The sequence below is a fragment of the Takifugu flavidus genome, chromosome 18 (assembly GCF_003711565.1).
Source record: "Takifugu flavidus isolate HTHZ2018 chromosome 18, ASM371156v2, whole genome shotgun sequence".
Taxonomy (NCBI): domain Eukaryota; kingdom Metazoa; phylum Chordata; class Actinopteri; order Tetraodontiformes; family Tetraodontidae; genus Takifugu; species Takifugu flavidus.
Window position 1 is genome coordinate 8,387,268 of NC_079537.1, and position 142,263 is coordinate 8,529,530.

General features: G+C 46.6%; 4 protein-coding genes, 2 long non-coding RNA genes and 1 pseudogene across 8 annotated transcripts in view; 3 read left to right on the forward strand and 4 right to left on the reverse strand.

Moving 5' to 3' along the window:
- Nucleotides 1-35,884: 35,884 nt before the first annotated feature.
- On the reverse strand, nucleotides 35,885-48,485 carry LOC130514843 (uncharacterized). The gene is made up of 3 exons (XR_008947074.1): nucleotides 48,350-48,485; nucleotides 45,130-45,244; nucleotides 35,885-36,104 (listed from the first exon to the last, which is right to left on the reverse strand). It is a non-coding gene; the product is annotated as an uncharacterized LOC130514843 (long non-coding RNA).
- A 9,661-nt stretch (nucleotides 48,486-58,146) lies between these two features.
- rnf213a (ring finger protein 213a) lies at nucleotides 58,147-82,475 on the reverse strand. The gene is made up of 67 exons (XM_057014201.1): nucleotides 82,233-82,475; nucleotides 81,383-81,498; nucleotides 80,589-80,725; nucleotides 79,741-80,331; nucleotides 79,515-79,648; nucleotides 79,258-79,425; nucleotides 78,897-79,099; nucleotides 78,515-78,810; nucleotides 78,185-78,435; nucleotides 77,858-78,070; nucleotides 77,288-77,480; nucleotides 77,152-77,207; nucleotides 76,766-76,940; nucleotides 76,535-76,678; nucleotides 76,360-76,464; nucleotides 76,159-76,281; nucleotides 75,902-76,076; nucleotides 75,655-75,828; nucleotides 75,428-75,586; nucleotides 74,726-75,351; nucleotides 74,412-74,571; nucleotides 73,935-74,152; nucleotides 73,702-73,839; nucleotides 73,442-73,606; nucleotides 72,123-73,311; nucleotides 71,856-72,034; nucleotides 71,578-71,733; nucleotides 67,893-71,492; nucleotides 67,681-67,805; nucleotides 67,333-67,449; nucleotides 67,131-67,255; nucleotides 66,939-67,061; nucleotides 66,801-66,859; nucleotides 66,575-66,716; nucleotides 66,362-66,494; nucleotides 66,093-66,284; nucleotides 65,871-65,998; nucleotides 65,641-65,798; nucleotides 65,345-65,551; nucleotides 65,058-65,245; nucleotides 64,860-64,980; nucleotides 64,660-64,760; nucleotides 64,404-64,586; nucleotides 64,156-64,322; nucleotides 63,976-64,078; nucleotides 63,786-63,900; nucleotides 63,510-63,711; nucleotides 63,212-63,405; nucleotides 62,978-63,100; nucleotides 62,709-62,819; nucleotides 62,394-62,636; nucleotides 62,245-62,320; nucleotides 62,138-62,172; nucleotides 61,835-61,935; nucleotides 61,601-61,757; nucleotides 61,358-61,532; nucleotides 61,017-61,111; nucleotides 60,694-60,945; nucleotides 60,430-60,559; nucleotides 60,226-60,309; nucleotides 59,968-60,148; nucleotides 59,675-59,876; nucleotides 59,502-59,579; nucleotides 59,227-59,424; nucleotides 59,055-59,144; nucleotides 58,793-58,971; nucleotides 58,147-58,680 (listed from the first exon to the last, which is right to left on the reverse strand). Exons 2-67 carry the CDS (start codon nucleotides 81,477-81,479, stop codon nucleotides 58,530-58,532), a joined length of 15,369 nt encoding a protein of 5,122 aa, XP_056870181.1. The 5' UTR covers nucleotides 81,480-81,498; nucleotides 82,233-82,475; the 3' UTR covers nucleotides 58,147-58,529.
- Nucleotides 82,476-95,832: 13,357 nt separating this feature from the next.
- On the reverse strand, nucleotides 95,833-96,963 carry LOC130514745 (uncharacterized). The gene is made up of 3 exons (XR_008947053.1): nucleotides 96,940-96,963; nucleotides 96,754-96,870; nucleotides 95,833-96,657 (listed from the first exon to the last, which is right to left on the reverse strand). It is a non-coding gene; the product is annotated as an uncharacterized LOC130514745 (long non-coding RNA).
- A 1,991-nt stretch (nucleotides 96,964-98,954) lies between these two features.
- syngr2a (synaptogyrin 2a) lies at nucleotides 98,955-101,843 on the reverse strand. The gene is made up of 4 exons (XM_057014516.1): nucleotides 101,629-101,843; nucleotides 100,546-100,783; nucleotides 100,312-100,448; nucleotides 98,955-99,872 (listed from the first exon to the last, which is right to left on the reverse strand). Exons 1-4 carry the CDS (start codon nucleotides 101,725-101,727, stop codon nucleotides 99,669-99,671), a joined length of 678 nt encoding a protein of 225 aa, XP_056870496.1. The 5' UTR covers nucleotides 101,728-101,843; the 3' UTR covers nucleotides 98,955-99,668.
- Nucleotides 101,844-101,996: 153 nt separating this feature from the next.
- LOC130514743 (transmembrane channel-like protein 6) lies at nucleotides 101,997-107,901 on the forward strand (annotated as a pseudogene).
- Nucleotides 107,902-110,295: 2,394 nt separating this feature from the next.
- On the forward strand, nucleotides 110,296-111,768 carry cenpx (centromere protein X). 2 transcript variants are annotated; one of them, XM_057015390.1, is made up of 6 exons: nucleotides 110,296-110,407; nucleotides 110,763-110,814; nucleotides 110,885-110,938; nucleotides 111,007-111,095; nucleotides 111,187-111,244; nucleotides 111,613-111,768. In XM_057015390.1, the coding sequence occupies exons 1-6, from the start codon at nucleotides 110,369-110,371 to the stop codon at nucleotides 111,711-111,713; spliced, it is 393 nt and encodes a 130-aa protein (XP_056871370.1). In that variant the 5' UTR covers nucleotides 110,296-110,368; the 3' UTR covers nucleotides 111,714-111,768. The 2 variants fall into 2 exon arrangements, with proteins under 2 accessions (XP_056871370.1, XP_056871371.1); XM_057015391.1 differs by lacking the exon at nucleotides 111,187-111,244.
- A 26,580-nt stretch (nucleotides 111,769-138,348) lies between these two features.
- Nucleotides 138,349-142,263, forward strand: part of notum1a (notum, palmitoleoyl-protein carboxylesterase a) — a 5,183-nt gene continuing 1,268 nt past the window's right edge. Inside the window, exons 1-10 of one of the 2 annotated variants that reach the window (XM_057015363.1) lie at nucleotides 138,350-138,952; nucleotides 140,532-140,584; nucleotides 140,705-140,800; nucleotides 141,096-141,156; nucleotides 141,238-141,296; nucleotides 141,378-141,480; nucleotides 141,556-141,747; nucleotides 141,843-141,940; nucleotides 142,018-142,165; nucleotides 142,237-142,263. The exon at nucleotides 142,237-142,263 is cut by the window's right edge and continues 21 nt beyond it. In XM_057015363.1, the coding sequence (XP_056871343.1) occupies nucleotides 138,624-138,952; nucleotides 140,532-140,584; nucleotides 140,705-140,800; nucleotides 141,096-141,156; nucleotides 141,238-141,296; nucleotides 141,378-141,480; nucleotides 141,556-141,747; nucleotides 141,843-141,940; nucleotides 142,018-142,165; nucleotides 142,237-142,263 (1,166 nt within the window). In that variant the 5' untranslated portion in view covers nucleotides 138,350-138,623. Of the gene's footprint in view, nucleotides 138,953-140,531; nucleotides 140,585-140,704; nucleotides 140,801-141,095; nucleotides 141,157-141,237; nucleotides 141,481-141,555; nucleotides 141,748-141,842; nucleotides 141,941-142,017; nucleotides 142,166-142,236 lie in introns of both variants that reach the window. The other variant, XM_057015362.1, reaches the window with a different exon arrangement.

Consider the following 142,263-nt stretch of genomic DNA (forward strand, 5'->3'; position numbering starts at 1 on the left):
AAGGCATCATGGGAAATATGAGCTTTTTCTATGGTTTGGGCTTGTGCCTCAGATGTTGCTGGCACTCACCTCGTTGTTGGGGACTATTGTAAACTCTAAGAATCAGAAACAGATTAGGAGGTGTTTCAATTTTGGAGTTTAGGAGGTGTTTTTCTTCACGCATAAGACAAGGAGAACTCCAGAGCCGTGAGATTGCCTGATTATTTAGCGCAGAGTACAATTCATGCATTAAGAACCCTCCCGTAGGTCTGCTGTGTTTAAGAGGAACAGTATATTAAACGAGTCCAGCAGGAAGAGCTGACCTACAGCAGAGAAAATGTTCAGCGTCCACGTCGCAGCAGCTCAGCACAATCAAATGTATCAGGCCTTCCTCTCAGCATCTGTGCTAGCGTGCACGGCTCACTGCAAAGCAAGCAGAGGGATGCGACAAGTCGGGGTTTGCTCCTGGCCAGCTGTGCTGAGATGGATTGCTCTGCCGCTTTGACCTGACATCTGGGGCCGTCTGCTTCTTGCCAGGAGGCCTTTGCAGACATGGAGGGGAAGGGAACTGCCCGGGCAGCCTGTCTCGTCTCAGTGTCCTGCTGCTCGGGCCGGGCTTTTCCGGCCAGGGCCCTTAATTGTGTCTCAGGGTGAAGTGGTGTTGGGGGGCTGATGTGTGATGTGAATAAGACCACACGTGCAATAACTTGCGGCAGCACCTATGCACGTTCACGCAACTACTGTAAATCCACAGCCTGAATCAAAGACCGCCACATCCGTAGTCATACCTCCGATATTCGTGCCAGACAGAAGAGGAAGTCCCTGACACACCTACCGAACCCTGACCCGGCACCAGAGGCCACTGCACAGAAAGGCCCAACCTGCTTGCCTTGTCACGGGAGCATCCTGCGTCAGTGTCACCGAGGCTTTCTCACACCTAGACGAAAGGTTTCGAGACCGGCTGGCCGCAGTCTGGACGGCTTCCTCTTTGGTGGACAGGGGGAGACGGGGATGATTCCAACTGGTTATTCCAGTCCAGTTCTTACATTCAATAATGACTGAATACCCAGACTGCTCTCTGCTCCAGGCTTTCATGGCATTTGGCCCAAAATTAACAATTTTAAATAGTCTCCATTTGTCAGATTCTCTAATTGGGGACGTCCGACCACCTAGGTGAATTTATCTTATGCGTGCGCATGCAGCTGAGTGACCGCGATGTTTATTCAGCAGTAATTGGTGGACAGGTGGGACGAAGGCCTGCTGTTTTGCTTAACCGCCTCTGTGGTAATTCAGGACCTCGGCTACCTAGACCTTGCTTAACCCCCTGACTTTAGCCCCAATCAACACATGGATATTAGGCGGCACGTAACCTCTGCCTTTGTGTATCCCAGAACAGGTTTGCGGTAAAAACCTGTCAAAATATCCCACTCTGGTCTCTGTGTGGCGACAGCAACAAGCCCTCTACAGTAATTTCCAGAAATCTGTCCAAATTGCTTAAGTCTTAAATTATCTGTAATTGGCGCCTGCGTTGGGTTACTGGGGGCAGCCCCCCAATCAGGTGGTGCAAATGGAGAAAGGGCTCTAGTCATTTCCAGCTGGTTGTTGCTGGCTGAGCGGGCCCTTACTAACATGGCCACTGTTGCCAGAGGTTACCATTCATCTGCTGTGAGGTTGATACAGCGTTGGTTTGTAAATCAGGAGTCTGTTTTACGTTTAAGGACCTGGATGTTCTCGAAGAGCCTCCACAGCTCGCTGTTCTTATTGTCTTTTTTGGTACCTGACTCACCTGTAACCCGAACTCTATAAATAGCAATGATAACAGGCTTCTCTGCATGGGGTCACTCTACATTAGGGTCAGGGGGAGACAGACTCCCTCTTTGTGCTTCGCCAATGAAGTTTAGGAGCTGGGCTAATCAGGGAGGGGGGGCGAAAGCGTACACCGGTTCAAATCAGCTCCAGCCAGAGCTGCTGAATTTATCTCAAACTTATTATGCTGAATGTCCAAATTGAAACCAGCACAGGGGCTCACACCGCGGAGGTGTCGAGTGTGAGAAGTGACTGTATGATTTACGGGGGCGGGGGAGCCGTAATGCGAGGGCCGGCCCGGGAAGCGAAGCGCAGCGTTTTGATCAGACAGGAAGCGCGCACATCTGGAGATTGATTGCTGTGTTAATCTGGAAGTGACAGAAAACCTACAGGACAGTGAACTCATCACAGGGTCATTTGAAAAGAGGAAGCTAAAAATGCTAATGAATCCAGACAGGACCAGAGTGGAGGAGCCTTTCTGGGGCAGCTCAGCTGTTGACAGCTGGAGCAATGTTAGCATTTTTGAGGAAAATTTTGAGAGAGTGCACTCGTCAGTGTGTGTGTGTGTGTGTATGCGTGTGTGTGCATGTGCGTGCATGCGTGAGGGCATGAGTGTGTGCGTGCCTGCTCATCCCTCCCCTCTTCCTGGGCTTTGTTAGGCCAGGTGTGCCTATTCTGAGCACAGCGCCCAGGGAACCGTGAGAACGCACTGGCCGGCCCTTCTCTCCCTCCTCTATCTGATTTATTTAAACCTCTGTGGCGTTTTAGCAAACAAAAGCGCCGCTCAATATTGATCCGGATCGCTGCCGTTTCCCTGCTCTTTGTTTCACCGGGCCCAGGGTGGCTGCTTTAAATCAGGCCTCCTTGACATTTGCTTAATGTCTAATTAGCCCTGGGTGGGCATGTGCTTTGATTATAGGAAGTGCCTGGAGGTGAGGCTGCAGAGGCAACTGGTTTTTGACAAAACGGCCCAGACTGATCAATCACATCCTGACACATTGTTTTGTGCTTGATTGGAGTGCGCTCGGTTTTGGGATATGTCCTCTCGGCCGCATCGCTCTGAGTCGGGGTGATGCTGTTCCCCATGTGCCACTTTTCCTGAGCCACGATGCATATCTGTAGCTCTGCTTACTCTGGCTCCAGGGTGTCCTCAGATCAACGCATCCATCTGGAGGGCACTGGGATGACACAGGCGGCTCATTGTTAGCATTGCAAAGCCCCCAAATGTCTTTACTGATAACAGCTTTGAAAATGTTCAGATGGGGGAACATTAGAATACAAATAGGAGCTTCCTCACTGCCTCTCTTCCAGCCTCTGAGACTTTCTCCTCTTTCCTTAAAGCTGGCCAGATGGCCGGAAAGTTGCCTTTATATAAAGCTGCTAATTCCGGCTCTTTTCCCAGCGCCCCCACCCAACCCTCCTCCTCCTCTACCTCTCCATCTTCTCTCTGAAGATCACAACAGTGGTGTGCCCAGTGGGTAACAGCCTCAGCTTAGAGGGAACATGTGAAACTGACACGGTGATGACACATTGCAGCGGAAGGGATTTAGCCAGACCGAAGCCAAAGGTCGGTTCAGAGCCCCTTGTTGCACCTCATGCACAAAATGTTGCTGCAAATTTAGGATAGCAGTATAATTAGTTGAAAATGGAATCCTTTTTCCCTATGATGACATTTCTGTAACTTTACTTCAGTCCTTCATCATTCAAAATGCAATTTGATTGATTTCTTTTTCTTTTGGCTTTGGGCCACTTAGGGTCGTGGTTTGGGTATGTGTTACACACGACAACTGCACCTGACTCTCATTGTCTATTCAAAGTATCATCCCACCTGCAGCCCACACTTCACCAGGTACCTTTCATCCAGCCGTCATTAATGAGACCCCACACTGACAGAGTAATGTCCCCCTATTACAGCTGTCATTAAAATGGGGTCGTGGGTCAACCACCAGGCCAGCGGGACATCAGACCGTCATTAGAGATAATTGCCGGCTTGTGATCATCCTTCTTCCTCTAAAAATGTGAAATTAATTATTTAATGCTCTTTTTTTTACCCTCTTGTTTTCTTCCGCTGTTCTTTTAGGCACCCAAATTAACAACGAAACCTCTGACATCACCGCTCTGTGATATGAGACCCCTCTCCACCCTCCTCCCTGTAATCTGCATCCATCCCGCTTCTTCATCTGTCGTGTTTTCAATGCACCCCACCTTAGCGGGGTCCGTCTTTTAAGCGAGCCTCTTTGCTGTAAAGGGAGAAGCTCGTTTCACTGTGTGGCCACCTGAGAAGGAAACTGAATATAAATCCCTCACAATGCGCGGGGTGCTGGGGGAATAGGACGAAACGGCCATTTAGCAGGTGCACCTTCGTGGCCTCCACGCGGTTCCCACACATATCACCGAGACCGCCGGCCTGCCCTGGAGAGTACCCCTGAATCACCATCCAAGATCAAGTAGCGATCAATTAATGGAGGAACAAGGCATCCGGAGGAGGGGGGTACATCCAGCGTCCCACCCTCCCCTGCTTTGACTCATATAAGTGGCCATTTGCAACTCTATATCTGTGGTTGCACCCTGTCAATGCATGCAAGACTGGGAGGACAGCGATGCTATCGGGGTGACGGTGAGAACCGGCGTTTTGAATGAGTTTTTATTTTTTTGCAAGGGTCACTGCGATGAAGTCACAGGGGGGTGGGGCATCTGTTGTTCACCTGAGATTAGGGGGGCAGAGAAACTGAACTCCCTCCCAAATCATCAAATAATGAAGCCTTGCAACACTTTCAAAGTACCCCTGTAGCAGAGATGTGTTTGGTGGACCTGCAGGGGAAACGATGAATATTTTGCTCTTACATAAGATATGGAGTTCAGTTCGGGCTGTATTTGACATTCCTTCACTATCAGCCCAGAAAAAAAAACATGTTTGCCAACATTGATCAGTGCGTGTGAGGCGGCTAATAGCATTCTTGTGTGTCAGCAAACAGAGCTAATCCTGGACCCTGATAACATCCCCAAAGCAAATCATAGCTGGAAACAACTGTCAGCTGAGTTAGACTAGTCCTGAGACGTGCCAAGTGGCTGACAAAGTGTGCTGGTTTTAAATGTATTCCTGCGACTAACCTTGTCATGTTAAAGAATGCAGCATGGGTCCCTACCTGTTGGTTTGGTGGTCTGCTCCTGGACAGCGCTGGCTCGCCTGGGTCCATATTGTGGGATTTTCTTTATAAGATGAGGAATGTGGTAAAAGAGTATTCATAGCTTTTCCATCTCTGGCAGCTCCCCAGTGGCCATACAGCCACCCCTGACAGCCCCAGCAGTGTATAAAGGTGCAAGTTATAAACAGCCTTATATAACTTCACACCCTCCAATATGATCGGAACAATTTTTTTGTTACCTCCGTGAAACCGGTGAGCCTCATTAATGTTGTGATTAACGGCTGTTTCAGGGAAATAAAATCCTTCCCAGTTGAAATAAAACAATAATAAGCAGAACATCAGAATAAATTCTATATGGCTTTAACATACTGCCACTATCAAGGCAGTGCTAATGCTAATTATACTGCACATCACCTATTTCCCAGATATTGTGTGGTCCATTCACACATTTTACCCTTTCACCTGATGGACTAAAAAGATCCACTCAACATGGAGAGTTTTCCCTTCCTTATGCCACCGGTGGACCACGGCATGATGGACAACTAACCTGCAATTACTGCGACCAGACAAGCGAACCGGCCTGTAATCACTGCTATCATCCAAATAGGGAAGACCCCCACCCCTACAGACTTTACCCCCGAGGACCAAAGGCAAAAGGCATCTAGCGTCTTGCATCGGTAAACAGGGGGGCTGTCTTTGGAGCTCATGCTTGACCTGCTGCTCTTATGGCAGTACCTGTGATACTGAGCCCAAACAGAACCTTTTCACCTCAGCTCATATCCGACATGACTCTGGTACCAGAATCACCATCCAACAGTTGGCGGTCAGATCTGAGATAGTTCTCGCACCCCAACTAGTCAACCAGGCCTAGATCTGTGCATTCACTTGCCTCATATATTGAGCTTTGTTTATCTTTGAGGAGCAAACCTGATTTCCAGGTTAATTTAAATTTATAAGTTGGGCACATGCAATACATACAGTATGTATGGGCTTTTTTGGGGGGTGAGTTTATGGCAACAAAAACAGAATCTGTGGTCTCAACAGCCCAGGTTTGATGCAAGTGCCTGTGGAACCTTTTATGCAACCTGGCGTCCAGGAGATTTATAATAATATTTTGCTTTCCAACCCTTTTGAGCCTTTTAGCCCCGGCTAAAGGGAAAGTTTTAGCGCCAAAAAAAAAAGAGTGAGCGAGAGAAAAAATTCACAGCGAAGAACTAAAAACCCAGAGGGTCAAATGTCCTGAGTGGGCCGTTTGCCAGGTCTGTTCCATGAGCGGGATGCTCGCACACAGACTGGCTTCAGCCTCTCGATCCGGCAGAGACGTATGAAAACAGAAAAATATCCCGCCGTGGGGGCTAGCGCCATGAAAATATAAGAGGCCGCTTTAGTGCAGCGACACTGTAGATCTCCCAAGAAGATTAGCCACGGTGCTACAGGCCCTCGTGTAAATCTCCTTCTAATTGGCAGGGGGATTTGATTTGACTGATGCACTGTGAGGGGCCGCCCATCATTATTGGTGCCCAGTTAATGCATAAACAGAGGTCTCAGCAGGTCTCCGCTAAGTGGTACCAATGATCAGATAGAGGCCTTCATGCTGCAGAGGCTGCAGAGGTTACATTTTCTTAGCGGTTCTGTATGATTTTACTGACTGCTGCAAGCCTGTTACATGAGCTTAATTTAGTTTATTTCTTTATAAAGTGCCCACTCTTTCTCAGCTAGCTTGGTGAAACCACAGTAACACTTGGATCTTAATTTCACAATAAAGTGCTAACCCACATGACCTTTTGATGCTTGATATTAATTCTTGGATATATTTATATTTTTGATTCCCCGACCTACATATGCAGTTTTCAATGACATTTTGGGAATTAAGCATTGGTCTTTTGCATGGAAAGCGATGAAAATTGCTGTTTTGGAGTATCCTTTGTTTCTGTGATTGTAAATTATGAAAACAGGACAGGGGAAAACATCCTGAGACACTTCCTTCCAGCTTTAATCTGGAGGAATGTTATCAGCAGACGTGGGAGTCTTTTCGGTTCCTGCCCGTCCACCTGCAGCTGGCAAACCGAAACCTTGGCTCTTTTCTGTCGAGGCTGGGAAACAAGTCTCAAAATTGGTGACTAATTCAATCAAAAGAAGGCCAGAGGGGAACATGACGCTGCGGGATCGAGGCACCCATGCTGAGTTGGCCTGCAGGCATCAGCGGAGGGTCACGGGGGAAGACCCAGGCCAGGGCCCCAGAGACGGCTGCGGAGCCAACCACCCACCCCTAAACTCTGCGGGGAGGTGGAACACAGGAGCAATAATCCAGGATCCATTAAAGTGTGACTGATGCCATTCTTTTCAGGTCTTATGACAGCGGATCGCCTGTTGCTCCCAGGGAGCGACCCCTAAACGCGTGGGACAGCGGTCCAGATCCAGAGACTAGACTTACAGCAGAATCTATTCTCCTGCCAAAATCATTTAATCTTTTTTTCCCTAGTGGAAGATCTCAGCCAAATCCAGTGACACATTTGATATGACAGAGTAGCAACCTGGAGGAGGATAGGCTGAATCCCATTTGATGTAAATGTATGTTGTATGTTTACAAAGCACGGTTAAAATGAACACTCTGTAGGTGACAGTGGGTGGTATGTCCTACATCGCCAGCCAACAGCCAGGCCCCAGATTTGGAATAAGATCTGACAGGCCTCAGTAAGACTCACTGACCACTAAACTGTGTCTTGAAAATCCAGAATACAAGCAAATCCCAGATTGTATCCTTCTTAAGCACGCGTACACTTTAACTCCTTGAAGTAGTACCGTATACTAAACAGACTAACATCATGTCCTAACATGACTGGGTATTTTCTCCAGGCAGGATTTGTTTAAGCAGCCATGTGGTTGGAGGGGTTTCACTCCCCAAATCCCGTCTGAGCCAAGCCATCCTGAAGTGCCCGTGATGATCATTTCAAGCCTGCCACTCTGTCTCCAGACGCTCGACTGAAGCGTCTCTTTAATGGTTAATGTCCCCACCTGTGGAGCCCCTCCAGCATGAGCCGATTGCTGAGGTTGGGGTCTGATTGGCCGGCCGGTGGGAAGCTCCTCCGGGCTATGACTGCAGCACATGCTTCTGATCTCTTTAGCCAGAGGTGCGGCACCCTGCCGGTGCAAGGCTAACCAGTTTGTGACCAGCAAAGAATATGCGTCACATGAAAGGGGGTCATGCCTTTTTATAGAATAGGGAAACCAGGTACGACACCGACTACACATGACAGTCTGAAGAGATGTTGTCAGCTTCGGGAGGAGGAACTCTTGCAGTCAGATCACATCATTAGGCGTTGACCCTGCTGACCCCAGACTCTTGAAGACTGAGCTGTTACCAAGGCAACTGATGCAATGATGGGAACCTTACGGGGACCAAGCCAGAAGTGCTGAAGGCACTGGTGAAGATAATGCTAATGAGCAGTCATGCAGTGAAACAAAATGGCTTAATTGTGCTGGATTCATCTCGAGCCGGGGCACAAAGGCCAGGGGGAGGATACGCTGGCAAACATAGATTATTGTAATCCTCCAGTAATTACTCAGCCACATCTTCTCATGGGAGCAGCGGGGCAAAGGAGAGTTTGTTAAGACAAAGGGCTACAACCCCAAACAATCTGCACCAAATACAGTCAGTGTCACTCACTTGATGTGTAGGTCTGTACATCATGTGACGCACATGTGAAGGAAGCACTCACGCCTTGAGGAGAAAGTTAGCGCTGTTTCTAATGCATTTCCGTCACACAACGGCCTCCCTTTTAGGCTTTTTCAAGGCCTTGAAAATGTGGCGCTCCCATTTGAAGCCAGAGAAGGCGCCCTCGGGGCAGGCCTTTTGACAGGAAGCTCATGATTTTAAATGTACTGCTCATGCATAATGAATGAGCCTGCACAGGATGTGAGGGCAGCGCATCCAGGGAGCACCTGGGCCAGACAAAGATGCCCTTTCTGCAATGGGATTTGTGCCCTGGTACCCGCTGTCACCAGCGCCCGGCTCACACCCAGCTGCGAGGCATTCAAGCTCGCCACACACATTCAGCTCGTCAAAGTTGACTCCAAAAAGTGACACTGTCCGCCAGGGCATAAAGGGCCCTTTATGGTGTTATTAACGATGGGCTGAAAGCGAATGTTTTGAGAACAACATTGCCTCTGTGGCTGCGCGTTGCTTTGTGTCCGCGTCTGCACCGCTGCCGCGGAACAGTCAGGAGGAGCGATTGTCACAGTGTTGCGCCCGCACGAGTACGAAATGCGTCGTCTGAACCACAGCTGCAACACCGCAATGGACAAGGAATTGTTTGTGACAGCTCCGGGAGGACCCGGACCTTCAAGCGAGGAGTTTACATCAAAATAAATCTCGCAGCCGAGCCCGGCGCCTGACACACTCTTGTCTGGTCCCCTTCTATAGTCAATGCAGAAAGGGCTGAAAGGAATAATTAGCCCCGTCTGGGCTCTCGTTTAGCCACAGAGCGAACAAATGATAAATGATTAATATATGCAAGGCACAAAAACAAAAACGCTTTCGGGGCCAGAAACACACAACAGCAATTTACTTGTGATCCCATGTGTGCGTGCACTTGTCTGTGTGTGTCGAGCTTGGCATAGAATGACCAAGTAGCATTGTGTCAGTGTGTGCAGCCTCAGGCATGGCAAGATTTATGCCGGCGGGGGTGTGTTGGAATCCAGGCTCTCTCCTCCAGCCCAGCTGCGTGGAGGACAAAACCAGGCCCAGCTGCAGATATTAGCATGGGCTCTCTCTCTCTCTCTCTCTCTCTCTCTCTCTCTCTCTCTCTCTCTCTCCCCCCCTCCCTATGAGTGCATGTGCCCCCTGTCCCACAAGCTCTGTCACATGCCCAGAGTGCTTTTGTGCCCCCGCTCCATTGTTATGGTAATGACTCGGTTCACAAGACTGGAGGGGAAGGAAAGATGTTAAAAGTTGATTGCGGGCAAAACTAAAAAAGAGAAAAAACAAACGGAAACAAAGAGAGGACAAGATATAAAAGAATCCCTAATGAATTATTGACTTCCACTTAGAAAGTCAAGCCAGTGTTGCCAAACAAAGGCGACAAATGCATACACACACACACACACACACACACACACACACACACACACACACACACACACACACACACACACACACTCTACCTTTACAATTTTTACAACTGACTGGCCCTATTTTAAATGCAATTAGGAACAAATGCTCTAGTTCGCCTCCCCGACTGCATCCTGACGACCAACAGCGAAGATTACATGTGACACTGACCACATGGGATCAGTTACCGGAGGAAAACATGGAGACAATCCAAGAAAATTATAATTTATGACTTTTTTCCCTATTTTAGTCAGAGATTAGTCAGCTGTGACAGAATCCAGTGGATGTTTTTGAAAAACATAATCTGTAATGGGAGAAAAAAGTTTCATATCTGTATGTGTGTGTGTGTGTGTGTGTGTGTGTGTGGGGGGGGGGGGGGGGTCATTTTCAGGCCTGGAAACCCTCACATGGGTCCACCACCCTCTATGCAGTCCAACACATGTTCTGCAGGTAACAAGGGGAACTTTCAGGGTTTAGAACAACCAGTTCATCCCAGTTGAACCACCATTGTCAGGCTTTCATCTGCCAACAGGAGGGTTCGTCCAGAGACCGGGACCTTTTCCGGTGCGCCCGTTCCATGAACGGGGGACTCCCTCTGTGTGGTCCGAGCCTTCTGGCAGGACGGGGAGCGAATGGTTGTCAGGCTCCTGACCTCACCTCCAGCGTGCAGAATGTCACAGGAATGTGATGTACTACACATGCACTCTTGCCCAGACGTGAGTAAAAATTTCCCAGCCTGTCCTTTCTCACCCGCCCTGAGTCACTTTATCTGAGCTGTTCATTTATTTTTCACTGCATCGTTGCTTTTTGTGCGTTTTTATCTGCATCTTCCACAACTGTTTCTCTTCTCTTACGTTGGCCTATTAGTGCTTTTCGTAAATAAACGCGTCGGCCCGACGCGCCACTTAACCTCAGAGTACAGTAGTCAGACATTTGAAGAAGCACAATTAGATTAAGCAATTATGTGTGTCACTCACAGGCTGTTTGTTGACCTTAGGAGGTCGCAGGGATCTGGCGAATTCCACGTTTTAAGAGCATACCTCGGCTAAATTCAATCTGCGTCCTAATTCGTGGCTATTTATCTGCTGGCGTCGGCCGGGGACACTTAAGTCCAGCAGGAGAACGTTTGTCAAAATAAATTTTTCCACGCACGGCTAGCGGAGAGTGACAAGTGTGTATTTAATAAACCCTGATTTGTTTACTGGCCGAGCACTTAAGACTGTTGACTCCCTGAGCAACGGGAGCACGGACAACAGTCAGATGCATGCTGGGATGTGATAGGAACGTTTACGTACCACTCACATTTAAATCCCCAACAAGAGTTTTATTGGACTTCCATTTCCCTAAAGTTCTGACCACCAGAGGCCACCGAATCTTACACACCAGACCTACGGTGAGAGTCCATCCATGGTGGGTCAGCAACGCCCAAAAGCACAACACACACTCTTATTCTCCGTCTGCACGTTTCCTCGCGAGTCGTCAACCCGCTGATATAAATTGTTTTAATCACACACATTTTTATGAGTCAAACGCAGCACTCGAAATGTAATTCCAGCCCTGGCAAGTACGAGGCCCAGTTAAAGACAGACAACATCCAGCAACACGTGGTGGTTTGACCACTGCGCCGCCCTCAGCAGGACAGACAAGCACGAGGAGATTTACGGCCCTAATCAAAGCGCCGTCCGCAGCTGGAAATTGGCCGTGAATGACGTCATCACGCTGATGGGTTCATTCCTAATGTACAGGGACGCATTTGGGGACGCTGCTTTCATGGGATGTGTAAAATTTGGAATTTTCACGTGCAAACAAAAGTATTTAGGTGTGAGAGTTTAATCAAAGATCTAACAATGGAAATAAGCCCGAACAACACTCTAAAACTATTGCTGTTGTTCCTCATATGGTGCCATGAAATAAACTCTGCTTCAAGAACCCAAGCCTCTCCCATCACTTCAGGCATATTTCTGAGGTGCTAATGAATGGAATGTAAATGGATGATGTTTTTACGGGACTGTAGTTGGGCTGAGAAAACCAACCACCAGCCAAGAATTCCTGGCAGGAACTTTAATGGTATTCATTAATAATTAAGAAACAAAATAAAGTCTTACTAATGCAGGAGCTTTTATTATTCTTTATTTTTTTTAGAGCAAATCCAGAGTAAACATGAGAAAAGCAATTAAACGTTGGGAGATTACCTTAGCAAGGCAGCGTAATAATAGCATAGAACACTTATTATGTTAGCACATTATGGTTATATCTGTAGTGCCACAGGGCTCTTTATGAGGACCACTGTTCCTCTCTGACTTTACATGCAGCTACTCTGGGGGGGTGTGATAGACCCCTCCAGGGTGTATTCCCAACACTGGGGGTAGACACCAGTGCCCCCAGTGACCCGATTACAATATTACCTTCACTTCCTTCTTTGACAAATATTGTTTAGGTTCCATCTTTTATTATGTTTTATGGTGTTTCAGTGTTGTAATTAGTCATATGGCTTTAGTCATTTTTGGCCTAAAACCTATCAGAAAGCCTGCGGCCTGTTAACAGATATGAAACTGTGCAGCTTCTTGTTATGTTTACAAATCGCTACGAGTGTAAAACGGGGAGGCCGGAGAGCTCAGAGTGTCTGATTGGGCCCTCAACAATGATTGTGCGCCCGATGGCTTCACAAAGCCCAGATCCTGTTTGTTTAAAGCAGAGCCGCCCAAGCGTGGAGGCAGGACACAGAAATTGCAGACCTCCTGAAAGTCGATCTGCTGGCAGAGCCGCGGTCCCAGTTTACACAGGATAAATAAAAATAATGAACAAAATAACAGTGCACGCCGCATTTATCTTCTGCGGAGGGGAGCTGTTTTGTGTCACTGTGCCTTTATCTGGGCAGGCTCGCCTTATCGGTGCACGTTTTAGCCGAAACATTAAATAAAACCAAACCAGCCCCATTGGTAGTTTTAATAGTTAGGGAAAGTATTCTGAGGGCTACTAGTAGTTCACGTAGTTTAAGGTGATATTTCCCTGGAACGCCGTTATTGGAGCGACCGGACTCTCCGCCCATTAGACGATTTGATGTGACAGGCTGGTCGTGCACGTCTGCACCAGTGGTGTGGTAATCAGCAGTGTCTGTGAAAACCGCCACATGGATTTCCAGCCAACTGCTGAGGACTTCCATCGCTCACATGTGGCGCAGAACACCGCTGCCAGGCCTGTCAGTTCCTGTTCCAGGCCACTGCTGCCTAAATGGATCCTGATTGGCTATTTGGACAGAGAAGTGCAAAAGGTTGACATATGAGGGATTGAAAGGCCGCGGCGCGCCTGTTTCACACTGTCGATGGAAACACGGAGGGAAACGAGCCGATCCACGTTAGCTACGTGTAATCTAATACGCCTGCGCTGACCTTTGACGTGGTGTTTAACATCTAACCATAAATGAGACTATTAATCTTATGGGTTATTATGACGTTTTGATATGATGGATGTCGCAGAAGGCCAGGACATCGGTTCTGTTTTGTCTGTTTTCTACTCTTTGTTTGGCGTCGACGACGGCGGCGTTTCAACACCATGACGTAACCTCAACATTCCCAGATTTGCATACGATCTGCGTAAACATCCCCCCGACGGGAACTGGAGCCGCGCACGAGCGACGCGTCGGACGGGATGCGTGACATCGACGCAGGAAGGCCGTCAGCCCCGCTGAAGCACAAATGCGTGGCCTCGTTTACGCGCCGTGAAAGCGGAGCCACTTTAAAAAGGCCTGACTGAGCTGGTGTCCAGGAAATGTCTGTTTACAGTTGTTGTCAACACAAAAGGCTGTTAAAGGTAGAATTTGTTAGAAGAGGCTGCAGAAGAAAGAGAACAGCTGCCATGATGGCAAATCTGAAGCCACGAGGAGCAAGAAAAACTGTATGTTTATGTGTGTGTGTGTGTGTGTGTGTCCTTGCTTGTGTATATGCATGTATATTATGGACCAGCACATATTTATGCATTATCAGATTAGTATATTAAATATCTTCTGAAGGTGTTTGATAGAATCTTATTTTGAAACTAATCTCATTTTCACTGTATCTCTTTTGATAGCTGCAGTTATATTATTTAAACGTTTTCCTTGTTTATGTGTTTAAGTTTTAAAAACACAATGATCTTTGGGGGGGGTGGTTTGCTGAAAGTGTGTTTCAGTTTAAAAAGTTACATTTTGTCCTGTGACTTCACCCAAGGTGAAGGCAGGGAAACATAACGCTTGTCTGGATGGATACTCGCCCTCCTCTACCACCTGTTTTCATCTAATCTAATCCCGAATGTGTGACGGGTGCAATTTGGACCCAAAAGCAGCACTCTGGAAAGCTGGACCGTTGGTAGTGACCTTTATTAGCACAAAGTCTATGGGTTTCAGGCTCGGGGAGTGGGTCGAGCAGAGCCGGAATGTGGAACCGAGGGGGGGAGGACGTGAATCCTCAGAACCGTGCAGTTCCGTTTACAGCGGGCAGGAGTGACAGAAAGGGGCTTACAGGAGATGAGGCCGACGATGTAGCGGAGCAGACTGGGGACGGGCAGCAGCGAAGTCGGGGCCAGGCGGAGAAGTCAGGACCAGGCGAGCGGGCAGGAACCAGAAACGCTGAGGCAGAAGTCGTAGTCAGGGACGGAAGGCGGGTGGGTTTACCGGGAGACAGGCGGTGCAGGCGGGTCAGGGACAAACAGGTTCGGCAACAGGAGGTCAGGCAGACTGTGAGCTGTTACCATGTAACAGGTCAAGGAATGACAGTGTGTGTGTGTGTGTGTGTGTGTGTGTGTGTGCATGTGTGTGTGTGTGCGTGCGTGTGTGTGTGTGTGTGTGTGTACATTTATAGCGGGCAAAGCGAAAGGGCACCCGGCGTTCACGAGCAACCCTACAACAACACTTTTAATGAAGCGTGCGTGTCTCGGCCTTCGGAGTTTATTTAATTCCCTTAATGGAACTCAGATGCTGACGTGTTTATGCCGGCAGGAGCCGACGATGTCTAATTTGAGAGCTGCAGTAAAGTAAACCACATCGATCCATACTGTCGTCCCGCTGGGCTCATTAAGGCGTCTTCCTGTAATTACACTGAAAAATTGAGTCTGCAATTACGCCTTCAAGTGAGCGGCGGCCGCCGTCCTACCTGCCACTGGGTGACGACAGCAGAAGGCTAATCCTGATTAGCATTATTTAAGAATGTCCTGCAGTGGAAGTGGGAGAAAACTTTAGCGCAGGGCGTCTGTAATCATCGGTGTTATGAAGGTCGTTACGCGATAATAAAGATGTTAAACATTGGCTGAGGGGACCTCTGACTTCCTGTTGGGTCGGGTTACACCGGGGGGGGGCAAAGATTGTTATCATCTGGCGATCCATCAAGGTAAATAAATTCCATTCCGCGGGACCTGAATGGAGGGAACGTCGGAGACAGGCGAGGATAAGTGGTCGGCTGGGTGAATGGAGAAATGAGGGAAAGTGAACAAGTATTGTTCGTTGCGCAATTTATCTTCGGTAGAGACAGTGGCCCTTTGATTACCCCCCCCCACGCCCGTGGCCCCAAGATTCAAGTTCAATGCCAAGGAATCAATAGGCTGCGCCACGGGGCCCCCGGTCAACAGGGGTCAAATGAGTGGGAGTGTGTGCCGGGTGTGAGGGGAGGGTGGGAAGTCGATGTGTTTTAAGGTCAGACGGAGATTTCCCTCTGAAAGAACGCAACCAAGCGGCAGAATGTTTCGCCTGACCTTTGACCCCCACGTTTGGATTTGACAGCGGCCCAATCGGCACTAAAAAATCAGATAAATCGGAAGAGTTGGGTTCAATTCGGACGCGGGAAGACGCAGTTTCTGCTAGATAATCTCACAAGGTTGGACGCTCCCGCGGATGTTCCTTCAGCGTTGTCTGTTTGAGCAGCTGTCTTCTATCAGTTATTCAAATGTTACAGTATTTGTTAGCCACCAGCTTGCACCGCCACAGCTTTACAGAGTAGCTATTGTTGGGACGGTGAAGAAACTTCGCCGCGTGCTGCCTAAAGGTCTCTACATTGTATGTTGGAGAGCACAGGGAGGTTACTTTATCCCAGAGAAAGCCCCACGATGAATCACTGGACCTGGAGGATGTATCGTCTGAGTATTAGCTGAGACAGCAGCTTAACAGTGTCCATGTCTGAGACTGTTGGCTTCACACCAACACTGTGTGTGTGTGTGTGTGTGTGTGTTTAACACTGAGGGCAAACTCATTTGATAATTATTGCGTTCCTTTGATAGACAAGATGCTTTTCACATGCATCAGTGCTTGCAGGACATGCTTAATGCGGGTCTGAATGAGTCGTCTCCTCTGAAGAAGCCACAGATCGTCCCTTACACGCCCACGTTGTCAGCGATTATCACTATCAATGTTAATATTTTCAGACTTCCTGATCAGCAGGTCCTCAGAGAAGACCTTTATTATTTGAACCAGACTCCGCTCTGTTGTGCTGCTGTCTAGAGAGGAAACGTGAAACACACAGAGGATGAAAAGGCTGTAATTACCGTCTCAGGGCTGCGGCGAGGATGCCAATCTGTGCAGAGCCGATTCTCTCAGTCCGGCTGACAAACCTGAGAACTTCTGTGACATCAAGAACTCGCTACGGTGTTTTGGAGATTTTTTTGTTTGGAGTCGTCCTATATTTTGCACTGAAAAGGTGGCTCATAAATCTCCGATCCTCCACTTAACAAGAACCACGTTGTACATTTCCTCATCATTTGAACAAGTGTCCCTCCAGGGCTCCAGTAGAAACATGACATGGGAGCCACCTAGCATCATGGAGGGGGACCCGCCATAAAGTTTACAACCTTTCATACACAAAGATGAGTGAAGACCTTCCATCCTGGATCTTTAAATCCATTTTCTTACTTTTTCCTGAGATAATGTAAATTCTTCTCGCCTAACTAACGGACGAGATGAATGGTTTATTCATCGTGCTGACATGTTAATTATGTTAATAGGAAAACACAACGGGTGTTTGCTCTGAAGGTGGAGAAAGCCATGAGTGATGCTCAGCAGGAACGTCAGTTCAAGGACCTCCTAAATCAACATTTACTCCCTCTGAGTGGCATTAATCACGATAGCAGTAAAAAAAGAGTTTAGAACATTTATAATGCTTCAGAGTTTCCCTTGGCCTGGATATTTACCGTAGACGCATCTTTAAACAGCTCAAAGGCCGAATCTAAACCCAACAGGCGTCAGCCTGTGATAACCGTGACAACCCCCACTGACTCGTCCACTTTAAAAATGAATATCGAGTCTGAAATGAGCCCGTTTCTGCGGGTTTCCCCTCTCAGTATCGCTGATTCCTGAGCATCTGAACAGAGACCTGCATGTTCTCCCGTCCTGTTGCTTTATCTGACTCACCCTCGGCAGGAATGCAGGAGTCATTTCGTCTGAGGCCGCGAGCCGTCTGAAGTTCATGTGAGGGCGCTCTGTTTGTCAGGACTTGTGCATCCGAGTGGTGCTTTTTTTTCTTTTTTGATGGGAAAATAGCTCTGCGATGGGCCTGAAATGAACCGACATGAAAGAGGCGTTTGTAACTCGGAACGATCGGCGTCACACTTTCCCAACGCCGTCGTCAGACGTGAATCCGGCAGGAGGGGCCAGCGGAGGTCGAGCACTGGCTGATGCTGAGTCCTTCTGCCTGAGGTCGCTCGGTTAGCATTCCTCTAGCGAAGGAATGCGCCTCATAAAAAAAACATTACTGATTACTCAACTTTACTGTAGCGGTGCGCTTGTCAAACAGAACTTGTAAACTGGATCCTTTGGTGCCGTGGCGTGCCTTTTTTTTAACAGTATCTGATCAAAATAGAGGGCGTTTGGCATAATTCATGGCTGTTTTGCAAATTGGAGTGGCTGCGTTTCAGGGCCGTTGATAAGACCTTCAAGTCCTGACAGATGAGTCAGATATCGGATCCGAGGGGCCCCTCGGATCAGAGCCGAGGCATCTGAGTCCAGCGTGAAGGATGAATCCATAATCCCAAGATCAAAGGCAAGACGTGTTGTCTGTTCATCCATCACCAGCTCATTCGGTTAAGAGGAGACTGGTCGATATTGGCCCTCAACATTTCCCCCGATTCCAGTAAATTATCTTGTTTTCTGAAGCCGAACATTGAGAAGACTGAAAAATAAACCCCTGATGATGAGACAGTTTCGCCATCGATGTCAGTTCTAACACAGCACGACAACCCAAGAACCTTTTCTTTGATCTCCCGTCTCTGTGCTTTGATGTAGCCGCAGTCCAGACTTCAGATCAAAGCCAGTCGCACTGGGCCAACCGTGCATCCTATCGTAAATGTCTGCCACCCCCTTTCCCAGCTGTTACAGTAGTGGTTTATTCCATTTATTACATTTAAATTTGAGGAATAACAGATGGAAAACACAGGTGCAACACGGGTTTTGCTAAAACAAACTGTTAAAAGCAAATAAGCAGCGTTAAACACAATGATATATTTGCTTAGCCATAACTCAAAAAGGATGTTGGGCTGTCTGGAGGAGATCCCTGGAGACCTGTTCGCCGACCCGTTCACATGATTTGATCTCCTGTGTAAATCTGCTAACGATCAAAGCCAGCAGACCCATCAGATTTATCAGCCTTTAAAAAAATAGGCCTCATTAATCAATGCCTGTGTAAATATGCCAATAAATGATTGCTGCTGAGGATTTAACCATTAACAAAGCTGTCCACGCCGCCCCACCGAGGTGAGGAAAACAAAGACGAGGGGAGCAAAGTACAAGCGGGCGATTTTCATAGACAAACACAGGCGACAAACAAATCCTGCACCTGTTTCTACACCTTCGCAGCGACTGTCCAGGAATTATTTTGAGCCTCGGGAATCTGCTTTAACCCGATCGTATGAGAGGCTGCCGCGGGTCACGGGGTGAAGGTCAACGCCGTTTCTGAACGCCTGCACATCCGTCACGAACATAAACCTGCTGGGAGGAGAACACCTGCGTCACGGGCGCGGCGGTGGATCCAGGAAGTGCCTTATTGTACTTCAATTCTCAGGCTTTTATTAAAATGAAACCAGATCCGCCCTGAAAGTCCCGTCGTAAACCTGTATGTGCAAATGCAAATGATCTTCAATGAGCAAATAATGTACAAACACACACACACAGGAAACACACACATCACATCATCTAAACAGTTCGACAGGATCCGTCAGACAAAGGCTTTAAGAATCCAGAAGCTCTGTGGCTCAGCTCGTGGGACCTGTATTTCAACACCTACACAAAGCTCTATTTTAGCTGAAGCGTGTGTGTTCGCAGCTGTTCTGGCGGCTCCTGTTTACACTCTAACTGCTGCGCTCTTCTGCTCCACATGTGAGTCCAAAACCTTCACGGGGGGTTCCCCCCGTTTGTACGTCAGCCTCTCCGCTCCCTGCCCTGGCCCACCTCCTCTGGCCTGGACCAGCTGGAGGTTTCGACCTGCTAAAAGGAAGCCTTTATTAGCCACTGATGCTTATTTGGGGGGGTCAGGCTCTGACCAAATCTGGCTTTCTTGACTGTAACAGAGGCTGTATAAATAAATAAACCTCCTACAGAAGGTGACCTCAGCACCGCCGCGAGCCTCTTATCTGTCCTCCATCCATGCCTGTAGCTCAGCTATCAGCAGCTCTCACCTGCGGGCAGGCCTCAGAGCGCACCCCCCCCCCCCCCCCCCCCCAACCCTGCTGCCAAACACCTGTGGGCGTAAAGCCGAACGGGCAAGAAAGATAAACTCAGCCGGCATCTGTCACCGAGCGAGCTGCTACTGTACCGCCGTCACAACCGTGAGGCGGGAGGCCAGCAGAGTGCACGTTGTTGCAGCACCGATTTACATGTTGCTTCAGCTATTATCAACACCTTGGAGGACCAGCCAACGGCCCGGAGGATGTCGGAAAGCGTAGGTGTTGCAGCACCTGCCGACTCAGCAATATTTCCGCCATTCCTCCAACGGCAGCATTCAGGCTGCAGAGGCGCCGCAGCCAGGGAGGGAGTCTGTGGGGGGGGGGGCCCACAAAACTCTGGAGGAACACTACTGCGGTTTATTCAAACACTGATCCCGACCGTGATAAAGAAACGACTGAAAATGCGCATGAAAACGATCCATATTCAGCGGAAGAAATGATTAATGAAGCTAAACAAACGCGACAGGGCGCATAAACCTCTTTACCTCAAATATCTCTGGCAGACCGACAACGGCACTTAGTTTCTGTAACATGATGTATTACCCAGTGAAACGGGATCTTCTGATGGGACAAAAACACCAGGCGGGATCTGAATTTATCGATGAAAAGTGGAGATGTCAAAACAGAGACGTAAGCTAACGTGCTGACGTCCCCCTGGCCGCAGAAGCTTCAGTACGGCCAGATTTCCCTTCCCAGGATGGGGAGGGAGCGTCTGCGCCCCTGATTAAATGGCCCCGGAGCAGAAGGTTTCGCCACTAATTGCGACAATAAATATGCTAACCGTGCGCGCTAAATTTATGCGTTTGGAAGGACAGCTAGCTAGAAGACCAACAAAATGGCTGAACCTGTTGCTGGACTGGGGCTCAAAATAAATCAGAGAAATGCTGACTCGGTACCGGTTTGTTCAATAATTCTCTCGCAGTGAGGCTCCCCCATTTTGCCACCTCCGTAAAATTGGAATCTGATTCCCCCCCACCCCACCCCACCCCAGCTTTTCATGTCAGTCCTTGGAAATCCAAGTGGTCATTACTCCCACTTTGGCACGTTTGCGTCACAAGTAATGTGGCTCGAAATAAGTCGCAACTTCATATCCTGAACGTGGGGCTTGGCTTGTGCTGGGGAGGCCGTCACGGGAGCGCTCAGAGTCCTGAATCAGCCTAATAAATTCAGCTTGATGGATAATTTTAGCTGAAACCCAAACCTCGATAAGTTACAAGCATTGTGGGACCTCTAATTCAAGCTGTGTCTGGTAGTCCTTTAAATAACCCCCCCCCCTCCCAAAAAGTGGCATGTTTTCAGGGCGACGCTCAGTCGGGTGCTGGGTTCACGCAAATCAAGTGAGGCTTAGCGTGTCTGAGTTGCGCCCTTTACATTGAGCTACTTTCTTCCTGTTATCGCAGCATCGGGTCCTCCCCGAGTCACCGGAGTTCGCCGTGGCTCCACTGCGCGGCCTTCCCCCGGCACGCTAGCGGTGACGCGATCACGATTAATGCTAATCGCGCTGGATTTACTGTGTGTTTACTTTACGGCGCAGTTGGCAGGGTGGCGCTCGGCCCATCCACGAGATCTGCTGCCGGCAGCGTGAGGAGGTGGGCTCGGGGATTTGGAGGATGTTGGCCTTGATGTGCTCGCCGGGGTCCGTGCAGCAGAACAGGGGCTGCGTTGTCGGTTTCCCAGGGAATTCAAACGCTTCCTGCTTGCCGAAATCTCACTGATGAGGCTGTCTCCTTTGATAAGACGACACGACGGGGTCGCTCGAGCTTCAGCGCGCTTCTCTTCCTCCCTGATTTTTCTGAGCTCAAACAATTGCGTATTGTGATTGCAGATTACGATCTGGAGTGAACTTACGCTGGCACCGGGAGCGCGCTGTAAATCACAATTTGGTGGAATTAGCCCGCTGATCCTCACGGCTTCCTCATAATCAGCGGCGTCTCCAGGCCCGCGGCTGCTCAGCTGCAGTGCAACAGTGCCACCATGTTGAATGTTTGGAAGACGGTGTCGCAACTAACTGTCTGAAACACACAACTTTTACCTTAAAAATCTACATTTATTAAGGATTTTGTCATCGGGCTACGTTCTTCACTTTATTCCAGTGTCCGTTCCCTCTAAAACGCATGAAATAACTCCCAGGGTGCATTGCGTCTGCAGTGTTTACGCGGGTGGATTCCCTTACTTCTCGAGTTAATCGTGGCCCTGCGTGTTATTTTACCGAGGGGAAAAAAAAAACAATTAGTGCGAATGTGCGCTGAGAGGAGGCCTGTGTGTGAAACAACAAAGACGTGCGACTGTTTGGATCTGATAACCTCGCCGAGTGTTTCCTGTAATGCCACTGAAAATAAACAGCAGGGCGGTTGAGGTGAATGGAGTCTTGGTCTGGGCCCCGACCGCGGCCGCGAGCCCGGGAGCTTGTTTTAGGGGCCGGGCCCCTGTCAGCGGCCCGGGCGCCGTGCGAGTTAAACAGGTTAGTGTGTTGGCCCACTGGGACGTGCACAAATGATGTATAGACACACACGCGTGCGCGCACATGCACGGAGTCACTAAATACAAGTAATTTTGATGTTTTAGCGTCACCTAAAGCTTCTTTTAGTTAATGTAGCTGCTGGTTTGTTTCTAGTGAAGTGGAAAAAAAACAGACACAATTTGAGTGTTTTAGTCCAGGGGGGTTAGAAAATGAGGGGAAATAATCTGGAGTGTTTGGAACTCATCTAACTACTCGGGGGTGTGACTCAGGGGCCGTTATTAGAAGCCTTTTCATTCACACCTTGATTTTAAAAAAAGGCGTTTCTGACCATATTCAAGGAATTTTTTTTGTTCATCTTTCTGGTTTCTGTTCATTTGACAGCTTTTTGTTCACATTAAAATATTTTTGGTCAGTTTTGTCTTCCTGTCAAAACAAACATTTTGAAAGTTCCCCTATTCGTAAAGTTCAGAACTGTTTCAATACAATTATCCAACACCATAGCAACTGTCCATGTGCAGCACCTCATTCCTGTGTCCGATCGGCTCCCATGATGCACCTGAGCACTAAAAATAGAGCCAGGCTGGACGCTCACATGGTGTCTTCAAATCCTCTGAAAAATCTTTTTTTTCCTCTCACGTCTTGCCCGCTGGTGTCACTGACTCATCCCGTTCTATTCAAACTCAGACCTCTTGTAAACACTTCTAAAAATAGCCGTTCCAGGCTGGCGCTGCCCCAGCTGGGTCCACGCCCGACAAGTGTCTCACCTGACGAGATCAGTCCCAGCGTCTGTTCAGAGTCAATTATCTAAAGAGACGATAAATGAACGCGGCTGTTTGGTAACCTCGCGTCACGCCCGAGTCTTGTTGGGCACAAAATATAAAACCAGAGTCAAACCAGCTTCCTCCGGGTGAATCTGCGTGAGCAAAGCAGCGGGAATGTGGGAATTTTTGCCGTCCAACAGGTAGAGACAAGATCGTTCTGCCCACATACAGGAACATCAGTTCATTCAGAAAAACCACAGGAAACAAAACCCACTTTATCCTCCAGACACCCTGAAAAACCAGCTAGCGCGGGCCGCGTTGATATGCTAATCTGTTGTTTTTGCATAAATACATGAAATGTTCCGCTCTTTAAAAAGAAAAAAAAATGCCGCAGACATGCTAACGCAGCAGAACAATGAATTAAGGCCACTGCAGACGTGGAGATTGAGGCCAAGAGACAGAATGTCCCAGATCTGTCAGTTCAGAGGGAAATACCACCAGCAGAAGGCATTTCCATAATTATGCATAATATCTTTTAATACTACAATAATATTCAAACCAAACTTTCTTCCTTGGATTTTTATTTTAATATTTGGCATAAAGGTTGAAAATGTCCCTCAATGTGACGGCGAAACGTGTTTTCTTTGATCAGAAAGCTTGAGCTTCCAGTAATGATTAAAGTTAAACGCTGCTCAGCAACAGCAGATGGAGGATAAACGATGTGAGCCGTCCGCTGACGTCCAGTCACGTGACTCCGAGGAAGTTTGGAGCCCTCGTTTGGCTCCCGCTGTTCATCTGGGTTAAATAAAAACCACTTAATCACGCTGAGTTTTTCCTGGACTGGTTTGGACTTCGCCTCCAGGATGGAGGGAAAAAAGTTCCAGCGGGAGAAATATGGCAGAGGGACACAAGCTGGATCCCTTCAATGAACCTTTTCCACCTGGTGGAGGTGCATTAAAACCATAAACGAACCTGTAAAGGACGCTGATACTGATGGTTTTGAGGCTAACTTTGTCCACATTTATCTGTATTTTTATATCAAAGTTTGGGGAATGGGGAGGTACCGTCAGTGCTAGTGCTAGCCGCCGCTGGCACCCACTGACTTTCTTCTGCCTCCTCACGTGTTTTCGGTGGTCCATATTTTTATTGTCCTGACACATTCTACATGACTGTTTACAGGGTGGGCACGGCTGGCTGCCCGAAACGTATTAAAACAACTTAACACACCTGGAAAATTAAACCTGGCTGGAAAACGCTCGTCTTCCAGGGCGACATAAAAACCCGCCACTCCTGCTGGCGGGTAATTGGCTGTTAACACCGCTTTAACGAACCCGAGATCCAGCCTCACACCCATGTGCAAATTAGTGGGCCTGATTGGAAGAGACGTCACCGGGTCGGTGTGGGCAAGGGGGGGGGGGGGGGGCTGTGACGCCTGTTTTTTAACACAGGCACAGCAACTAGCGTCATGATGATTATAATAGGATAATACCTCAGAAAGTTTCATCCAAATCAGTCGAAATCGTGTTTGTTTCTGTGTTTTTATATGGAGTCCTGTGTGAGCGTTTGATACACACGATGTAAGTAATAAAAGGTTTAAAACCATCCAGAAGAGCCAAAGTCCGGCTGCAGGTCCTGCCCAGGTTTGGGAGCGTCCGTGGGTGAGTGGGAGTGTAAATGTCACCCTGGATTGATGAAGTGCGTCTGAGCCGCATGTCAAATAAAGATCCCCCGTCCAGGCGGACAGACTTCATGGTCCGTGTGGTTTGATCTGAAGCGTTAAGTGTCTTTAAATACAAGTCGGTTTTAGAGCCACTTTCGGTTATCAGATTACAGCCTTCGCCTCAGAAAGCGCGAAGCTAGCCGCTTGCTAACTGCAAGATTAGCATAGTTTTGGTTTGACCAGATTAAATCAGTTTGAGTGCTGCTTCAGACAAAGGCACTGGTAAGATCATGGTGCAGCTGACCCACGTGTATCCGAGTCATGTGGCCGGTTGTCAGGCTGCAAGCAGCGGCCTGGCTGATTGTTAATGCCCCACAGTGAGACCTGCTGCCCCGGGCTATTAGTCATCCTGACAAGCACGCCGTGTGTGTCACTCTCTGGTTATGACATACTTGTTTCCACCGACTCCCCACCAACACACACTGGCAGCAGTGACACGAGGCCAACGAACCGAAGCAGGCGCCTATCAATTACTGATGAAAGAGGGCCTTTACCGATGTTTTATGAGGGGGACGCCGCTCTGCAACGGCTCTGGTTGATTGGAAGTTTGCAACGGGATATCTGACAGCACTTGTGATAATAGGAGTCAGTCCTGCAACTGTGTCTGGGCTCTTCTGATAACAACACTCAGTACTGGACACAGAGGTGCTGCAGGTGGTCATCTGCACCGTAAAGGAGAAGATCCCAGCGGATCAACTCTTGGAGAAAACGAGGCTTCATTTGCAGATTATTCCTCGAAGAATAAATCTGGAGGATCCAGCATCGCATTAATGTATCGGCGTGATCAACTTCGCCAGGTTTATTTAGTATAAAAGGCCTCAAGTGCCAGAGGTCTTGACCTTTGTCCCGTTCGGTTCCTGTAGGAAAAACACCTGATGAAAGAGGCGGTGTTGGGTTTGTTTTTTGTTTTTTTTAATCCTTTAAATCCCAACAAATGTCGAACGTCCGTGGTTACGAGACGGAGGCCTTGAGGTTTAGCTGTGATGAGAAATACAGCAAAGGATGCTGGGTAAAGAAGGTGCTCGGCTCGTCGGCAGGTTTTGCTTTTAACTGCAATATTTCACTGAGCAGAATTCCAGTTAATGGGATGAAAGGGCGTCATTGATCATAGTTACTGTCCTGCATGATGTCACCCCATGGTCGTGATTGATCTCCGAGGCCGTCTGCTGAACGAATTCAATGTTTTGGTTGGTAATTAAATGCAGCGAAGGACATCATAATTTACGCAGGATCATCGCGTGAGCAGCTCACTCTCTGGAGGAATCCGGAGCTGAGACGGGTTGTTATGTGAGTTTGAAACATTTGAACAGAGCAGAGGAAGAGGGTCGCCCTGGAATCCTCGCAAAAAAACCAGGCACGACCCAAAAGACAAGAGCCAAGAAGAATATTGACCCAAAGGCAGTGAATCAGCGTTTTTGCTGGGTCTGCCTCGGGACGCTCTTCTCCTACGTAAATCAAAAGCGCGCATCATTAAATACGTGCCGGGATGGTGACGTTTTAATCAGCGATGCCGAAGGAGCCAACCGTACGCAACAATACGGATGAGTCCGTGATGGATCGACCCCTCTGGATGATTTAGCCCCGGAGGGCGTAAGTACCGTCGGCGTTGATGCAGACAGCGAAGCGAAGGCCCGGCGACCGTCAACGCCGTGGCACCGAGGCCTCTCCCACCCACCCGGGGTTGACGGGACGAGTGACGAAGAGGCGGAACGCTGCTCCAGCCTGCGTAACGTGAGCGAAAGGGAAAACGCCGCCTGGATGACAGACATCTCTCCGCCGAGTCCTTCTATCCTGTCCCTCGACAGGACTTAAAGCGATAATTTAAGAACAACTCTCGGAGAGGCCGCTTCCCTCGGCATTCTCGCCCTCTCCAGGAATTGCGTGATGACTTTGGCGGGAAGATCGTTTTGCTGTTTTCTTTTTTTCTTCGGTTACGGGCGCCTTCGCGCTGATCAGCTCCTGGCAGCCACAGGCTCTTCCCTGTGGACGTCCTCCAACTTGGTTTCCTTCCAATGTCCTTCTAAAGCAGCTTCAGACCGGGCCAGGGACCACGCCCCGCTGACCGGGAGGATACACAAAGCATGTTTTGTTAAGTGAGAAGACGGCAACGCTTTAATTTTTTATTTATTTATTTTTGTTTTTTGCAGAACCACTCAGCGATGAGAAGTTACAGCACAGGATTTGTTAAAGTTAATGCTAAACTGAAACTGATAAAAATGCTAATATTCTAGATAAAAGTTCATTAAATGATGCAGCTCTTAAGATAACTCTTAATTCATGTTATTGTTGTTCTTTTATTCTTCTGATTGCTTGAAATATCTGTGCATTATTTCTATAACTAGCATAACACACGGTCGATCTATGGGGAACCGCTCCCCCTAGTGGCCACTCAACCACTCATTCAATATAAAACTGATCTTTAATGACAGAAAATGTTCTAATTTTATCATTAAAAACGAAACACTCACCCTGGTGCATGTATGTTAGTGTTTATGTGTGTTCATATAAATATCAGTAATGAAAACACAACATCTGAGGCCCATTATCTTAATTTCAGTATAATTGTTGTATCAAGGGAACTGTTAATCAATCAATCAATCAGGCCGCCGGTTTCAGGACTAGGCGCCATGGCTGAGAGGAAACCACAGCTGGTCGTATGTAAATGGGAATTAATTAGCGATCTTGCGTTTCAGCGCCTGTATTTGGACTGAAAACATTCTCAGGGGTGCGACGGAGGCCGGGGAGCCTCCACCAGCGCTCCGCGGTCACATCCCATCTCTGCCGGTCAGAATAATTTCAGCTCATTACCTCCGCTGGTATAAATAGAAGCTTTTCCACCCACCGGCCCTTTAACGACTTGTGCTCTTTAAACACCTACAATTAACCCCTTGTGACTGGGGCCTTGTGTCTGCCCCCTGTGCAGGCTGGTACCCTCCAAGCGGGCAGTCCCAGCGGACCACCCCCCCCCGGACCTGGACCCGTTCGGGCCGCTGCAGCACCACCGTCATTAAGCGCTCGTATATCTTGTGTTTTGTTTTCCCTCCAGCAGGATTTATTGGGTGACCGATAGAGTTTACAATGTGTCTCCAGCAGCACGGAACACGTCATGACACTCCGGACACCCCCCCCCCCCCCCCCCCCCCCGTAACGCGCCTGTCAGCCAGGTGACATGTGACTGGAGATGTTCTGAAGCCCTCTGGACGATCCCATCAAACCTTGGGTCTGCATCCATGACTCGAATGCTGGCATGTACTCATGTGAGGCCACTCGGGTCTGCGCACGCATGCAGCTCACAATGGATTCCTCAGAGCTTCGGCATGAAACCGCAGCTTTCCTCACTCTGATCGGCGCCTGTAATCAGTGCGTCAGGCCGCGGCGCTGCAGCAACCTCAGAAAAGTTGTTGTTGGACAGGTACCGGAGCGCCGAAGGAGGAATTCTCACCTCCAGTATCGCTGTAAACAGTTGGAATGACTGGTCTGGGTGCTGGGGTGCATCTAATGTCTAATTTACATCTAATTCATCTTTCTTAAGCGATTTAAGGTTTGTGTCTGAGATTTGGCGCCACCTAGAGGTGACAATAGAGAACGCATATGAAAACATCCGCTGGGGAACAAAATAGATGGACAGAGCTGCGGTTTGTGGTATCAAATCATATATATAAACGTTATTAAACGTCGTACTCAGCAGAGCTTTTGGACGACAGATTTATCGGCGTGACCGTGTCGATCCTCAGCATGACCGTCACAGGAAACGTCACAGAACCCAAGCTAACACCGACGCCACCGCTCCTCGTTTTAATAACATAAGTGAGAGCTAGCATTATTCCAGAGCGAACTGATCGGACAGACGTGGCGGTGACCGAGGGGTTCATCCTGGCTAGCATCACTGACGGGGACACCACGCCACGAAGAACAAACGCCGGCCTGTTTCAGAGGAATCTATCTGCTCTCCGGGCAGCATTCTGATCGATAACAGCCGGGTTCAGCTCGGCTAATCGCTGCCAGGTAAGAAAAACAGAGAGACTCGCACATGCAGAGCTGCCACATTCACACACTCGGACGCGGCGAAGCTACTCTGACGGTTTTGTTCGGACTGATATCAGGAGGGGTTAGAAAAATACAGGCGAAGCCTTTTTGTCTCAGATGTGTTGGATTATATTAGATTCAATAATACGGATGAAAATGTCAATATTTTGCAAGAATAAAAGCCTCCTTTTTTTCACATATCACAATCTGAAATCATGGGAGAGACGATGGGGAGCGAAGATTAGCTTATTGTGACGAACACAGAGGAAACGGGCAGCCCTCGACCTCGCCTGGGGTAAATAAAAGGATACGGTTTCTGCCGCGGTGACGGTTTCGCCTTATATACTGTAAATGTGTCATCGTGACTCTGAGTGATGGTTTACTCCAACTGATGGGAATTAATGGCGATGTGTCACCGTATCCATGGAGCCGTTTATATATTTTGACTAGTGATTACGAGCCGCACAGTCACAACTTTTTTTTTTTTTTTTTAATTGATTCTCCCTCGGCTGTGTTGACTTTGTGGTTTTTCTAAATTGGAGTCTAGCTCCAGCAGGCTCCCATGGCAACCTTTAACCTTATCTTCAATGGCTGAACACAAACAAAACGGCCTTTCACGTTCTCCCTCCTCTAAAATGAATAGACTGTTTATGCGACACTGAGTTAAACAAACAAACAAACAAACAACAAGCAAACAATATTTGAAGTTTGACAAAGTTTAAGGGTTGTGACAAAAATGTTTTTTGATATTATTATGTGAACAATTACATTTAGATCTGACGTTAGGATCCGATCAGAAGGTGCTATCAAAGGAAAATCGTAAATATTTTCTCTGACCTACGTTGTTTGTAATAAACCACCTCAAGTTCCCTAAATTTTGGATCTGGAGTTTGTTCCCGTCTCACAGATGTTTCCATTCTGAAGTGTTTGTATCCTGCCTCAGTAACACAAAGTGTTTATTACAGGTCCTCGTATGATGTAATCTGTTGTTTATAGAATTCATGTGTAATTTTTAATCACCGGGGGTGATTTTTAATTTTGACATTCAGCATCTTCTGGTAATACTCAGGGTACAGAGAGAGAGTTTCGTCATGGCAACTCAACCCTGTTACGGAGATGTTTAAACAAACTAAAAAACACTGAAATGGAATCTGAACCGCTACAAATCATCCAGCTGTTATTTGGCAGAAAACACTCAACGCTTGAGGTTAGAACGACATGTTAAAGTTACAATTAATCAAAAACCCGGCAATTAAAAAGTCAACAGACAACTCTGACTACCGGTGCTAATGCTAGCCATTTTAGCACGAATGCCTCGTTTGATTCATGAATTCAAACTGAGACGAAAAACATCTCAGAAGATGCATTCGTGTGTCCTTTAGCTGGAACATTAGCTGCAGGAAACACAGGTGAACGTGACGCTAACGTTTCACCGTCGTGTTGTAAAGTGTTTGTTTTGAGACATCACTTTAAGTGGGTGATTTCTGTACCTCGTTACTTTTCACTCAGTTGTCACCCGAAAGGGCGTCTTCAGCTCAACACAGACACACGCTGACACATAAATAATCATTATCCACACGTAAACATCCTCAATCAGGACCCACGTGTGCCAACTTGCCGACTTTATTTGGTTTTCATCCCCGGTGGCGGACGATCCCTCAGCACTTAAACGCAGCGTGTGTCGGTATCGGCTAAAAGGGATCTTTGTCTGCTCTTGTCTTCGCGGCTGGTACGGCGCCGTCAGCACGGACAGGCTCGGCTGGCAGAGATGGTACGTCCTGAGCCCGACGCCCAGGTTTGGGTTGATGGACGCGGCGTGTCATCACCCCGGGTGCCCTCAGAGAGCGACCACGGTGGCCTTTACACGGGCGTCTGTCTGCGAATCACCCTCTGGACAAATACACAACCACAGCCGGGTCGGCAATCAGCCCCGGCTCGGGTAATTGCTGAAATTAATCACCGGATTTGATATCGCAGAGACATCCTGGAGGAGAAAAATAACCTTTTCAAACAGGGACAGTTGCTCTTGTGCGGGTGAGCCCAAAGAAACTAAAAATACAAGGCAATTAGTTGCATTCATCACTCCGGCTGTGAGTGGAAATCTTTCCCCTCCTCAAGGCGAGCTGTAAAATAATATAAACATTACTCTTAATAACACACACTCTCCATATTTTCGCGACCTGCAGCTCTTTTCCAAACCTGCATTATGTTGTAACTGCTTTTATTTAACAGTAATAGGCTTTAAGTGTAATAAAGAATCGCCAAGGGTGCTCTTGGCTTCATGGGAAAAGACATAAATCACGATGTGTCGGCAGAGCGACAAATTACTGACGTCACCAGCGCTGAACGCCAGCCGCAGCATCTCGCCTGAAACGTTGTGGTGAAAGTGAACCAAAACGTCTCTGAAGGCAGGTCCAGGTACGTGTGTTCCCACGGTCCGGTTAGCCATGTTGAGCGGCCCCTTTGGGTTTGGGTTCGCAGCGTTTTTATCAGCATCAGCGGCTGCTGAAGGTGCAAAACCAAGAGGTGCAGCGGCACGTTGCATGTTGTTATTTGATGAGACCAGCAGCGCACGCAAGGGATCAAAATCCCACAATTCGAATCGCTGTTCTGGATCAAGCCGGACCAAGCGGAACAATGGTGGCCGATGGAGGGAATATTTGGGAACCATCTCACTGAGAGCCACAACAGCAGGAACTGAACATTAGGTGAGGATTTGTCTTGAAGGACATCGGCGACGTCCAGCTGGTACCAAACCACCCTCGTCAATGTACCGCTGACAGACCGACAGAGTCTCCGAACCTCCAGACCAGCTGGTCCCATCAAGGATACGAGCTTTGAGCTTTTGAAAGATTCAAATTTTACTTTATTATCGAGACACCAGAGCTGGTGAGACACAATGAAAAGCCATTCATCGTGATTGAATCTCGATATCAAAACGTGTGATACTCTTTATGTAACCACAACTCCTCTAATCTCTCGATTTATCTGCGTATTCGTTCATTTTTGACTTAGAGAACATTGTACCTGCAGGATTAAGTGCACGAGTAAGCGACTGTGTTTGAGTACACAGAGTCCCTCAGACATCCTGATATTAATAGTCTGTAAAAACTCGCAAAACCACTGAGCTGAGCTGAGAAATGCTCCTAATTCCTGAACGGGCAAGGAAATATTAAAATTAGCAATCCCACCCTGGAAGAGGGTCACAGATGATGGAGGACCTCTGGAAAGATTTGCACTCAGCGCTCGACCTGCACAAGTGCGACTACTGTACGCGGCCAAAGTTACAGAGAGGCAAATGTAAACCTTTCTCTGCCATGTTGACTTTATAACACACCTCATTTACCACGAAGGGGGAAAAAAAAGAAAGTTTATTGCAACGAGCAAAGACTCGGTGACAACGGGAAGTGGCCGAGGGAGAGGAGCGCTGCAGGTAAGAGGTGGAACCACGGCGAGTCCATAAATTCGTCCATTTAAGATTCATCCAGGAGGTTCGCTGCCGCTCGCGCGGGTCTGACGTGCCGGGACGCGTCCCCGTCCACAGAAATGTTTATTTGGATTCGTGCCATAAATCCAGAGCTTTCAAGGAGGCCGGGGCGGGCCTGGATATGGCGCAGGAGACCCGCTCCAATGATAATTTGTGGTTTGGTGCATGTTCGACGGGCTACAAAGAAGCCTCAGACTGCCACTGGCTGGCTGCGCCTTTGGCCACGTCGACCAGCAATAAGCCTCCGGAGAAAATATTTTCATTATATAAAGTGATTTTCTTGAATTTACTTTCGAGCGGGTTCGGAAACTGCTTCAATTTACGGAGTGTGTATTGAATTAAAGCAGAGGAGGAGTGTTTTTCGCTGGGACTTGGGAGGTAACTGAGCGGATAGGAAATGAAAATTTATACCCAACGGCAAAAATAAATCAATCCGCTTCACAAGAGATGGATAATAAGTGCGTGCCGGCTTTCCTCACACCCTGCACCTCTTAACCTCTGCCCTCGGAACAGTCAACACCCCCCCGGCCAAAGATCCACTTGCAGTGTTTACAGTCCTCCCGCCACGGAGAGAGAGAGGGAGAGGACGCTAATTTAAAGCTACGCTGCTGTCACCTGGTGAACCTCACGGCCCGGGGCCCCGATCAGAACTGCTGCATGTCAGAGGTCGCCGTCTGGCCCCCAGCTTATCAAAGCCGTGTTTATTTAAAGTCTATGTGCAGCAACGGACGACAACAAACAGCAGGACCACAGGCAACGGAGTAGTTCGCAGGGAAATCCCGCTTAGGAATACAGATTAGGCAAGTGCGTTCAGGAGCACGTAGCTGTTAAAACGTCAGCATTGTCACTCTCAATCTGGGTGACGATAGCTCGCTTTGCTCTGGAATACTGTAAGAAGTGAGAACAGTGACATTCTGGGGACCCAGCCTGTTTGTGTTTACAGGAGTTTCTCTCTGTAAAGGCCAGATCTATTCAATGAACCCAAAATAATCGGAAGCTTTAAAAGTAGCCGAGTATGCTAGTGTGAAAGTTGAGTGGACCAACACAACCTGCAGCTAAAATTTGCTGTCTACAATGATGCTAATGCAGACAGCAAACTTTAGCTGCAGGGCTAACGCCGTTAGCATTAACCTTTGCATTGATTCTCCTTTGACAAATGGCACTCTGTGCTGTCACCCTGGTAAAACCGAGGCGTAAACGTTGTACTTTTACATAAATGGTGGTTCTTGACCCCCAGGATGTGACCTGCACCCTCCCCTCATGATGGCATTAGTTATACAGTAGGCGCAATCATAGTTTCCATGACAACTTTCTTTGGGGATGAAAAATTGCTCCTGACCTCTGAACGGATTTGGCCTTATTTCACTCAACCCGCATTGTTTTCTGTCCACACGTCCTGCCGGGACGTCTCCCTTGGTTTATTTACCCTGATCTTGGGATCCATGCTGGCTGTGTGTGGCCTCCATGCTTCTGTAAAGGCACAGCCAGAGGAAACGTAACATTTTACACTGGCAGCCGATGGTGACAGATGCAGCACATGTGGCCGGCGCAGCTCAGACACAATGAGAGAGATGGATTTCAGACTTCAGACAGGAGAGACGGGGGCCATCCGGAGGTCACGGCTGTGAATCTTGTCGTCTCGATCCCTGATCTAAGTGCACGGATTGACCCTCGTTCACGAAACCAGGCAGGTTCACGTAGAACTTCGGCGGTCTCTTTTGCTGGGCCAGTCGCAATTGTTTGGCAAGGAGGAGGGATGCTAACGTGCAACACCCGGCTTATTATGGGGGGCCACGGGGAGGGGGGGGGAATCTGTGGGAGAGGGCGAGGGGGTCCAAGATAAGTTCCCCTTTGTGTACACATGAGGTGTAAAAGGCTGACTGTATGTGGTGGCTAAGGATCGCTGCAGAGGCTCCGCTGGTCCTGTCACATGACCCTGAGCTTTGCCTTTGGTTAACCCTCCACAGCTTCGCACCCACATAAACCCGACGAGAGTTGACAGAACACCACAGTTTTGTTTGCAGTACAAATATGGACTAGATTTTGGGCTTGCGCTGTTTAGTAGGACCTCGGATGTCCTGGGTTTTCAGTCCCTGGCACACCGCTCCCCATGTGTGGCTCCATGTGTTCTGAATTATAACGTCACATGATGCAAAAACAATCTGGCACATGAGGATAAATGAGGTATGAAGCCTTGCCGCGTCGGCTTTCGGATCCCATCATTCACTGGAGGGAAAATGGGCAGAAATCACTGGCTCTCCAGGTTTGGGCATAGCTGCTTAATTAGCCTGCTAATTGCTAACAAGCTTGAGAAATTCAGGCTCTTCATTAACCTGCGCTGCTCTGTTTCCTATTGTGACGCAATTTATTCATTTTATCCCACAGCAGAGGACTCGGGGAGCCCAGTGTGGGTAACGTGCCTCACCTTTGTCTCTGATATTTAGTTTATCGCACCCAGCATGATATCGCCACTCCGAGCAGACCTGCCGCCCTCGCCAGGCTTTTCAGCACCTTGGAGCGCCACAGAAAGGACCTCTTTGTTCAGCACGGCGCTTGTGACGTCCAGTCGAGATCTTGGTTCCATTAGCAACAGCCTGAGATCGTGATGGAGCCTAATACTGACTGCATCTGCACTATTTACTTAAGGAGGAATAGAAAATTGTCCCTCCCATCGCATCCAGACACAGGAGTGCTCTTATACGTAACCCACACTCGCCCCCTGTTTCTCAGTCATTGAGGGGACCACACGTAAAATTTTACATCCACACGAAACAAAAAGGAAAAAGAAATTCATCTTCTGGTTGAGTGATCGATAATGCTGCACAGTCAGCAATAACCAAATTCCCGATTTGGCCACTGCCCATGAAAAACAGTTAAAAATCGAGGCTCTAACTTCCTCCTGCGAGAAAACGGGAGCCTTTGCTCCGGCCTGCACAGCTTTTCCAGCGGCCCGGCCTGATGCTCGATGAAAGCTGAAAAATAACGCGTGCCAGCCCTTCGCTTATTTAACTTGGATGAGGGGACACAGATTCTCTTATCACAGCTTTCCTTTCAGCCGCATTGTCCCGCTGGAGACTCTTACAGGACCTGAATTGAATCCAGGCTCTCGATTCAGCGCTGAGAGAGGGAAAGAGAGTCTGACCTGCTGAGCCAAGTCCACAAGTATATGGAAATAAAACAATATTGAAACGTCCTTTTTCAAATAAACACGTGCGCTGGGCCGACAGCGCCGCTTGCAGCTTCTCACTGCCGCCTGTATTTAAGGAAATCCAATACATGTGGCTTTTTTCATGTTTTCATGGATCATAATGGTCACCATGCAACTTCACATCCACATACGAAGAGACATGAACTCATCTTTCTTCATGCAATATGTAAGAATCCACAAAAATCATCTCATATCTGGAGTTGTAATCATTTCTGTGTGGCGTCGACAGACTTTATTTCCTTTTACTGGAAAGTGTATTAAAATAAATCCAGAAAGTGGGATTAAATGTACATTTACTTACACGTTACTGTGAAACATTTAGCATGATAAGCTAGCAAACTATTTTAGATGTTGCTAACTGCTGGTGATGATGGTGTTCACATATGATCATAAGAAGCGATGAATAAGAATTAAAATGACATAAATACTCTTAAAACACGAACAATTGCTGTTGCAGCTCTTGAGCATTTGTCCTTGCAATTTTCCTAGTCGGCCCTGCCCAAAGTACAAATTTTCCTTAACCCTCATTCCTGCTCCAATTCCTTAAAAAAAAAAAAAGTTGGTCCGATCAGGACTGTGAGAGGCTCCATCTTCATCTTCATCTCGCCGTACGTGTTCCTGATTTATTCATCAGATGAAGCACCTTTCGGCCTCCAGCAGCCTGATGTTTAGACTGTCCTGCCGTCCTGTCGTCCTGTCTCCGTCCCTGAATCTGTGTTCTGTTGCTGCACAAACGGAGGCACAGTTTTGGTGAAACGAGCATGAACGGCCTTATTCAAGCTTCGGCAAGGCTGTCGCCACAGAAAATATTTTGGTTAGTTTTCAAGAGTTAAGGAACCTGTGTGTGTGTGTGTTTATTGCTGGTTTGGTAACCAGCTGCCAGACGTTGAAGTTAAGCTCTGTTTTAGGCATGGTTATAAATCTCGCAGGTACTGTAGCGAGGGGCCACGCACGCATTCATTTCTCGCCACACACGCGCGCCTTTCCGCAGGCCTTCGCCGAAAAAAAAAAAAAACAGGCAGAGTGGTCAGGTTTTCCAGTCCGGCCTAATTAAAGAGGAGGAACATGAAACATGCGTCCTGTGCTTACAAAGGGCTGTGGCGAGCAAATGCATCACCAAGATCAACACAGCAACAGCCAGGTCATTGTTGTCTGAGAACAATACGTGCATTGTTTACTGGAGAGCCGTGTAACGGTGCAGGAGAAGAGAGCGCGAGGGAGAACTGAACAAAAAAGCAGAAAAGTGTGCTTTTTGTGGGACATTTTGGCAGGTTTTAACCATAAAAATCAGGCAGTAAAATGAAAAATATCAACATGCAAACTTATGAAAACAATTCCAGGTGGACATTTGTTAAAAGGCTCCTCCTTCGTCCAGACGCGGTGATTTAAATTGCAGCCCAAAGGTTAATTTGTGAAGGCGCTGCTGTGTGTGGTGTGATTTGCGGTTTTGACCCGCAGCAACAGTCCACCTACACGTATAATACATCCTTTCAGGCGATAATCGCTGCGCGGGGACGACCTGAGGAACCCGTGTATCGAACGCGATCACAGGCAAACAGAGGCGCCCAGTGAGAGCACGAGGTTCCTCTGCCAGCAAGCCCATCCGGACCTGGACTGAACTGGTCTCTCCCGGTGAGTGTCCATTAGGGCTCAACATACATCAACTTGGTTATGACCGAGGCAGGGGGGCTAAAAGAGAGAGAATCAGGGGCATGAGTAACAGAATTACAGCTACTAACCGTTCTTTCTTGGAGATGAAAGCACCTCAAACATGCAGATGTTGAGGCCTCAGCATTAATTTGGACCTTTTAGCGAGCAAAAGGCTCATTGGGATCATTGAAGAGAGCCAGAGAGGCTAAATCTCTGACACCAATGAGAACTCTTTGGAATATTCCACTTGCCCAAATCTTCAGACCCCGCTGTGCCGTGAACACCGTCCCGCACGTGATGAATGAGGCTCCTGGCGGGTCAGTGGCAAGAAGGACAGCTCCAATGTTATCGCACAGCACCTTCAGCGGCTCGGCTCACCTGGGAGGGCCCAGCACACGCGGGCCTTCATCAATCACGTCTGGGTCAGGCGGGAGCCTGAGGACAGGGCCGGTCCTACAAAACTCTGTTCGGACCAGTGGCCCAGCAGTGAGAAATGGTTGAAAAACTGTGTGAGTGTCACTTGGGTAAACAAGCCACTGTCAAACGTGCTGTTGAAGCACCGCTTTCTCTATAATGAGGACCAGAACCAACTAAAACAGCCCTTTGTTATGATAAAATAAAGATTAATAGCAATTATTGAAAGCCTTTTCAGAACCGAAGCGGATATAAACCTTTATAACCGTAAAAACCTATTTCCCAGTGCCAGAACTGGTCTTTGGGGACCTTTCATTGAGTCACATTATCCCTGCTGCTGCTGGACGTTTTCAAAGCTCCAGCTATCAATGCAGAGTTAATGAACCCAGTCCTGGGGCTCCTGTAGTCCGCTGGAGGCACACTTCCAGGGGCCCCATTACCTGAGAGATCCATTTAAGGGTGGGAAACCCATGCAGAAAAGCCTGCTGGTAGCTGGGGTCCACGGTTTATAGGGGTCAGAACAATTGGGAGTGAAGCACACCCAATCTTTCAGGGGTCCACGTGCACAATAACACTGTCAACACACAAGGGAGAGCAGGATCCCCGTGGGGCGGTCATGGGGTAGGACCCGTGCCAGAGCCTCTCACCTTCTGTCGTAAATCCTTACGATCTGAACTCCCGCTGAATGTTTTTGGGAAGGTCAGGTGTTTGGCTTTAGCTCCGGAGGGGCCGGTGTTGTCCTGCACACCCTCGTTTCTGACACTTCTGACCTCTTCCACAGCCCGTGACGGAATCATTCGATACTCACACTCGATACTTTTGGTTAATTGTTTTTTTCCGCCTGCCAACTATTCCCGCCAAATTTCTTCCTTTGGAAAGAGGAGTTCAAAAGAGCCTGGAGCTGATCATCCAGCCACAATCGCAGCTTCTTTTCATTTCCTTCATTTTACAAAGCATCAAAAGGCTAATGTGCCACAGTGTACCAGGGCCATGCTGAAAATGAGCAACTAAACAAATCAATACAAAGTAATCAATGGAGATAAAGTCACAGTATTAAGACAAAAACACTTTCCACATATTTAATGCTGTAAGCCAAAAGCGTCTATTATAGACTCTACTTGTTGCTTTATTTCAACAATTTCTCCTAATATTGCAACTTAATTCATGAAATCTTCTTTTCTTTGTATTGTCCTACTGCTCCATCTGACAAATGAAGTTTGCAAAAATTTTAAAAGGCTGCAAACTTGATCCACTCATCATCTGGAAAGTTCTACCCAACTACTTGGTAGTTTTTACTGGTTCGGGGATGGTGAGTTTCTTCCCGGTAATTTAGGTGGAAACACACTGACAATTTTAATGAACATTAACATTTCTTAGTGAAAAGTGACTGCATCAAATTTTCAGTGTTATATACAATCCTACATGATGTTTGAGGCTGAATTGGTTCTTTCTTTATTTCATTTTGTTTACCGGCGCCATGGGTTCAATCGCCTGGGAAAAAGCTTGGTTTAAAACCTCATTTAAAACTTATTACTTTCTGTAATAGAACCACCCACCGAATGACTAAGGCTGTCCAGAGAGGCCTCCATTACACTGTGGTACATTGTGATACAGCGAGTAAGGTGTGCTGTGGTATCTGGACTCTAGTTTTTCTACTGGGCGAAGCAGTCCTGCCTGCTGGTCCGGCTCTGAGCCTGTGAGAGAACAGGCGGGTGAGCGGCTGTTTGAGTTGGCCCAGATGGGATATGTATATTACACCTACACCTCAGTGGATAGGTGGATGTGGGCACCAGAAGTTGGCATGTCCATACATACTCATTATGACACATGGGCTATACCAAACACACACACGCTCACAGACACACACACGCTCTCTGGTGGATCCATTCCCAGAACAATCTGGACCTGAACCAGCTGCATGTACTGTGTAGACTGTTCACCGTTTGGTTTGGCATTGCCAACAGACTGGAAACATGACATGTGACTTCTGGAAAAAGAGGTTCCCACCAGGCTCACGTCTGCATGCCAACGACAGAACGTGGTACAGTCCACGAACTCCGAACAAGGTCCATCACATGGGAAGTCTACAGTATTATGGTCCATATCCTGGATGTACACACTGCATACCTCGTCAGATAAATCCCAAAATCCCATAGTTTAGATTTGCATGAACCCAGGAATTGCGGGACTCGTTAGTCGAATCAGTAAGGTGGCTAAACTGATAAACAGCCTCCTCTTGCCCTCAGCTGGATTCGGACCAGCAGACTTGCAGGGGCCTTCACTGACACTGACAGCTTTATAGAGGTATGACACTGGCACAAATGCAACAGTAAAATAGCTAAGACAACATTAGGAAAGAATGATTGCACCGGTGCGCAGGGCGTTTATTCCTGTGCGTCCCGCAGATCTCTGGGATCTACACGCGTGTGTTCAGTCTGAAAGCAGCCCGCTCTGTGCGCACGTAATTGCAGGAGGTGGCCCTTTCTGGGGCCTGTTCGCAGCTCTAATAGGGGCAGACTGTCAGTGACAGAAAATTTCATGCTTTCTTCATAAATACAACGCCACCTTGCCTTTCTCAAGTGAGCCAGCGACGGGGGGAAACTGCGACTCGCCGCTTACGCAGACGCACACACACGAAGCCAAACAAGACCGCGAGCTGCATGGCGAACCAGTCAACACAAACAGGGAGGCATGTACATGCAACCACACATGTCGCTTTTTTAAGAAAAAAAAAAAGTGATGTCAGAGTCACCGGCACGTTTAGGCCGACGCCTTCTGGGTGACACTGTTCGGCCGCCAAGGCCGCACTGTTAGCGGGCGCGCGGTGCCACAGAGGACAAAGGCATCCTTCATGTGGTGTTCACTCGGCCCTGGAGACTACTTCTGGTTTTGTGTGTCTGGAAATGAGAATGTGAGGTGGCAGTGAGACTCCAGCGACCAAAAATCAAGCGCAGAACTCATTTACACGCTTGACATTTATGGCACTTTTTTGCTGTCCCGCCTCTCCCCAGAACGCTGCGCGAGTAAACACGTTCAGCGCTCTCGATGCCGTTTAATTGCAGAGGAGGAAAGGTAGAGTGTCGATTCTCCCAACAAGAAAACAGAGCTGTCCCTCAGCGGGAGATGGTTTCAGTTTCAGTAAATTCCATAATGACAAAGGCAAGGCCATCGCCAAGGTAACCCCGAATTTTAACAAGTAACAGTTTCCATTTCTGATACACAAAACCTTTCTCCATCTCTGCAGCACTGCCCAAGAGGAAATATTAGTTCCTTATTAAAACATAATTTGGTCTGGAGGCCGGGCCCGGGGGCCCAGTGAAAACAGATGTTGTCTTGTCATGTTAGCAATAGCTCACTTTAGAACGGTATCTGTTTCAGTCTGTTTTCATAATGAGAGGACGTCTCCCTCTCCGTCCATCATCTCTCACGTCAGTTTGTATGGAAATGGAGCTGCGCTCCACACACACTGTCTCCTGAATTTACCAGGCTGATTTGAGGCCTGTTCTTGAGATGACAATATTAATTAAGGCCTAATTAAAGTTGTGCAAACAAAGGCTCATATTCATATTTTCTCTGCAAAGGTAGCCGCATCGAGCCGGGCTAAGGCGCAGGGGTGGCCCCCGTATGGCAGACAGGGGTCGTGAGCTGTGTGTAATTAAATAACATGACACCTCTCAGCCATAGGAGCCTTTCACGGCCTAAGATGCATTCCTACACAGACCTTTGTGTGTCTTGGAGTGAGTCAGGCCTCGGCCATTGTTAAAGCGTGACCAGGCCACCAGAGCAGGGGAGAAAAATCATATTAATCCAGGTCCGAGGTCGTGTATTGAATAATTTGGTAAACACTTACAAATTTGTCCCGTGGTCCGAAAGTTGGCTACATGACTGAGAGGACTCACAGGAGTGTTCAGGGTTCTCTGGGGAGAAGACTTTATTACTATTAACCTATTGCCGACCTTCAAATTATTCCCAACATAGCAACAATTGACCCGCAAGTTTGTGAGCTTTGATGACATCTAGTAGCGAGACTACAACCTCATTCCTATTTTCTACCCTTTTAGAAGAGTGTTGGAGAAGCTACACCTCCTTTTGGTGGAACAACATGGATTTTTTCCACAAGTCTCAGGCTCAGTGTTGTAGATATATTTGGATTTGATGGTTCAGTTTTGTTTCCTTCAATATTCTGGATATACTGCAAACATGAGAGTTTCATGGAAACATAACCTCTTAACACGTGACGAGAAATATCTAAAATAAGAATTCTCTCTGCAAAGGAACACGTTTGTGTCAATATCCCAGAACAGAACAGTTAAAGATCGCATCTCTGAGGAAGTTTTAAAAGTCAGAACTATATTTATGTGATCGGTTTTTGTGTCTATCTTTGTCTGTATTTGAAGTGGTCCCACAGAGAGAAGATCAAAGCGCTTCTGTTCCTCTTTGCCTTTGATTTGAGTCCAGCTGCGATGTCTCCCTTTCGTTCTCTGGAGGTGATATGGGAGGGAGGCTGGCGGAGGCTGCGGGACAGCGGAGCGGCAGAGACTCCGGTGCTGAAAGGCTGAGCCTGTGCAGGGCTCCAGTCTGGAAACGCCACCACAAGTGTGGCATATAAAGAAAAGCTGCAGGTTCTGGCTGTCCGCCCACGCCGCCGGTACTGGCTGCATGAACAACAGGAACTGTTTAGTGATAAGGAGGCCGATGCCCCCACCACCTTCCTCAATGAGACTGTTATCATATCTGACCTTTTAAGACTGTTCCATTCATTCATTCATTCATTCTCAGAGGTCAAATGTTTTCGGAGCTGTGTCCTGAGTCAAAACATGACATTCAGAAATACAGAACAGGTTATTTTTCATTGGCGTGATAAAACTGTGTGTATATTTTAACCAAGTCTGTTGCTGACAGCTAACGCTGGAATGGACACGCTAGCCCCAGTCCTGAATAAGTAGACCTCTTTTTTCTGCTTGTCCTCGCCGTCGCATCGGGACCAGCGCTTTGCAGTTCCTGTTATGCTTAATTAGCACTGGACTACAAAATCATAACACGAGCGGGGTCGGGTTCCCGTGGCCCAAAATGTGTGCTGCTAAAACAAACCGCTACCGCCACTTGCCGAGACTCGTGGTTAGTGTAACTGGTGACGCGTATGGGGCGGGGCTTGGCAGCGGCGTGGGTCCAGGGGTTTGGAGGGTCCCCTGTGTTTATCCTTTTGTTGGATGGTTGCTGCCGCTCTCACTTCTGTCCTACTTGCTTTGACTGCAGCGTAGTAAATAGTGGCGTAGGCCTGGGGGTGCGCTCGGGGTAATCTCACACAAGCAAGAGTAAAACAAGCATTAGCGCACCGGCAGCTACGGTACCACAGAGACACTCATTATCTTAGGAAGTTTGGCACTGGAGCAAATTTGGATTCGGTATTTTTTTTCCTATTGTTCAATTTAGACACTTTTCAATGTTTTATTTTATAACATCAAATAAATTTTTATTGAAACAGTTGGATGCATTGTCTCCCTCTCACGACAGATAATATATCACTGGGGCATCAGCCACACAAAAAAGGATTTTTTTTCATCTAAAGCTTCTTCACATAAACCTAAACATGTTTTTTTCCAGGGTTTTGGGGACTAGAAGGTATCATCCGGGGATCTACCAGGGTATGGTAATGTGACTGCTCAGTAGTTTCATCCAATAATGTGACGACCCTGAAAAACAGACATCCTGACACCACCAACTTGGCAAATCGTGAGAGCATTAGCAATATTGGCCACAGCAGTAATTAAACAGGCATTTACCGTCAGGATGTCCCGGTGACACTACGAGTGGAAATCAAGGACAATGTGTGCTCGGGTGTCTGCGTGCACACTGGATGAAGCTGGGCCTCCAGGAATTTGATCCAGTGCCCAACTCAGTAAGAAAACCCAAATCAGACGGCAGATAACAAGGCCGGTGGAGTCGGTGGTGAATGTTTGGTTAATGCCGCATGCATTATGCATGCCACATCACTGTAAAACTACACACGTGTCAAAAGACTCCCATCATTCTCACTCTGCAGATCCGCTTCCACAGTACAGGGTCCCCGAAGTGGACCCGGCTCAAGCCTGGAGGGGAAATCAGCCATGACACTAATGAGGCCGGAGAAAAATGCCGCAAGATCCAGTTAGATTCTCGTTATTTGCTTCAAGGTGCTGATTTTTAGATTGATTTCATCTGTCAAAACCTCCATTCATGTCGACTGTGAGGAGCGTGTGGCTGTGGAGGCACGCGGATGCTGTCAGGAGGAGTAGAGCATCTTTTTTACGACATGGACTAAGGTCTTGTGGTCTTCCGCTTGTCTCTGCCCCTTTCATTTTAACTTGCCCCCAGGTCTGATCCACTCTGACGTGTTTTGATGCACCATAGTTGCCACTGCTTTTTCCCTTCATGCTGCTTTCAGGCCTGATCCAGATGAGTCCTGGTGGGGAAACACAGGCCCTCGCCTTTGACCTGTAAATAGCAGGAAGAAGCAGAAGAAGCCAGGATCTGACCCTCAGGGGGGGCAGGGAATGCAGGGCACTGAAGGAACATGTGTGGTTTTGATATCCGCTGTGCTCCTCAACAGGAAGCAGAGGTGAATGACACGGGAATCATCTGCTGATCATCTGGGACCTACTGAACCCTAGAGGTCATCACCTGTACCCTGTAGGAATTCCTTCGGTATTCTTTCAGAGGTTGGGTCGCCCCACCACAAAACATTGATGGATGAGCCGCCGCCCCTTTCGCATATTCAAATTTTTGCGCGCAGGATTTGGACTCGTGTCTCGGTGTGAGGTTGCTTCTATTTCAGGAGCAGGCGGGGAGGCTCAGGGGGCCACTGCAGACAGCATGGCGCTGCAGGCGCTGGGCAGCGTCCACTTGGCTGTGCCACTCTTGGGGTTTCACACCTGAATGAGAGAGCGTCACAATCCCGTACACGAGGAGACCCCCTACAGCGACCTCGGCTGCGGACGGCTGTCAGAGTGCGGTTTTCCTACAGCGAACGGGCTTTAAATTAGTTGCAGCTCTGACATTGATAAATGGCCTCGTCCCTGGAATAAGAATTTCAAACCAAGATAACTTTACTTGTAAAAACGGACCAGCCGACCAATTCAAATGTGAGCCCTAATGTATTTGCGCGTGGTTGATCCTCACTCAGTAAAAGAGCCCCCTGTTGATCCTGGCGCTACTCAGCCGGCAACAGTGTGCGTTTTTTTGGTGATATAATAGCATGTTTGCTTTCAGTAGCTTCAGCGGTGATTAGTCCTCTCTGTGATAACAAAAGCGTACCTGTCACTCCCGGCAAAATCAGGCCGCGGTCGCGAAACACGATCCCCTGAGCTGTCGGGCCATGAACAGCACTTTTATTGATTTCTTTTAGGAGCTGCTTGATATTGTCACATTCATAACAGCACGTCATATCTGTTTTCACGGACTTCAGCCACGACCGCCAAAGCAAACATTGGGGGGGGTCCTGCAGCAAGTTTTGCAGGGGGTGGGTTCACGATGGAGGTTGTGACACACAGAGATCTCGTCAGGACTAAGAGGAGTGCGGTGGTTTAATAAAAAGGCAGTCGGTAGGCTAAGCCCAATCCTTCTCCATGGGGATGACCGACCGAACGCCTCTCAAAGCAGACAAGTATCTTGGGTATCGCCTCCGTGTCCAGCGTCAGATCACATTACCTCCACTCCATGCCACGCATCTCTCTGATTTGCTGCCAAGACAAATAGCAAACCTGCCGGCAGCCACAGTCCACCTTCTCATCCTGACTCACCCGCTGGTCTTAATGCTCCGGACCTGTGAGGACGCACAAAGAGGCCAATTCAGAGCAAGTGGTAAAGCGACGCGTTCTCCTGGACACTGCATCTGAAAACGCAAGTTCGTCTAAAAAAGTTTGAATGATTCATCCCAGCTAAACACTCTTAACCTATCCCGTGGTTGGTGCAGGCCAGAACAATGTCAAAACACTAGCATTCTGAATGTGTGCTGCTGACACATCCATGCTAGCTTAAAGCAACCATGGGAATATCCATCACGACAAGCATGCATTACACGTAGGCTTGAAAAACACAATGTTTTCTTGCAGTGAAGGTCTTACATGGTGTTAGCCTCAGTCCAAGGACAAGCTAATAAGCATGAAAGAAAAAAGCATACATCACCTGTTTTGGAACATTTTGTTAAGTGCTCTTTATAACTGTTGAGTCCAATCGTAGTTTAGGTCTCAAAAACATTTTAATTTCTGTCTTTTTAAGTGAAACCATCACTGTCATTTGCAATAAGGCCAATTTCAAAGTGCTTTTTATTGATGCAGGGGTAAAAAAAATAAAAGAAGAAGAATGGAGTGAGACCAGTGACCCTATTTGGGCCAAATAAAAGCAGAATAAATCAAAGCCATATTTCTACATGTCCTCAGTAAGATCTAAATCTGGAGCTCGTGAAGGCTCTGAGGCCTCGCTCTGGAATGGGAGGCCGTGTGTTATTGTTGATTAAAATGGATTAGGTCTGACATTATGGTCTGTCTCCTCAATCAGTCCAGACCCAGAAGTCCTGAACAGGAGTGGACACGGAGAGACCAATTCTTGCCCCCAGATTGAATGTGGTGTTGTCCTTGTTCATTGCTTCACTATGGAGAACACAGAGAGACCACAGAAGCAAACCAGCTCACCAGTATCCAGGCAGTGTCCTCACCTCCTGCAGACCAGACCTCTTCTATAATTCCTAATCCCAACTCTCAATTCTGGGCTTCTTCTGTCATTCCCACCATTGACACTTTGTGATAAATGCATCATTTATAAAATTCCGAAGAGTTCTGTGTGCATAAATGCCATTCCTAAACATTGCTAACCTTCTGGTATGTTCAGTATGAGTCAGTACTGACAGCCCCACCCTGCGATTAAAGGGTTTGGTAGCATAAACAGACACATGTATGCTAGCTATGTGAAACTTTCTCTTCGTGCGGAGATGATGATCCTCATTCATCCAGTCGCTCACTGGTGAAGACTTGTTTACTAACTGCAACGGATGCAACCACTGTTTTAATATTTACTGATGAGGTGAATTAAAACTGGACCAGCCATCAATGGATTTCCTACTCCAACTGGGCTTTTTCTTTCTTCCGTTCCGCAAGATTGAAGATACATTTAATGAGATTTAAGGTCCAGTTACTGTGTGATAACAGGCACAGCCTCGTAAAAATTGCACTGATTGGCTTGATTAGCTTCGACGCAGCCAGGCAACAGCTCAAATACGTGCAACAACCAGTCTACTTTGGTTGCAATAAGGTGGTATTTATTTCTTTTTTTAAGGTATAAAGAAAATGATTTCCAGGTGTTTAAAGCTCATTGTCCCGCTCATTACAGGAGGTCTGAGTAAAACACTTGATTAATTGAGCGTGTCTTCTGTGCTGCGCTGGAGCTGGAGTTGACCAACCAATTATCATAATTCCGCCGTGTTTATTTATCCTGCGCAGCCAGTCGGGGCATCGCAGCAGAGCCGCGGGTTTTAGCGCTGGTGACAGAAGATGCTCAGAATGTTGGAGGGAGGCAGGAAGGCAAGCTCTGATCAGCCCAGCTGTAGGGACAGCATGAAGCGAGGAGCCTGGACATGCTATGGGGACTACAGGAACCTCATCCTTCTCTAGGAGAAGCAGAAGCTCTCCTCCCCCCGGACTGGTCATTTCTGGGCTACCGTGCAGCCAGTAGCCAGTTTAACAGTGACCAGTGAGGAAATTGAATTTCCTTTCCCACTCTAAACCTTCAATAATGAACCTTTGCAGAAACCTGCTCCCTCCTGACCTTTGCTTCCACCTGTTATAGTCATGGTCTGCCTCATGTCACTCACCTCATAACATTGACAACACCCCTCCGGCGGGCGTTAATTGTCACGTTCACTGCTCTGTCGTCCCGGCTAATAACGCCGGACGGCTGGCAACGTTCATGCTGCTGCATTAAACCAGCGGGAGTAAACTAGCATCTCTGTGTCGAAGCTAACACCAGCAGATGTGATCGTTTGCCCTGGCAACTGTTTTCTAAACAGCCCTTTTCTGTCAAAAAACAAAAACAGGTTCCAGGTTAGCTGAACGGAATGAGTTACTACCTGCTAACTGCTTGTAAAAATGTTCTCAGAGAAAACCACAATACATTGTGTGTTTACTTCAGGGACTGAACAGCAGGAAAACATGGCTGAACTTAACTTTAACCTTTCGAGAAATGTTATACTGAATTAGTATGTTTTATTCAGAAAATCCAAGGCTATAGCCCCCTACGGGACATGGCGGGTACTACTCATATTTAATTGCAAGATAATTGAACTTAAATTATGGATGAATGTTGAAAAACATCTATGACAAATATTGTCTGCTCATCATAAATTGGCCTTTGTTCGACTCCATTGTAGGCAAAGCTCTAATGACATCATAACTGCTAATCATTGCACTCAACTTCCAATCACTTTCTGTTAAACTGTGTTGGAATGTGGATTTCCTGTCTCCTCCAGTCCCTCTTAAATGCATTAGGAACGCTAAAGACCTTTAGGTATAAGGTTTCGTGACCTTATAGGTGGTGGGCCTAATGTAACAGGCTAGGTCTTTTTTCTTATTCTGTCAAGTATCAATTAAATTGACGTAATATTTAATGAATTCAGTGTAACAGTGTCAAACTCTTACTGCCCTTCTCATTTAAAGGAGGGAATTTTGCATTAAATGCAGCTGAACTGATGCATGTGTATGAGCCTCGCAGAACCAGCCTCCACTTGCACTGAAAGCGTCTTTTCATCCCCGACTGACTGGCTCTGATGCACAATTTGACAGAATGTCAGTTATAACAACACTGCGACGCACACACACACACACACACACACACACACAAGGGCGGTCACCTTCTCCAGCCTAAACCTGAAACTTACCGATACAACAAGCCTCCACCGTGCTCCATATTTTATGCTCGCTCCCCCTGCAGCTCAGGGGCATGTGAATTAGGACAAAGTCGCACATGCTGGGGCGCACCTCATCAAGGCCTGCCCCCATTCGGACCGAGAGTAAACAAAGAGGTGGCCCGAAGGCGCAGCGATACCGGCTAAATTCATGTTTAGGGCTTCAGCTATCAGGTCCAAATGAGATTATATACTCGAAGTTCTGAAAGTGGTTCAAATCCGAAGTGCTTCATTTCCTGGCAGTGGGAGTGAAGCGCGTAAAAGTGGAGCAAAGTAACTGGAACCCTCAATTTGTGAGCCTCAATAAAATGACTCTGCCCTCAAACATGGCCACAAAGACGTTTAGCAAACGGATCCGTAGGTGCAGCGGCACCTTCGTTCCAGGTTCTGCTGCTACAGTTAAACGCGCAGGAATAACGACTCCGTCCACTCAAAAACATGTATTTTTAACTGGATGCTGCTGTGTCCTCCACACACCATGAAAGTTGTTTTGAATTGGAAAAAGAAAAGACATCTTTGTCCGTCTGCAGGTCTGCTGCCGAGTTTATGGCAGAGCGGCTGAACACTGGGAGAAGATTTTGTGTTATTTTACTGATGCGCTGGGACTGTATACAGTACGGCCGCCGTGCTCCATAAATGTAAATCAGCACGCCTTTTTCTGAGGGGGAAATATACGATCTGCTTGTAGCGGGGGTCTCCGAGGACTCTCTCCCCGCCAGAAGCTCCCATTAATTTGGCGCGGCCGGTCAGGCGCTGACGGCGGTCCGGCTGGGAAAGACGTCCCGACATGATGAGGGATACAAATGTGTCGGTGGATTTTTCCGCCGAGCGTGAAGCGTTTCTAAAGTCCTCTGGATTCTGAGGCCTCCAGCCACAGAGGAACATTCCAAACCGGGCTGCAACCGTCATAACCCGCAGCACATGGACTGTGCAGCTGCGCGATACACATCGTGGCGATACCAATCAAACTCCTCCCATTGTAGATGCAATGACCAGTTCACCCATTAGCCAAACTGGCTACATTTGGTCTCCATTAGGGCCATTTAGTTTCAAAGAGCCGAAACCAGCGAGCGGATTAGCTTGACACCCTCATTCAGGCGTACAGTCAGGGCCTGTTTCACAGGGAAATATTCCCGCTCCTGACTGGATAATGATGCTGCACATCTGATAAATTCAAGCTTGTGGCCCATTCTCTCTGGTGAATTTAACACTGGATAATGGTCATTTAGTGCTGACCTGCAGACTGTGGTGCAGTTGGATGGGGAGGGGGGTGGATGAACATGAGGAGTTCTCTTCTGTTAAAATGCTTTGGTTATTACATGAGAATAACAACAGGTAATCACTGACTGCTGATACTGTTGCTACACGTTGTAAATTCCAGAGAAATATAATGGAAGTGCGTGTTGAAATGTGCATTTCCTACCTGTGTGTGTGTGTGTGTGTGTGTGTGTGTGTGTGTGTGTGTGTGTGTGTGTGTGTGTGTGTGTGTCTTGTATTCATAAGAATTCCTCTGAGATAATCCCATAATGAGAGCAGAGAGCACAGGAAGTTTATTCAGGTGGGCTTTTCTGTCTCTCTTCCTATTCTCATGTATGTAAAACAATCCAGCCACAAAAGTCCTGAAACGAACCACTGTTTTGGCTGCCAGCCTTCCAAAATTTGCATTGTCTCTATCGAGTAGGCGTTACCACAATCACATTTAGCATTTTGGTTCCTGGAAATCTGTTGTTTTGATCCATTAAAGGTGGAATACGCTGAGGTATGCAAATTCACGCAAATGACGTCTTTTCATCTATTTATTTACATTACTCAAAGCTTGTTGATTAGCTAGCCTTGCATGATGTACGTTTTAGGGAACCAAACGGGAGGCACTTCCTTCAGACGCTCCGTGGGTCACAGACAGGAAGTTAACGGCCCTCTGGAACCCCATTAACACCCAGCCAACAGTAGCCACGTTAACCGCCGTGCTCGCACATCTTCAATTCAGCCGTCGCTGTTGTCTTTCCTGCTAGATGCAAACGGAGCGGCACGCGGAGCCATTAGCTGCAAATTGCCAAGAACAGTGTGAAAAGCAGGCCGAGGCCGTGCGGTTTCCAACTGCCTCCTTCTCGCCGTGTTCCTGGAATCACTTCCAGCTGCTCCGCAGCCACTAATGGCACCTCGGGCCCTCGCTGCCGTTTCAACGCCGGCCAACTCCAGGCCCGCCTCTTTACCCCAAGAAGCTGAAGAGGTTCTCAGCTACTGTTGAACAAATGATTCCAGCCAATACTGAGGGCAATAAACAGACATCCTGCTGAGCGTCCCAAACGCCACATTTACACATACTGGAAGTTGACGGTTTGCACACTTGGAGTCGGGGAATGAAGCCGCAGCTACGTATGATCTCGTCCCACAGATATACTGTACAAACCTCCGCTCGCCCGGTGACAACAGGTGACGCTCGACGCATCCAAGGCACAAAAGGCACCTTTGTGTCTGTTGGTTTCTATATTATTTACAGCCCAGCTGTATACGCAGTCGCCGATGGGGCTCAGGGATCTACTGTTCCTCTGTGTGTGTCCAGTATTCTGGCAGTTTGTAACCGCAACACAGTTACAACTTCCGGACAATAAGATCTCTTGATGCCGAAGGTCAGACAGTTTGGACAAGAGTTTGAGGGGCAAATCCTTTGAATGGACACTTTGTCAGGCGTTATCTCGGCGGCTCGCAGGGACAGGCTGCGCTCCTAAACGAGGCGCGCGTGGCGGGCCTGCATAAACAGCCCCGGGGAGGCGTCTCAGCGCCTGTCGCGGCAGGCAAATTTGTTTTCTGTTTGTTTATGTTGAGGAGATCCCAGCCGGGCTGTTTGGCTCGGGGGGGCGGGCTATCAGTGACATCATCAGAGCGGGAGGACTGTTGCTGATAACCTCTGACCCCCGGCACACGGTGTCAGTTAAATAAACAGCTACAAAGTTTACAACCGTGAGCGTGTGCAACAGGCGATGCGCGGGGACCAGACCCACGTCTCGGCAAAGCCGCCCCAGACTTGCTGCGCTTTAATTGGCTGCTTGTGGATGGCGCTGACTGGTCACATGACCAATTATCTCCACTGCTCCGTGTCAGCAACAGGAGCACATCTGGTGGCGAGCTGGGACGGAGGCCGCGCTGCCAATTTGAGTGGAGCCAGACTGCCCCCATTGGACCGGCAACGGTACTGCAGGACAAGACGGGACAAACGCATTCCTGTAGATGTTAATCAGCCAAGCAGGATGTGCACGTTGCTTTCGGCCTTCAGCTCTGCGGGACAACAGTTAAACCTGAATCATGCCGCTTATATAATTTAAGCTTTCATGCTGCGTTTCCTTAGAAAGAAATGCAAGCATTGGTTCTTCCATTTGTTTGCAGGGCCCAGCAGAAGCACTCATGAGGCCCCGTAGATAAAACTGGTGCTGGTTCAGTTTGGCCCCAGGGCCCAGTGTGCTGCATTCTTTCCCTGCATCTCACACATTGTTCCCTGTGTTTGTTTTGGTCGGTTGTGAGGTGTTTAATTGGCGCAGTAACAATGCCACCATTATGTATTTATTTGTTTTATTTTACTTGTTTCCTGGCAAGCCAGCGTTCAGTTGAGTATCGGTGCATCTTTCAGAGAAATGACAGAAAAATAAAGCACAAATGTAGATAAAGCGAATGGTTGTCATCACGGAAAGGTTTTAATGTGATCAGATTTAAACGTAGCTGGAATCCTCAGACTAAAGATGATGTCCGAGGTAAAGGAAAATAGCAGCATGACGTGGAAGTGGCAGGAAAATAAAAATGTACAAGAAAATAATAATGGTTTTAAAATAGACCATCAATTCCACAGGGCAAAGCGGAGGGGGCGGGGTCATGTCACAAATGGGTGGGCTCCAAACAGGGGGAGGGGTTTTCTCCAGAAGGCAGAGTAGCTTGTGCAAGCACGTCACCGCGACCACAAAATCCTTCATTTTGATCCAGTTACTCAAGTAAATTTTTCTGTACAAAAGCAAAACAAAGCTGACAAACATCAGCATCTAGCTGGTTACTGAAGCTAACTTTTCCTGCTCCAGGCCCTCAGAAGTCCTGGTCCCCCCTGCATATGTGCATAACAGAATAGAGCTGACGAAGCCCCCACATAAGATAGCTCAACGTGCCCCTCAGCTGCTGAGGCACACGTGCGTTTATATGTAGCCCAGCCAAACACAGAGATGGTGACACCTTCACACCTGCTGGCAGCCGCGGCCCTGACTGACAGCTTCCCTCCGGACATCATCGCCTCTCAATCACCGGAGAACTGTCCAAGCAAACAGTCCTTCAGCAGCGCGTTGGAAGCCTCCACCGTACAGCGTTAGTGTCAACAAACGTTCCTCGTCGTCACTGATTTCAGGACAGAAATTACGAAAAAACAAAACCCCACAGGACAAAATGTCGTTTTGTGTTTGTTAATAGAAGCTCGCTTACAGGAATCTGAGCCATTTGGAATGCTCAGTGTGTGTGTGTGTGTGTGTGTGTGAGAGAGAGAGAGAGAGAGAGAGAGGAGAGAGAGAGAGAGAGAGATGGTAGAACCGAATTCATAAGAAATGAGGAATTAATACATAAATTTAAGGAAAAACTTCAATCCACTCCCACCCCTGATCAGATAAATTACGGATGAATTTCCACCATTTCTGTTGTCTTCGTGAAGATGTCGTGAGGCTGAAGCGGAGCTGTGAAGGTTTTTCCCTTGCCGCTACGTTAAAACAGAGCTAAATCCTTGGCGACAGGCCGCGCTGTGCGAGAGAAAGCGAACGATAAGATCAGATCAGATAAGTTCAAAATGAACCAACAGCTTCATAATCTCCCTTTTTAAGTTGGAGGCACTGTCTATTTATGTTGGGCTGAAAGTTTGAAGCGGATTGTTTCCTGTCAACGGTGAGGAATGGAGCAATAAACTGTTAGTGTCATTAAAGACCGTTGGAGGATTTACACCTGCGATAGCTGAAACAGCCCGTTCATCATCAGGATTCCCTCTTGCCATGACAGCATTGACACGACCGGGCATATAAATCCTGGAAGCGCCGAAGCTGAAGGATAATTGGCCGGTATGTTAAACATCCCACTGGCAGGAGCTCCAAACAGACGACGGGAGAACGCTGGCGAGGCGGCCACACATCGAGGGGCTTTTCCCTTTATTCCAAGAGGAAATGAAACGCTGAATTTGAGTTTCCCTTTTTTTTCAACCGCACACTTTCCTCTCCCTCCATTCTTTGCATGAGCAGACGCTGTTCTCCCGACCGTCAGTACGACGAGAGTTACGATTTCAAGACCTGACAAACTGACCCTGGGTCCTTGGTTTGACCCCCAGGGTCAGAAAGGCTTGACCAGCCTGTCCAAAGTGCCCTTAAACTGACGGAGGCGTGATGGGTTCGTGTAAACTCATGTCTTTCAGTAAATATCTGAACTGTTTTTCTTTCACAAGTGAAGCTAAATAATCACTAGCTTAGCATCGCCTCAGACGCCACTTCTGCTGTAAATTAACCCTCCAATATCGGCTGACCTTGGTTATCTGTGTGTAAGGAGACGGTCGTGTGGTATGTTTGTGTGGGCGAGAGGCCGTCCGGGGTTATCGCCCGCGCCTCCTCTGCCGTTGCCCCGAGTAAACCGGTTGGCGAGGCTGATAAAAGTCCTGCTGTCAGTGGGAGTGAAGAACTACACGAAGAGCTTCACTTCCGTCGGGCCAGGAGATAAAACACCCCCCTACATGTGTGTGTGTGTGTGTGTGTGTGGGTGTGGGTGTGTGTGTGTGTGTGTGTGTGTGTGTGTGAGCATTAGTGTGTCTGTTTAATCGCATGCTAATTGCTGCATGGGTTGCATTTGGAATCAGCCGATCTGCGAGGTCAGGAGGTTCCCAGGATCTGTCCTCCCTTTCAGATCCTTCTGAGTGTGTTCTGACACATCAGGGCTGTCCAGAAACACACACTTTCCAGCACCTGTACTGGCTGAAGCTCCCAGGCGCCGGGACCAGTAGTTGGCTTGGAACTCTCAGCTGCGAGGGTGGGCTTTAAAAAGAAGGTTTATATATATATAGATTTTTTTTAAACCCTCATAAATCATATTTCTGTCACCAATGATATGAATAACAGAAATTTCTTTCACTCAATGTGAATTCAAACAAAATTCATTTTAGTCAATACGCTCATTAATAACATTTAATTACACGTGACCTTGCTGTTATCACTGGCTGAAAGTCATGAAACTCCAGAGTTACTGTAATTAGTGTGTATTGTTGCAGGCTTTGTGTATACGCTTTGGAACTCCAGCCTTTGGGCCTTCACCAAGTAGCATAAACAGGCTATTTTTCAAAGCCAAAGGCACTTCTGCGAGCTATTTATAAACATTTCACACATTTCAATTCAATTTTCTTTCCCCTGACCTCTGACCTTTCTCCATCCCAATTTACCTGGAAATGTTACCGCCGCTGATGGAAGAAAAATACATGTTTGGTGCTGTAAACGGGACACAAGCGAGCTGCCAGCGAGCAGCAGTAATGACTGCACGACCGCCCCAGACAGGAAATGATACACATGTCATCGCCGGGCATCACAAGGCTCCACTGATTTGAACCGGCCCTGCCAGTAACAGCAAGGTTGTGTGTGTGCGTGTGTGTGTGTGTGTGTGTGTGTGTGTGTGTTGTGTGTGTGTGTGTGTGTGTGTTGTGTGTGTGTGTGGTGTGTGTGTGTGGTGTGTGTGTGTGTGTGTGTGTGTGTTCAGATGGGCAGCTTTTCCTTCCCCTCATTATTTCTGTCTGCTTCCCCTGCTACAAAATCCTCCGTCTTCTGATGTCGCCACCAATAGCCACAACAATCAACAAATCACGGGCCGATCTCGTGGACGTAACAGTGACGCATCCCTGAGACGAACGGCATGCCGCTGCAACAACGACCTTGTGCGCCATGTTAAATATTGCTCATTCTGTAGACAAAACGGTGCTACAGGCGTCACACATTTCCCAGTCAGAAGTGCACGTTGTCTATAACTTAGATCAATGATGGTGTATTTACCTGTGCTGATTCCACAGTGCAGCACGTACAGTTACCAAACTGGACTGTTATTAATGCTTTATTATTGGGTTTCATTTAGCATGTAAAAGGACTTCTTGTTGGTGCACGATTTGGTGGCACTGTTGCTCGAGGATTGTTCTTATTCTGTTACATATCCGCAAAACTTTCCAATGAGGACAAATGTGAGGCAAAAGTGATTGAAACTAAACTGAAAAGTTGCTGGAAATCAGGTGTTGATTCGGAAACAAAGCAGGAGCACCAACAAATGGGCCACTTGTTGAGCTAGTGTTTTATTAGCTACGGTAGCTACTGTCATTATCTAGCTTGTTTGCTCGCTATCGAACAGCTCTTGCTAGCATTCCCATACCCACTCCCCAAAGAAAATGACCACTTTGAGGTGCTTTGCTGCCAAAGTTCTCGCTCCCCGGGAGCTGGATCCATTTGTTTAAACTGTCCTCCAGCTGGTTTCACGTTTCACTTCAGCCATTCTCATCACAAGGGCAAATATACAGCTAAATCTGTCCCCGTTGCATCGCCGCTCTTAATGGATGTGTTGCTTGTTTTGCCCCACTGAGGAGAAGGACCTAATTTGTTGGGGGGGTTCCTGGGAACTTGTTTCAGCGGGGCCTCCTTGCCTCTTTGTCTGCTGCCACTGTACTCAACCCAAGACTCCATACCTGCGTAGTTATATATGAGGACAAATATTATCAAGTGCAACCAGAGACGCTGTTGTGTATTTGTCCTGGGGCCCAGAAGCTGTGAAACTCAACGCGGGCTCCGTCCTCGACCCACCAGGGCGCTCAGCTGGAAGGGGCGGAGCCGCTTTCTTCATCAGGAAACAGCGAGGTGAGAGGTCAAGGCAGAGGCTGACGTCATTTGTGCCGCGAAGCGAAGAGCGGTGCAGAAAACCGACTCTGACGGACGAACAAGCGAATGTCGCACACAAACAGAGAGGCTGAGAGCTGCTTTCACCGTCCTCTGGCTCTCTCAACACCAGGCGGGGAAAAAAGAACAGAACATGAGCCGAAATTCTCTAATGGTGTCCAGGACGACTGTCAGCACCTCCAAACAGCCTGGAAGTCTTCCTGGGCTGGTTACAACGGTGGCACCAGCGGTAATCACCATAATCCCGGTGGTGAAGCGTCATTATCTGTTCGTAGCCAGATAAGGACGGAGAGCCAGAGAGGAGAAGAGAGAGAAACTTGGGAAAGGAGGAGTACAGGGAGATGAAGAGAAGAGCTCTGTTTGCAGCAAAATCCAAAGACCCAAAGTTTCCAGTGATATTTTAGTGATAATCATAATTTCTACTGATCAAAGTCGATTATTTTACATCTTTTTCCAAACATGAAAACTACCTCTATAATCCCAATTACAGCCTGGAGCTAAATGTCCCGTTTTGACCACGCCCATACTGCTCTGATTGGTCTAAAGTCGCCTAGCCCCGCCCCCTCTAGCGACAGCTGACCTCATCTGATAGCATTTTCTTCTGAAAAGCCTTTCGATTGTTCCAAACAAAGCCACGTTTCCACTGGAACCCACAAAAAAACAAGATGGCAGCCTGAAAGAGGCAATCAGCGAGGATTCAGCCCAGCTGTGTTTCCAGAGGAAGCGCAGAACAACCCTGGTTGTCTTGGAAACGCAGGAAACGTGGAATTTTTTGGGCCCAATCTAACTCCTCGTTCGACCGTTTTCCGATTTCCCATCAATGATTCTGGCGTCCATCTTGTGACGCCGTTGTTGGGAAACGTGCTGGTTCCCAGTTTCCCACCTGGTTTGTTCCCACTCAAGCAGTAATTGTGTTTTCTCCTCACATACAGTATTTAATCGAGCAACACGGTGGAGCTGCTTCCTTCCTTGCATTTGAAGGAGAAACGAGCAAAATGAGCTCACGGAATTCACACGTGCCCACAGTCTCTCACTCGCCACATCGCCTTGGCGACCTGAGATCCTGGACACGCCCTCCGCTCAAGGTCAAACCAGATAAATATCTGTCTGTTAGAGGGCCTGTTCTGACTGTCCATCCATCTATCCTTCCTGAGCTCCTCACTGCTATACACACACACACACACACACACACACACACACACTTCCTGCTATTTGGGTTCTTTTGTAAGAGGAACCTTCTGCAGGTCACATGACTCTGCATCCCACAAAGGATGCAATAACAAAGGTTATTCATCCTCCAGTTGGACTTTTCCAGCTTCCCTACCCACAGCACCAGCTTCGAATATGAGCCCCCGCCACGCAGTTGTTTTGGCCCGGTTCCTCTTCATCAGGACCCAGAGGGGGGAACAAACATGGGGCGGAGGGAGGAATTTGCCCCATTTGCCCTCCTCCCTTTGTGTCGCTGTCCGGCTGGTTTTGAAGCCCACGGAAGTGGAAGGGAAATGATTGAGCTTGTTCACTGAGGCTTGTGTAGAACCGGCTCCTGACCCGTTTGGAAGGACCGTATGCCGTGTTGTCCCATTTGGGCTAGCGGCTAATGAGCGAGGAGACACTTGTTGCATCTCAGTTCCGTCCTTGTGGGATCGGGATCGGGATTTGCTCGGCTGCTACCAGGAAGTTTTCCAGGCCTCAGGAACGTACCTGCATCCCGGTTAGGAGTTATGCAACAAACAGAAAAGTTTGGAATTCTAAAGTCTCCTCGACGGGTTACAAATGAAAACCGCCTCCGACTGTAGATCAAGGGGAACCTTGTCTCCGATTTCAGTTGAACATGAAATAAAACAGACACACTTTATAGAAACAGCTGTCGTTTTATTAGCAGAACAAAAAGAACAGGCCGAACTTGCGAATATTTGAGCAACAGTACATAAGAGACAGATTTGAGGAATTTTCATCAGCTTCATAAAAAATAAGAAAGGCAATGCCAAAAAAAAACACTTCACATCCTCAGCGTGATTGGCCAAGACCTGAGTAGGACATTATTTCTTCATCTGCGATATCAAAATATTAAGTGTAAACTGGATTGCGTATATTGACACTTGTCAACACTAAGAAAAGAAAAACCTTGGTTCCATCATGATGAGGGTAAATGCACATCTGGAGTGTAAAGGTCCTGATTGGAGGAACACGATTGTCATGATTGGAAATTTCTGCCCGTTTTGGAGCCGATCTCTTCACTGTCTCTGACGCTCCTGTTTGAAGGCAACGATGAACTTCCAGGCTTCCACGTAATGAGCCAAGAGGAGCTCCTCGGGGAACTCCTCCATCTCGGGGGAAACGTCCAGGTCTTTGCGCTCCATGTAAGAGAAGAGTGTGACCGCAAGGCTGAAAGACACAAAGTTTGAACATTAAGCTAGCGGCCCAGGAAGGTTAGCAAATTGGCATCGCATACAACATTGTCCTCTTTTTCACTTAATACTTCTTCAGCTTTATTTACCTCCACTCGGGCTTGAAGGTGTCCTCTGCGTTCGGATTTTTAAGGACGAGCACCAGGAACTCGTGCATCTCCAGCAGGAAACCTTCAGCGCTGTTCTTAGAAAAAAAGGCCGTCAGGAGCCTGTGTTCCTCCTCGCCTAAGGCCTGTTTGTAGAGCTCCGAGACCCCTGGAAATGGATCCTGAACAACGGAGACGAGGAGAAATAATGTCAGCGGCAACATCGGTCCTGTCACACAGGTTAAGGAGCGCGGCGATGCCTTACTCTCTTGAGCTGCAGCATGTTTTCCGACTTCAGCGAGGAAAGCAGCTGCCACAGGGCGGCGCAGTGCTTCAGGCAGCACATGCTCAGAGCCTGCGGGCCAAGAACAGAGGCGGCGTCTCATTTACGACAACCTGAAAACCCCACGGACAACCGGCGCCTGGCAAACACTGACCTTCAGGATGTGAGGAGGCATCTGGGTCCCCATCTGCAGCACCTCCTCCAGATAGGTGGACAGCTGCATGTGAGGCTCCTCACTAGTCATGGAGAGGAAGCCCAGGGCCACCTCCAGCGTGGACAGGGCCTCGCACACCTCACTGTAGGACTGCAGCTCGGCAGCCACGGCCAGCATGGTGCGCATCTGGAGGGGCTCCTGCAGGGGGCAGACGCGTTTAGAAGCTCAGGAGGATGAAATAAAAGCCCCACGCGACAGATGATGCTCCCACGTACCTGCTGCACTTTGGATTTGAGGTCCCTCAGGATGACTTCATAATTGCGGTCATACCTGTTAACTAGCGTTGGAATCCCCTGTGTGTGTGGGGCGGGGGGGGGTAAAAAGGAGATGATGAATCATGTATTCAGTCCAGCCCAGTAAAGCTGCTGGACTTTGTTCCTCCACTCACCTGCAGGATGATGAGAGGTTTGCCCAGTAAGAAGCGGGAGACGAGCTGCTGCTGGATCTTGGCTAAGTCGTACTCCAGTAGCGACTCCTGACCCCTCTCAATGCTGTACTGGGTGTTGGACAGAATCAGGGGCATCAGGTCGCGCTCCAGCTCGTAGCGGATCACGTGCAGGTCGGTCAGGTCCACCGGGCTCACTCTGTAGCTGCAGGAGGAGAGCAGGGAAAAGTCAAATCCTTCTAGTCTGGGGCAGAAGAAGCGGACGCGCCGGAAAAATAAGGCTTGAGCGCCCCCACCTGGTCTCCTCGCCCATGTGTTTATCCATGCAGTACACCATGTTGTTGTGCAGGGAGATGAGGTAGCTGATGAGTGCTGTGGAGCACAGCCCGGGCCCCTGTCGCCGTGGCAACAGGAAGCTAAAGTCACTGCTGTGGTCCATGTCGCTCTGGCAGTACTCAGCCGGGATCTTAATCTCACCTACACGATAAAAGAACGCAAACTCTCTTTCAGTTGGCGCTGTTGGACGGCGCTGATGCACAGTCGCTGTTATTTACCGTTGGTCGCCAGAGAGACGCGGAGCTGATTCCAGGTTGTCAGGAAGATCCCGATGTGTTTCTTGTACCAGGCTTTCAGACCATCTGCGCGCACGAAGGAAATAAAAAGCCGTCACGTACGAGCACGAGACATATTCCCGTCCGTTGCCGACCGTTTCCCAGAGAACAGAGAGCCGCGGTTGCCGCTGGAGACAGTTTCCCTACCTGCGTTCTGAGTGTTGAGAAACTCTCTGATGGTACCAGTCTGCACGGCCACATTCTGAAACCTTTTGACCAGATTTCTCTGGAGGGCCAGGATGTCGGGGAGGTGCTTCACCAGCCGCAGCTCCGCTTCCTAAATGTCCACCAGGTTTGGTTGTTGTTGGGAGACACAGATTCAGCGTCCATTCAGGAGGAAGCCAAATTGTTCAGTTCTAATGCAACTACTCTGAAACCTGCAACACTAAGCTATGATGCGTCTGCGCTCACCTTATGCAGGAAAGTCCAGAGCACGGGGACGCTGTCTTTCCCACCATTCAGCTCTACAATGTGGGTGAGACTCTGCAGGGAGATCTTCTCCCTGCAGCTCCACACGGTAGAACAGTGGATCAGTGAATCCTTGGGAACTGAGGCCAAGAACAGGCGAGGATCTCCTCCCAAGAGCATCATGACTGGACTGGCCGACACGCGGGAGTCCGCCCGGATTAAGGCGTTCACCTCCTTCAGCTGTCTGTCCAGGTGCTGTTGAGGAGATGACAGCTGGAGAAGCGTTGCTCCTGTCACGTTTTTAAAATAAATCTCTTTTATTCTACCTTCAGTTGAGGTGCGATGATGCTGTTGTTGATTTCCATCTCCCAGCCATTTCGATACACTTTAGTGGACAGCAGATTGTCAAAAGGAGCGGGCCCTGCAGGGGGAGAGCAGGCATGTTTGACAGTGGAACCTACTTAAATCTGGCTACATTTAATCCGTTTTGTCATCACCTTCACTTAAACTGATCCCGCACTGAAGTGATTTACTAACACAAGCATGATTCTACCACTAGAGGGCACCATCTGCAGACTCGGCAGAGGCCATACATAGAGACGTGAAACAGATTCTAATTACTTGTCGTCTGACATGAAACAAGCCAAAAATGAGTTTTTTTTCTTACAACGTTGTTGTGTGTGGGGATCCAGAAGGCTGTTGATGAGAAGGTGCACCGTGCTGATGGTGTCGTCTGTCCCCTTTCCCAGACACCTGATGAGATGCTGCAGATCCTTTTTCAGGTGGGCATGCAGAAACGCACCTGGGTCAGGGACCACTGGCTTGATGATGGCTGACACAGACTAAAAAAGAACCAGGATTAGCCACTAACTAGGCCGACCACGCCATTCAAACTCCACCTTTTAATCACCTGATGGTGGCTCCTAGCGCCGAGCAGCAGAGCCATGTGAGTCAGCATGCGGATGACAGTAAAGGGAACAGGGGAGAGGCTCTTGGTGTCCAGCATGTCTGCATTGTTCCTGCGGCTGGGGTCTCCGAGGACATGGCCTGTTTGAGTGCGGTCACCTCTGTGCGAGACAGTTAATCCCATTAAAAAATATAGACTAAAATTAACAGATTCGTCTAGATATTAAAAGGGATTTACTCCAGGTTAACCACATGAAATCCCTCCAAAGGCCGGTGATCAGTTCCTCCAATCGCGGCACCACAGTCCAAACATCGGCTTCTTTCCATGGGTTGGCCACACTGGTAAAGGAAAGGGCGAGAGGTCCAAAGGCAATGAAATCTGACTGCACATGACATTTTTATTCTCAGAGGTACTGCCTCACTTAGTGTTATTATTTTAGATTTTCTAGTCCATCTGGATGAAGAGCTTGTTTTTACAATGTCTTTGTGACATACATTTGACTTATGACCGTTTAAAAGGGAATTCTATCAGAAGTCATACCTCTCCAATGGCGATGGGGTGACCGTTTGGACAATCTGTGATATGAAAATATCAAAAATGAGTAAATCTAATGTTGATGTGGACGTGTTTTAAAGTCGTTGACTTACGGTACCACTGGAGGTGTCCGAGTGCTTCTCGAGCGGCGGCTTGCATGTCATCAGGCATGCTGGGTAGGAAGGCTTTCTGCATCCACATATAATAACAATCAGTTTATTTCTGAGAATGAAAAGTCCTGTGTCCTCGCAACAGCCCGTACCTGCATGTTAGCGGGCGTGTGTGCGAGCTGCTGCAGGGGAGCGAGGACCCCCTGGTGTCCACAGAGTAAAACAGCAGCAAGGTGAATGGTCAAGTCCACCAACACGTAATGAGAGGTGGACGCTCCAGGACGAGCACGCAAAGGCCCGATTTGATTTCTGACCAGAGCCTCAGCGAAGGCTTTCACCGCTGGGTTGGTGAGAAACGTGGAGGTTTGGATGAAGGCCAGCAGAGCTTCCAACAGCTGAACAGAGAATAAAAACGCCCGTGTTAGATTAAAGCTGAAATCTATTTTTGTTGAGACGTTAAGACCTACTTCCTGCTTCAGACTGAAGCTATCGTTGGCGTCTCGGAAGAGCGCGGTGACTTCTCGGTGCAGTGCTAGCAAAAGGTAAACTGTTGTCTGCTGAGGCAAACATGCACAGCTCTGGGAAGGTGATAAGAGACAGATGTAAAAAAAAAACAGAAGCAACATCGGTCAGAACAAGAGAGGTTTAAGCCAACTAAACGTGATAGAGGCAGACAGACTCCCTTAACTAACAATGTTCAAATAAAACAAAAGAAAAAGAGGGGCAGAAAATTTACCTCGCAGGTCTGATCCAGCCCCTCCATGATGCCCTTCATTACTGCCTCGGCCACAGCGTTTCTGATCGTCTGGTACTGCTCCCCACACACAAGATACTGGTCTATCCTGGTGGGGTCGTTACTCTAGACATGACAGAAAACGCGTGATTAGTGCCTCAGAGCTACGGGTCCTTTCAGAATACAGCCCTGCCCTGACATGGAAGCTAAAGTTGAATAATGTCACAGCGACTGAACCTTTTGGAGAACTTCCTGAGGGAAGAGCCACTGTACGGCATCCACTTTCAGAAGCTTGGAGACAAAATCCACTCCACACTGGCTGCCAACCTTCCGGATCAGGTAGACGCGGTACCACTCGTTCCCGCTCCTCCTACACAAGGCCTCAACGCTGTCCAGAAATGCCTTGATCCCATTCGGACTCGTGTTTTGTGCTTATGATGAGAATAAAATGAAAACGTCTGTAAATGAGCTTTCTGTCCAACTCCAGGCCAGCTTCTCAATAAACTCCAGTGTAAATATCAGCAAAAGAACACACCAGAGGGTTTGACGTTTTCCACAATGAGGCGAGCAGCCATGTCCAGGTCCATGCGAACTCTGGCCACCTGCTGCAGATAGGCCACGGTGGCCGTCTCTGCAGACTGCGTCTCCAGGTAGTTCATCAGGAAGAAACTTTCATCCTGCAGACAAACCTGCCGCGCATCTGCTGATCTGAATTGGAACCTTTCGTACATGGAATCCTAAACGAAAGGTACGCGATTTAGAGTTTACATAAGCTCCGCTGAACAAAGGAAGGCTTTTAATGCATGTGCACCTCCAGGCAGTTGATGTACAGCAGGTACAGCTCAGTTTTGTCCGTCTTCTCCAGGATGTTACTCTGCTCGATGTGCGACAGATGCTGCTGCAGATACCCCTGGACCTCATCGAAGCTTCAGAGAAGGACAGGCACGAGTGAAGCCGTCGAAAAGAAGTGAGCAAGATTTACAGCAGGACCAGCGCCTCACCTGTACTTCAGCAGGAGTTTGAGCACTACCGAGCGAACCACTGGGTTTTTATCCACAGAGTCGTCGAAAGGTGAAAGCATCTTGGTAAGCGTTTTGCATTTGCCTGCCCGAAGAAAATGGGACTTTTTAGTGAGATCTGGCGAGTAACCCACAAGAAAAGTGGTTAAATAGGAGTCCTGCCTTGGAGGAGGGGCACGCTCTTCGCCTCCACAATGAGAAAGGACAATAAATGGCGGATGACATCAGAACAGGGCGGAGAGTTGTCCTTGAAACACACGCTGGTCACCAGGTCAATGAAGAAAGCGTTGCACTGCTTCCTGAACCGGGCGTGTTGGTTGACAAGAACCCTGCAGGAGCAACATTAAAGCAAACATCCCATCTCAGCGGAACTTCACCATGACTCGGGCGTTCTACTGTGAGTCACTGACCGGACATCTTCGGAGGGAACAATCTGGAAGTCGTCGTTGACCGGCTGCGTGCAGAGTGGACAGAACATCTGGCCGGGACACAGCCACTGTTTGAGACATGCCTGACAGTAGATGTGGTCACACGGCAGACACAGGGGGTCCTGGGGGTCTCCAATGCAAATGGAACACAGCCCGGATCCAAACCTGCAGAAAGCATCACGTGAAGAGCCAAGGCAGAGAAAACCACAACTCATGACCTTCTGAGGAGACCTTTTACCTGAAGAGGCAGTCCACAGCCTTTTCCTTGCAGATTTTGAGCAGAGCGATGACCTGCTGGAACGCTTGGTGGGTTTTAAGATCAGAGTTTTTTTCCAATATCTTCGCCAGGACAAAGAATATGACGTACAAAACAAAGAGGACAGGTCATCGGAATTGTTCCCCTGAAGACAAACACCAGGTCTGCAGGTCAGGGCTTACCTGGCCAAGTTGTCTGGTGTGTTCCAAAACTACAGGTGTCAGCTTCTTCTCCACCTTGTCGATGCCCAACAGAACATTCTCCACAAACAGAGACAGAGAAAATATCCGACTCCACCCAGCTCTGATGGTGGAAAGAAAACATGATCAGTGAGTATAACCCAAATGTCAAGGTGGAGCACTTCAGTGTCTTCAGCTTACTGGACGTTGCGGACAATGGTCTGGCTCTTCTCTCCATAGTTTCTCAGACTTTCCTCTGAGCAAACCAGCTCAATGGGAACTTGGAGTTTTTTGACCATTTGTAGCCAGGCTTGCCTTTGCTCATCTGTATCCAGCTGTCTCGGCTCCAGGCACTCCACGCAGGCCAAAGCAGCATACACGTCCAGAACCTTCGAGGGGAGAAGGTCAGCCCCACATCAAATCTTCTCATTTCAATCAAAGAGCTGTCAAAGTAACCCGAGACAGCGTTGTTTTCCTCCAAGACTCACCAGTTCGCTTCCGGTGGTGACATTCTGATTCCTCAGAAGGTGTGGGAGCACCTGGGGCTCAATACAAATCATTCTGGAAAGGTTCTGCATTCGGTTCTTGTAGTGGTGATAAGCAGCGTGAACCCACGTAAAAGATATCACTGGACTGGTGACATGGAGCTGCAGTCGCAGCTCATCGACGCAACAACACAAGGCGTTGTAGAAGAGCTGCAGAAGCCAAAAGAACTCCCATTAGGACCCAAGTCACAATGTCATTAAGGTGAAACTGAAAATGTCAATTTCTACAGAAAAATGACCTCATGGTGTTCACGACAAGTCACGTTCATCGTCATGCAGACAAAGTCCTGCAGGTAGCGTTGATAAAATTCCACCTGCATCTCCAGATTTGCTTTGCGGACGTATCGCCCGAGTGGCGTCTTCCAAAACAGCTCTTCAAAGTCCTGCTGCGTGCGGCCTGGCGTGCACATGCATTCATGTGAAAATGCCCACAGTAACGCCCAGAGAACACCCAGAGGCGGTTGTTTACCTTCCTGTTGGAGCGCGAGGACCCAGAGTTCCTCCAGGTAGTTCCTGATCCTCCAGCTGAAGGGCAGGCTGCAGCTCATCTTGTTTTGTAAAATGGAGTTTTGAACGAGGAGTGTTTTTCTGTCACTGCTGCGAGACAACAGGGGGCAAGAAAGAGCTCCAATTAGGGGAAAAACCAGCAGCGAAGGGGCCCGTTCAACGCTACAAAATTACAAGCACTGACCTGTGGTCCGGAGTTAAGTGTGGGATTTCCAACAGCTTATCGTTGCTGAAAATATCTAACCACAGTCTCTTGACAGGCTCATTACTGTCCTCATCAAACAGGATGTCCAAGTTCTGGTCACGGTCCACGACTGAAACCAGCTGAGCCAAGAGCGGAACAACCACTGTCTGGACACGCTTCCATAAGGTGTGCCTGTCACAAAGTCCCAAAAAGGTTAAAAAATCCCTCCAAAATGTGAGACTCTTTAAGGAAGCATGAGGAGACGCTACCTAAAAGTTCCTCCTTCTTGCAAAGCGTCAAAGTTTGAAGCCTCCTTGATGACCCAGTTGCGCTCCATGGTGTTGCTCTCCAGAGTCCGCAGCATTGAGTGAAGATGCGCTTTCACGGTTTGCAGGAATTCAGCTGTAGAGAGTTGGACATGAGACGCTGTCGAACGAATCTGCCGGCAGCCAAACGAGGCGCTGGCGTCGCCATTGTGTCACCTTTTATTTCGTCGTGGTCGCAGAGGAGCGTCAACAGAATCTCAACCCTCTGCGCGCTGCGGAGGCCGCTGTCGCCCTGGTCCCTCAGCATCCCAGCGGCGCTCTGCACACAGCTGCGCACCAATGCAGTGGTGTCCACAGCCTGTGGGGCACAATCAAACAGCTGCACTAAGCATTAAGCAGATTTCAACTAAATATGCTTATTTTCTCTAATTTGCGGGCTCACAATTTCCTCTGGGTCCACTTCCTCCTGCTCCTCAGTGTACATGGACTCAATCTCCATGGCTACAGAAACGATAGGGTTCACCTCTACAATTACCTTTAATAGCATAGCGCTTGTATCTAAGCACAGTTGTTTAATTACCTTCAGCTGAACTCATCATGCTTTCAAACATCTGACTGATTGTCATGTTCTGCAGCGCTTTAATGTCTGACACCATGTCTTTGGATCGGCGGAGGTCGTCTATGTGAGCGGCTCTCCAAACGCCTGTGGACGCACACATGTTTAAAATCGTCCTTCTTTTGCCACGGCAGACTCTTTCTTTTGTGCTCTCACCTCCATGAAAGCCATTGTAGGAAGTGCCGCCTTCCATTCGTGGCAGTCGGGTGATGAAGTAGACAAAGACTCTGCTTCCCGTGTTCTGCTGAGTCAACTTGTTGATTTCATTGAACGATGAATGTCTGAGGAGAGGAGCAAAGCTCAATGGGGCACAACCGAGCAGGTGAGCATGCCAACAGGGTGGAAACGTTGGACCTACTTGGCGGATATGATGAGCTTGGTGCTATCGGAAGCTTCGTCAAAATCACACTGGATAATGAGGATCTTGTTGCAGGGCCTATTGGTGTCGCCGGCTTTTCCAGATGTGAGAAAGGTCCTAAAAATGGGATTTGGTTTTAAGTTTGGGGGAATGTTTCAACCTTTCTTAAGGTCTACAGACCCGCTTGCTGGACGCTCTAATTCAAACCTCAAACTGCCACCAACAGGCCAACGCCTGCATCGGCCATTAAATTCCATGGGAAAATGTGAGTTCAAAAGAGGAACTAATCTATTTTATTTTACTGTTTCAGGAGTTTTTACTTTAAATTTCTCTGCTCAATCAACTAACCTGATCTTCTTCAGGAAGGAGTGCTCAGTTTCAAACTGCTGCAGCGAGAGAAGCTCCACACCCTTCGCCATCTCCTTCAGTGGTTCCAGCTCAGACACTGTCAGGAGTCTTGAGAACGTTGTCACCTGTACAAATAGAGGACAGCGTTTGAGTTCTCCGGCTTGCCTCGGTCGGCGGTAGAAGCTGGTGCTGTGTGATAAGTTGAGGGTTACCTCTGTGAAGGTGGAGCTGCACATGTTGTCCTGCCTCATCTGAGAAACAATGAAGTCAGCCAAGCAGCTGCTGCTCTGCTCCTGAAAGTAGACCGTGGCCAGATGTTCGCTCTCCACTCTGGGAAGGTCCGTGCAGTCCAGTCGCACAACCGAGTCTGGGGTCGCACACTTGAGCATTAGGAGTTTTGCCTCATCCAGAACCCTCCTGTCGTGATCAGCTTCGTCCCCGATGTCCTTGTGCTTCTCGATGACCTGAAGTACAACCGAAGCGCACATGTCCGAGTGGTAGCCGATGAAGACGTCCGCCTGCTGGTACCTGTAGGTCACGGTAGTGTTTTGACCATTGACGGACACAAAAAGAGCCACCCATTTCTCCAACTCTTCCACCATCCTCTTCTGTTCAGTTTTCAGAACGGTGTGGATATCGAGGTAATGTTTCTCCAGCCTGTTGATGAGAGGAATGGGAAACTGCTTGTAAACCACGTCCCTCTCCTCAATAACAATGAGCCGGAAGTTCCTGTGCACCCGGCATTTCACACGGTGGCTCCCCAGTCCGAGATCCACATATTTCTGGTCTCCTAAGCAGACGTAGTACTGGTTCAGGGCATCATAGAGACTTTCGTAGAGATTCTGCAAGTTCAGAAGCACAACAGTCTGACCGGTCTCCATGCAGATCTTCACTCTGTTGATGTTGCGGCAGATTTGGGTATACTCTTGGTCTTTTGGGAAACTAGATCCAAAGATGATTTCCGGCAGACAGTTTTCAGAAAAGACCGTCTGCTGAAGAATCTTTAAGGCTGCACAATTCCTCGTCAGCACCAGCAGGTATCGGCATTCTTCATCATGTCCGGCTCCCTGGATGTTTTCCCGCACAAACTCGATGGCGTTGATATTTTCGAGGCTTGGTGCGACTGGCAGCCATGTGGTAAAAACGGCAACTGTGTCCACGCTTTGCTTGCCACTGAAATTTCTCAGGACTGCCTTCACAGTTTCCTCTGAAGTGGGCTTCCTCTGAGAGGATTTGGCCACTGCAAAAATCATCTTTATTAAGCTGTAATAGTCACGCAAACCAAAGAACCCTTTTCCTTCCCCTCTGCAGATTTTCAAGTAAGCTCTTGCAAGCGGTTGGAAAAAATCCCTGATCTTCTCCAAAATCATCCCGTCCGACCTGCATATGCCTTTGGCAGTCTCAATGAGCTCCTTCTCATCAGGGTCGCCACGGGAGACAAAAATGCCTCTGTTCATCTTGGCAGGATCCAAAGCCCAGTTGGAGATACCAATGAATCCCACCTTTTTGTGCGGGAGCGGGTCATCGTCGATGCATCCTTCCTCCAACAGCGGGTGAAGCGTTTTAAGCGGCATCTTGGGAGAATCCTCGGCTAAGCCAATCTCATCGAGGACCACCACTCTGGTGTACTCGGCCAGGTTCTTTCCTTTCTGGAAGCGTCCGCATTGCTTGAATATATTAATGATTCCTTCGGGGGTCGAGTGAGGGCTACACTGGAAGGACACCAAATCGACCTGTTTCAGCATTTTGTAGAGGTCAGAATGCGCCGCCTGGCCCTGCATCGCATCTGCTACAAGAGTCTTGGAGAGAGATTTGGAACTTCCGGGTTTCCCAACCAGGAAGAGGGGGATTCTCAGCTCAATGCAGAGAACCATCATGAAGACGTTCTCTTTCAGGGCGCTATTTCTTGCAATAGTATTCCCCATTGGCACGCCACTCAATAGTAAATCCTGCATGAGGGAGATTTCCTGCATGACCTTAGCTTGGTTATATCCCTGTGGTAGGCTTTTGCTGACAATCTGTCTGTATTTCTCCTTATATTCCAGGCAGGCATGGTAGCAGACACCTATGGACATCACTAGGGACCAAACCACAGGATCTCTGACACTGGGTTGTCTCTGGCATCTGTCATTATTCTCTGCATTTTGTCTTCTATTATATTCTTCAAGTTCTGCAAACAACTTGACATGATGCTCAATAAACCAAACGAAACACTGCATGCAACGCTCCACGTCTCTCAGGCTGACAAAGCTGCATTCATCGCACCTCTGCCGCATGTATTTCTGCGATGCCGAAAGCACTTCGGTGATCATTTTGATATGAACCCGATCGATCGCGTTGCTTTGGGCTACCCGTTGTACAATCTGCTGGATGTATATTTTCTCTGTCTGATCATTCAACTGTCCAAAGTCCCACACCAGAGGTATCATGCTGGGCGGCAGCGCCTGGACTCGATAGACCAACTGGCGGAGAGGGATGGAACCGAGCTTTTCGTCTGTCTTGTCAGCTCGAACTCTGTATCCGAGGCCTGCGGACTCTAACCTCTGAATCATCTCATCTTTATGTTTTCGATAAGGGTTGCACGCTGCGATAATTTGCAACCTGTTGTCCTGTGTGAAGCTCTCTCCCCTGATGGTCTTATCACAGAGGACCTCTTTAATGCTGCTGATGGCCTCAGTAGTGTTGGCCTCATCAAAGAAGAGCACAGAGTCAAAGTTGTAGTCTTGATTGTTGATGATTGCCATGCATTCAGCTTCCCTGACTTTGGAGTAAATCATCTCAGAAGTTGTTCCACCATGAACTTTCACCAGTTTCATGTTGTCAGTGGCCACTCCACTTCTCTGCAGTTCACAAAGGAACTTAATGAGCCTTGTCTTTCCACAGCCCGTCTCTCCCATGATGATGACAGGGATGCCACATCTGAATCGCATATGAATCGCGAGCATCTTCAGAATGTTGTCAGTCGTGAGCTCGTACGTTTCGTCGGGGTCCGTCGGCCACTGGATTCCAAGGACGCGGCAGAGTCGCTCTATTTTCTCCCCTCTTTGAAGGCCATCAAAGTCAATGTTGAAAGGGACTCCCTGGAGCTTCAGGTTTTCATACAGCTGTATTGTCATGATGTTCTTTTTTATCACCCTTTGAGATGAAGGATCAATGGCATCAACATAATTCTGTCCATTGGGCTGAAGATGAAAACCAATAAAGGTCATGGACTCGTGGTCGTCGTTGAAGAAAATGTAGGGGTGCAGTTCAGTTTCCCATCTCTTTCTGATCTGAAAGGGAGCCAGGTCTTCATCTCGCATTCCAGTCAGATTCAGAGACAGCCTGCCAGGGCTCTGATCGGAGATGCTCAGTGACGGAGTGGCAAAGTCTTTAGCCATCAGAATCATAAAGTCCACCACAAAGGTTTTAAATCCAGTCAGCAGGTCTCCAGTAACTGCAGGATTACAAAACACGGATGTCTCGCAGTCCCTCAGCTGATGGTTCAGGAACCACACAAAATTTCTTAGCTCGGCCCAAGATGGGTCCGAAACTCCACAGTACAGGAGAAATATCTGTAGACATTCCACATGGGACCCTTCAACACCTTTAAACCTGAAGGAATCAAGGTCACAGTGGTTATGAAACCGCTGGAGGTACTGATAAGGCCGCTGAAAAGCCTCACTCCTAAATATCTGGTCATCCATTAACGGGTCATCGCCATTTCCATCTGTGAGGTCGTCCCGTTTCCCCATTTCATGGTTTACCACTTCATTGGGTGGTCGGCAGAAAATAAATGGAAACATGTTAAAGAAGATCTTCCCAGTTTGAGCCTATCAGGGAAAAAGAGATGAGAGCATGAACGGTGGTTTTAGATGAACCGAGGCATTAGGCGTGTCCACAATAGTTTGAACTTGCCTGGCTCGAAGGATTTCTCTCTGCCTTGACAGTCGGCTGTAAAACCTCTATGAGATACAGCTGGTTATCGCGGCACTTCCACATCTTCCCCTCAGAATCCATCAAGTAGCGCAGAATCAAGAGTTTAAAGAGAAACTCATGGAGACCCTTCCGAACCTTCAAATTATTATGAACCGGCGCTACATTAGATTCAATGAACATCGAGGAAGCATGACATGCGCTACCTCGGCAATCATAACAGAGGTACGAAGACCCTCGTCAGCGGGATTAAAACTTACCGAGGACGTGACGTCAAAATGGAACAACACGGGTTCTGTCCACGTGGGGGTGGTCAGTAAAGACCGGAGCACATCATCCTCATCGATGACGGGGTTAATCAAGCGAATGCACTTCAACACTGAAGACTTGGCAGAATGTTTCAGCCTTTCGTACAGCCTCTTGATGTAGAGAGATTTTCCTGTTATAGCAAATAAGAATAGTCTAGAGTGAGAAAAATTTAGCTTAGTGCAAATTTCAAGTCTGACAAAAAGTACTGGTGCACGCACCAACGCCAGCCCTCTGTGATGAGACGACCCCAACGCACAGTCTGTCTTTGAATGCAGCTGCAGCGCTGCTCCGGTTTTGTGGGACAACAAAGTGTCTGTGGAGGTACTGCCGGAGCCTCTCCACCGACTCCTGTGGAATCACGTGGACTCTGTTCTGGCTGAAGGCAGAAGGAATGTAGCTGTGCTCTCTTTCTGTGCTGCAGATGATCACAAGCCTGTAGTCTTTCCTGCTCTGCATTTTCATCTGCTGGAAAAATTTCTCAACCTTGGAGCTGACGTCATAAGTGAGCAGGTCTCCGAACAGCAGAGAGTATATCTTCTGACCCTTGTAGCCTGTGCTGAGGCACCGTCGGAGGAATATCTCCACCTGCTCGTATGGTGTGGAGGGGGTGCAAAGGAGAACCTCGTCGTACGTGGGCAGGGGTTGATCTTCGCTGCTCATATAAATGGAAAGGCATGCTGTCAAGATGTCACTGTGGGGGCAAACAATGAGGTTTGGGTTTCCAGGGACCAGGCCTTTGGGAAGCTGCCTATTTACCAATCCCACTGTAACATCACTTTCACTGGCTTTGTCAGCCAGTAATTGCAAAAGTCTTCCCAAACTTTTTATATCAAGAATGTGAGGCAGGAAATTCTTCATGTCTGCCATGTAAGCATCCCATATCTGATCAAATTTCTGCACAGCTGAATCCACACAAGGATCCAAATCATTTTCTGGTTCAACAACGTCATTTTCTTCTTCAGGCTTAGTAAGAAGCTCATACTGGAGGGTGTGCTTGACCTGTCTCAAGTCTGAAGCTGTGCAGTCCGGCTTTACGAGGGACAACATCATGAGAACTTGGTCCTCTACGTCGCTCACATTCTGCTGACTGAGTTTGCTGCACAAGTATACGATCTGTTCAGCTGTGTAGCAGTTCAGGTAGTAATACTGTAACCTCTGTTCTCTTACAAAACCCGCCCAATCCTTCAAACCCTTCTCCATTTTCCTGCAGAGCTCTGTCAGCTGTGTGTCTATGCTGCCCTCCAAAACAACACTGTCAACATTATCCAAGTGGAAGTCCATCACGATGCTGGGTTCTTGGCTGTTCAAGCAGCAGCGGATTCGTGCTTCCCAGTGTTGGACCAGCGGATTCCCCGCAGTGTAGAGGGTAATGAAGGTCTCACAAAGTCTTTGCACTCCATCAAAAACCTAAAAAAATGTGGAGCAAATTCAATGATTTAAGTGTGCAAAGTATACAGCTACAGAAGGGGGAAAAAATCACTTGAATTGTTTGTAGTCACACTTATTGAGGAAAAAGATGACACTATGAGAAACACACCTCTGCGAAGTGATCAACTTCATTTTGGCCTTGATCCCCTTTCCCGGACATGAGCATGAGTTTGTTTTGCAGCTCTCGTAGGTCCTCCAGAGAGTAGCAGCGCATCTGCTGACCCTCGTCATTCTCCTCCAGAATCTGCAGCTTCAGGACAGTGTCGAGGCTCACCTGGAATAAAAAGGAAGCAAAAGCAATGCAATTATTTTTTTAACCTTAACCATGACCTCTGGGCTGCATGGCCAACGTGATGATTTATGATGTACCCGTTTCTCCCTCGGTGCACTGATCAGGTAAATGCCCTTATTGTTGATGGCCGATGCTAAAGAGAGAGACGAGAGCTCCACCGACCCATGGCTGTCTTTGACGGTCTTCAGCCATTCCAAATGGCGAGCCGTGTCCCGCTTAGAAAAGAAAAGCACCCCTTAAGTATTTCTGTCTCTTGGCAACAGTGAGACACAAGCATACAGTGTTGCACTTAAACGTGACCTCATCTTACCAGTTTTTTGGGAAGATTTGGATCGTTTTCCAAAGCTCTCCAGAGCTTCTTGACCACCTCTTGGAAGACATGAAAATCAGAATCTGGTTTGAGCTCGTACAGCATGGAGGAGTACCCGAGGACGGCATCGTGGAAGCACGCAACGCGATCCACATCCATGTCGTTCTCTCCAGCAGAGATGGAGGCCAGGTCGACGAAAACCTTCAACTCATTGATGTCTGAAAGGAAAACACTGCCTTTTCATGCTACTGGCATATGGAAGGGATACTAAATATGCCTAATTCTGAGGTAAAAAAAAACTTGTATACATAAAATTTAAACATTTGAGCAAGTAGATGTTGCTGTTGGTCATAAAATACTCCAAAATTAACGAAATTAATGTTTTTCTACTACATCCCTTCATTCATTCTGAATATTAGAGGAGTGCTCCATCAGATACCTGGGGATGGAAACAGAGCCGATAATGTCGACGCCTACCTTCGAGAGCGTCCTTCACCCATTTTACAAAATGCCTCCTGAGTCCCAGCTCTTCTAGACACAGTCTGCGGGGCTCGTTGATGTCAACCAAAATCTTTTTCGCCTTCATCAAATTGTTGTCGATCCGATTGAGCTGCTCATTCTGAAAGTCCACGTGATTCTGAAGGAGGATAAAGAAATCCGGCGTTATCATCTTCATCGCACATCACTTAAGGGGGAATTTACCATCCCCGACTCTTCTCTGCGTTTCACCTTCTATCTATTATCTTTCATAAACTAAAAAGTGTAATATTTTCAGAGGTGCAAATCCTTACGACTTCTCTCAGCGTCTCCAGGACCCTGAAGTCTCCCTGGAGGCAAAGCGTCTCTTTCACCATCATGATCATTTCAGCCGAGGCCACAGCGAGGTGAAGTTCGTGGTACTGCTCGATCTGTTGGACCCTGCTGTGAATCCACTGTTCGTCACTCTTTTCTTCGATTCTATTCATGATGAGTAGTTCCCGAGTGAGCCCTTCATAGTTGCCCTTAAAGGTGCCAAACAGCTGGTTTATGTCTTTCAGCTTTATTTGGCCTCCTTTTAGAAGCTCATAGATACTTTGATACATAGAATACGCTGGCTGGAAAATCCTTTTGCGTATCTTTTTTGATGTTGCCGTCCTGTTTCCTGTTGCCAATTCCTCATCCTCAGAATTGTTGGCCTTCATTTCTTCTGCGGCTACTTGTTTAGCTACTTTCTCCCAGCACACATTGAACAGATGGCTGTCCTGCAAAGTGTACAGATCCTTTGCCATGTCTCTGATTTTTCTATCCAATTGGAAATAGGTGACCACTCCAGTGTTATCAGTGGGTAAATGGTCGACCTGATGAACCTCCATGAAATCCCTCAAGCACTTGGACTCGATGACGACCTGCTGTCGTTCTACCATTTCATCCACGCTAACTATCACAGAGATAAAACAGAAATGATAAATCCATGTAGGTTCCAATTGGGAGGAACTGGTGTGTTTGGGACGTACCTGTCATGTAATCCTCCAGCTTGAGAGTCATTGTTAACAGGATGTTGAACAGCTCCTTCTCGTGGTACACTGCTTTCACTTCAGTCTGACGGCACTCCATCAACCTTTTCATTTTGTCCTTGTTCTGGTAGCGTTCGATCCCAGGGAAGCAATCTGCAGCTGTGGATTTTTAAACGGCCGTCAGGACCCAGCCACCACATCAGTCCTCCTTCTACAATGATTATTACCGATCTTCAGGAGATCCAGGTAAGCCTCTTTCTTCTCCAAAATCACGTTCAGCAGGGCAATCTTGATGTTTCCATCGGCCACATCATCGCTGATGGCCACAAGGGCTGAAATGGCTGCGTCCATTTTTTTTTTGGCTTCCTCGGAGAGCTTCGCAAGCACGTTCTTTTCAGCGCCTGAAATGACAACGTCGCCCGCTTGTAAACGGTGTCCCACATAAAAACTTGTCACTTGTAACTTCCTTTTTACCGTATAGCTGGAAAATGTGTTTGGCAGCAGTCCAGGAGAGGAGGTGCTGAAGAACCATTCCGTCATCATGGTGAGGGGTTTCGCTGGGCCAGGACTTCTCAATGATCGCTGAGATGAGTCCCACAAACTTCCAGTTTACTTTAATCCTCTCCAAGATTTGTCCTTCATTCTTGTTCTGCGTGGGAGGAACAGGAAGCAAAACATGTGATGGCGATACACGTTACTGCGCACTTTCGTGTTTTTGTTCCCGGCCCTACCTGGCACAAGGATGGAACAGCCTCAAGAGCACACATCTCAATGATGGCAGCAACACATGGAGCTGAATTTTCAAGACTCTCTATCCCTGAGCAGTAATATTCAATTTGTTTGCGAGCAGATTCCTGATACATAAAAACAAAAAAATCCAGTCAACATTTCAGATTTGGAGGTGGTGGAGGTGTGAAAAGCGTGCTACATACTCTTTGGTATATGCCCTTAAACTCCTTTGAGAACGTCTCTCTCCAGCTTTTGGTGTATTCTTCATGAGCGAAGCAGATGGAGATGATGTTGTTCCATAATTGTATCTTGCAAAAGAGCCATTTTCTGTTAAAAACTGTTGGATTTATATTTGTGTATTGACAGAAAGCTGCTCACCTCAACATCTGCCGACGCCGAGGAAAAAAAACCCTTGCTCAGCAAATTCTGTTTGAAGGAGCGGGCCATCCAATTTCTAATGATGGACTTTGCTTGGGAGACACAGTCATTTACATTCTGTTGCTCTGCCTTCCCCTCAGGACTCTGAGAATATCAGATAATACGGTATCTGAAACCAGTTAAACTGACAGAAACATTGACATTTTCTGTTCCAACACATTTGTCACAAACCTTTGGTGCATTTCGGTGAACAAAGTCTGTCACTAATGCCAATATGTTCATACATATTAGAGGAACATCTGGGTAGTTCTGGGTATAAGATTCAGGTTTCACCCCTTTGCAGAGTTTGTCCAAAAGTTTCACGATCATTGTGAGGCAGGATTGCCTGTATGCCCCTGTGAAGCAGCTGGGAATAAAAGACAAAGACAAATTAATGTCTTGTTTTCAGCCCCTGTCGGCAGGGGGCGCTTTGGGCAGGTTTCTTCCAGGAAAACCCTAAGGGCTCAGTGGGTTAAAGCTCTAAACGTAAATAGCCCCAAAACTTCAAACAACCCCAAAGCTTCCCAATGTCTAATGCAAAAAATTTCAGAAGGAAAATATTGGAAAGGAGAAACCACCTGTATTTGTCCTCAACAAGACGCCCGTGGATGTGTTCAAGAACAGCAGATACTGTCTGTAAAACAGAAATCCCAGTTTTCAATCTCCATTTTAAATGACAAAAGACATCATTTTCAGACCCCAGCTCCCTTTTACCGTTACTGAGTGTGAGCTAATTTCCGTCGGAGTGTTATTGAAAACGACGACAAGCATGTCCAAGAGCTCCACGTTGACCTGCCCAGCACACTCCACCAGTTCGTCGAGTGAGATCAGATACAGGCAGGAACGCACCAGTATGGGATCCATCTTGATCAGGTAGCTGCGACTTTTCAGTGCATTCACCATTGCCCTGCACAAATATGACATACAGCAAATGATAACTGGAATCCTGAATGGATTTTAGGTTAAGAAAATATTAGATAGTTGTACTAGTGGTGAGTATCGAAAGGTAAAAGCAAAGATCAGAACAATTACACGTCTTTGTATGGCAAAACATCATGATGGGAGTTATGTGAATATAAATGCCCCTTTATCTTTCATCATCTACCCAAAATTTTCAAAGAACTGGCAGCTCAGATGAAAAGGCTCGGTACTAGTTGGTAGAGTGGTAGGAGCCTGGAGGGGCTGTTTGTTAGCATACACTCAGCCTGATTTGAATATATTTTTCAGAACTTTGAAATGTGGGTGGAAAAGGGGCCAATGAGGCAAAGACCTGGGGTGGCTTACTGTTTCTGCTGACTGTTCATGTTTCTGAAGGTCCCGACCTCAAGGCCTTCCAGACCTGCCCAGTTGGGGCCATATTTGATCTTTACAGGGTCAGGTTCTTCAAAGGGCTTGATGGTTCCATTGAGGATGTGCCTCAAAGGCAGGACCAGAATCCAGTTGGGGTTTCCGGTTTTTTTCACAGCATTTATCAGCGAGGCCAATTTTTCTGACAAACTGGAGCAAAGTTAACTCTTTGAGCAGCAAAGACACACAGCAAGACTCTATACTTGAGTCACGAATACTGTATTTTGGTATTTGTGGGGGGGAAATAAAAAAACTAAAACATACCCTCTGAGAAAAGGCACCTCTTGTGAAAAATCGGCCCAATAGTTTGTGAAATCTTCCTTCGTCATTTGGGGCAGGCAGAGTGCAGCGCAGAGGCGAAAACATTCAGCGTCTTTCAGTCCGATACTGTAACCCTGACACACACTCAACATGACCACAGCGGCTCTGAGGGGGTCCAACCCGTACACAAGTCCTCCATGCTCCTGCTGAGGAAGCAACCCATGCACCATGAGCTCCTTCAGCATGTTCTTCACCTGGAAAAAGAAAGAATCTGTTCATTTACCTGTGTGTCCCTGCACAGCCTAGAAACTCGGCCAATTTTGCGGCACTTACATTGTCTTCTCCGTAGTCTAAGGACAGCCATCTCTTTGGTTTTTCCTCATACACAAATGGTTTTGAATAGACCTCAAAGAACTGCTTCAGCTGGAGCCAAAAGTTTTTCAAGTTGACATCAGTCCAGCTTTTAAGAAGTTCAAAAATGGTCTCCAGCATCACATTTCCTGCGATCTGCCTCCCTTTTATCAGACCTTCCCTTTGTTCCGACCCAAAAAAAAATTTCACTGATTTTGTAAACTGTTGCACTTTGGTTGGCTGCACACAGATGATGTCATCGTACTGATGCCAGTCACCTTTACAAAGAAACGCAAGAAAAGGCCTCATCGTATTAATGGTAATATACGATTAATACAGCTGGAGAGTGTAAAACTCTAGTTACCGTTGGAATCCAGGAGGGTTTCCTTGACGAACAGGCATCTGTTAGTAATGTCTGTAGAATCTTGTTTGTATATAAACTCATATTCGTATTTGTTTTTCTTTGCCTTGTAGACAACGTATTTGTACGGTATGGATATCATTGTCGCTTGTTTTTTACATGCTGGCAGGCTGCCTTCTACGAGGAAACCGTGTTCTCCGAGGTCTCTGCGGGGGAAAAGAATGGATTCACATATTTAAACAGCACCCACAAAGTGGACCCGTATCAAAATCTATGTATCAGAATACTAATGAAAGCACCGACGACTCTTCATGAAAACGCAAATCTGTGTCATACTTAAATTCTCCCATAACCCTGCTAGTACCTGGTCACGGACAGCTCAGCTATATTTTCCTTCCATGTGCCAAGGGGTGGTCCGGCCCTGACAAAGATCTGATCTTGATCCGAATCGATTTTGAAATCCTTTGATAGAACTGCGTGGAAGCACACCGTGAACCTGTTCGCTGCATCAATCGTCCTGCTACTCCTGGACCTGGAGAGCAGAACCAACCACAGACAAACGTCAAAGTGATAATGTCGGGAAAAGAAGGGTGGGGGTTACAACTGGCAGAACTACGTCACCTCTTTGGTGGAGGCGCAGCAGGAATGTCAGCGGGTATTTGGGCTACATCTGATTCTTGTTTGTCTCCAGAGTCCTGAACCTCGGCACACTCTCCTGGACCCTCTGGGTCCACACTGGAGCCAATGTTCTGGGCCTGGAGGTGGAACATTGAAGAGCAGCACCATGACTTCCCCTCCTTAAACCAACCTGCACTTTTCGCGCTTCGTGCACATTAATCAGTGTCACCTGTATTGGTGGTTGAGGCCCAAAAACCATCTTTTGCTCGGTTGTCTTCTGCTTCGACTTGTTCTTCCCCGTCTGGTTGGTCTTTCCTTGCTGCTTTCCGTTGGACTCCATGTTGGCGTTGTGGTCCAGAACAGATTCTCTTGTGTTGTTCTTGTTGGCACTCTTTGACTTTTTGCCCTCATCAGTCGGGGACATGACGCTCTTGCTCTCCTCTATGGGCCGTTCAGTCGGAGTGTCACTTGGGGCTGTTTTGACTATCTGATCCCCAGGGGAGTTCGGTTTGTCCTTCCCACTTTCTCCAGGCCTGTCTGAAGCTTCTTCTCTGTCTGTGGTCTGGTCTCTCACTGCTCCCGTTGTGTGTTCAGATGGCTCAGCTCCCGGCGTAGATGCCATAGAACTGTCCAGGCTCTCGGTGTGCGACGCCTCATCTTGGACCGAGTCTGGCCCCTCATCCATGGCATCTTTGGAATCTTCACTGCTAGACGACTCACGTCTCTTCCTTACTGACTCTTTCTGAGATGGATTAGACTGACTCTTTGGATCCATCATGGAGGAGTCATCTTTCTTATTTTTGCCCTTCTTCCTTTTTTTCTACAAAAGCCATAAAGAAAAGAAACATTACTGTATATTTCCAAACAATTCATCCTTTTTTCTCCTGATTTTTAGAGTAACTGGTGACGGGAAATCTCTCTTTTACCATTAAACATAGCAGCCAATCATAGTATACCTTCTTAACTCTACCAAGGGAGGTGGAAATGTCAGGCGCTGTTGTGGCCGAGGGTACAATTTGTAAAACATGAAAAACATGATATTAATAGCCATAATTAACAAAGCAAAAGCACACCTACCTTCTTCTTTTGCATGCTGACGTCAAAATCATTTGGCCTTTTGGGTGATACAGATTTATTGTTGTCCAACGCTGGGTTGATTTCTGATTTCTCTCTTGTATCTTCTGCTACCAAAGATTTGGGCTCACTGGTTTCATCTAAAATGCATAGAAATTCGGCCAAATGACGTCTGAAGTGATTTAAACTGCACACTCTCATTAAGTGTCTTGAAGGAGCTTCTGAGCTCTCAGTGACCATATCTTGTTTCCCATTCTTCCAGAGATAAAGCAAAGCTGAAGGGACAAACAGGCTAGATGATTCTTTTGGGTCCAAGGTTAGCATCTTCTCGTTGGGATCGGGGAAAGACAGACTGGCTGTCGCCATATATGGTTGACACACACCAGTAACCTTCCATTTGCCTCATAAACCTCTCGGTAAGAAAGTCTCATCAGAATTTATGCTGGATGAACTGTTGCTGTATCACTTTGCCTGATATCATTAAACTTCATTTCAACACAAGTCATCTGAGGCTCCTGTGTGTCACTTCCACAACTTGCTGAACAAAAAGCACCATGTCAAAACCAAGTCCTATTCCTATTTTAGATGTAAATTTAATCAAAGAGCTGGTTTGCAGGATGTACCATAAATCTATTAAAACTATCAAAACAGATTTAACAAACCATCAACTCTACAGACACAGTTTGGATTTTCTATGTTGCTCTCAGTTGTACTCATTAATTTATTAAATACATCCCACAGTGCAATCAACAATTAAATACGGAATAATGAATCAACATTCTGATAAATTTACTTACCCTGCGTGTGTTTGGTTGCAACTGACAGCCTTTTACCACACTCGCTGCAGAACTTGGCTTTCTTCCCAACACTGTGACCACAGTCTGAACACTTCATCTTCACATTTCAGTGGACTCTGCACACAAGGAATACAAGTAATGCACTAACTTCTTTCAGCCAATAAACACTATTCACTTTCGGTTTTGAGGTTTCATTTAATTGGAAATAGAGTCATGAGGCAGCAGGCAACAGTCAGAGAGGCCCTGGCCTATACAAAATGAGGGGCAGAGTGATAAAAAGTAACCATCTTCTCGGAAATATGCTTGACTTTCTCAAAATGAAACCAAATTAGGAACCACAGCGCCTAACTTTGTCACAATGTGCCAGTCTGAATCGATTTTTATGCTGCAAAATGATAAGACTGCAAAATGATAGTGACAAAATATAAATCCTTCTATTTTTATCTCATTGTCAGTGAGCAGAGAGAAGGATGAAATACTTTGTAGATTAGATTTTTTTAATGAATTTTTTATTTTAATTTTTTTAAAACGAAGTGATCCATCTTGTTAATAATAAAATATCTTTGTCAAAAGGCTGCCAGCCAATCACAACCCTGCTGCTGTGGAGTCACTTCCTGTTTTATAGAGCCTGATTTAATAAAGCAAATTTACTGAATAGTGTGTGTTTGTGTGTAAAGTGACGTTTTATTAAAACGCCGTGTAACAATTCATGCGTTTTAATACTCAAAATAAACGAGGTGGCGAAATAACTGTCCTACGTCGCTTTGATCGCATCACAAACCACAAACATGCAACGCTAATGCGAGACGAAACGTCCGACAACTGGAACATCTGAACCAATCTTACTGACCCGTGTCTTGTGTCGATGATGTCCCGGGTTAAAACGGTTTACCGGCTTGATGGGTGCTGACAGAAGGTCTGATCACCTGCAGCGTCCCCCCGTCGACTTCTCGGTCAGCCGGAGACAGCAGCCTTTCTGGCGGTCCGCAGAAGAGAAAGTTGACTAGTCATCTTTGACTTTCGTTTTGGCAGAATTGGGCGTCGACGTTATTAAGTCGCGCTGGTGTGGAGGACGGTGGATGATTGCAAACATTAAATGGTGGTGCATAGATTTATTTAGAAGAAATCATTAAGCTTAAAAAAAGATTTGACATTCAATAAACGGAAGCTGTGTTTCACGTCCAAGGTAAAATAATCTGTAGCAGCTTATTTCACAACTTTTTTGTATTATAGTTCCAGACAGGACGAACAAGGTCCATGCAATAAACACCTACAGTATGTTCTGGCGGTCATGTGCCCTGGTGTAATAAACTGACTAAAGGAGGAGACTGAGGCCGCTGCCATAAAGAAATAAAAACTCCTCACAAGGCATGATGGGGTCCCATCGTGACCCCAGCACCCTGTGGCAAACACTGGCAAGGGGATTTTCTCATCAACCCTGCAAGGCTGGCGATGGCCATGCAGTGGAATAAATGGGGACAGAAGGGAACAAAGGTTTGGTAGTTGCACCCTGATAGTTGTGTCCTTGAATGTAGAGTAAAATATAGTGGTGGGCAAGTGAAGCCTCATGAAGCACTGAGGCTTTCGAACAATTGTGCAAAACAAGATTCAAAGCTTCGAGACTTCAGTGGTGGTGACATCTGGTGGACAACTGAAGCCATAGCAACCTCTAAGCACTACTGAAGCACTGGCACTGTTTCAATCCCATGACACCAATAAAGGTTCTTTGTGTGCTCATCCAGGTGTTTTTTCATTCATACCAAATAGTGATTATATCGTCTTTACAATAAAATATGCAGATGCTCGCTCCCTTACCCTAAAACACGTTCAAGATTAACCCAAAGAATAAATGCAAATTATATTAAGGGGTTCAGTGTTGGTTTAGGGTTCATTGAACACTTTGAGATTTATTTAAAAATTGTACTAAAAGTCCCTAACAGGATTAGAGATCCTTCCTACTTTGCAAATGATCATGGTGCTTGAATTCAGAAAAAAAAATGTGTGTGTGAATTGTTTTTAAGGAAAACCTTTAAAGATAATGGTTTGTCATATGTTTGATCTGGAATGATTATTCACAGAAGCAGACAAGTTATTTCCTCTTCACAGGTTTTTATTGAGAAACATCATTTTCTCTGCTGTTGCAGGCTTCGGTCTGCTCCTCTTCTGGCTGACCAGCTCCCCAGCTTTGGAAAATATCCTTTCACAGGGAACAGATGATGCTGGGATGCACAGATACTTGCATGCAAGTTTCCACAGCGTAGGATATAAAGTCTTTCGTGCCACCCAGTACTTCAAGGGATCCTCGGCTCTTGTCAGAATTTGTTCTTTCAAATATCTGTGACACAGACAGTAAGACAATGAATGACTGAATAAAAAAACTCATGTTTCAACACATTTACAATAAATAGATTAGATTAGATTCAACTTTATTGTCATTACACATGTCACAAGTACAAGGCAACGAAATGCAGTTAGCATCCAACCAGAAGTGCTTAAGTAGCAAATAAAACTGTGGTGGGGTATATACAATATATACACACAATAATATATGTTTACTATATCAATCTATATGTTTGTATTTACAGAGTTCACAGATATGTAAAGGGTATATAAAAGTCATTGCAACCAAGATAAATATGTATACAGGCTGTAACTATGGTGCTGAATTTCCTACAGGATCAATAGAGGTTATTTATGCAGTTTTTAACTATGTGTATGTTTTGACTATACAATAATGATAAAGTGTCGTAAAAATGTGCAAAGTATGGAAAGCAGTGCAAATAACCGGATGTGGGTAGTGCAAATAACAGATGTAAATAGTGCAATAGACACACATACATATATACAGTATATATATGTATATATTTAGCTTACTGTCAGGATTTCCAGTGTTGACAGGGTCATGATTGTCGTCATGCCGAGCACGCAAGTGTCTCAGCATAGATGATGTGTTGTTGCTGTAAGACAACTCTTGTGTGCATTGCAAACACCGCACCTACAAGCAGTTGTAATTTTGAGACCCGTTTAAAAATTAAAAATACAATTCAATTATGGAAACATAAAACGTATGCTATGAACTGCATTATACCTTATTTGGTGCCATGAGATCAAAATGATCCCAAACTTTAGAACGTCGCTTATTGGTGGTACTCGCCATGAAACTTGCCAAAATACTCTAACTCTCACTCTCCAAATCGCTATCTCCTCACAACCCAACAATTTTGAAGCATAATAATGCATCTTATATAGCTGGTATGCCATCAAACCACTCAGATTTGTCTCAGAATGCACTGAAACTCCATGAGCCAATGACACACACTGAAAGACTGAACCAATGAACGGCTTCGAAACATTTTGAAGCAATGAAGCGCGAAGCGGTGAAGCTAGCTGGCTGAGTGTGTCAGGGCGACGTGACCAAAGAGGAGATACCTTCGTCTGCTGCCTCGAACATGTTCAAACAGGGTCACCAATGTGGCAGGACGAGGAACGACTCGGACAGAGCAGATGGTTTGGACGTCTTTATTCTGCATCCACCAGACAATAATAAATGGCGCGTCGAACAGTGCATTAACTCCAGGGCTAACCACGCCCATCACCCCATACATCACCTGGGTGTGAGATACACCCCTATGTGTCCAACACAACTTCAAATATATATTCAACATGTAAGAACTTATGATAGAATGGAGATAGGGGCACCGGATCATAATTAGTTGGTCCAAACGATAAAAGATGATTGGAAGCACTGATGTGGGGGGGGAGTCAGTCTGATAGTGTGTACGAGCTGGAGAAATGTCTGTGGTCAGCAATTGTTGATTTCCAGCCTAGAATGCATATGGGTTGTGTAGCGTCTGATTTCTTCGGATTTAATGAGCTTCTTTGCATTATAAGTGATCCTTCAGAGGGCTGATGTTGCTGCTATGATGGGGGGAGTCTACATGAGCAAGTGTTAGTCTTTCAGAGCACTTCAATATGGCCAGTGAGCCGTGCAGCCATTTTCAGACGTAGTTGTTCCAGAATAGTTGAGCAGCGTGCTCATCATCTGTGGTGGCTCAGGCTCAGTTTCTCATGGCCTGGATTCATTCATCAAACATCATCAGCACTCTCTCTGCAGGATGGGCAAGTTTTAGTGTGTAATTCGGAGACGGATTTCAGTAGCATGAGTCGTCAATCATTTCTGTGCTGGTAAAAGAATGTTTTTTGATTAATTTAAGAGAAATTTGACTTGGACCAAAAACTTTATCAAGTCAAATCAGTTTTATTCTTTACACTCACTGTTGTATCTTATATCCGTCCATGGACCCTGAAGCCATACAAGCATGTGTAGTCAGCATGGCCATAGTTGGATTCAATTTGCAAATCTATATATTTGAAATGAATACTGTCATGAACCTGCAAGATAAGATGAAAGAACAAGTTAGTTGAAAGTTGAATCCCCAACAACTTTTCCCCCGCGATCCTCTCATAGGTGCTGGAGGATCGTTTTTTGTCCACTTGGCTCCTGCACATCAAAAAATAAAAAAATACACCAAAAAAACGCCCCCAGTGAGATCAACATGAATCCAGACCTTTGAATTACACTAAAAATTTTCAAAGCTTCATATCGTACCGTCAGACTCTAGAGCAAAGTTGGTCCAGAAATTTGCATCCGTGAGCTGATAGTTCAGTTTCTCCTTCAAATAGCGCAATTCAGTTTGAAGCTTCTGTATGCGCATCATCACATTTCCAAAACTTTGATTGGTGCACTAAAAGTGAGAAAAAGCCAGGTTAATGATCCATGTCTACCTAAAGGATTGATGACAGCACCCAGCTGTCTTTATGTTATTTTAAATATATATTCAACATGCAATACCTTATGACAGACTGGAGATGTGGGTACCAGGTCATAACTAGTTGGTCTTTCAATAGAGTTGACATCCACATGATAAGAGATGATTGGAAGCACTGATGGGGGGGGGAGAGCCAGTCTGATAGTGTGTGCAAAACAGATCAAACATCATATATGTTTATGACAGACGACTTACTCAAAGCAAGGACCACCAGACTAGAGAAAATGAGCCACTTGGTCTTGTAGGTATTGACTGTATCTTTGCTACTGCTGGACATGCAGCTTCCTGAGGAGCTCGACTCTGAGGAGATCGACTCTTTAAGGTAGTTCAGGAATCGTTTAATGTCATAGCTGTCCCTGTCATCCTGCCAGATGTGTCACTTGTAATTGTGCGGTTTTGCCTCTGCTTGTCAACTCTGGATTAGAAAGAAAGTGGAACGTACAAAGACTGCACTAACTGATGTGGTTGTAATTTTCTGTACTGTACCTGGAAACACTATCTCTGTAACAAACTGTTGGATTTCCATCCTTGTCGTAATATCCCATTTCTATCAGTCTCAGACTTCTTCGCTTGCCTATAAACAAAGAGCAGATTCACTTCAGAAACTCTTCTGGGGCCTGGTTCAATGCATGTTTTTGTTAATAGCAATAGATAGAAAACTCATAAGAAAATGGGCAAGGTAAAAGCCAACAAAAGTAATCCAAGAAGACAAAAAATGGAAACGAGTGAAGAAAAAAACGATCCGACGAACCATTCAGTATGATAGACATTTTGTTCCAGAGCTGCGTCAATAGTTTAAAAGAATATTAACCAATATTATATACTGTATGTTCGCCAACAAATAAAGTCCTGCAGTCTCCAACGCTGAAGCAGTATAAATGAAAACTTTTAGTTTTAAAATGCTTTAATGCTTTGATCCATCAAAGGACATTAAAGCTTTACATAAAGCACACACATACGTATACACCTTTTGAATAATTACAACAGAAGGCCCAAGATTCTTTGTGGCCCCAAAATAAGCCTAATTCCAAAATAAACAACCGGTAATTTTTTGGCCGAAGCTTTTTCCCCGCATTAACCATTTTAAAACAAATGCTTCATCTCACCCTCAGAATAATCTGAGGATTGTATTTTCAGCTCAATATACCATTAGTTGAAGATCCCCAAGAACTGAAAAAAGAACTTTGCTGCACTCAAGTGGACAAAAAGGAAAATAACAGGAGTCTTCCCTGTCCCTTTCAGAAGCATAAGAACGACTAGAACATAATTTATCAATAATTTAAGAGATTTCTATTGTGTTATAGACATTCAACACGTTAATAAGCAGCCAATTAAGCAGCCAAAATATGAAGACAGTGTGTGCCTGCGGACGGTGTATATACAGGCTCCGACCACTAGAGGGAACACTTTACTAAATGACACTCATGTCCCGTTTTAACTGAGCACTGAATAAAATACCTAAAAATGATAAACTCCAGATTTGTCTACCGTGTTTTTTTGTTTTTATTTTTAGACGGGGCCGTAAATGTAGTTGCGGATTTTTTTTAAAGATATATACCAGTGGCGGGCCGTGCATTTCACACCGAGGCCTTCAGTAGTGCTCCGTCTGAATCAATCTAACCCTCAATAACTATTTTAAGGCTATAAAACTTCTACTGCAGGTACAGCTGCGACACATAAAAAGCATCAAAAAATAACCTGATAAAATTGCAATATTATTTAGGAATATAGCAACATTTTACTCACCAAAAACCCTGATTATTTGTACACAAAATCCATCCTCCTTTCTTTCCTCAAGATTTCAATTACTCTGTTGTGCAGATTATCCGTGCGTTTCAGTTCCATCAAGAAGTCCTTTTCTATCGCCATCGCAGCTAATGCTGAAGGTCGAGCCTGCCCTGTCGTATTTCTGGCATAAGTTTTAATTCGCTTTAGAGCTTCACCCTTTCGCTGCGGAGCTCCGTTTCCCTGCGCAGCTCGCTCCGTTCCCTATTGCTCGCTCCGCTGTAGATCCACTCTGGTTTCCCCAAAAGTTTTGGAAAGCACCGTCGCTTGTAAGTGTCCGGCAGTGCTTTGATGCCTCGTTGCTGCCTTGGTTAGGCAAGCCAAATTTACAAATCCAGTGTGGCTCCAAACACCATGTCGATCAATAACAAGCACTCCCAGCAATACAATTAGCAGCGTTCCTCGGAGCCTGTGAGCCCGGAGTACCGCTCGTAGTTAGCGGACTGAAAGTGGCGGACAAATCATTTTCCCGGTTGCGACAGGCTTGCTAGCTTCGGAGTCGCTTAACAATGTCCAGCTTTTCTTGAAAAGTCCGTCTTGAAAATGGCTTTGACAGTAAATCTGTAACCAAATCCATTTCTTCTCCTGCTTCAGCCATTGTGGGTTGACAAAACAGCTATTAAATCAACACAACAATATCTTTGCTTGTGCAGCTCGCTACAGATGCAGTTTGCTAGCTCTGGCTCGTGCACTCTCTGACTGTCCAATCAAAGCGCGTGAATACGCTGACGTTTCCTACACCTGCTAGAAGGCCTTGGTGTCGCCAACTCAAAATCTGATTGGTTGAAGAGACAGTTTGATCGACATTTATTTTATGCTACAGGGTCCGCAGAACTGATTGTGAAGGCCTCCGGGCAGATTTCTTTGACCCTGGCAACAAATAGTGGCTGAAATGTGATTGGTTAAATGCTTAAATATGAAAATACACGTCTGGAAGCAGCGCAACCAGGGGGCTAGCAATGAAAGGAAGCGGACAGACCATTTGGAATTATTTAATACGTATTCATGGACAAAATATAATTAACATCAGTCTGTGATTCAGATATTTTTAGGTCAGCAGAGAAGGCCTTGCAGGCCCTGATGGCCCACCACTGATATATACATACACACCCAAATATTAGCCAACGGGAACAAAACTAGCCCACACATCAGGAGCACGTCGGGTTCCAAAACAAGCGCATCGTACGTGCTCCGGGGCGGGGCGACGTGATGACGTCAGGCCTTTGTGTTGGCAAATCACGGCTTGCACGAGGCGGGCTCCTAGTTGACTACATGAACAGGTTTATTTGTCGTTTATCAAAGACCGTGTTTGTTCAAATGCCCGAGGTGAATTTGGATTCTAAATCGATTGTCCCATTTCCAAACGGAAACCATTGCAGGACAGATACTTCGTGCTAACTAGCCAACTGACAAGTTTCCTTGTCACCTATGAACCCAAACTGAATGTTTTGTCTGTCATGAGTCCGGCCGGGTGCTCCCATGTGAACGGCTATAAGGTGGATAATTGGAAACAAAACCTTCGAGTCATATACCAATGCTTTGTTTGGACTGGTACTGCTGAGACGAGGAGACGCAAGGTAAAAACACAGTGAAGTGCAGCCTTACATTCAGAAAACAAAAGTTCTGTGATTTTTGATGTGCAAACTATTGCAGAAAGTGGAGGGCGAGTGATGTCCCACATGATGCACAAATGCAGGATGTCTTTGAGCACCTCTCGCTCCAACTGTTCTCGTTGTAATCTTCACGGTTCCGGCTCCTGCTAACCTCACCGGCTCGGTGAACTTGCGCAAGTCACGCTCCGCTTGACAAACCGGACCGGTTCTCAAATTTCCTGTTTGTCAATAAAGGATTTGTTACCCTTTTGTTGTTTAGAGTCATGACCAAATAATATCTGGAGTCGTCCTCGGTGACTCCTCGCAGGTGGAACAGTGCTTCGACATGATGGAACCACGGGGCTGGATCGCTCTGCCAGAAGTCGGGCAGCTTCGCGGACGCGGTGAAGCTAGCTGGCTGCGTGTGTCGGGGCGACGTGACCAAAGAGGAGATACCTTCGTCTGCTGCCTCGAACATGTTCAAACAGGGTCACCAATGTGGCAGGACGAGGAACGACTCGGACAGAGCAGATGGTTTGGACGTCTTTATTCTGCATCCACCAGACAATACTAAATGGCGCGAACAGTGCATTAACTCAAGGGCTAACCACGCCCATCACCCCATACATCACCTGGGTGTGAGATACACCCCTATGTGTCCAACACAACTTCAAATATATATTCAACATGTAAGAACTTATGATAGAATGGAGATAGGGGCACCGGATCATAATTATATGGTCCAAACGATAAAAGATGATTGGAAGCACTGATGTGGGGGGGGGGGGAGTCAGTCTGATAGTGTGTACGAGCTGGAGAAATGTCTGTGGTCAGCAATTGTTGATTTCCAGCCCAGAATGCATATGGGTTGTGTAGCGTCTAATTTCTTCGGATTTGATGAGCTTCTTTGCATTATAAGTGATCCTTCAGAGGGCTGATGTTGCTGCTATGATGGGGGGAGTCTACATGAGCAAGTGTTAGTCTTTCAGAGCACTTCAATATGGCCAGTGAGCCGTGCAGCCATTTTCAGACGTAGTTGTTCCAGAATAGTTGAGCAGCGTGTCTCATCTGTGGTGGGCTCAGGCTCAGTTTCTCATGGCCTGGATTCATTCATCAAACATCATCAGCACTCTCTCTGCAGGATGGGCAAGTTTTAGTGTGTAATTCGGAGATGGATTTCAGTAGCATGAGTCGTCAATCATTTCTGCTGGTAAAAGAATGGTTTTGGATTAATTTAAGAGAAATTTGACTTGAACCAAAAACTTTATCAAGTCAAATCAGTTTTATTCTTTACACTCACTGTTGTATCTTATATCCGTCCATGGACCCTGAAGCCATACAAGCATGTGTAGTCAGCATGGCCATAGTTGGATTCAATTTGCAAATCTATATATTTGAAATGAATGTCATGAACCTGCAAGATAAGATGAAAGAACAAGTTAGTTATGCTGTCATTTGAAATATAAGAACTCTTCCTCCTCACCTTCACTGCAAACGTCTGGCTTGGGTTACCCTCAAGATCATACATAAATTTCCCTAGATGCACCGCTTTGTCATCTAAAGACTGTAGTCCCTGTCAGAGAAAAATCAGACCCCGGTAAACCCTGTGTTCTACAGCCCATATCACGGCAACCTGTGGAACGTCTCCAGTTGCATTTGATACTCACATAGACTGTAAAGTGACGCGGGGCCGAGGGGATGGTGTCGATTGGGGTAACAGACTTTAAAACATGATCCAGGGTCACATTGCTGACGGTAATGGTGTGGGAGAGTTCAATAAACAGGTTGCCATGGCTACCCGGAAATGACCAACAGTTCCCTGGGATTGGAGGATGTTGTCCCTGAGGAGAAAATAAAACAAACAAAACAAACTACCTTTTAGCCAAAGATTGCTGTTTCAGTGTGGAAGAATATTAGTGAACTAGATCAATACTCACCTGAATGACAGCTGCTGGAACCACTTTTGAGAAAAGTTGAATTCCCAACAACCTTTCTCCCACGATCCTCCCATAGGTGCTGGAGGATCGTTTTTTGTACACTTTGGCTCCTGCACATCAAAGAAAAAAAACAGTGAGAACAAGATCAAAGTGGAAAAGTGGACCTATGGCGACACGTCGTACCATGAGACTCCAGAGCAAAGTTGGTCCGGAAATTTGAATCTGGGTCCTGATAGGTCAGTTTCAGTTTTTCCTTCACATCATCTAATTCAACTTGGAGCTTATCTATGTACATCATCATCTCATCACAAATATCAATGGGTCTCTAAAAGGTCAAAGAAAAGGCCACTTTAATGATCCATTCCTTCCCAATGGTTTTCACGCCATCATGCAGCTGTTTCTATTACTTTGGATGTAAATACCTTATTAAAGACTGGAGAGAAGATCGCTCCAGGACCCTTTGGTCTCAAAGGAGAAACAATGCTCCTCAAACCAAAAAAGATGATCGGAAGGCCTGATGGAGGGGGAAAAGATTCATTCAGAACAGCAGATCAAACATCTCATATATGTTTATGACAGACGACTTACCTAAAATCACGATGCACGCAAAGGTAAAATACAAAGCCTTCAAATTTAAGGGATCAGCATCGCTGCTGTCAAAAATGCTCTTGGAACTGTTGGAGCTGCTGATGATGCTGCTGCTCACTTGGCTCCTCCCACTCGCCAAGCTGCGCCTGAAATCATTGTAAAGAAAGGAGGGAACGTTCAGAGCCGTGACGACAAAAAATGGGATTGGGAGTAGAACTAGACCAAGGGTGTCCCAGTCCAGCTCCTGAGCCGGGTTTCTATCCCACAGATAGACAACCTGGGCTCTCACTTCCAGAATTTTTGGCCTGGTCGGACACAAAACCCAGCGGGAACACACCCTGACTGAGAAGATGTGACTTGTATTTTTCATTTCACCTGTAAATTCTGAGGGAACGTCTTTGACCGCCGTACAAAGCCAGGTCACCAAGCCCCGAACGCTGACTTTGTGTTTCTATAAAGGACACAGCAGATTCAAATCAGTAACTCAGTAAATGCATTTCTAACATATATACATGCAGGCATTATTACAACAACCTGCCCTACTCACCGTTGGTGTTCCAGATCATGTTTCTGGTGTAATTTAGAAAATCAGAAGACTTCCTGAGCAGTTATTTAAAAACAGAATTTCTATGTAAATATCGCTCAAATGACTGATAAAAACTAGCAACCTTGGGTCATTAAGTAGGTTGCAGCTTATATTTGTGTTTTTATCAAGGCTTTCAAGCTTTGATCCATCAAAGCCTTTGACAGAAATATATACATGTTTCAAAGCTATAAATCTCTTTACATTTGTGCTGCCGTGAGCAGGTTTGCAAGGCGTTGGTCCCGCAACAGCTGCATGACGCGGCATGTGGATTTCTGGTCCAGAGCCGCGACCACCAAATAATATCTGGAGTAGTCCTCGGTGACTCCTCGCAGGTGGAACAGCGCTTCGACATGCTGGAGGGCTCCTAGTTGACTACATGAACAGGTTTATTTGTCGTTTATCAAAGACCGTGTTTGTTCAAATGCCCGAGGTGAATTTGGATTCTAAATCGATTGTCCCATTTCCAAACGGAAACCATTGCAGGACAGATACTTCGTGCTAACTAGCCGAGTGAATCATCCAGGAGACGTTTCCTTGTCACCTATGAACCCAAACTGAATGTTTTGTCTGTCATGAGTCCGGCCGGGTGCTCCCATGTGAACGGCTATAAGGTGGATAATTGGAAACAAAACCTTCGAGTCATATACCAATGCTTTGTTTGGACTGGTACTGCTGAGACGAGGAGACGCAAGGTAAAAACACAGTGAAGTGCAGCTTTACATTCAGAAAACAAAAAGTTCTGTGATTTTTGATGTGCAAACTATTGCAGAAAGTGGAGGGCGAGTGATGTCCCACATGATGCACAAATGCAGGATGTCTTTGAGCACCTCTCGCTCCAACTGTTCTCGTTGTAATCTTCACGGTTCCGGCTCCTGCTAACCTCACCGGCTCGGTGAACTTGCGCAAGTCACGCTCCGCTTGACAAACTGGACCGGTTCTCAAATTTCCTGTTCATCAATAAAGGATTTGTCAACCTTTTGTTGTTTAGCCTTCCTCTGGTGTTCGGGTCGTCACCGACCCGTTTTCAAGTTTGAAATGCATTAAAAAACACGTAAATTAGTTTATTGAGTCAAGGCTTTTTGACTTTGTCAAGAACCTCTATTTCAACAAAATAAAACAAAAAAAAAAATGTTTTCACTAAATTATAAAATGCTCTGGTTGAAATTATGACCCTTGTGTTGTTCGGGTCGGTTTCGACCCAGTTATAAAAGTAAGATTATAAAGCAATAATTAGAACCAAAACTTAAATCATAAGTGCACTGTCAGCCAGCTCCCAATCATGTGAGCTTTAGGGGATTCTCATTTTGCCTTGTTTTCCAATATACCTGCACAAAAACAAAACAAACAACTGTGTCAGGCAGAAATATTTTCCGCGCAACAATGTCACTTCAGACCTTTCGCATGATATCAAGAGTCCTCAGATTTGACAACAGAGATACCAGAGCAAGATCTGACAAGCTTGCCCCCATCAGGGATGTCTGGGAGAGATGGACGCAGCTCCTTCCACTGATGTTCAACCCAGGGCCAGAGGTGACAGTGGATGAACTGGTCCTCGATATGACTGCTGGACTGCAGGGTCACAATATCACTTGTGACACATTTTTTACCAGCTATGACCTTGGACAAGAACTTCTCATGAGGAAACTTTCCATGGTGGGCACAGTGAAGAAAAATAAACCTGAGCTACCTGCTGAAATCTTGCAGGTGAAGGACAGGGCTCCACTTTCCTCAAAGTTTGCTTTTACAGACACCACCACTGTTGTCCCATATTGTCCAAAAAGAAAATGGAATGTGATACTTATGTTGACTCTTCACAAAGATGCAGCTGTGTCATCAGGAAGTGACAAAAAGCCCACAATCATCCTCGACTACAACAAAAACAAAGGAGGAGTGGACAACCTGGACAAGCTGACTGCCACCTATACTTGCCAGCGAATGACCAGGAGATGGCCAATGGTTGTGTTTTACAACATCCTTGATGTGTCTGCATGTAACACATTTGTGTTGTGGACCCACATCCACCAAGGGTAGAACTCAACCAAAAAAGCCAAGCGGAGAATGTTTCTTGAGGAGCTGGGAAGCCACACATTGAGCGAAGGGAACAGGTGCCCAGAGAACCAGACGCTGCCGCCTTGGCCAGACCACTGCAGAGCGCACCTTGCAACTCCGTCCACGCCATCAGCAACACAAAGAGCATCCGCAACAGCATCCTCCTCAGCCAGCCCTGCCTCAACACCAACCAGAACAGCCACAGCCACAACCCCACTCAGGCAACCTGATCCTAAAAGAAAGAGGTGTCAAGTCTGCCCAAGCAGTAAGGACAGAAAGACAAATGTATTGTGCTTCAAGTGCAAGAAATATCTCTGCAAAGAACACACTAAAAGTGTCACTTTTTGCCACACATGCATCTAAACACACGCACATACACATGCATGTTCTTGCACACAGAGACTTTTACTCTGATTTGGTATTTTGGTTTGATTTGCTAGATTGGTTGTTGTTTGTTTGACCTTGCAAATCTATATTTTGTGTTATGACCTGTTCTGCTTTTCATTTTGTGTTTATATCAAAGTTCTATTGCTGAAAAAAATACTTTTTTGCCTTTTTCTTGAAGTAAATATATATGGGTCGAAATTGACCCGTAACACCATAGATGTTACTATAGTTAATAATATTAAAATGAAAAAATAAATAAAACAAATTTATTTAAGAGATGTGTTCTAATAGCACTTAGTAATAGTCAGGTAACACAACAACCTTTTATTTATTTATATGATTCTGTTGAGGTTCATTTTACCATTTTTTTAAATTGAAATCGAGGGGTATACTGACAAAAAAAAGGCCCAGAGGCCCACACCAAAAATATTAAAACCAATATTTTCATGGATATGGAAGCCTAACAAGGTAACCAAGAGATGAGAAACAAATTGGATGATAGCTATTTGTTTTTAGTGTATTTTACAGCTGATTTAAGACACGGGTCAAAACCGACCCGTTAACATCAGAGATGGTAACAGGAAACGAACACAAGAGGAGGGTTAGAGTCATGACCAAATAATATCTGGAGTCGTCCTCGGTGACTCCTCGCAGGTGGAACAGTGCTTCGACATGCTGGAACCACGGGGCTGGATCGCTCTGCCAGAAGTCGGGCAGCTTCGCGGACGCGGTGAAGCTAGCTGGCTGCGTGTGTCGGGGCGACGTGACCAAAGAGGAGATACCTTCGTCTGCTGCCTCGAACATGTTCAAGCCAATGTGGCAGGAAGAGGAACGACTCGGACAGAGCAGATGGTTTGGACGTCTTTATTCTGCATCCACCAGACAATACTAAATGGCACGTCGAACAGTGCATTAACTCCAGGGCTAACCACGGCCATCACCCCATACATCACCTGGGTGTGAGATACACCCCTATGTGTCCAACACAACTTCAAATATATATTCAACATGTAAGAACTTATGATAGAATGGAGACAGGGGCACCGGATCATAATTATATTGTCCAAACGATAAAAGATGATTGGAAGCACTGATGTGGGGGGGGAGTCAGTCTGATAGTGTGTACGAGCTGGAGAAATGTCTGTGGTCAGCAATTGTTGATTTCCAGCCTAGAATGCATATGGGTTGTGTAGCGTCTGATTTCTTTGGATTTGATGAGCTTCTTTGCATTATAAGTGATCCTTCAGAGGGCTGATGTTGCTGCTATGATGGGGGGAGTCTACATGAGCAAGTGTTAGTCTTTCAGAGCACTTCAATATGGCCAGTGAGCCGTGCAGCCATTTTCAGACGTAGTTGTTCCAGAATAGTTGAGCAGCGTGCTCATCATCTGTGGTGGCTCAGGCTCAGTTTCTCATGGCCTGGATTCATTCATCAAACATCATCAGCACTCTCTCTGCAGGATGGGCAAGTTTTAGTGTGTAATTCGGAGACGGATTTCAGTAGCATGAGTCGTCAATCATTTCTGCTGGTAAAAGAATGTTTTTTGATTAATTTAAGAGAAATTTGACTTGGACCAAAAACTTTATCAAGTCAAATCAGTTTTATTCTTTACACTCACTGTTGTATCTTATATCCGTCCATGGACCCTGAAGCCATACAAGCATGTGTAGTCAGCATGGCCATAGTTGGATTCAATTTGCAAATCTATATATTTGAAAGGAATACTGTCATGAACCTGCAAGATAAGATGAAAGAACAAGTTAGTTATGCTGTCATTTGAAATATAAAAACTCTTCCTCCTCACCTTCACTGCAAACGTCTGGCTTGGGTTACCCTCAAGATCATACATAAATTTCCCTAGATGCACCGCTTTATCATCTAAAGACTGTAGTCCCTGTTAGAGAAAAATCAGACCCCGGTAAACCCTGTGTTCTACAGCCCGTATCACGGCAACCTGTGGAACGTCTCCAGTTGCATTTGATACTCACATAGACTGTAAAGTGACGCGGGGCCGAGGGGATGGTGTCGATTGGGGTAACAGACTTTAAAACATGATCCAGGGTCACATGGCTGACGGTAATGGTGTGGGAGAGTTCAATAAACAGGTTGCCATGGCTACCCGGAAATGACCAACAGTTCCCTGGGATTGGAGGATGTTGTCCCTGAGGAGAAAATAAAACAAACAAAACAAACTACCTTTTAGCCAAAGATTGCTGTTTCAGTGTGGAAGAATATTAGTGAACTAGATCAATACTCACCTGAATGACAGCTGCTGGAACCACTTTTGAGAAAAGTTGAATTCCCAACAACCTTTCTCCCACGATCCTCCCATAGGTGCTGGAGGATCGTTTTTTGTACACTTTGGCTCCTGCACATCAAAGAAAAAAAACAGTGAGAACAAGATCAAAGTGGAAAAGTGGACCTATGGCGACACGTCGTACCATGAGACTCCAGAGCAAAGTTGGTCCAGAAATTTGAATCGGGTCCTGATAGGTCAGTTTCAGTTTTTCCTTCACATCATCTAATTCAACTTGGAGCTTATCTATGTACATCATCATCTCATCACAAATATCAATGGGTCTCTAAAAGGTCAAAGAAAAGGCCACTTTAATGATCCATTCCTTCCAATGGTTTTCACGCCATCATGCAGCTGTTTCTATTACTTTGGATCATGTAAATACCTTATTAAAGACTGGAGAGAAGATCGCTCCAGGACCCTTTGGTCTCAAAGGAGAAACAATGCTCCTCAAACCGAAAAAGATGATCGGAAGGCCTGATGGAGGGGGAAAAGACTCATTCAGAACAGCAGATCAAACATCTCATATATGTTTATGACAGACGACTTACCTAAAATCACGATGCACGCAAAGGTAAAATATAAAGCCTTCAAATTTAAGGGATCAGCATCGCTGCTGTCAAAAATGCTCTTGGAACTGTTGAAGCTGCTGATGATGCTGCTGCTCACTTGGCTCCTCCCACTCGCCAAGCTGCGCCTGAAATCATTGTAAAGAAAAGAGGGAACGTTCAGAGCCGTGACAACAAAAAATGGGATTGGGAGTAGAACTAGACCAAGGGTGTCCCAGTCCAGCTCCTGAGCCGGGTTTCTATCCCACAGATAGACAACCTGGGCTCTCACTTCCAGAATTTTTGGCCTGGTCGGACACAAAACCCAGCGGGAACACACCCTGACTGAGAAGATGTGACTTGTATTTTTCATTTCACCTGTAAATTCTGAGGGAACGTTTTTGACCGCCGTACAAAGCCAGGTCACCAAGCCCGAAACGCTGACTTTGTGTTTCTATAAAGGACACAGCAGATTCAAATCAGTAACTCAGTAAATGCATTTCTAACATATATACATGCAGGCATTATTACAACAACCTGCCCTACTCACCGTTGGTGTTCCAGATCATGTTTCTGGTGTATGTATTTAGAAAATCAGAAGACTTCCTGAGCAGTTATTTAAAAACAGAATTTCTATGTAAATATCGCTCAAATGACTGATAAAAACTAGCAACCTTGGGTCATTAAGTAGGTTGCAGCTTATATTTGTGTTTTTATCAAGGCTTTCAAGCTTTGATCCATCAAAGCCTTTGACAGAAACATATACATGTTTCAAAGCTATACATTTCTTTATTCTTTGCTTTGTATTGCTGACCCAGCTCATCTCCATCCATGCCCCCCCCTTCCAGTACCCACAGCTGCTCCAGCCTATTGGAATATGGCAGAGGTGTTCCCCAAGGCCACGTCCTTGCCACCTCAGGTTCAGGAGTTTCTGTTTGATGTCAACAATCACACAGAACAAAAGAGGATACAGAGTCCAAAACAACACCTGTTTTTATTTGGCACCCCACGTGTGAAGTCGAAGAAAATAGTTTGATTGTCACAACAAAGCGTATAAATGTGTCAATTTGCCCCAACATAACTCACAAAAGAACAATGTAAATCACTTTTTTTTTCTCTTTTTTTTAAGTGTAATGAACAAAAATGTCTACTTTAAACTTTGTAGGTGGCTCATGAATTTCACCACCTTGGGGAAAAAAAGAAACACTCCACACAACCGCCTAAGACGAGACAAGGCAATAAAAATCAAACATTACAAATAAACTACTTAAGGAAAATGTCTGTTTCTCAGTGCATGAAAGGCATTTTCAGTGGTTGATTAAAAGGAAAAAAAAAATCAAAAATGACAGTAGTCACAGGTGAATACTTCCAAATCGCCAGGAGATAATTTAGGATGGTGAAGTAGATCTGGTAGAAATTATGGATTGTTCATTTAAAAAAATTTAAAATGCACTTATAAGATGAAAAGAATCACTCAAAGAACAGTTGATGTGGCACCACATTACCCCAATAAACTAAACAAAAAAGCAAAAATATTAAACGTCGGTCCACCAGTATGTGACGCAAACATCCTACTGGTAATAACTGGGAGTGCAGGGGAACAATCTGATGAAACTGGGACCTCTGGCAATCATTTTTATTTTAAAGCAAGAAAAGGAACCTCCCTCTGTTCATTTGTGGGCCAGTCCTTTAGTACGACGGAGGCTGGTACTCTCCCGGCTGCTCCTGACTGTTGGAGAACGGGGACTGCTGGTAGCCCGAGGGGCCGCTGCTGCCGGCGTACGGCCCAGGTGGGTATGGGGTGGTATGATCGTTGGCTGGGTCCCGGTATTCATGGTCAAATTCTCTGACCCCTTGGCGATACCTTCTATATGCAAAGTAGGCCAAAATTGCCTGTGAGAAAATACAAACGTGCAAGTGGAGATTTAATGCGACTGATGAGTGGGTTATCTTTTTTTCTAAACTGATCTTTGAAAGTACAAAAGTGGGAAAAATCAGATTTATACATGAATAAATTCACAAAATGGTTCCAACAACCTTACATCGGTTTAAAAATGTTATTTTCCCCATAGTTCTACCTACAAACCTTCGTGCTTGAATTATGAACGTTGAGAAACAGCGCCCTCTACTGTTCACTAAGCGACCGTGCAAATGCCAAATCTGTTTTTGGATTATGACCAGCAGAGCTATGCGGATATTTCCCCCTTGTATGTCAATAAACTCCTGTCACACCAAGTATATATATTTGGGTTCTTACGGCTTTATTGGTTTGAATAATGAACCGCATGGTCTCAGTGAACCCCAAAGCTGTCACTGACACGTTGGGTCTTACCCAGGTGCCGATGGAGAAGAAGGAGAAGGCGATCACGGCCCGAGCGGCATCATGTGAGCCGGCAAATTTCGCTGTGGTGTGGGCCCACTGGTTGGCCAGGACACAGAAACAGATTAACCACAGGAGCGTCCACGTCGCTGTCCCACAACGAAAACGGCAACAGATAAGGGTCCACACAAGAGTTCACTTCCCATTTTGGAGTCCCATTGAACAGTATATTGAAAATGGACTCACCTGAGAAGACAAAATCTCCCCCTACTATAATCTTTCTCTGGTTTGCATTGCTTATCTGAGGGAAGTTTGCATCTACTACGAGCATGACGACACAAGCCAAGAAAGCGATGATGCCGATTCCCACTCCGTAGCTGCAGGCGCTGTCGTTTTCATTAAACATGCAGTTTGTTTCTTTGGAGGTGTCCGGGTTTATGTAGCCCTCTGCTGTAATGGTTGCAAACACCACAATGGAGAACAACTGCAGACAAGAGACACACAAAGGGTTAATCAGGTTAAACACGAGCTGAATTTACCTAACAGTCCTGATCATCAGGGATGAAGCATTATAGTACACCTTTTAGTCTAGTCTTTGTTTAGTTTAGCTCTTATTGACGAAGTCATTTGTTGTCTATGTTTGTTGATGCTGTAAAATACTTTTGAAATTGGTAAATTGTACTTTACACCTCCCATAATTTCTCCTTTAAGTTATAATGTAATACCAGCCAAAGCAAAAGCAGGATAAATGTAATTTCGTCCAGTTTATTTAGATGCGTGACTTTTACTTATAATGGGTATAAGTGAAAAATATCCAATAGCGAGTTGAACATGGCACTTTTCCTTCCTCCACAATGAGTTTTAGGTACTTTTACAAGCGGAACTTTGCGTTTTTCTACATTTCTAATCTGCGTAGCAACAGGTGACGCGCAACCTTTTAATCCCCAAGGCAGGCTGTAAACTTTCCCCATTCTCTGAGTTTTACTCACACATCCGGGTGTGAGATTTAACTTTTAGAATTGAGACATTAAAGATAAAGTAGAAGATTTAACCAGTCAGCGGATGGGCAGCAGTGGGTGACACAGCAGCGAACCTGCTAGCTTACAGCTACAAGTGCTACAAAACAAACAAAGCTCATTTTTCACTCAATGACGATTTTATTCCACATTTCAACCTAAAACTCAGTTCAAGTCCACTGTCTGCAGCGCGTAAAGCCACCGGCCCACCCGGGGAGCTCCTCAGGTCGGGCTGTAGCGGCTCACATCTGTCAGGATCGACCCAGTGACAGCTGGCTAAAGCCGATGCTAACGTATCCGTGTCGTCACTCACCCAGCTCAGACACCGGAGGACGGTCTGCGGCTGCTTCAGAAACCCCACAAAGTCAAAGGCACCGCCGGCCAACGAGGCCCCGTAAGCGCTGCTCTGCATGTTTTTTCACACCCTGGAATATCCGAGAAAATGGTTTAAAGTAGAGGGGGAAAGTCACCGCTTGGACGGGTTGACGTTTCACAGAGAGAACTTCCTGAGAACTTTTTAAAGACCGCCCCTGGCCTGACGCATAAGTCGCAAACTTTTTTTAAAAAGGACTAAAATGTTAAAGTCCACTAAAAGAATAATTAGGCAGCCGCGATGTATCTTTATTCAGCAATTAAAGTCCACGAAAAACGATCTCATTCGTGAGTAAACGTGTTGGTGAATGTCTTTAGTAGATGTCACAAGTCTGAAACTGACGCTGTGAACACGCACGATGTCAGTTATGATTATCATCGGAAGAGTCAGTGGCTCATAAATATTCTAATATTGCACGAATGGTTTTGGTGGGGTTTTTTTTTGTTTGTTTGGTTGGTTGGTTGATTGGTTGGTTGTTTTTTGTCCTTTAGAAACCACCATGCAGTTCTGCGTTTCTTCAAAATGACCACAAGGGGGCGCCAAAGACCCACCAACGTCAACACAAAAACTGTTCAATAAGCAGTTATTGTTCTTGTTCTTCCTATTATTAATAAATGATTGAAAAGTGCTAGTTGATTTTGTGCTGTGTTGAAAGCCATGTTTGACATTGCATGACACAGATAGGAACCTTTGCAGCAACTAGAAATGAGGCAAAGCTGCTGGCCTGAATAAGAAAAAGAGGAAGTCTCTGTCTCTCTTGATGTGTGACTGCCATGAGAACACGGCATTATTGACTGTAGACTACATCATCGGGGACCATGGCCCATAGTCTGAGCTTCAATATCGAAGAGCGAACGGACTCTGAATCTGACTCCAACCCTGACTACGAGTACGAGTACGTCAGAGTTCCAAACATTTAAGATGACCATCACCAGTGTTCGTTGACCTGCTTCTTTACGCTGCTGAGTATTTGCTGTGACTTTTGCCAACAATGGGAGATTGCTTTACTGGCTGTTCTGCAGTGACCTGGGAGTGGACGAAACAGCTCAGAATTCACTGAGACTGGTTGAGCGGCCTGCAGTCAGGACTCAGAGGTGTCCTCCACCGACACACTCGGACGTATTAAAGGAAAACAGCGGTGCAGACTCGCTCCAGAGGAATGACTTGTCTCCTGCCACGCTCTGGGTGCTCTCTTCAATGCCCAGTCGCACTGCTGGTAAGATGAACTTTAAACTTTACTGGTAATGAACAGTAATGTTAAGAACCCAATAGGCAGAGGAAAGGGACAGCGTTTGCCTCCGAAATGTAGGAATTTCAATTAATATGATTCAAGTTGCATTGATGTAGTTGAAGTGTTGCAGACTAGTAGCATGGAAGTGAAAGACGTAAGGATTGTGGTTTTTCACAGCCCGCAGTGGCCGCCTCACTGTGTGATCACATCTTCCACCCGCTTGATGCTTTTGACAAGTCAAGAATATGTGTTGATGTCACCATCCGGTTTGCCCCAGGGACACAGACGGCGTCTTTGACACTGGGGGGTTTTAATTTGATGAGAGTCAGAACAAGTTTGACCCACATTACTCTGTTACAACAGGGTCCAGGTCCATCTACCGTCCTGGCGGACACTCATCTCAGCCTCACGGACAGCAGCGCTCCAGGTTAAACCAGGATAACGGTGCTCCTCCAAAAGTTCCTGATTTGGGGAAAGACAGAACTGAAAGTGGGCTGGAAAATTTTCTTAATGCATTTACAGAAACCACGTGGCAGATCCATTTGGGGAGCGTTTTGTCCCATTTTTTCTTTACAGGGAACAGGAAGAAGTTGCTGTCCAACCTGCGAAGCCTCTCGGTGCGTGAGAGCATGCAAAAACTGCGCTGCATGCCGCTCAGCCTGGTAGAGAAGATAGAAATACGGTACATGTGGCCCTGTAGGCCTGTACTGCTGTTTAGGGAACCACGACTCAACTCTCATCCATCCTTTCTCAGGCAGCTGGCTATCAGGGACGTCTCCAAGAGGTCCCTCATCAGCAGGAACGTTCCCTGCTACAGTCAGTGCATCCACAGTTTTAGGGTGAGTCCAAACCTTTTGGCTGTCTTCCTTTGTCCACATGAATCACGTGTGTTTCCTCCTGCTCAGAGCTGGTGCAGCAGGAGTCTGCCCGTCATCAGTTCCCTCCAGCTGTGGCACTCGGCCTTGAAGAACCTGAGCGGACGTTTCGGGACTGGAGTGCTCTCCTACTTCCTGTTCCTGCGGACTCTGTTGCTGTCTAACCTTCTGCTGTTCGCCATCACCGGTCTGTTCCTCATCTTTCCCCAGGCCATCAACCCTCCTCACCTTCCTGACAATCCAATGGACAATCCACCGGACTCTTTGAGCAACTTTGACCTGCTCATGGGGACGGTAAGACGGGTTTTAAGGAGCGGGGCTCTATTTCTGGCTCCCTCTCTCTCAATCCTCTGTCTGTTGCCTCCGGCAGGGCTCCCTGTCCCAGAGCCTGATGTTTTATGGCTACTACAACGGCTCCATCATCAGAACTTGTGCAGCTACATCTCTGAGCTCCACTGATTGCGCTCAGGTGATGCTCTACAGCATCCCCGCGGCCTATTTCCTCACCACCATCATCACCTTCTTTGCCATCTGCATCATCCTGGTGTACAGGTGGGACAGTCAGGGTCTTCTCTTCTGACCTGTGGCGTGTGACCTTCGTGACCTTGTCATTCTCCCACAGAGTGTCCACCACCTTCGGGAGAAGCTTTCACATCCTCGAGGCCCCCAGGATGATGGCTGTGAAGGTTTTCTCCTCCTGGGACTTTAAAGTCAACAAGAAGTCTTCAGTCAAGCTTCAGTCTAAGAAAATCAGCACTCAGCTAAGAGTACGCAGTCCAATTAACGGTGGACCCTGCTCTGAATATAAAGGCTCATCTTGCACCCGCCTGACTCCTAAATCAGGATAGCAAACCAGCCTTTCTTTCACTCTCTCCTGCGCTCCCTCCATTTTTCCTTCCCCATTACCCAGCTGGCCATCAGCAGCATCATGGAGGGGGACCAAGGAGTATTTCCAGCCACTGTTACTTGCTCAGGGGTCAGACTCTGGTTCTCTACGGCACCTAGAGACAATCTGATCATCAGATACTATTTCTGTGAAAATCACAGGAAGCTGCAACACCTTGTTCTGGAACCCGTGATCCGTTTCCAAAACACAGCCAACAACGCTTTTAAATGAGACGTCACCTTTGACACCATCCAAAACACTCAACCTCACACATCTGCTCTTCCATCAGGAGCTGCTGTCCGACGCCATCGGTGGCGAAAGTGAAAAAAGCTGGACGCAGCGTCTCTTCCACCTCGCTGTCCGCCTGATTGCGTGGACCGTTAGCCTGGCCAGCATCATCGGTTGCACCCTGGGCGTCCACAGCATGTCTGAGGTGAGCAGCAGCCGCTGTGCAGCTGGGCCGGATGCAGCCGGGCCTGATGCAGCCGGGCCTGAGCAGCTGTCAGAGGCGCAAAAATAACAAGCTGCACCTTCCCCAACCACAGCTCTTCTACTTCTCCTTTTTCTTTCACGGCAGACATTTTACATATTTCCTTCTTCAGTCTGTGGAAGATTTTGTCTGAGCGCAGGCGCTTATTAAAGCGCTTGCGCTGAAGCGTTCCAGCCATTTCTGAGACATCCACGTTGAGGACTTGCTCAGCATGGCTGCTGTGTATTCGCAGGCTCACCTCACAAAGGGAGAACTTGGAGGGTTTGATCTGCTCCTCATGGCTGTGCTGGTGTCAGCCTGCAACCTGCTGCTCCCTAGCATCTTCAACCTGTGTGCCTGGGTGGAGGATCGCGACTCGCCTGGGGATCAGGTTTACGTCTCCATCTTCAGGTGCACCACACTCAACCTTCACAAAATGTCAGCCTCGCAGATGTTCTCCCCTTGGTCGAAAATGTTTTTTTAAGGTTTAATATCAAGGTGAAAATGGATAAAAGTACCGTCCTGCTGACCCCCGGGACCTTGATAATGGCATGTTAGCACTGATGAACATGGTTTGGTGCACACTGTCTGGTCTGGTGACTTCTCACACCAGCTGGCTGAACATCTATATAAATAGACCAGGTGTGAATATTCACACATCCAGTGTTATATCTATAGTCTGAGCTTACCTAACAATCTACTCAAATCTGTAAAACGGATATAGAACTACTAAATGATGTCTGCAGTTACTCTACATTTACAGTCAAGTTGACTTTATTACTTTATTACTTTTTTATTTTGTTTTATGAAGTAAAGGAGCTCAACATTCTTCACAGGAACCTGCTGCTGAAGGTCTGCATGGTTGGAGCGCTGTGTTTCCGGTGGCTCAAGAGAATCGCCATGGAACCAGAAAGTCACGGTTTACAGGTTTAAAATCTGCTTTGAACTCATTAGGATTATGGTCCCAAGGCCAGGCTGAGCTTTGATCTGAAAATTTCAGTTATGGTCTTCCTTTGCACCCTCGCCGGGGTTTGACCAATTTTGGAGATGCTTATCAGTTCTACCGTTTGCAGTGCTGGGAGAGCTTCGTGGGACAAGAACTTTATCGCCTTCTCCTCGTGGACTTTGTCTTCACGACGCTTCACACATTTTTGGGAGAGTTCCTGTGGAGGCAAGTAATCGCTTCACTGTGTAGCTTCAGACTTGATCATTTAATGCTCATCGGCTGACTGATGAGCTCCTCCCTCCAGACTCTTTTCCAGACAACTGCTGAAGCAGAGGAGGAAGCCCGGGTTTGATATCGCCCGGAACGTGCTGGAGCTCATATATGGACAAACTCTCACTTGGTATTAGCCCGGAACTCTGCAGCACATCCCAGAAATCCAGACTTGTATCTAAAATGAAGGAGCACTCCGTCTGTCTTCTGCCCAGGTTCGGGGTGCTGTTTGCACCACTTCTGCCTGCAGTTCAGATAATAAAGCTGATTGTGCTCTTTTACTTGAAAAAAGTGGGTAAAGCAGATCACCGTTGCTGAAATTAGCAAAAACAAATCTAACACTCGACTGTTCTTTCCTCCAGAGTGGCGTCTTGCTCAACTGTCAGGCTCCGCGAAAGCCCTGGAGGGCCAATCAGATGTCGTCCCTGTTCCTTTTCCTCCTCTGCTTCCCCTCATTTGCTGGTGTTGCCGTCACTGTCGCCTACACGATGTGGATGTAAGTGCTACAAACACATCTCTTGTAATGACCACACAGCACGCAAGCATGTTCCCAGCCTGTGAGGGACGCATAGTACTTCTCTAAACGTAGCACCTCCACATAAACATGTTTACGAACAACACTTATATTTAAATGCATGTTCGAAATATTTGGAACGAGCGTCACTATTGAATTCCTGCCTGGCTGCAGGGTCAAACCGTCGAGGGGATGCGGACCATTCAGGAATCTCAACAAAATGTCAGAGTCAGGTCACCTGTGGGCACAGCAGCTGAGGAACAGTCACCTGAGCCTGTCCTGGCTGTACTGGACCTACACCTATCTGGTGGAGAAACCAGGGGTCTTGTTTCTGGCCAGCGGAGTCTTTCTGTGCGTGGCTACAGGCAAAAACAGGATCAGTTCCACTATCGCTGCTTTGATTTTGCTTTTAGCTTCAATTATTTGGCTTTGAGCCTGATCTGTGATTGATTTCCTGCTCCATTTCTCAGAATCGTCATCTACTTTAAGACTCAGGTGGCCGACGGACAGAGACGAATCATCAGCCTGTTAGAAAAGCAAATTGCAAATGTATGTTGACACCGAAATGCTACAGCACTGACATTTAAAACATTGTTTTTTCACCTCTGTTGTTAGACAGACACACAAATGTATTTTGAATGGCAACAGTGAGAATAACATACAGTTCAGAGGCAATGCTAGCATAACACAATGGTAAAACAGCTTGTTTTGCTCTTATTTACAGGAGGGTAAAGACAAAGAGTTTCTTATCAGAAGACTTAAGGATCTCTCTAAAGCCTGAAGGCTCCAACTTCAACACTCGCAGTGATATTGATGCACCTGTTTCTTTCATATATTAAAATGGTTTTGTCACTCTAAAGGCAGCTTTCACATTTGCAGCAATATCCTCTGGGCCACCTAAAATATTTTTTCTATTGTCACAATATTTATTACTAGTATGAACGTTTCAAACTATTTGAAGTCCATTTGCTCATCATTGTTTTACATTTTTGTATGAGATTAAAACACATTATTCGCAAAAAGGTGTAGATGCGTGAAATGCTTCATGTTAAAATCCCCCATGTCACCATATCATGTAAAGAAAAGGATGCAAATTTAACTTTTCTATTTAATTATAGATTCAGATTTGAATATAAACTGCAGCTGCAAACCTGTTATTCCAGCCGACAGCGGACATGTGCTCAGTAATGTCAGCTATCCCATAATTGCTTATCCCCACTGATATTCACTGGCTGCTGAACAAGTTGGGTGGCTGGGTCTGGCTCAAACGGAAATAAAAGGGTGCACCCTCGCTGGCCTGACATCCAATCGGAACTTTGACTGGGTGATCATCGACTGCAGCTTCGCTAACTCCTCTGACAACCTCACAGGCAACATGGAAGCCGAGACAGCGGGGTTTAAGAAAGCTTACATCGTTCTCCCAGAAAAACACGTGGCTGCTTTTTCCTGCTACTACCAACTGGTAAGGTTGCTTTGATTATTCACAGATCACTGCTTTGATGTTTTTCCTGGATGCTCCATTGATGGATTTTGTTTTTTGCTTTGATTCATCTACATCATAGCAACAATTCTTCCCCAATTTCGTCTGTTTCCAGGAGCACGGACTCTTCATCACGGAGCTGAATCCATACATCAGTGAAGGTTACATACGGACCTACTTTAAATACTGGGGCACCATCAGAGTGTGTAAGGTAAGGACCAAAGGGCTCCTCCCTGAATTTAAATGTTTTGTCACTTTTTTTTTTGATCTGGTCACTAGATTTTCCACACGCCAGGGCTGAGCAAGTCCACGGCATATGTGGGCTTCGAGGTGGAGGAAGAAGCAAACCAAGCAGATTGGGCAGGTCCTCACTTCATCGGAGGCAACGTGAAAGTGAGGCGAGTCGTGACCCAAAAAGTGAGCGTTTCTCTGACGTGGCAGGAATTTCCCTCTCTGTATCTGCATGTTTTTATAGCCGAAGTGAGCGTTTGACAGGTTATTTCAGAGGCGAACGCCTGCAGGAGCCTTTAAAATAACTTTTCTGTTGTCTCTACATCTCAGACGGATGACGACATGGAGGAGGCCTCTGCGAGGGCCGCCCCAAGGCGGGCCATGGGCCTGGGCTACATACTGGAGGGTGTTCAGTGGTTGGACAATTAACTGGTCGATTACAAAAGAACGAGCACATGTGCCGATGAATTGATAATTTACTCACTGTGTGTACTTTAAGGTTATTTGGTTTCTTTATAAGTAACTTTGATGATTTAAATGGCAACATAAATCGTTTCTATAATAAATTTTTGCTTTTAATCAATCCCGTCTTGAATTTTATTGTTTGACTAACAATTTTACACCACCTTGTCCCGTCCATCCATCCATCCATCCATCCGAATGACATAGTCACTTCAGCCCATCTTGGTTCTTCCCTGGGGTCTCCTTCCAGTGGGACATGCCTAGAACACCCCTCAAGGGGAGGCACTCAGAGCCACCTCAGCTGGCTTCTCTAGACGCGGAGTATAAGTCTGAGAAAGTCTGTTTCATGGTACCGGAGAGGAGAAGTCGACCCATTGTCGAACCTTGGATTCAATGTGGTTTTAGTCCTGGTTGTAGAACACTGGACCAGCTCTATTGAGAGTTCATGTGAGCTTACCTAACAAGTTTTGTGGACTTGGAGAAGACTTTTGACCGTATTCCTTGTAGCATCCCGTGGGAGGTGTTTCAGGAGTATGAAAACAGAGGCCCTCTGCTAAGGGTTGTACAGTCCCTGTACGACTGGATCATTTATCACCGGTTCGAAGTGCAGCAGGAACTACAGGGGTTCTGGTTTTAGGACCACTGGATTTCATCATTGCTTTTTGCAGATGATGCTGTCTCACTGACCCCTTTGGGCCGGGATCTTCAGCAGGTACTGAGGCGGTTTGCAGCTGGACCTGAGTGCGAAGCAGCTGGGAAGAGAATCAGCACCTCCAAGTCTGAGGCCCAACCCAAAATAGGTGGCTTGCCACCTCCAGGTCAGGGGAGAGCCATTTAAATGTGTTTAATGCAACCTGAAGCAGAATTTAAATAACATCAAACATGACTTATTGTTTGAAATATGAGAAGCCACAGCAAATGAGCTTTGGGAGAGAAAGTAGTGACATCTAGTGGTGATATCGAGCATCATGTCAAGAGTATTGAAGTGGAAATACGAGGGTGATCTAAGGGTGTTCGCTTTATTTGTTGATGAGGCTAGATTGTATTCGGGTTCTGATAAATATCATTTACTGATTTACTACTCTATATTTTTTCTTGTGCTAAATATGTAAATCTAGGTTGAAAGTCATGGCTTGAATTTAATAAATATTTCTCCACAATAGGTTTAGACCAGCTACAGGAGAAATGTTACTCTATGCTCTAAAAACTAATTTATAATCATAATAATCGTTCGAACTGGGGGCGGGACCAGTGACGTCAGAGAGGAGCGACAAATCCCTCCTCAGAGCGCCAAGTTTGCCGGATGACGTCACAAAATGGCGGCGAACGACAGTGAAGAAATCTCATTCAAAAAGGTAAAAATGAATTAATCGTGACAGAGACAGTAATCGTGACAGTACTTCAATAAAGACAAACGTTTTTATTTTTGATTTGCGGAACAGCTGTGATTATTAGAGTAGGAAAACGGGGTTTTTAATTGTCAGGAGATTAACCACGTCTCTGCAATATACTGAACACAACATTAATTTATCTAATGCCAGATAGAAGAGAGAATAGTAAGAATTTACGGGTTTTTTTTGTTATTGCGAGAAACTGACATCTTTTTTAAAAGGCAGTTACCTAGTGAGGAAGAGCAACAGCCAGATTTATAAAGCTACTGTCACAGTGATCCGATCCTCTCCAACTTAAATCTGTTTATTTATGTCAAAGGACACCGTCAGCAAACTCTTGGCGAGCTTTTTCAAGGAGGATAAAACGAGACGTAAGTTGACCAAACATCTCGCAGAAAATAATTTTCGGCCTGCCGAATCTTCATCCTTCCTCTGTTGCAGTCAGCGGGGACGCAGCAACACTCATGGCAGAGATGCTCCGGATATTTGTCCGAGGTGAGAAACGTGCGCGTCTGCAGCTTTACAGATGAAGATGACAACGACGAGATGTTTTATGTCTCTAGAAGCGGCCGTGAGGGCCCAGAAACAAGCTGAAGCCGAGGACTGCGACCAAGTCGACATCGAGCACTTTGAAAAGATCCTCCCTCAGCTGGTGGGTGGTGACCATGGAAACGGATGCGCAAATACAGTGACACTTACTCTGCTTAAATGGTTTTTCAGCTGATGTTCAGTTTATACTTCAGAACAAGAGTGATAAGATGCAATGTGTGGCCTCATCAGCCAGACACAACTTTAAAAATGGTGCAGTTTTATCTCTTTTCTCTGGGCACCCCATCATGACATTTAAATCAATTCAAGGTCAGGATGGAAGTGAAGGGCGTACATTCAGCTTTAATTTAAGGGCCTTCACAAAAACATGGTATTTCCTCTTTCGAAGCAGGCTGTATATCATTACAGACTTCCTGTCCTTGTTTTCTTTGTATGCAGAACCATCTCAGAAATGTTGTAATTTACCTTGACTTTACTGCACTGTTTACCTTAGGTTACCAGCCTTTTTAAAACAATAACGATATGATAATGGGATAAATATTTGGTTTTTAGAGCATTCACTTTTTAAAAAGTTACTTTATAAATAACAGTGCCGCTATCTCACCGTCTTTTCCACACAGCTGCTGGACTTCTAACCCCTTCAGCCACAAGAGGGAGCCAACGAGCTGCCTGCGAACCCAACCCCAGCCTCGCTTCAGTCACTCCTGTTGAATTTTCCTAATGTTTGTTTTTCCTTTTGTAATTGCAATTTCATAACTAAAATGAAATCCAATGATTATTCTCTTCCTGAATTTATTCAAGTCGCTTGACGTTTTGTAGAAAATAGTGGTGCTGTGGGCTCGCCTGCTCGCTGCCAGTCCCACCTGTGCTCTTGTGTGCAACAACAGGTGCTTCCAGCATGCTTCATGGCGCCCTTCATCAAAGCCTCCTGGAGCAGTTGGAAGCAATTAGAGTAATAAGGGGAGCAGCCAGTCCCTTAGATGATGACAAGTGCCAGGAAAAAAGGAGTACCCCCTCCGGCCACTTTGAAGTTCCCTTTTGCTGTCCTGCAATGTTTAGTTAGAGGTGGGGGGAAGGGCAAAGGGGACCTCTAGCACAGAGGGGAAAGTTGAATGGAAATGTGTGTGGACGCAAATGTGTGCACGAGTTAGCCAAACAGGGCCGCGGACCACACGCATAGATATTCTGTTTGGAAGGAAACATAACAAAGTACATCGGTACACGGTCCAAGAAGAGGAGGGCATAATTCTAAAGGTAAATAAACAAAGGAGGCGAGTAGTAAAGGTGCCGGCTCTCCTTTTATCACAGCAGAGGGGGGAGTCAGGCCTGCAGCGGATGGGGGGAAATTGGGGGGTTTTCTAAACCCAGTGCGTCCGTTGGTTTTCCACCTTCGGTGTAGCTGGAGAACGTGCTTCCTCCGTGAGTCAGCAGGCTTGTTTGACACCTCACGCTATTTATTTGTGTGGCTGTTGGGTGACTCAGTGTGCCTACAAACCTGACTCACATGCAGATGGAGGCAGCCAGGGCTGGAGGTGATGCACAGAAATACCTGATCACAATTGTCCCACTCCAATTGGCCCCATGACGGCTCACTCGGCCCATACGACTCCGTGGGTTAGGGTTCGTTTACAGGCCATTTTTGGTACCCATTTGTGGGACCAGGACTAGCTAACTGGGCAACTGAGACTGGAATCTGTGGCCGACCACAGAGTGGGAATACACTAAGAACAATGGTACAGTCCAACACAGGTGTAGGCTCTCCCTCCTGCACCGGGTCATCCAGACGAGCTGGACCTGGCCCCCTTCCTTTGCTGGAGTGGCTAATTTGTCGGGTTGTTCCAGCATTGCACAGCTCTGACAGCCCAAAGCCTCCAACGAAAAGCTGCTGACAGTTTTTATTACCCGATAAGAAACCGAGAGCTCTCGCTGCAAGAACAACGGAACAATCCATCTCTGTTTTTCCTTGTTTTGGATACAGCCGTGGTATTACCATTAAGCCTGGAGGATTACTGGAGCTGGAGAGGATCTTCTCCATCCTCACAAATGAAATAAAGTTCTGCTGGGGTGAATATGCATTGGCACTACCGTTCAACCTCTCTCCATACGCATCTTAGTGGAACAAATGACATGTGAAGGCAGCGTTATTAAACATACGAAAGCACTTAAGACAAGAATGGGGAGGAGCCTTCAGGAGAGTAATGAGTTGAAGCTTTTCTTGATCAGAGATTAAAGGCAGGGAGTGTCGACAGCCGCTCCAGACGCTTTGGAGAAGCTCCGGAGCGAGGAGCATTTCCCAGGAGACAGGCTGATCCATCTAAAAGCTTTTGGCTGCTCCTTGGACAAGCGCTGCACATGGAATCCTAATCGCTGCTCCAAGATATCATTAATTTCTAGTAAATCTGGTTAATGATCCCTTTTATCGGTGTTTTATTGTGGAGCCCGTCCTTGTTTGGGTGATTTTTTTATTTTTGATGTAAAACTTAATCACATCCTTGTGATATGACTTAACTGTTTTACGCTTTGAAGTTCTTGAAATACCTGCCTGACGCCTACATTTAAACACTAATGCAAACACAGATCTAATAAATGATGAGGCGATGTAAGGGGCCGAGCCATCTCGGGCCTGGAGAGCACCGAGGGAATGTCAGAGTTACACTATTCATTTTAGTTAAGCCCAAAACTGTCTCCCTTCACCGTGATGTCACTCTGAAATCCACCACTCGCTTTTCTTATGGTGGATTTTTTAGGATTACAGCTCCTCAACATTCCGTCATCCCCGAAGATTCTATTTTTTTTTCCTCAGGAACCCAAAAAAGGGATCCTGCAGAGGATGGTGCAAACATTTCCACAGCTGATGGCTGTAAGGATAGCCAGCGTATTATAAACACAGCAGCACATTATCACTAACAGAAATCCGTTAACATTTGCACTTTTCATTTACAGCTCAATGCTCTAGACAAATCTAGAACTTTATTGGCACCGGAAGGGAAGTCCTGCTCCGTAAATGACAATTTGTTTTATTTTCCTATCCAGTCACACTTGTTTGTGGCTACTCAAATATGTCCTGGCATGTATTTGTTCTTACATGTTTGCTGCGTTTGATCTCAGGCTGTGACGCATTAGTGCTCAGGAGACAAGAGGCCTTATTGGCCCCTCGTAGGCATGCAGCTAACCATAGAGGAATGCTACAGGGCACGCATTCCTCTGAGATGCTTCACACGCAAGTCACACACATGAAAAGTTCAAAACGTTTATTGTGCTGACAGAAAAAAAAAAACAGCGCAAAGAAGACACGGCGGCAGGCGTTTTGGCACACAGACGTTTTACACAAAGCTTGCGTGTGTAGAGGGAATGCAAATAGACGCAGCATGTGTGTTGAATGTATATACTGCTGTGACATTCAGGGTTTCCTGGAGGCCCCCAGGCCTCTCTGAGGGGCCTGGGGGCCTCGGGACAAGCTTTGTTAAGGAGCCTCGGGGCTCGTGCCGGGGGCGATTAGAACATACCTGGCAGTTTGAGCCACTTGGGCGCTTTGCTGGGATCACTCCTAACTGGTTGTGGCGCTTGGCTGTTAGTCCGAGGCCGAAGATGGTCTGCCGCTGTGCTCTGTGTATTGGCCGGGAATTTGGTAGCCACGGGGGGCGGAAAGGATTCTTCCGGAACCATTGATGTGGATGATAAGGTCAAAGACCTTGGCATGCCGCTGAAGAGGGGCAAGGGAGCAAGAGAGATGTCCAATTAGGCCCACAGCTGGGTTATTTCTGGAGTCAGGGACTAATGCCTTAACTCTACCCTCCTCTTCCCTGCACCCTGTCTCCTTCCACCTCTGTGTGGTGGCCTGCACGGTCAGGGCTCAGCAATAGCAACAGAGTAATCCCGTTATGTAACACTGTACAAACTCAACGAAACAAGCCTCTCACGAGCATCTAAAAATAAAGCAGTCCGGTCAAGGCTTTGTCAAAGGGGGTGTGTGTGGACTCGGGTGGGTGGATCTGTCCCTAAAATGAGCCGACAGGCCAGCAGGTCAGCGGAGCGCTCTATTTTTAGGTCCCATCAAACGCGATGATACAAAAATAGTCCAGCGCAGACCCTCAGCAGATCTGTCAGTCACGCTTAGAGGAGCCGTGAACCTGAAGGTCACACACTTGGACTGATGAAAGGGCCGATGTTTGGTGATATTTAAAAAGGAGCAAGTAATGACCAAAATCTCGTTAGCTGTTGGCAGGCGGCACAGTGTGAGTTTGGCCTCGGATGGTCTTGTTAAAGGACTTCTTCAGCGGGCATGTGGAGTCCTCTGCTCCAAGCTAATAACCACTGCGATAACATCGTTCACCTTGTGAGGACAAAAGAGTTGAATTTGGTGTAAAGTGACTGTTTGCTGCTTCCATCATTGCTTCTCACAGTGGCTGCAAATAAAAATAACAAATCAAAGTTAAGAAGAGATGGCGTAGCCGAGATTTAAGGGCGCTTTCTCACTTTTTTTTGCAAAGAGGTCAAGCGCGTCAGCCTAACGTTCCATCTGCAGGTCTCGGATGCCAGCGTGTTGACTGTCCTCGCAGTGGTCGGGGGCACCGGAACTCTAAATTAGTCAACAGTGCAGCTTTCATGTAGACAAGGGTTCATGTCAGATTGCAGGCAAGGTCAGGATGTGAGGGTCAGAGGTCAGGATGCAGCGCTGATCTTTGTCTTTAACAGCTTCCTGTCTGCTCTGCTGTGCAAACCTGAGTGGTAATCCCTTGTGATGCAGGTTCAAAGCAACCAGCCTCGGTTGGTGGCGCAGGTATAAGACCTGGCCACATCAGCATGAGATTAAAGCTCCAAGTGGGCATAATCACATTGAGACAAAGCCTTTAGATTTTAGTCTGTTTTCAAGCGGCACATGGGTCTGTGGATGGCAGCGCCAGACAGTTGGTTTGTGGGTACTTTGATGGGACGTTCCTTTAATTTCATACAGATCTCAAAAGAATGAGGAATAGATCAATATGGCAACGATGATGCTTTTACCGACCACTTTGAAACCAAGCAAATATAAGGGCTTGTGGTGATCAGGCTGTTTGTGTGAGACCGAATCAAGTGTTTGTCTGGTACTTTGATAAAAAGCAGTGGAAGCGTTGAGGGTCTATGTTTATCTTGTGTGGAGACCGTCGGCCCTAACTGAGAGTAAAAAGATGCCTGGAAGAGCTACAGTAAGGTGCGTACATGTTCATATATCTGCAGCTTGGATCTGTGACGATAATTCATCAAGGACAAATTTGCAAAGGGCGACGGCGCCAAATGGGAACGAGCTCTCACCGCTGTTGACAGGTATAACGCGCCGCTCGCCCTCGCAATACTTTCCAGACATAAACCTTCTCCAAAAACAGCAAAGTGGTGAACGGCTCACAACGAGCTGCGATTTAAAGCGGAAAAAAAACTTTGAGAAAACAACAATAAATTCAAAAGAGCTTCAAAGGGGCCACTGGTGTTCTCACTCCTGTGCACGAAAAAAAGTGTACAAAACACTCAATCTCTCACCCTCCAGGAGAAACGGAGTCTTTGAATGTGATTTACTCTGAAGAGGCTTTGACAGTGTCCAGGAGACTGTTTTCTAAACAGTTGGTCTCTCTTTTATCCCTTTGCTCGCTCTCTACTTGATGGTTTCCAGCCAATGCTAATATGATTTGATGTGTTTTCCCTGTGTTGGCTTGGCCTCGGGGGGAGGGGAGGGGCGCTTATTTTGCATAACTTTTTGTCTTCTGTCATGTGTAACATCAGGATGTATCAGAGTGGAAGCTGGTCCCTCGGCATCCTCACTTCCTGATGATGCTGTGATGCTCTCTGCGGGTCTGAAGAGCTCCAGGATGCACACCAGTGGGAGTGTAATATCCTGCATACTGGTCCCATCAGGAGGAAAAGCTATTATATGTCTGAGCGCTCAAAGAGAAAGGGCCAGGTGTCCCCTAGGACCCCCACCATTCAACACTGATCCTTCTACTGCTGAGACAGCCAGTGGCCCTGGCACTGGAACCAGCTCATTCATCTGCGGAGCCATGTGGGATGAGGCCCAGCTGGCTACTGCCGGAGGGAGGACTCAACCACGGCGGAGTTGTGCTTGAGCCAATGCCGGTCCGATCAAATCTGAAGTCATGGGAAAGGTTTCAGTGCGGGTTATTATTCTGAAGGGGAGCCTGGTGTGATGGAATCAAGGACAGGGTGTAACATGTTGCACTTTTGAGGTTACAGCTCCTGGTATTTGTTGACAGGAGCACTATCTCCTTCCCTCATCTTCCCTTTGTTGAAGGAATATTGAGGAAGGACAGAAGCTCTGCAAGAGTTTAAAAACACAGCTATGGGTCCGGCTCCATTCCTCGCTGCATCTCAGATGCTGAGAGAGGAAGCAGAACTTGTTAGTCCGCAGCTGAGTAAACTACTTAAGTCTGCGTTGCCCAGCTAAGGACTTGATTTTCGAAAGAGGAAAACCTCAAAATGTGGTAATCGTAGAGACAGACAAACAGAGCAATATTTAACTGCCAGACTTCCTTTTGTTTGAAGTCATGAGAAAGTGAGCCTCAGCCATGTCTTCCATTTCTGAGCTTTCACTGCAGAAAGTGGCGGCGATAAAATCGGCCGGACGGAGCTCGTATGAGGCGCTTCGAGACAACCAAGAACTTTCCAGTCGGCCTTGTCTTTCCTTGAAATCTCTCATTGTCCTCTCGTAGCAGCTGTGTTAAACCTGTACGCAATAAGATAAGCCATGGGTCGATTTCCTGTGCTGCCTATAAATACGGCCTAATCACTCAGACAGATGTTACATTTGCATCCCTGTGGTACGCCGGAGCACATATTGATGGTTCACAGACTGTTTACACAGTTTTCGCTCATCTGTGCTATGACCATTCCCAATTGGATCCATTTGCCAGCCAGAACCTGTGGTTTACATTGCGGAGCCCCTGCGGCATGTGGAGCCCATGCTCTTTACCCTCTGCTTCGTTTGTGACTGCACACAAGCAAATAAATAACAAGCGAAGATGTATGTCCACAAGCGATCCATAGAGGATCGGGCCGAGAGAGCGCACGATCCAAACAGAGTCTGATTATTGTATATGTAGACTCATTTAAACAAGTGACACAGAAGTTCAAAGTTATGCTTTGATCTGGTAATTAGACTGGAAAACAGGGAAATTCAGGTCATCCTGACCACATTACCTGGATTTTCCACCTTAGAACCATCAAGGCCCGTGTTGGAATGCATTCTTATGTCATTGTTTTAAGCACAAACAAATGCAAAATAATTCCTGAAAATTTTGCATCAAAGAATTTGGGGGTGGGGGGGCGCAGCTAAACAGCTGTGCTAAAACAGCGTTTTCATGTTAACTGTGCTGCCGACTCGATCGGGATTTCAACGTGGGATCTAGTTAAACTCCATCTTCTTCATTCTAAAGAAGCATCCCAAGCAGCCAGCTGAGAATTTAATAACCACCATGTAATTCACACAACGAAAACAGGATCTCTTTAAACTAGGATTAAGAGATCAAAGAGCTCGGTGGTCAGACGGATGCCAAAATATCCCATCATCCAAGGGACACTAAAGCATTCAGTCCTGTGATTTTACACTTTTGAAGTCTAAAAGTTATATTTCAAATTCCAGCGCTAATTTCTAAATATATTTCTAAAACAAACCTTCGGAATGGAAACACTGGTGGATGCAGTCATGGAAAATTTCATTTAGTTCCCTCGACAGTCTCTATTGCTGAACCAACACGTTCAGGTACCCACAGGTTGAAGGTAACCAAATTGTCACAATGAAACCCTGAGTGAAACCATAAATAACATTGTCACTCTTTTTTTAACCTGAAACCCTTTAATGCTGCTAAAAAGCATTTATACCTTCACCGTGGTGATGCCTTTAATTGCCGTTTAGCCGGATGAACAATAAAGCCCAGGCTGAGGGAATGTTGTCAGGTTTAATGAGAGCCTCTGTGAAAGAGGTCCGCTGTGTCGGCACCACCAAAGGCTGCTCCCTGAATTCACCTCCACTGGACCGAAGTGGTCCTGCGGGGATTTGACGGGCCACAGGAGCACACACCGTCTCACCCTCTGAGGCGGGGGTTGAGGGGGTTCTGTGGCATCGGTAGCTCTGGCTGCATGTGACAAGTTATCAAGCGGCAACAAGCTGAACGACAGACACTAAATGAATGCCTTTGAATGCATCTTTGACCAATGTGTTGTTTCTGATTATGTGACATATTTTGCCCATATCTTCTTGAGATTTTGGCGATTTGCAACCATCTGCAGCAAGAGTTCACAGGGACGACGGCTTGCAGCACAAAGAAACAAAAATCAATGACAACTGTGAAGCCCTGGCCCATGTTTAAGAGGGGTACATGGTTCACAGTTTCACATGGAGTCCTCCGCCTCCAAAGCCCACTCTGGTTACTTTGATTCTTTATTCATCCCCGACCCCCACTACACCATCCTCAAATCCAGCTGATGGAGGCTCCTTTGTCCACGAGCACCCAGGCAACAACATCAAAGGGTGTAACACTGGGTGTAAATGCGGAATGGCTAAAAACAAAACAAAACTGAGAAATAGAGAAGTCCCAGAGGGGACGGGAGACATTCACAGCAGCACCCTGAAGAGGGAGAAAAAGGAGAAGAGCTACAATGTGCCATGAAAGAAAGAAAAAAGGGAAGAAAGGGAGCATTCGCATAGCTTATCTTAGTATTTGCTTGTTAAGTACAAAAAAAGTGTGAGTTGGGTCACTTTTTGATTTAATTACGACAATAAACACATGAGAAGACAACAAGAGGCTTTTTCTGAGACCATAATGACATTTTCTTTGTGTTTGATCGTCAAAGCCCATTAGGGCCCAGTGAAAAGCCCTCCATTGATGTTCATGACCACTTCCTCATTCAGTGATAGCTGAATTGGAGGCTTGATGGATTGTTGTGTCTTGCTTTCGGACTCAATGCCTCGCTTTGATCTCACTTGATGCCCTTGAAGCTTAAAAAACGGTTGATATGTTAACAACCAGTCTGCTTATTCTAGTTCTATCCTCCACCTACTGCTCAGCCCATCAGAGCTCCAACAGCCAGGGGACAGTGGGAAGGATGGGTAAGAAGAGATAAAAAGCATTTAATCTCTGCCCCCTTAAGAAGTCGTGTGGCTGAATGCCTTCTGTTGCACCATCAGGCAGCACTGGTGTGTGTGTAAAAGGCCACATAAAATTCTATTAGGTTTAATTTCTGTAACCTGGTCTTAGGCATCCAGGTAATGGATCCAAGTGACAGGGGAAAAAGGTGAGAACCTGCATTTTTGGCCAAAATGGAGGAGTTAATGCAGGATCGACTTACATTTTCTCAATTGTCGTGCAACCAACTTAGTCGCCAACATTTTTGATTATTGGGACAAGAAATGACAGAACTATCCAATCAAGCTTTAAAAGTAGCCCCGCTAGTTGTGCGTGTGAGGGACACGCTGATTCCAGGGCTTTGGAAATTGTCTAAGAAGCCAAATGGAGGAAATACAGTTAAATCAGGCCTTTATCTCATAATTAAACATCTTCATCCTCAAAGAGCGAAGCATCTCTGTCGTAATGGTAGGCTTCCATCTGAGGTATCAGTGTAATACTCACTCTGTGTCCTATCAGATAGTGATGTGGACGGAGGAGGAAGAGAGACATTAGGACTACAAAGAACACATGTGTCCCATCCAGGATTAGAGGTTCACTCTTCCCTCAGTAGCCTAATTGCCAGATTGGCCGGATCAAAATCACTTCATTGAGATCAAGGCTGGTGTCTTCATCTCGTCTCACTCCGACCTTGCACAATAACTCAACAAAGGCTGTGACAATCAGCAGCGGGGGAGAGTCCAGGAGTGGTGGAGAGGAGATGAATGTAATTCATGTTTAGAGAGCATGTTGTGTGATTAAGGGCAGACCACATCAAACGCTGCGGCTTAAGAAAACCACCAGTTGAAAAACAAGATGTGTCTTCTGTGCAGAGCGCTGCAGACTGGATACGCCGTCATTCAGCAGGCAGACCAGCCTGAACCTCCGCCCGTTTTATTTGGGACAAACAGGGGAATTAAGAGGCATCACCTAATTCAAAGCAGCAAAACACAACAGCATATAAAGACGGAAACATGGAGTGAATTAAAATAATTATGCTCCAATTTGGAAGTTTACTTTTGACTACGCTGGGTTATGAATGTGTGTGATGTGAGCCATGTGACAAAGACGTTTTCACGTCATTTGTTTGACTAAAGTTCCTCGCATTCGGTCGTTGCCTCTTACGAGGCCTGTTGGTGGTTAACGCCGAATGAAAAGGATGGATAACATCCCTTTTTTCCCCACAGAGAAAGCTTCCCTGGACAGAAAAACAGCAATATTGTGGCCACATGTGTGAGCTTGTTTACTTGCGCTTGCCTTTTGACTGAAAGAATCTCATGATTTAAACCACAACACAACCGACTAAATTATTAGCATGTTACACACATTTTTTTCTCCTTGATTGAAACAAGGGAAAGTGTGCCTGCGTCGCCCAACATCAATGGGCAGCAGGGCGGCATATTTACCCACACAGGCATGCAACCAATGTCTCTCCATCACTTACACATGCCACATAAAAATGGAATCATGGAAAGCCTTTTTTAAAAGGCTCTTGTACATGCATATCAGTGGGTCAGACTACATCTTGGGGTCACGAGGGTTCAAGGATAGGATTTAGATAATGATGAGGCTCAAAGAAAAAGTTTGACGGCAGTGATAGAGTGGCGGCAAATGGAGAGGAGGGTGGGCTGATGGGGACAGAACAAAGGATGAGGCTACCAAAGAGAAAAGTTGCAAAGGCTAGGCCTAATAATGACAGACCCCCCGATTACTTTGTTGCACAAATAAACAGCCCCTCTGCAGGCTCCCCCGAGTCCAGCTGCAGTGCAGAAGAAGAAGGCTTTCGTTTCAGCGGGGCCGAGGTTGTCCGAGGCAAGTGATGGAGTAGGGGGCTCCGTTTCCTCACATCTCAATGTCTCCATCAGCAAGTCAATGAACAGAAGAACGAGGGAGGGGTATCTAATTTAAGAAGCCTGTTGATTGCATGTCATTTCCTGCACTTAGAGCCTGTCCAGAAAGGCCATCAGCATGTGAATTAATAACTGTCAATCTGAGGGGGGCTTTTAAAGCTGAAAAAGAAGAGATTTGATTGGATTTTGATGTTGGGGACTGATAGATGTTGACACAAAGCGGCTGAGCAAGAGAAGGTTCAAACACTCTTGGGCCGCATCTGTAATCGTCTCTCCTTCGCCTCCGACTGTTAAAGAGCTCTGGCCCTCTCTTCTTTCTGTCCTGCAGCCATCAAGGCCCACATCAAGGCATGCCCTGCTAAATGTAACCCCCCCATTAGGGGCCATCATCAGATAAACGAGATAAAAAAGTCCAATTCCTGGCAGGACTGATCAAAGGATGCAATGTTATCCCCATGGCCAATTTTAAGTAGGAATAAAAATTGAACACAGATGAGGTCACATGGAAAAAAGGTGACTAATCCATAGCTGCTTTATGGGCATTAAAAGCAAGTCACAATTCTGAAAAAAGTTGTGCCCACAGATTTTTTTTATTGAACTCTGGCATGTCATTAAGGCCTATAAAGGTGTTAATGTAAAAAATCATGTCTGTACCTGGTGCACCTGGTGCAAGGAACTGACAGCATGTAGGTACCAAAAACGCCCCCACTAATGTCTTGTATGTGTTGTGAAAGACACCGTGGCCCATGATTCTATTTGTCAAAACTGTCTTTGTGGCGATTGTGTCAACGACAATAGAAAGAAACATGTATGGGAGCTCTTGTCAGTTTCCAAAGCTTTGGTCCACCAAGAGAAATATCACTTTGGCTGCAGGGAGAATTGGCTGAATGGGTCTGGATGCATCAGTAATGCAAGTGGTGGGACATCAAAGCAGCTTAGTGCAACCATAACAACCTCAAAGACAAATGTGCTTCCACGGAAGGAAAAACTCACTTGCAAAAATCCTGGATGATCACGTTCCTTTATAACATTTTGCAGTTGAAATACTGATAAATGTATCCTGAGCTGTATTACGTGTCAACTTTTGCAGTGTGATCATGTGACCACTTCTTTACCAGTGACAAGGTGGCTCAATGGCTCCTTCTCTAAAGAACCATATTGAATTGCAATCAAAAGATCATCCGAGGATAATGAACCAGGACCACCCACAGATCAGAGAGAGAGAAACATGAAACTGGCCACATGCTTGACTTTCAGCTCATACAGGAAAGAGCCATGGGTAATTTGTGCCCCACCTTTTTAGATGCCACCACATTTTCTTGCATGATTTTAGAGCGACTGGAAGTAAGAGGAAAGGTGACTTTAAGCAAATGGTTTTACTCCAACTCCCAACGAACCTGATAATGACCATTCCCTTCCAAATTTAGCTCTGAGCATCATATAAACAAAGCTAGCAGACTGTGGACAAGGGTGCAGGGGCTGAGATCCAGAAGCGCAGACGGTAGAGCACGAGACACAAGCCACGCCACACCGGGACGTTTACAGGCAGCACCACAGACTCACTCTGAGGCTTGTGGTTAGTGTCAGACTGACACAACCATCTTGAGATATACCAGGAAGGTGTCGACAGTTTGCCTGTTTGCAATGTTTTCCTAACTGACGCCTGCATTGAATCGGGCAACTTTGGCGACCCTTTGCAGAGCAATCGCCAAAACAAGTTTGCGCATGAAGAAAATCTGATTCGCTCTTGTCTGGGGTGGTGGGTGGAGATGCCTGCAGTAGATGATGGGCCCCGGATAGACGGACCCCACCCAATTTTTTTAATGTACGTTAATTAAAGGACCACAAGTCAACGAAGAAATTTCATAGGTTCAAAGGAACCTGGGTGTTTTCTGTTGTCATTTAAAATTAGTGATTTCTGTTATTAATTATACATCCTCTTTGTCTTTGAAGAGCGCTGCAGACTATCCTCCATCCGGATTTCATAATGTTTGGCACTCAAAAAAAAGAAAACGCAGAGAAAACAACAAACACGCTTCGGTTGATCGGCTCTGATGAATCAGAGCATCCTCTTATCCTTTGTTATTATATCATTCTTATTTTTCTGCCTTGGTTTTGTAGCAAAACACCCTGGTCTGACGTCAGCGCGTGACTGTCATTTGAAGCGTCGCCTTGGAAGCAGAGCAGCGGCTGTGGTTGAAGTCTGAGAGCTGCCCCGGAGCTGTACTTTGAGGAAGAAACCACGGAACCACAGATAATGCTTCACAGTCCACTCGTCTGAACTGCAATCATCAGATTTTTCACGTTGGAAGATTCTTGACAAAGCCCATCGTCCTGGTCTCTCCCTGAGCAGAAGAGTGCTTGCAGTGATTTTCAGAAATGATCGGAGAGGACAAGAAACTGAAAAAGACATATTGCATCGTGGCTGTGGAAATGAGGTACTTAATCGCACATGTTTGTGTGGAGGACAGTAAAACTGCGTTACTGTAAGAAGGAAATATTCATTTTTAAGGAGTCCAGCCAAAGAGTCCAACCAAGCGGAGCCTCTTCCTTGTCTATTATCCGCTATTGTGAAGACTCTCTGGGAGACAAGGGAAGGCATCTCTTTCATCCTTCACCACAGACAAACTTAGACATATAAAAACATCCATGGTAAAAAAAAGTGGTAATATTCCTTTTAATTCCAGACAAACCCTAGTTGAGGAGCTTAATTACAGAAAGGGGCAACCCAGCCCTTTTTTAAAATTGCACTTACAGTAAGACCTTTGAAGAAAACACATCCTTTATCCTTTTTTCTTTTGTTCGGCGCTGCGTCTCTTGTAAACCAGACCGTTCACTTCCATGGTTTTAAGTGGCCTGTCCTCATTTTCCACCGGCATTTGCTCTTGAAAGGACTAGCTAGCTTTCTGACAAAGTAGTGTAGGGCAAAAAAATGCTTTATTATTTCATTTTTATATGTCAATATTTTCAAACCATGTAGCTATGTTGCTTTTTTATCTGTTGTGATGCGGGTCAATTCTACTTTACAGAAACCCAGAGTCTGACCATTGTGCAAGCAACAGCGGCGAGAGAAAACTCCCGTTTAATCTTCTGGAAGATCATATAGACAGACGTTCCGGAAGTGTAAAGGAGGAAGAGGCGGGTTATTGGCTGGTATATGGTGTAAAATGAAGCATAGCCAGCTCATTCCCAGCTCAGTTATTATTAAGAGAGAAGTCCTACCGCTTACTCCTGAATCTGACAGGTTGAATTACTTTGATGTAAAAGTACTGACAGCAGGAGGTAAGTTCCAGATGCAGGGTGGGAACAGTTTGGGCTGGAGACAAACCGGACATCAGCCACCTGGTCTGTCCAAAAATAAACCTGAGAAATAAAGTGATACATTTGCCTTTCTATATCTTCCATCACATGGATTTACTGATCACAGTAATCAACACACAGAACACAACCGTTGCCCAGCCCGGTGCAGCCCTGCCTCTAACAGCACTCAAGACACAGCTGATGTTGAAGATTTAACAATGTTGGTTGGGTGCACAAAAAAACAGCATTGGGCAATAACAATTTTATCACATTCTGCTGACTTGTACAGTATTAACAACCTACAAGAGTGCTGCGGCATCCTCACACGGCCACAGTCGGTGCCTAGCGTTGGCCAGGTGCGTCTTTACAACCTGTTCCATGCTTCCAACTGCCAACTGCAATAACACATTCATCAATCAGCTATTTATCCAGCGAGAAACATGTGGGAAACAATCCCACAACACTCAGGTAAGGCAACTTCAAAAGTGGACCGCGATGCCATGACATAATGCCCAGAAATGGAAACCAGATGTTTCCATTTTGTTTGACAAGAATGCTGTTAATTCCTTTCTGTTGAGCGTGAGTGTCTGACACAAGTTGAAAATTTCCTTTGCATTAGCTCATTAGTCCTTCCCACTAAAGGTAAAGCTTTGTGGAGGAGGCCTGGCAACAAACCTCTGCCTGATCCCTGTAAATCGCCGGAAAGTGGAAGAGGAGTGTCGGAGGCCTTGTTTCACTCTCATCTTCCTCTTGGGCAAGCAGAGGTGATGCTTTGCCAGGTCTGAGCTACGGTGTTAGGTTCGACAGTAAATCAGCTTGGTTTCCGATGATCAAACGCTCGTCGTTATTACCCACGCTTTCAAGTAATCTCGTAAAAAAAAAGGCCGGGCGCTGTGATGGACCAAGCCTGCCTGCCAAGCCAGCCAGGCCTCCCATGCTGGCACGCCGGTGTGTGTGGCTCTGCGGGTGTGTTCCTGAAATCACAGTGTGCAGAAAAACACAACAAGCCCAGTAAACAGAAGAAAGAGGGTCCCTGTGAGAATGAAAGAATGTCCCCTCACCTCCTTCAACGCAAAAACAAACAAATTATATATTAATTTGATTTACAGATGATGCAGCGATAGAATTAATCAGTAATCTTCACGGTCGTGATTCGTAATTTACATGAAACTCTTTAGAATACCAACACCAGAGATGAATCATGTCGGAAAAACCGCAACGTCAAAGTCAATGGACTCGCCGTTTGATCTCCAACAGCCTGTTTACACTCTCATAGTCATAAACCGCCCCTCACATTAAAATCACTTCGCATACGTCTGTGTCATCAGCGGAACAGTCATCCCAACCGCCTGCCAATGCCATCACCTCCCGACATGATCCATCTTCTGTGGGATCTTGTGTAACTCTGTGCGAGAGGGTTGGCAGACGCCGCCGATGTTCAATTCCCAACCTCAAGGGAGGTTTTCAGGCTTGAAAAATGGGCAAGGCTGGGATAAAACTCTCATGGACGCCCACTCCCGCAAGAAAAATAAATCAATAACCATGAAAAGGCGGCTGTTAGTGCCCTGGAGAGCTGCATGTTAGGAATGAACCGGGCTGCTGTGGAAAGATTTACAAAGATGATGCAGTTGCAAGTAGAAAAGCCGGTGGGTGAGCTGGTAGCCGGTGGCTCATTCACAGGAATGGAATCGGAAAAGGCCTGGCCGCATCAAAGCGCACTAGATGTATGGAGCTATTTTCCTTTTATTTTTATTTTTTTTTGAGAATCTCAGAAGCCCGGAGCACAGATCCTCAAACAGTCCAAACTCAAAAGGCGTCAATCTGTGTGCTTCCCGGAATTTTGTGTAACCTTCACCAATATTAGCTATGCGCAGCCTTGCAGGGCTGGAGATGCCGTGGGGGCAAGACGAAGGACTCTTAGGTTTTTCTCTGTAGATCTGATGGTAATCTTAGTAAGCTGGAGAAGAAGAAGAGGTTTCACCTACCGAACAAATATTCAATTATTCTTATAATAACGCTCAGCAGAGAAGGTTTTTGTTGCTGACTAACATACTCAGTCAGGATACCTGCTTGTTAGCATTAGCTATGTTTGTGCATCCGTTTTATTTTCTCAACTGTGGCATGTCTGCATATGTGCGTGCGTAGGAATCTTGAAAGAGACGGGGCCACTGGTGCCCGTGGCGTCTGGTACAGCTCGTGACTGCGCCTGTTTAACTACGCTAACAGAGAACTGTTCCACAAAAGCCCATCACGCAACCCACAGATGTCCCGCAGTACAGACAAGACTACACCACAACCAACAAGGAGTAATAATGCGCCGGCCCACACACACACACACACACACACAAAGGTTTATTCAGCAATCTCTGCATTGACCATTCATTTTCACAAATCTCTTTCTTACCCTAACCGCAATTTATACCTTAAACTTAAACTTTGTCTTCACCCTAAAATTTAAAAGTGGTCGGACCCCACAGTGGGATTAAAATCCCTATGTCAAGACCCCACATACACAAGACATGCATAGAAAGCACCAAAATATCTTTAGAACATTTAATTTGTCTCCACTTTTTACTGAAAATCATTTTAGTCCATGCAGGTTTTCAGACTTGCAGGAGAGAACTGTTGTTGAACTCAATAACATTGTTACCTTGTGAGGTCACCTGGCTACTAGAATCGACATGTAGCAACATCTCTGAGTTGAAATTTGTACATTTAGTGAAGAGATTCAACAGTATTTGCATGGTGCCAACTTGCAATGTGGGTTTCCACTTCAAAGCCTGCTTAGAAAAATATTTAGGCTTAAAACCGTCAGCTAGCTTGTTTTCTTCAGCTAATATCCTTTTCTAGTGGCTAGAGTACAAACCCCGCCTCAATGACGGCTGCATTTGAGGTGATCTCTGTAGACGATGACACTTTAAGAGCGTGAGATCCTGCAAGCCTACGTGGAGAAGAGAGCTACCAGATCCCCCACAGGAGTCAGTGACAGGCTGTCTGACCCACAGGTTATTACAAATCCAAACATTTATTGGAAGAAAATCAAAAAAGCTCTTTTTTGTCTTTTTCCCCCACTTTTGCCCGCAAAATTACATTTGGGCAATAAAACGGTTTATATGTTCAACATATAAATGCTTGGATGTAGCACTTTGCAACTATTTTGGAACCTGCTCGGAGTTGAAATAACAACCTAAAATGACACATGCATCAGTAAAAATAATGCTCCCAGAGAAAATCAAACATTCCTCCTTTTCAAGTAGCTATTATAAGTGGGACTCTGGCCGAAGTTAAATAAATGTGTAAGTGGAGCTCTCAGCTTCATCTGGGAAAAAAAGCCATGAATTACAATTGTTCATCCATCAACCCAAAAGTACGAAACATATAAACAAATCATTGAAGAAAAAGTTCATATTTTGGGTTGTCTCTTACGTATTTGTCGGTCTTGAACACAAGAAATAAGCAAATGATGAAAAACTGACAGGATACACAATATTATTTATAACTTTAGCTTGTAATAAACTGTTAAAATATTTAAATAACACCAAAAATCAACCAAAATTGTTAATTATACACACAAGCAAGCATTCACCATAACATGAGCATTTAAAATTTTCTTAGGAGACCTTTTACTGCAGCAGAGCCACCAATAGTCCCTCCATTACCGTGCTCTGTGATACAGGCTAAGCTAACAGGGGTTAATTCTCATTTCATCTCCATCTCATACTGTAATTTGGTATATTTCCTTTTTATCAAAGGATTATTAATGTTGTCATATACAGAAACTAACAAACACCACTTCTACCAAATTGGTATTTAATTATGACTATAACTATCTTTTCTCAGATCAAACTAAACTAAACTAAACAAACAGGCAGGCCACAATGACAGTGGTTGCACGAACCAGACATGTTCTCACTTCTGCGAAAACAAAATCACAGCAGCCATAAACTCCAGAAGGAATTCATCACATCTCCACGACATGAAAGAGATGATCAAAGGTCCATCGTTTGATGTTCTCCATTTTCACCCCGAATCCACCGCTGAAGTTCACGCCAGCGCGAGACCTATACAGTACGCCTCTGTATTTTATGTGCAGTCCCTGCTAGGCTGTTTACTCAGGAGGCGTTACCATGGCAGCAGAATATTTACATTTCAAAGAAAGAGACCGAGATGCTGCTCATGTGATGGAGGAACAACCTGGAACAGCTTCCCAGAAGGCAAATGTTGCGTTTGGTGCCTTCTGCCTGTTTGCCGTGAGGATAAATGACAGAAATTCAAATAAAAGTTAAGTCGAGACACAAGAGTCATTGAAGATACAGCCAACCTCTGGACAGAATCACTGAAATACCGACTAAACCTGAGGCACGGTGGAGACGGTGACAGGTGACAGAGGCTGCAGTCCACCCGTGTGGCTCAACAGTCCCGAGTAGTTGCAGCTCCCTCCTGAGGTAGCTGTTTGGAACAACATAAGCTGCAGCGCCCCCACTTGTTTTTTATTAAATTTAATTTAGGCATCAACCAAAGAATTTAAGCAGACGGAGACCGACTGTCCTGTTGGTGTGCGTTGATGTGCATTCGTGCAGAGAAGCTGGGACCCACCTGCTGGAGGAACAAGACCTCATCTCATTCTTAATGTCTAAACAATTATCTCAAATAATAAAAATGCAGCTGCTCGTTTCTTTATGCTTCAGTTTGAGCTTTCACGCATTCCTCTGTCTCTTTCGCTCCGTCCGCGGCGCTCCGTCTGCGCTGAAGGAGAAATTAGAGGTAAAGATGACAAAAGCATTCTGCAAATTACAAGGCCTTGTGTTTACTATTCTGAGCTCCGGCTCGGCATTCAGTCCGGCAGCGCGCTGGATGCTTTCTGGTTTGCTTCTTTTCTATTTTAGCAGGAGAAAATGTTAAAAATACCAGAGCCGGCTGCAAGTACAGAGCGAAACCAGAAAGGCCATAATTAGAGCAAAGGATGAGGAACGAGAGAGGGAGCAGAGTGTTCCCCCCTCCTCAGGAATGGGGACAAGATTATGAAGGTCGAAAATGCATTTTGGGTCAAAACTCGTGAAGTGTACCAAACAATTCACCCGTGCATTCTGAATTTCAATATCATGGCCGATATGACCAGTCTTTGCATTCATACCCAGAATTCAGTCACCAGTTCTCTGATGAATGTGTTTCTCTGCCATAAAGCCCCATAGAAAATGTAAACGAAGCCTTGAAGCACAACCTTAACGACATGTCACGCTAATGCTCATGTGTTTTTTTATGTGCTCTTCAAAAGATCGACATCAGAAGGAGGATTTACGACAAAGGATGCGTGCGATGGTCTGAGCATCAGGATGTTACCCCTTTGATTGGGAAGTCATACACATGTTTGGCTTCTGCTGTGCGTGCACACACGCGTATATGTGCACGTGCGTGCAGCTAGATCTGGCCGTTGTTGTATTTTCCTCCAGGCACTCAAATCATATCAAAGGCCCGCATTTACAGTTATCTCTACTCTGCTGCTCCACGGAAGCAATCACTGCAGGTCAGGGGTCAGCGCTCTGGCCCAGGACAGAAACACGAGCGACTAACATTGACTTCAAAGGATCCTGTGACAGATTGTTGTTTCAGCCGGGAACTCTGGATATCATAATCTGGAGGGCGGGAAGGGACAGTAAGGAGGGCGAGCAGGGGGACGCGACGTCTCACAAGAGAAATGGAAGAGAGAAACTACAACCTTTGAATAATTAGAGCCTGCAAGATCAAAGCACGGGCTGGAGTTTGGTCTGTTTAACCTCTGTAGCACATAAGCAAGGCAACAACAACAAGAAGTATCATTTTATTCCGTCCTGTTGTTATTCTTCTGGTTAGCGAAACCCAAAACCATGTCAAACATAATGGGAAATATTTGAGGTCTTCTTTTATTAACCAAGAGCAGCTTTGATCTTAAAAGTCTTTATTTGTCTTAGAAGAAGAAAGGGAAGGGTCGATATGGCATGCAAGTGATCTTCTTTTGGAGCGAGTGCACAAGAAAGAGGGGAATTGAATGGAAGGGGAGCAGGCCACGCTTGCTCATTCTACATAATCAATGAAACATCGTTATCAGCACTTTCAAGAGCATCTATTTCAAAGTTGGAACAGGAAATGATCAAAGTTACTGCCTTTCTTTTGAGCGTTTCCTGCTCCTGTGTGTGGATCGCCATCCTTCCCTGAGATCTGAGGAGGTGGCCAAAGTCTGAATAAAACATGTTTACCGGCTCATGTCTAAAGCTGAAAATCAGATCAACATTTTGTAAATCTAAAACGTTGTTCTACCAAACACCACAGACCCTCTCAAGTGCATGTGTTCAGCAACTGGACACTTCAAATGTGCAGCGGAGCCATGAAAAGGAGGCTCTTCAGCTTGCAGGGTGTGAAAACAGGTGGTGGGGTGGGGGGAGAGGGGCTCTTTCATGGACATCCTGTCAAGGGGAAAAGAGGCGGGTGGGGCGGCATCACAGCGGGCGTAAGAAAACGTCAGCGTTTCAGGGTGGTCGGCCAGAGGGTGCAGGAGGTCAGAGAAACAGTCACGTCTTCTGCAGCAGGCAGGGCTAATCATCACAGCCTCCAGCCGCTTATTTGTTTTTACAGATCAATTTCAATAGAGACCCTCACGGGGGCCTTTTACACCACTTGGAACAATCCAACTGTGCCTCCTTGAATAGCTTTAAGAATGCCCAAATCTCAGTTTGGTCGGCTACGACCCCAGAGAGCTGACGTCCCATTCTGAAGGATTCACACGCTCCCCGCTCCGTGGCACAAAAGAGCCAAACAACAAAATTAAGGTGTCCGCCGAGCGCCTGCCCCCAGTAAAACCACTTCAGCTGGAGCGGGCCCAACCTACCTCTCCTCTCGTATAAAAAAACACAAAGCCAAGCTCTGACAGCTGCTGCCCGGCACCCTGTGGAGAACAGAAGGAGAGCTTTGAAGATCTTGACCTTCTGGAACAATAAAATGTGATCATCAAACGCGCTCTCCAGACAGACGGCTGACCCGTAGATCCGAGGGTCTGCTCCAGATAACTCATACAAAACTGTTGGCATCGCCTTGGCTGTGGACACTTGCGGGGGAACCTTTTCTTTGAATTTACAAAATCTTTGCTGCACATTTATGGCATCAGCATGTTGGAGCATTCACTCCTTTGAATTGTTTTTGTATGAATTGTTCCATACAAAAATATCCGGTCTTGAGGGACAAAAGGGCTTCAAGGTCAAGGCGAGAGGCCTCTTTAATTTGAGTTCTTTGGTTTTATACATTGGGATCACAAATTTTGGATCAATAAGTCAGTGCAGAGAAACTGATCATAATTAACATTAAGGAATCTTTTCTACTCTCAAATCCAGCCTCATGGTCTAGTCCACATGTTAATCTTTACAAGTCACTCAAGGAAGTGGTGTTGACAGCCTAGATTTGAGGTCAGAAGGGGGGTAGGGGTCAAGCACTTCCTGCTGACATGAAAGCACATCCAACACACCTTGCCCTTGGTATCTTTCGGCCTGCTCTCCCGACCATCTGTACCTGTGTGATCTGGGGCTCATCGGGCCCAAACAAAACCCATGTGTTAATTACCTTTGAAGGTGTAATGACTCCAGGCCGGCAGACCATTTTCATCTGGTTTCAAAGTGAGGGCCAGAGAACAGGTTACCCCGCCTATACCTGCCCGCTGTGCTCTCATTTCTGTCCATTTCTTTAAGTCCTAGCACCTTATCTGCTTCACTTTTACTTTTGCGGACCCTTAAATGGAGACCTAAAATTAGGGAGAGCGTTCTGACACGTGAGAATCAGGCTTACACCTGCCCTCCAGATGTGAAGGCATTCGCTTTGCAGTAATTTAATTTTATTCTCCTCGCCTCTGCCTCGCCTTAATTGCCTGAACTTTGACAGTAGTAGTGCCTGGTGTTTAATTCCTTTATTTACATACTTTCATCTTTTATTTTACTGGCCTATAGGGAAGAATAAATGTGGAATTACTCATAGATTGAGAAATAATCTATATATAGTTCAGTATTGTTGTCTATCCCAACGGAGCCCCCACCCCATGACTCCAGTGAAATATTATGAAATCAAAACCAGACAAATGAACCGAAAGGTACTGCTAATAATCTGGTTATTAGTCATCACGAAAATAAGACATGCCTCGTTGACGGCCCCGTTTGTGAGTCAAACCTGAGTAACACTTTCTCCTTCCGTCAAGTAACCGCATTCTTCCCGCCACAGGGGAAAGGGAAGTGGGCAAGCGTATTCCCAAACAGATATCTTACCTCGTTTAAAATAAACGTCTCCACTGGCCAACCGCACACGGCTACGTCATTAAAGCAAGGATCCACGTGGAGAGATCGGCCCTTCCCCATGGACTTGTGGCTCCGAAGGAAGTCGGGCAACACTGTGGTCAAAGCGGCCTCTACATTTCTCAGTCTGTGTTTCTAATTAGCCAACAAAATTATAATTATCCCAGTGTTTGTGAGGGGATGTGCCTATCTCAACACATCAAAGATTGGTGCGGAAGCGGCCACCCCATAGCTTAGGTACTGTCTATTCCACAAGAATAAACAAGCTCTTTAATACTTTTGCATGTATTTTTTTCTCTTTCAAAAAACCTAAATTTTTCTTTCCACTCAGAGGACACAAGGGAGCCCTGCAGACACCCCCTTGATCCTCAGGGCATCTAAAGTCTGTATGATGTGGGCCGTTTCTTCCTGACCTACAGGTGAAGACAGGCAGCGGCCCTGTGAAGCTGGGCGGACTTGCAAAGCTGTCACCAAGGGAAATCGGTTATATATATCCCACTCACATGGTATTTTCTCCAAAAGCAAACACTTCATGTTCTGCCTTGTAATTTATCACTGCTCTCTATACCGTGGAGGGTAAATCAAGACAGCGAGATGTCGGCTTGAAAGAGGGTTTTGTTTTCAGCCGCCCGTTAAATTTGCATTTCCACTGAGCAGTCCAGCTCAGATTGGTTCGTACTGGTAAGCTTTCATCTGCTTTTCCATTGTCAAAAGTTGGCGAGACATCAACGTAACCATACCGCACCCTGCTAGCCAGATCAAGGCGTGCCTTCTCAAACCATACTATACCATACCATACCTTACCAAACTGAACTGAGCTGCTCATTACTTTTCTGCTAATCCTCATTATTGTTTAAGCAAATTACAGAGGCGCAATGAGGTGTCACATCATGGGTAATCACTGCCCAGAACCTACGACCTTAGTGTGGCGTGCAAACTCCAACAGCAAGAAAAAGGAACTAACCTCAAAGAAGGAGAATGACAAGCGCAATGGTTCACAAACCGCTGCTAATCAGCAATTTCTGATTCAATCTGTGCACACGCCACACAAGCTTATGTGCATATTTATTTTAAGGCCGAGGGTGTAAAGGCGGGGTGATGATTTCAGATTCCTGGGAGAAAATTCCCAAGCCTGGAAGAGCCTGTGGAAAGTAATCAAGTAGTGGAGTGATGTCACTCTGATGAAAGGCAAGCCTGTCAGACAGTTGGCGACTCTGGGTGCTCTTTGGCACAGGCGGCGGACCGCTACACACCAAAATGTGACATCAAAGCAGGTACCAGAAGAGGCTGAGAGGCTGGCACGGATTATTGTCTTCTTTGATTACAGTGGCCTCATCTTTTTCATGGAGAAGATGAAAGAAAAAATCTGCACTGTATTGAGAAAGTGTCAGAAATAATGAGCCGCATACCAAGCTCGTGAATGGAAGCTCACACCAAGAACCTGTAAGGGTCTAATCTAAGATTATAGTGGCCTATACTCGATGTTTCAGTCTAGCCTTAATCCATGTCCTGGAATTTGAACCCAAAGTGAATCCAATTGATCCCAATACTCCAAAAAATTAAAAGGTTCTTGTATTTCTCATAAGGTTAAGGGTACATAAATAATGGCACTTCTCAAGAAACCTTTTTCCAAGAGTAGCTCTCAGATAATTGAATAATGCTGTTTAACAGCAGGGTGTGGACGTCAAAAGAATTTCCCCAAAGAGACGACCAGGTTAAAGGACCGAAAATGAATAATGTGTTGTGGTTCTACTGTCATGACCTGTAATAAGGGCTTTTCCGTGTCCTTTGGCGAATGTGTGGTATAAATAAACGTTTCCGAGACAAAAGAGCCGGATTCTCTTTCTGTCTCGCTGGAGATGGGGAAGGAGGGCTGTCGCCTCTCTGATGGTAATAATAGCAGGTTCTGAATGTAATTGGTCTCCCTCTGTCTACCTGGCAGAAGCTGTTGCAGCGGGTGAGTCAGGCACCAGGCATGAATGGAAAACTCCTGGAGGAATTTATACCTCTGATGCGGCCGATTCCACCTCGTCTGTCCACCAATGTGCTCAAAACATGCAGGGAAACAGAGGCGCTGCCAACTACAAATGACGTGACAGAACCATTTGGAAGCAGCAGCGTGTATTTAGTGTTCGTCATGCAGATGAAAGATTGACAGCAGGCAGCTGACCTGAGACTTGGGTTACCCCTTGGTGCTCGAGAGCCCCGGCGTGAGCTGTCCTATCATAAAAGGGTTCGTTTTTTATCAAAGAGGGCATCATCTGCAACCAATAGACGACCTCTTCTTACGAAATGAGAGCCTGCTCGACAGATGTCTTGTGTCTCTTACTCGCTCTAACTCCACATCTTAGATGGCACTTCTCGGCTTAAGTTGGGATCATGGTTGTTTACCGATTCTCTGGGTAATATCAGGAACATGTGGCAGCAGACACATGAAAGGAGCAACCTGGCGTGTTAACACCACCCCCAGAAAAACCAAAAGAACATGTTTGTTTTTGATTTTAAGTAACTTTTAACACAAAATTTGGGGGATCTGCTTCTGAAGGTTTCCCTCAAGGTGACACAGGAGCAGGAGCTAAAGATGAGGCCGAGGCATCAAAAATCGCAGTCAAAGCTAATTCATGTTAGGAGAGCAAGCTCACTTTTCAAGGTGTGGTCGCTGGAATAACATTATGACCATAATGCATCTTCTCATCCAGGCTTTCACCATTTTTCTAAAACTTAATAACATTCTTCAGTCTCAGCCTCTATGGCCAAGATCATCATGGGATTTAGTCCTACAAACTCTGACCTCATATCAAAAGTTTCACACTGTGAAGTTTGCACCAAATAGAGGTGGTGATTTCAAAGAATTTAAAGAAACCTCTGTGAGATGTAAAAGCTTTAGAGATGGTGATTCCCTTTGTTCTTCCGATGAGGACCTCCACCTGTTTCTGATGATGTGAGCCAGAGCCCGTCCCTTTCATGAAACTGATCCCTCCTGATCTCTTTGATGTAACCTGACCTAACAGTTCCAACTAGCAGGATGCTAAAATTGCGGATGGACCCTCAACAACAGCATGTGCAAATCAAAACTAACAGGCGTGGGGGGGGATGGATGACTGGGATGTGTGAGCGCAACTGGCCGGGCTGTGAAGACGGAGAGCGCTTACAGGGCTATGGTGCCCAAATACCAGAGAGGCGATGGTCACATGATCGATGCTGCCAGTAAAACAAAAAAAAAGCAGTAAAACCTGTGGATCCACGAGGGCACATGCAACTAATCGAAGATGAAAGATCTGCTCTGACTCTCAGAGGAGGCCCAGAGTCGGGGTGGGGGCTACGGGAGCTACTGTGGTGCAACAGCTGGGTCATTTTCAAGTGACCTAAATGTAGGATTAATCCTTGAGTAAATTTATGCCTGTGCTACACGCAGATAATGGGAGGGAAATAATGAAAAGGGAAATATATGAAAGCTCCAGAGGCTTAATGCCCTGAGTTCAAACAAGGTGCTGAGATCAAACCACTGTGCACCAACGGTTGCAGAGCCAACTTAGACTCCATGTTGGGGGGTTCCACACAAAAAGCTTCATGTTTGCCCTCTGACTCTGCAAAAGCCCCAGCATCCAGCATGCACTCTGCCTGTGCATCTCTTTGGCGTGTGGATCCCAGGCCGGCATCCATCTGCGAGTGATTTGAGCCCTCGCACTTTTCGTGATGACGTGCGATGAGACAGGGAGGCACGGGTCAGAGCGAGTCGGCTCAAACTGTGACACAACCTGTCCTCCTGGGCTTTGCCACATGTTTTCAGGGACACAAGCATCTGCTTAAAGTTCCCAATGAATATCATCACTCTCTCCTCATATCCATCTTACCTGCTTCAGAACTGTCTGAGGTTGATCCGGCTCGACCCAACATTCATTGCCAGTTCGTAAGCTGCCTATGAACAGGCAATGATGTTTTTGCTTTGGAAATATAGGTGAACATCCTCAATAGAAGGCCATGTTTACTACTCGGTGATCACAATAGTCCAGAGGAAAACATCTAAACCATTAAAAGAAGTTCACAAATGAGTTGGAGCTCTTCAAAACAAGTGTCTCACCAAAGCTACACTTGTCTTCAGTTTTCCAGCTAAATATCCCTGTCATTCCTGACAGATTGTGTAGCTAAAATTACAGACCCTACATGTCATGTGACTGCACTATTTTATCGTGGAATCCAGATAGTTTTCAGTAAATGTGGGCACAATAACCCCCCCCCCCCCCCTCAAAAAAACCCATCATGTGATTTATTATTTCACAAACTGGGAGGGAGAGCTGTCGCCACACACTCTTAAAATGGAAGAAACCAGCTCAGATCCACACAAAAAAACACAAGACACCACATCTTTGAAATAGCTACAATAATAATAATTATAACAACAAGACAAGGAAGAGGAACGTTGCACATCCGCACCACTTTTGATTTGTTTTTTTCCTCAACTCAAATTTTTGAGGCAAGTGTGTAACAAGATGCATATTCTCACTTCATAAATTTGTGGCAGAATGGGAAATGGGCATATAAAAGCCACCACATCAAATAAAACTTCGCGGATCAAAAGAACCAACGCATGGACTCTTTCCCTCTATAAATTAAAAAAAAGGAGGGGGCAGAAGGGGGGTTGGAGGGGAGGCTGTCACGCTTGATCATGCCCCCGAGTCCTGCCCCGCTCCTCTGATTGGCTGCGCGGACGCACAAGGGGGGAAAGTTTGAATAAAATACAAGAGCATGGCACAAGTGTTGTCGTTCAGGCTTGTGCGCTCGGTCCGGAGCCGCTCCAGATCCTCCAGATCAGACAGGCTGACAAACACTCAAAGCGTTCTAGTTCCAGCCGACGACTGCACTTTTGAGTGAAATTACTTTTCACTTAATTTACATGAGGGCTTTGAGACCACAAAGCACTTTGAGCCGCGCGTAACCGTCGTCTCCCCCCATCCAGATCCACTCACAAAACCTTCACTCTTCGGGACGGCGCGGGCTGTAGAGGGAGAGTCCAGGCTGGGATAAGATGACAGCGGTCACAATGTTCTCCTCAGTGCTGCTGCTGATGCTGATGCCGTCCGGGGCTCTTTGCGCACGAAGGTTCCGGGGCGGCCGCAACCCGCAACCGCGGCGCGCACCACCTCCTCCCACGTATCGCGCCGACCGGGGTGACACCACAGAGAGCTTCCCTCTGGATTTCACCGCCGTGGAGGAGAACATGGATAACTTTATGACGCAGGTGAAGAACCTGGCACAGTCGCTTTACCCGTGTTCGGCGCAGAAACTCGACTACGACATGAAGCTGAACTTTTTGGCGAACTCGTCCGTCACCTGCAACGACGGGAGCGCGGCTGGGTACGTAAAGCACACGTGACTGTGGCTGCGGGGACAGGTCAGGCGAGGGTCAATTGGGCCCTCGGCAGTGTCGGCCCCTAACTGTCCCGACAGATCCGTGCGGGTTCATTCCACGCGTTCCAAAGCGCTCGAGAAAGCCAGAGCTCAGATCTAAAGAGCAGTCCTCTGGCACAGTTGGGAGAAGATGGGCAGCTGCTTTGCGTCAGCGGAGCGTGAAATTCGCGGACAGCCACATGGTCCACGCTTCATTTCCTTTGTTTCAAATTAGAATGCAGAAAGTTTCGAAAGTCTGATCTGCTTCCAGCCAACAGCCTGCTGCAGCAGTGCGTCTTCCTCACGGCAGATTACTGCTAAATTGGCGGTGCTGTATCGGTTTACTCTCTGATCCCACTGAATTTTCCACGAGTGCCGTATCGTGACGTCATGGGTGACCTTATACTGTTAAATGAAATAAACCACGTGACATTTAAAGCGTATAAAACTGAAATCCCCATTTAGTGTGAAACTAATGTAGAAGTAAAAACAGATCTCCACACAGCAGGTGGGGGATGAGCAGCTTTAAATGTGTGTTTTATGAAGATTTTGTCACGCCAGTGATCTGATGCTGGATCATTTGGGCTGCCATAATGCATCTTGGCCGTTATATAAATACTTTCCAGCTCATCTGTGCCACATCAAGAGGCTTTTCTGTCTGTCTGACGCCACTGTGCATTAAAACCTCCAGCCCAGTGATGGACAGCCCTGACTTTAATGGTTTTGATGCACATGCCGATTTATGGACTTTCCCATCCAATTCCCCTTAAACCCCCAAAGTAGTGGGGAGGTCTGTTAACGCTCCTCCGAGGATGAGGGCAGCCGCTGACAGATGGCCCCGTTCGGCCAGCGCCGCCATCAGCTGAGATGCTAATCCATCAGATGCCGACGGTTATTTCTTGTGAGGCGTTGCTACGGTTACAGACACGATGCAACCCTAGGGGAATTGGGCTTCAGACAGCAGGGCGGGACCACGGCACATTAAGTTGTTTGCACGTAGTAAAAGTTCTCTGTGGTCAGTTTAATATTACAAGACATTTACTGCAAAGTGTGATTCAGAGTCAAATCATATGTTTCTTGACATCCCCTCAGCGTCTGTTTTCTTCATGCCTCATTTAGTCAGTGGCTGGGTGGACGTTGCATGAATTGAGAGAAAAGAATGAGCACATTTAGAGCATTTCAGGTCTTTTCTGGAGTTATTTTATATCCTGAGGTTCTGTGTGTGAGACAGACCAACACAGATAAAGTGGGTGAGGAGACTGCTGTGGAATGATGGGCTGAATACCATCCACTGGCATCTGCAGCCCAAGCAGGATAGGGGACAAGGTGGTGTTTATCTGCTGTCTGATCAGATAACGAAGACACGGCCTTATTGTTCACCCCCGAACGCTCACTGGATTTACTTCAGCTTTCGTTTCAGCGCTTGTATAGTTCATGTCTAACAAAAACCTGCTAAGCCATATCGTTTCCTTAATTATGAATTTTTCAATTTTGACATGCACATCAGGCATCATGTTTGCTGATTCTGCATTTTGGTCCCTTGTAGGTACTACCTGAAGGAATCCAGAGGCAGCAGGCGATGGCTGATATTCTTGGAGGGTCAGTATTTTAAAAAATGGGGTCATTTCAGTGTCTTTTTTAGTTTATGGTAATTCGGCAAAGATACAGCTTAAGAAGGAGGGATGAGTGTGATTTTGTTGAGCGTGTGACTGTGCGCAGGAGGCTGGTATTGCTTCAACAAGGAGAACTGTGACAGCCGCTACGAGACCATGAGGAGGCTGATGAGCTCTTCCAAGTGGCCCCAAACCAAAACAGGTCAGCCTCGGCTCCCCTTTGTGACTCATCCGCCTGGAACCTGATAAAAGTCTCCAGGCCGCGATACAAAGCCTCGCTGATTAAAAGGATCGGATGTATCCGAACTGCAGTGCGGTGTTTGTGCAGCAGCACCCCTTCATAAAGCAGCCGCGGTGTGGGGTTACCTGGCGCCCGCTGCCGCGGGGGCGGAGATGCCTCCCTCTTTTACTGTGGCGTAATAACTGTAATCCGCCCGGTAATGATGATGGAGAGGAAGAGGATGTGTGTGATGATATGTGCTGCCGTGTCTCTGCAGGCACAGGGATCCTGTCCTCGCTGCCCGAAGAAAACCCTCACTGGTGGAACGCCAACATGGTGTAAGCCGGCGTCACTCGCACTTGTCCGAGCTTTTGTTCCCAATCGCAGCTCACAAACGTAGCGTTGTTCTTGTTGCCCAGGTTCATCCCCTACTGCTCCAGTGATGTGTGGAGCGGCGCCACGCCCAAAACGGAGCAGAGTAAGACGCCGCGAACACCACAAACCCGCACGCCTTTGCTTGAGGGTCAGTCTCCAGCTGCGCTCTCTTTGTGCTGTGTAGGTGGCTACGCCTTCATGGGCTCGCTGATCATCCAGGAAGTGGTGAAGGATCTGCTGAAAAAGGGCCTGGACAACGCCAAAGTGCTGCTGTTGGCGGGAAGCAGGTGCGTGTGCGCTTCACATTCCAACCCTCTGCGAATGCTCAAGGCGAGGTATTAAGGTTCCACGCGTGCGTGCAGCGCGGGGGGCACCGGCGTCCTCCTCAACGTGGACCGTGTGGCGGAGCTGCTGGAGGGCCTGGGTCACACCGGGGTCCAAGTGCGCGGCCTGTCCGACTCCGGCTGGTTCTTGGACAACAAGCAGTACCACTGCACAGACTGCGTGGACGCGGCCAGCTGCGCCCCGACGGAGACCATCAAGAGAGGCATCAAGTACGAGAGACCGTGAATGTCGTCATAAAAATGTGAGGAGTCTGTGAGATGATGTTGAGGAGATTATCGGGGCGCTAATCTGTGCTTCTCATCAGGTACTGGGGGGGAGTGGTACCGGAGAGATGCAGGAAGAGCTACGAAGGAGAAGAGTGGAACTGCTTTTTCGGATATAGAGTCTTTCCATCGATAAAAAGTGAGAACGTGGTGTCATTTTAGCCTGAAAATGTGTGCTGAAGTGGTCTGACTTTGGACTAAATCGTCCGCGTGCAGGTCCTGTGTTTGTGGTCCAGTGGCTGTTCGATGAGGCCCAGCTGACGGTCGATAACATCCAGCTGACAGGTCAGCCTGTGCAGGAAGGACAGTGGCGCTACATCCAGAACTTAGGCATCGAGCTGAGGAACACGCTCAAGGATGTCCCGTAAGGAAATCCTCCAGGATGAGATATTCAAACAAGATGACTTTGTGACTGATTACCTCTTTGATTTTCAGAGCCATGTTTGCTCCGGCCTGCCTCTC

What these genes read in the sequence shown, in the direction of transcription:
- syngr2a (XM_057014516.1), bottom strand. Translation starts at nt 101,727, where the DNA reads ATGCAGAGCAGCGCTTACGGGGCCTCGTTGGCCGGCGGTGCCTTTGAC. An exon ending in TCCTCCGGTGTCTGAGCTGG is followed by an intron (nt 100,784 to 101,628) that starts GTGAGTGACGAC and finishes TCTTGTCTGCAG; the next exon opens with TTGTTCTCCATTGTGGTGTT. An exon ending in TCTTCTCCATCGGCACCTGG is followed by an intron (nt 99,873 to 100,311) that starts GTAAGACCCAAC and finishes ATTTTCTCACAG; the next exon opens with GCAATTTTGGCCTACTTTGC.
- rnf213a (XM_057014201.1), bottom strand. Translation starts at nt 81,479, where the DNA reads ATGAAGTGTTCAGACTGTGGTCACAGTGTTGGGAAGAAAGCCAAGTTC. An exon ending in TCAGCATGCAAAAGAAGAAG is followed by an intron (nt 80,332 to 80,588) that starts GTAGGTGTGCTT and finishes TGGCTTTTGTAG; the next exon opens with AAAAAAAGGAAGAAGGGCAA. An exon ending in TCCTTCCTGAAGAAGATCAG is followed by an intron (nt 67,450 to 67,680) that starts GTTAGTTGATTG and finishes TCCCATTTTTAG; the next exon opens with GACCTTTCTCACATCTGGAA.
- cenpx (XM_057015390.1), top strand. Translation starts at nt 110,369, where the DNA reads ATGGCGGCGAACGACAGTGAAGAAATCTCATTCAAAAAG. An exon ending in AAGAAATCTCATTCAAAAAG is followed by an intron (nt 110,408 to 110,762) that starts GTAAAAATGAAT and finishes TTTATGTCAAAG; the next exon opens with GACACCGTCAGCAAACTCTT. An exon ending in AAAAGATCCTCCCTCAGCTG is followed by an intron (nt 111,096 to 111,186) that starts GTGGGTGGTGAC and finishes TTTATACTTCAG; the next exon opens with AACAAGAGTGATAAGATGCA.